This window comes from Nomascus leucogenys, chromosome 3 (genome assembly GCF_006542625.1).
Source record: "Nomascus leucogenys isolate Asia chromosome 3, Asia_NLE_v1, whole genome shotgun sequence".
NCBI lineage: Eukaryota > Metazoa > Chordata > Mammalia > Primates > Hylobatidae > Nomascus > Nomascus leucogenys.
In genome coordinates, this window is record NC_044383.1 from 44322542 (window position 1) to 44466720 (window position 144179).

At 40.3% G+C, this 144179-nt stretch overlaps 2 protein-coding genes across 2 annotated transcripts; both read left to right on the top strand.

The window, feature by feature from the left end:
- The first annotated feature begins 54204 nt into the window (after positions 1-54204).
- On the top strand, positions 54205-92701 carry LIPA (lipase A, lysosomal acid type). Its single transcript, XM_003255196.4, has 10 exons — positions 54205-54371; positions 58335-58446; positions 60502-60619; positions 77952-78150; positions 79285-79394; positions 81051-81187; positions 82450-82596; positions 83701-83772; positions 90267-90338; positions 91211-92701. The coding sequence occupies exons 2-10, from the start codon at positions 58336-58338 to the stop codon at positions 91442-91444; spliced, it is 1200 nt and encodes a 399-aa protein (XP_003255244.1). The 5' UTR covers positions 54205-54371; position 58335; the 3' UTR covers positions 91445-92701.
- A 5300-nt stretch (positions 92702-98001) lies between these two features.
- Positions 98002-99439, top strand: CH25H (cholesterol 25-hydroxylase). Its single transcript, XM_003255195.4, has one exon. It carries the CDS (start codon positions 98075-98077, stop codon positions 98891-98893), a length of 819 nt encoding a protein of 272 aa, XP_003255243.1. The 5' UTR covers positions 98002-98074; the 3' UTR covers positions 98894-99439.
- Positions 99440-144179: the final 44740 nt, after the last annotated feature.

Below are 144179 nucleotides of genomic sequence, written 5' to 3' on the forward strand. Positions count from 1 at the left end.
GTAAATGACTTTACCTTCCCATAGTCCTATTCAGAAATAAGACCCCCCTATATAAACTTCTGCTGGGACAATTTGTACCCTTATCCCTGTTAGAACACTAGGAGTATTTGTTTCATTCATTCATTCACCATTCATTCATCAAATCAATACTTACTGAGAATCTACTATGTGCCAGGCACCATTCTAGGCTCTTAAGATACATCAGTATGCAAAGATCTCTGTCCTCATGGAGCTTATATTCTATCAGGAAGAGATGGCAATAAACAACTGCTATGGACTGAATTGAGTTCCCCACTGCTTTCCCAAAATTCATCATTGAAGCCTTAACCCTCAACGTAACTTTGTTTGGAGATAGGGCCTGTGAGGAGGTATTTAAGGTTAGATGAGGTCTTAGGGATGGGGCCCCTAATCTGATAACACTGATGTCTTCATACAAAGAAGAAGAAAAAGAAGAGACCTCAGATCTCTCTCTCTCTCTCTCTCTCTTTCTCTCTCTCTCATCTCACACAGAGGAAAGGCCATGTGAAGACAGAGAAAAGGCTGCCATCTCCAGGCCAGAAAGAGAGGCCTCACCAGAAACCAACTTGGACTTCTAGCATCTAGAACTGTGAGAAAATAGATTTCTGTTGCTTAAGCCACCTAGTGTGTGATTTTTCTTTATGGCAGCCAATGTAGACTAATACAATAATAAATAAATTAGACGATATGGGACAAGTGCATGGGAAAAAAAAAAAAGAGTAAATGGAGACCATAAGAGGAATTACATATGGGTGGAGAAAAGGGGGGCGGGATCTGATAGCTGCTGCTAAGTAACAGAGATGGAAACAGTGTTAGTCTGTTCTCATACTCTAGAAAGATACTACCTGAGACTGGGTAATTTATAAGGGAAAGAGGTTTAACTGACTCACAGTTCCATGGGGAGGGCTCAGGAAACTTGCAATCATGGCAGAAGGCAAAGGGGAAGCAAGGTACCTTCTTCATAAGGCGGCAGGAGGGAGTGAATGTAAGCAGAGGAAATGTCAGACGCTTATAAAACCATCAGCTCTCATGAGAACTCACTCACTATCATGAGAATAGCATGGGGGAAACCACCCCTATGATCCAGTCCTCCCATCAGGTCCCACCCTTGACACGTGGGGATTATGGGGATTACAATTTGAGATGAGATTTGGGTGGGGACACAAAGCCAAACCATATTAGAAACCTTTCTGTGCCTCAATTTCTTCATTTTTAAAATGGGAATTGTGCCCAGGTACAGTGGCTCATTTCTGTAATCTCAGCACTTTGAGAGGCAGAGGCAGGAGAATTGCTTGAGGCCAGGAGTTTGAAACAAGTCTGGGCAACATAGCAAGACCCTATCTCTACAATTAAAAAAAAAAAAAGCCAGGCATGGTGGCATGAGCCTGTCCTCCTAGCTACCCAGGAGGATTGCTTTAGCCCAGGAGTTTGAGGCTGCAGTGAACCAAGATTGCACCATTGTACGCCAGCCTGTGTGACAGAATGTGACTAGGTCTCTAAAAAAAGAAAAAGGAATTATGTTAGTATTTACCATACAGGGTTTTGTGGAGATTGAGTGGACTACTATGTATAAAGCTCTGAGAACAGTACTTGGCACATGGTAAATGCCCAATAAGGTTAGTTATTACTACCTTCTACTGCCACCCGTACCATTTACCATCTTTGAATACCACTTACTTCTAGGGCCAGGGGCCACTCACCTGAAAGTGGTCTGTTCTCTAATGTGGAGCTTTGACTATAGTATTATCAGGTATTGGTGGCTGCCGCTGGGTTGCTATTTCAGATCCTTTTTTTCTTTTTATTCTCTTTGTTGGCCACAGCGAGAAACTGGGATGCTACTCTAGAAGAAGACAAATCAGTGCCTCTGTACAAAGGGATCTTTGTGCTGCCAAAAGAGTAGAAAAGTTTATCCCAGAACCAAAATATTTCAGAATTGTGGAAAATCAAGTTTTGGAAACCTACTCAAAAGAGAAGAAATATTGCTATCACAGAATCCCTGAATTAGTATATACCTAGCTGCTATAACAAAGATGCTCAAAAACATAAATGACACTGTAAAAGAAGTTTATTTCTTGTTCACATAACTTTCCAAGGCTGGTGTTCCTGGGCAACTTCTAGTTCTCTTCCATGCAATGATTCAAGGACACGGAGTTCTTCCATCCTGTAACTCTACCATCCCCTAGAGCCTGGAAATTGAGAGTAAAGAGGGTACACCTGATTCTTAACTATCTTTACTTGGAAATGACATACATCACATTCACTCACATTCTATTAGGAAGAACTAGTTCATGGCCCACCTGGGGAGAAGTGAAAGTTCATGTAGCTGCAGAGTAGGAAGCCCCCTTCCTGGTGACGACTTCATATTATGAAGGGGAAACACTAATTTGGAAGGAACATGAATTGTTTCCACCACAGTATCCTACTCTGGCCCTAAATAACCATGTATATCCTTCTTCCCAAACATAGAACATAAATGGACCTTTCCCAGGGGAGCCAACCCACAGTCAAGGAATCATTGCACTCAGCTCATGGTCAGGGATTTCTGAGCAAAGCACTGTCCTACCTAAAGGTTTTTATGTGACTCCTTGTGGTCTGGTGCTTAAAAGAAAAAAAAAAAATCAAAAGGCTAGTTAAGACTAGATAACTCATGTGTATCATGGTATCATGTGTATTGTGGTAGGTTAACTATAATAAACAATTTCAATTGAAAAAAGACAGCGTGAAAGAATCTCAGAGGTCAGGAATCTGTAGTAATGATGAAATTCTGCTGGATAGACATTTTGAAGATCCCCTTCCCTGGTAATGGCAGAAGTTTCTTAATTAGACCCTGATTTTGCTATCTGATAAGAACTATCCAGCCATTTTTTTTTTTTTTTTTTTTTTTTGAGACAGAATCTTGCTCTGTCACCGAGGCTGGAGTGCAATGACACAATCTCAGATCACTGCAACCTCTGCTTCCTGGGTTCAAGCGACTCTCCTGCCTCTACCTCCCAAGTAGCTGGGACTACAGGTTTGCACCACCATGCCCGGCTAATTTTTGTATTTTTAGTAAAGGCAGGATTTTGTCATGCTGGCCAGGCTGGTCTTGAACTCTTGACCTCAAGTGATCTGCCTGCCTTGACCTCCCAAAGTGCTGGGATTACAGGTGTCAGCCACCACACCTGGTCTGAGCCATTGTTCTTCATACACCTGGCTCCATCCTCCGGGGAGGTTACCCTTGACATTTTAGTCTTTTATACTCATTTCTACCACTAAGGGATGGGGGTTCCGTTTTTACCTTGTTTATCCTAGAGCCTCCTGTATTCAAATGGAAACTTTGTCAATAGTATCCTTAAAACAGAGCATTTATTCAAAAATAGATTTATTTGAAACATGTGCTCAAAGAGAGTATTTATTCAAAACATTCCAAAGAATGCCTCAAATATTTTTCAGTGTTTGATTCTGAGAATAAAAAAATTTAAAAATAGCTTATCATGAAAACATTGGTGAGTAAAAGGGAGATGAAAAAGGCCATATAAAGGACGGTAAGGGTAGTCAGAGAAAATATGTGGAAATGTTTAAGTGTTATCTGCAAGTATATGACTTTCTGATATTTTTGAAATCAACAGTAGGGACAGCTCCACTTCTCTCATTGGCTGCTTCACCAGGTCCTTACAAACCAGGCTTCTAGGGTGTTTCAGTTTCCCATCAGACGTTGCACCCTCCTGTAGACTCCTTTTGTGGTTAGTAAAGGGATGCAGGCCGAGACTCCCCCCACTCCCACCACTTACTCACTCAAGGTCAAGCACCACAGGCTAAAATTCCCCCACAATGTCAGGGAAGATAAGTATTATTATGAGATAAAAGCCCTAGTCCCTGTCTTTCTGGAGCTTATAATCTGATTGCAAAATTAAATTTACATACATCTAAAGAGATGGAGAGAGGAAAGGCTTTCAAAACTGAAGAGCACATGGAATGGATGGAGCTATTCCTGCTTTATTGGTAAATGAGACAATGGAAGGGGGTGTGTGTTCTCAACCAGGGCACAATAGCACAATATTGTCATGTGAACTGCTATCAACCAGAGCACAATAGCATGGTATTGTAGTGTGAACTGCTATAGTTAGGCATGCGCCTTTTCATTTTGCTACACTCTCGTTTATCACATTACTTGATAAACACTGAGAGTCCAATAAAGGTTTTTTGCACAAAAAGTAAATTCCCTAACAGTGATAGCAAAACAAAACAAATGAACCAGAGCAGAGTATGATAGACAGAGGACAGTGGTCAGAGCAATCTTCTGGAGGAGATTAATTTTTCAGAAATCAGTTTTGAGATGGATACAATTATGGACGAGCAAAAAGAGTTGGAGGGCATTTTGTGTGTGTGTGAGGAGGGTGAGTGGCTGGCTGTTGGTAGAGATTTTCCAGGGGAGAGACCTGGAAATAGACATTAGTCAATGAGGTACATTGATTAGTGTGGCCTTATACACAGTAGGAAGTTTGTGGAATGGACACTAACGTGTTCACAAACATTCTGATCTAACCATCTTTGTTTCCAATTTTGTTTTGCTGCTTACTTTGTTTGACTATAGTATATATACCAACCCCCTAGTCATGGACCAGTGCTTGTCTGTGGCCTCTTAGGATCTGGGCCACACAGAAAGTGGTGAGCGGCCAGTAAGTGAGCATTACCACCTGAGCTCCGCCTCCTGTCAGATCAGTGGCGGCATTAGGTTCTCACAGGAGTGCAAACCCTATTGTGAACTGCCCATGTGAGGGATGTAGGTTGTGCACTCCTCATGAAAATCTAACTAATGCTTGATGAAACAGTTTTATCCTGAAACCATCCACCCCCGACCCCCAACTCCCCTCGTCCATGGAAAAATTGTCTTCCACAAAGCTAGTTTCTGGTGCCAAAAAGGTTGGGGACCGTTGATATATACTATTGTACCAAATGCAAAATTCAAAGAGATATACTGTTAAAATAAGTCTTCCCTCCTATCCAGACCCCCAGACAACTAGGTCACTTTCTAAATGCTATCTTGCGGGGAAAATACCCTTCCCAAAGTATTTATGCATACTGGGATATACTTTCCAAATTTTCTTTCTCTCCTACTTTTCCTTCATTTCTTTCTTCCTCCCTCCTCACTCCTCCCTTCCCTCACTCCCTCCTTCCCTCTCTTCCTTTCTTTGAACAATGTTGCCATGTTATGCACACTTCTGCATTATTTATTTATATTTAAATATACCTTAGAGACAGAGTTCTACATTTTTACAATTAGAATTGCCTAATTATTTTTATTATTTAATAGCTGCATGCTATTCCAAGTATAGAATGTTAAAATTGAATTAATGAATCCTCTAATGAGTTGTTTTCAATCCTTTGAGTGTTTTTAGATCTTTATTATTACAAACAAAGCTTCATGAACATCTATGTACATGTCTTTGCATGTACGTGCAAATATACAATCAATGAGTGGAATTGCTATGGCAAAAATTCATGGATGCTTAATGTTCATCAACAAATTCCCTCCTTCTACACAATTTATAATCTTAACAGCAATGCCTGATAGAGCCTGTTTATTTGTATACTTGTTAGGACACTTTTAGGAAAGATGTATTCTTTAGGAAAGATGTATTCTTTCTTGACCTGCTTTAGTCTCTCTTGCAATATTGGTTTGTGTTGCTCTTTATATGAGTGACATAGATAATCATTTCATATGTTTAAAAGTTATTTCCATCTCCTAATTGTTCTTGACCTTTGCCCATTTTTTCATTGGGTTGAATTTTCTTCTTGTTTTACAGGAATTATTTCAGCATTAAGGAAATTAATCCTTTAACCTAGTAATGTGTTGAAATATTATCTTTTAGATTGATATTTGTCTTTGGATGTTTAGAAGGTATCTTTTCCATATAATATATGCTTTTTAATGTAGTTGAATTTATCAATAGTTTGTCTTTTGTGTTTTGTTTCATACTTAAACTTCCAGACCTCAGGATTAAAAAATTTTTTTCTCAAGAATTCTTATAGTAATTTTGTCATTTCTATTTTTTAAACATCTAAAACTTTGATTTATATGGAATTTATTTTGGAGTTTAAGGAGTGAGGAGACGGGACCAGTGATTGGTGGAGTTCCGTTCGATCATTCACTCGGCAAATACTGAGTGTCTTCTGACTGCCAGACCATGTGCAAGGCACTGGGTGTCCTGGGAAATCAGATGCAAGCTGAGAATGAATCAGAATCACATAGTCCCAAAGCAAGTGCTTTCCCTTGAAGGATTTTTTTGCTCAAAATATCTATGACAGAAGCAAAGTGATTCTGAATTTCCAGATCTGGGTAAGAGAATTTCAGGACTTGGAAAAGATGCAGCAAAAATGAGAAGCCCAACCATTTGGCCTAGCTCCTGCAAGCTGGAGCTTCTGTGTCTCCTCATTTTCCCCCTCTTCATAAATATCAAACCAAGCCTCCTACCCCTTTCTCTTCCTGTCCTTCTTCTCCGCCTGAGGCCCAGAGTCCTGGCAGAAAGGTTTCTCTGGGCCTTCTGCTCTTCTCGGTGGTGGGCCCCACCTGTACCCACTATGCTTTCCTTACTGCCCTTCTCAGCCAGAGATACAGAGGGAAAAATCTACCAGTGTCTGAGGCTGGATTGTCTAACAGACATCCCAGTCCTCGCTCAGAGCTGTCAGTGATTGGGTGCCCTTTTTTATTCAGCTCACGAATAAGTTGAGAGAGTTGCCAACCCACAGCATCAGAGGCATTTTCAGAGAGTTGTTTATTGGCAATTCTTCTTAGGTTTATGATTAGTTTCTCCTTCTCAGTCAATGTTCCATTTATGTTCAAGCCCTCTAGGTAATGGTGGATGGCAGCGTTGTCACACATCCTCTGGTACTGCTGGAAGTTGCTGTACCGTAGATGGAGCATTTGTCTCTTGGAGGGAGCAAGATCCTTACTGAATTCTTTCTGGAAGTAATACTCTGCTTCATCATACTGACCTGTTACAGCATAGAGGCAGGCCAGGTCCGAGCAGGCATGCAGGAGGTTAATATTCAACTCAACAACTTTCTTAAAATGATCCAAAGCATTTTCCATCATTTCCTGTAGTTTTCCTTTATCCTTATTAGTTGCATACTTTATCGACCTTTGTATCTGTCTGATTTTTGCTCTGTAGCAGCATCCAATCTGGAGATGTTGGTAGACGTTGTTGGGCACTGATTCTAATGCTTTTTAAAGTAATTCTATAGCTGTGTCCAGAATACCTTTATTTTGGTAATATTTGGTACCACTACAAAGTACACCTGTTGGACATGGTGTATTCTTCAAGGCCTCTTCAACCAACTTGTCTACTTCTGCTTCTTTCTTGATCTTTTGAAGAGTCAGAGCCAGGAGAACATTAATATACTGGTTGCCAGGATTCATCTGGATGGCCTGCCTCAGAAGGTGAATGGTTTTCTCTGTTGGTACTTTGTTACCCAGACGATAAAGTGTGATTGCCAGTCCTGGAGAGAACTCTGGATTGGTGAGTTTCTCTTTCAGAGCCTTCTTAAAACATTCTTTAGCCCATTCATGATACTTTTCTCCCCATTTTAAAAGTGCCCATCCCTCTTCACAGTAAATCTCAGGGCATTCAATTCTATAGGAGCTTGCAAAATTCTTGCAAAGACTTCCCACCTTGTCAATATAAGCCTGAGCTTCTGGAAATCTGCCCAGGTGATTATAGATCCAGGCAATTTCTGCAGGTGAACAGACTTCTGATTTTGCCTTGGTCAGACTTCTCCTGCAGGATAAACTCCTCTGCTGGTCCTAAGTAGTTCAGAGCCACCTCATTCTGACCCCTGAGGTGTTTAACATAGGCACATAGATTGTACATGATAGCTTTGAATACTGTGTTTAGAAACTCTACCTGATTTTGCACTCTAGCTTCTAAATCATCTAAGGAACTTTCTTTATTTCAAGTAAAATGACATTTCAGTTGTGGTAAGATATTTTCCAAGGACCATCAGATGGTTTTACTGTAGAGGAAGAAAGGTGAACGTTTTGTAAGGTGAGTGAGCAGAGGTACAAACAGGTTTGGGGCATGGCCACTTGACCACTTCTGAGAAGAGGTTAAACACAGAAGATAAAAAACTTTACACCCTTTTTCCAATCCTTAAATACGAGTATGAGGCTTAAGTCGTCTCATGTCCTCTTTTGCATGCTGTCTCAAGTTGCCTCAGAAGGGGTAGTAAGAGGATATTAACTGATGGATCAGACCTGGGGGAAGCAGAAATTCTTTTATTACACCAACATGAGGAGTCAGCACTCATCCTAAACAACGCTGGCTACAAATTAGCTCAGCAGTCTTGACCAGGCCAACCTATATGCAGGAGACCATTTCTTTCCATCCACATCTAGATTTATTCCTGCATTTGAGTGAACAGTCAGTTTTTCCTTCTGAACTATCTAAGGCATGCATATCAGTCAGGGGAATGGATATGCATAGATGTCCATTAGGAGTCTGCTATGGTTTAAATATGTCCCTCAAAGCTCATGTGTTAGAAACGTAATCCCTAATGCCATAATGTTGGAAGGTGGGAGAAGGTGGGGCCTAATTTTTGTCCCATGGGACAAAAAAATGAACAACAGCTCTTGAATCAAATCCCAGATCTTCCTTCTGTCATAGTCTACCCAAATAAGAAGGAACCAGAAAACCAATTCTGATAATATAACAAAACAAGGCTCTTTAATGCCCCCAAAAGATCATACCAGCTCACCAGCAGTGGATCCAAACTAAGAGGAAGCCTCTGAATTGCCAGAAAAAGAGAAGGTCAATTATTAAGCTAATCAAGGAGGCACCAAAGAAAGGTGAAGTCCAACTTCAAGAAACAAAAAACATGACACAGGATATGAAAGCAAAATTATTCAGTGAAACAGAGAGCATAAATAAAAAACAATCACAACTTCTGGAAATCAAGGACACACTTAGAGAAATGCAACATACACTGGAAAGTATCAGCAATAGAATAAAACAAGCAGAAGAAAGAACTTCAGAGCTTGAAGACAAAGCTCTCAAATTAACCCAATCCATCAAAGACAAAGATAAAAGAATTTAAAAAATGAACAAGGCTTCCAAGAAGTTTGGGACTATGTTAAACTTCCAAACCTAAGAATAATTGGTGTTCCAAGGAAGAAGAGAAATCTAAAAGTTTGGAAAACATATTTGAGGGACTAATCAAGGAAAACTTCCCTGGTCTTGCTAGAAATCTAGACATCCAAATACAAGAAACTCAAAGAACACCTGGGAAATTTATCACAAAAAGATACACACCTAGGCACACAGTCATCTGGTTATCTAAAGTCAAGACAAAGGAATGAATCTTAAGACTGTGAGGCAAAATCATCAGGTAACCTATAAAGAAAAGCCTATCAGATTAACAGCAGGTTTTTCAGCAGAAATCCTACAAGCTAGAAGGGATTGGGGTTCTATTGTTTGCCTCAATAAGCAAAACAATTATCAGCCAAGAATTTTGTACTAAACAAAACTAAGCTTCATAAATGTAGAAAAGGTATAGTCTTTTCCAGATGAGCAAATGCTGGGAAAATTCACCACTACTAAGCCAGGACTATAAGAACTGCTAAAAGGAGCTCTAAGTCTTGAAACAAATCATTGAAATACACCAAAATAGAACCTCCTTAAAGCGTAAATCTCTCAGGACCTATATAACAATAACACAATGGAAAAAAACAGGGCATTCAGACAACAAATAGTATGATGAATAGAATAGTACCTAACATCTCAATACTAACATTGAATGTAAATGGCCTAAATTCTCCACTTAAAAGATACAGAATGGCAGAATGGATAAGAATTCAACAGCCAAGTTTCTGCTGTCTTCCTGAGACTCACTTAACACATAAGGACTCACATAAACTTAAGGTAAAGGGGTGGAAAAAGATATTCCATGCAAATGGACACCGAAAGTGAGCAGGAATAACTATTCTTATATCAGACGAAACAAACTTTAAAGCAACCACAGTTAAAAAAGACAAAGAGGGACATTATATAATGATAAATGGACTAGTCAAACTGGAAAATATCACAATTCTAAATATATGTGCACCTAACACTGGAGCTCTGAAGTTTATAAAACAATTACTACTAAACCTAAGAAATCTGATAGACAGCAACACAATAATAGTGGGGACTTCAGTACTCCACTTACAGCACTAGACAGGTCATCAAGACAGAAAGTCAACAAAGAAACAATGGACTTAAACTATACCCTACAACAAATGGTCTTAACAGATATTTACAGAACATTCTACCCAACAACTGCAGAATATACATTCTATTCATCAGCACATGGAATATTCTCTATGATAGACCATATGGTAGGCCACAAAACAAGTCTCAGTAAATTTAAGAAAATCAAAATTATATCAAATACTCTCTCAGACAAAAATGGAATAAAATTGGAAATAACTCCAAAAGGAATCCTTAAGACCATGCAAATACATGGAAATTAAGTAACCTGCTCCTGAATGATCATTGGACCAACAATGAAATTAAGATGGAAATTTAAAAGTTCTTTGAACTGAACAATAATAGTGACACAACCTATCAAAACTTCTGGGATACAGCAAAAGCTGTGCTAAGAAGAAAGTTCATAGCACTAAATGCCTACATCAGATAATCTGAAAGAGCACAAACCAACAATCTAAGGTGACACCTCATGGAACTGGAGAAACAAGAAAAATCCAAACCCAAAACCAGCAGAAGAAAAGAAATAATGACGATCAGAGCAGAACTGAATGAAATTGAAACAAACAAACAAACAAACAATAATACAAAAGATAAATGAAACAAAAGGCTGGTTCTTTCAAAAGATAAATAAAATTGATATGCCATTAGTGAGATTAACCAAGAAAAGAAGAGAGAAGATCCAAATAAGCTCAATTAGAAATGAAATGGGAGATGTTACAATTGATACCACAGAAATATGAAAGATTATTCATAGATACTAGGAACACCTTGACATGCATAAACTAAAAAACCTAGAGGAGATGGGTAAATTCCTGGAACTACACAATCCTCCTAGATTAAACCAGGAAGATATAGAATCTTTGAACAGACCAATAATAAGCAGTGAGATTGAAATAGTAAAATAAAAAAAAATTGCCAACAGAAAAAAGTCCAGGACCAGATAGATTTACACCTGAATTTTGTCACACATTCAAAGAAGAATTTGTACCAATCCCATTGACACTATTCCAAAAGATAGAGAAAGAGGGAAATCCTCCCTAAATTAATCTATAAAGCCAGTGTCACCCCAGTACCAAAACCAGGAAAGGACATAACAAAAAAAGAAAACTATAGACCAATATCCCTGATAAATATAGATGCAAAAATATTCATCAAAATATTAGCAAACCAAATCCAATAGCATATCAAAAAGAAAATCCACCATGATCAAGTGGGTTTTATACCAGGGATGTAGGGATGGTTTAACAATAAATGTGCTACACCACGTAAACAGAACTAAAACCAAAAAAAAAATGATCATCTCAATAGATGCAGAAAAAGCATTTGACAATATCCAGCATCCCATTATGACTAAAACTCTCAGCAAAATTGGCATAGAAGGAATGGGCATATCTTAAGGCAATAAAAGCCATCTGTGACAAACACACAGCCAACATTACACTGAATGGGAAAAAGTTGAAAGCATTCCCCCTGAGAATTGGAACAAGACAAAGATGCCCACTTCCACCACTTCTATTCAACATAGTACTGGAAATCCTAGCCAGAGCAATCAGACAAGAGAAAGAAATAAAAAGCATCCAAATCAGCAAAGAGGAAGTCAAACTGTCACTGTTTGCTGATGTTACAATTGCATACCTAGAAAACCCTAAAGACTCATCCAAAAAGGTCCTAGAAGTGGTAAATAAATTCAGCAAAGTTTCAGGATACAAAATTGGTGTACACAAATCAGTAGCTCTGCTACACACCAACAGTGACCAAGCTGAGAATCATATGAAGAACTCAACCCCTTTCATAATAGCTGCCAAAATAAAATAAAATACTTATGACTATATATAACCAAGAACATGAAAGACCTCTATAAGGAAAACTACAAAACACTACTGAAATAAATCATAGATGACACAAATAAATGGAAACACATCCCATGCTCATGGATAGGTAAATTCAATATTGTGAAAATGACCATACTGCCAAAAGCAATCTACAAATTCAATGCAATTCCCATCCAAATACCACCATGATTCTTCACAGAACTAGAAAAAACAATCCTAAAATTCATACGGGACCGAAAGAGTCTGCATGGCCAAAGCAAGACTAAGCAAAAAGAGAAATCTGGAGGCATCATTTTACCTGGCCTCAAACTATATTATAAAGCTATAGTCACCATAACAGCATGGCACTGGTATAAAAAGTAGGCACATAGACCAATTGAACAGAACAGAGAACCCAGGAACAAAGCCAAATACTTACAGCCAACTGATTTTTGACAAAGCAAACAAAAGCATAATGGAGAAAGGACACCCTATTCAACAAATGGTGCTGGAATAATTGGCAAGCCACATGTAGTAGAATGAAACTGGATCCTCATCTCTCACCCTATACAAAAATCAACCCAAGATGGATCAAAGGCTTAAATCTAAGACCTGAAACTGTAAAGATTCTAGAAGATAACATTGGAAAAACCCTTCTAGACATTGGCTTAGGCAAAGTCTTCATGACCAAGAACCCAAAGGCAAATGCAACAAAAACAAATATAAATAGGTGGGACTTAATTAAACTAAAAAGCTTCTGCACAGCAAAAGAAATAACCAGCAGAGTTAACAGACAACCTACAGAGTGGGAGAAAATCTTCACAATCTATACATCTGGCAAAGGACTAATATCCAGAATCTACAAAGAACTCAAACAAATCATCAAGAAAAAAACAAATGATCCCATCAAAAAGTGGGCTAAGGATGTGAATAGACAATTCTCACAAGAAGATAGGCAAATGGCCAACAAGCACATGGGAAAATGCTCAACATTACTAATTATCAAGGAAATGCAAATCAAAACCACAATGTGATACCACCTCACTCCTACAAGAATGGCCATAATCAAAAAATAATAGATGTTGGCAGGGATGTGGTGAAAAGGGAACAGTTCTACACTGTTGGTTGGAATGTAAACTAGTACAACCTCTATGGAAAACTGTGTGGAGATTCCTTAAAGAACTAAAAGTGGATCCACCATTTGATCCAGGAATCCCACTACTAGGTATCTACCCAGAGGAAAAGAAATCATTATACGAAAAATATACTTGCACATGCATGTTTATAGCAGCACAATTTGCAATTGCAAAATGTGGAACCAGCCCAAATGCCCATTGATCAATGAGTGGATAAAGAAAATGTGGTATATATATGTATATATATATGGTGGTATATATATATAGCGGTATATATATATGATGTTGTATGTGTATATATATATGGCAGTATATATATGTATGTGGTGTATGTGTGTGTGTATATATAGAGAGAGATATATATATATAAAATAAAAAGGAATGAAATAATGGCATTCATAGCAACCTGGATGGAATTGGAGACTATTATTCCAAGTGAAGTAACTCAGGAATGGAAAACCAAAATGGTATGTTCTCACTCATAAGTGGGAGCTAAGCTATGAGGATGAAAAGGCATAAGAATGATACGTTGGACTTCATGGACTTAGGGGAAATGGTGGGGAGTGGTGAGAGACAAATCACCACTAAAGAACTTATTTATGTAAGCCAAACATACCAGTTCCCCAAAATCTATTGAAACAAAAAAAAATTAAAAATTAAAAAAAAACTCCAAGAATCCAAATGTCACTAGATGTGTCAACAACACTAAAAGTTAGAAGAAAATGGAGAAATGCCTATAAAATACTGTGAGAAAATGATTTTCAACATAGCAATAATCATTTAATTGTGAGGGCAGAATAAAGACATTTTCCTACATGTAGGTAAATAATGTAGATACATCGTTTCTCAAGAAGCTGAGAGGAGACGCTTTATCAGAATTAAGGAGTAAACACAGGTAAAAGAAGAAATAGGAATTAGGAAACACAAGCTCCAATGCAAGAGGCTTCCTACAAGAGAGGGGAGGGAAAACCCAGATGAAAGCACAGATGTACTTGCTGCTTTGGCACCAGTTCTAGAGAGCGTAGAGTCTCAGAACATGATACCCCAAAGTGAACACCTCAGAAGCAGCTCTATCTGACCTCTCCAGCCCTTCTGTCTCTGTCCTCTCATTCTCCCCCAGGGCTAGCTGAAAACTGAATCCCTTTACTCCAAAGTGGGTCATAGAACCCCTTTTCTCTAAAGCTAGCTGTAAAACCTAAAAATATTACTGTAACTTCTTCCTGCCTTTCTGTGTAAACTGGACGAAAAGAAATCATCTGACTTACCTAGTTTGGTTATAGGCCATAAGACCCCCCATCTCAGAGAGGGTCCTTCCCTATGCCCAGAAGGAAGGAATGCTGCACAGAAAGGCCAGAAGAGTCTAAACTGACAGGACTTGCTGGGCTTTCCCATGCAGTGTAATATCATTACATCATACCCTTTTTGTCCAATTGTATTTCTATATGACTGCCATACTTTTTTCAACCTAAGCATAAAACTGCACAGTTTTCTTTGTATCTTTGGATCTTCATTCTGAAAGCTCCCATGTCACATGAAACTATAATCTACTAAATTTGTATGCTTTCTGTCCAGCTAACCTGCTTTTTGTCCGTTGATTTTCAGTGAACCTTCAGAGAGTGAAGGGGAAGTTTTCCTTTGGCTCCTACAAGAATAACCAGTCTAGATGGGATTGGGTCAAACACTTCTACAGTGATTTCCACAGAAATGTGAAATTGGCAGATTACCTACTGCTTAAAAATATGGAGAGATTTATTCAACTAGAGGAGAGTTTGGGCCTAAGATAGTTATAAGCACTTAGAAATTCAGATAAGGAAACAAAAGAATGAAACAACTGTTTTGTTTGTTTCCTTTAACTAGAGAAAAAATGAAACAAAGTACAAGAAAAGTTAAGGCTGTTGTAAAGCAAGACATGGCTCTATTGTGAAAGTTTTTATGTCATTGTAATATTATAAATACCAAATATTAATCTAACCAAAGTTACAAAATGATCTTGGGAAAGGAAGATGTGGGAAAGGAGGTGTATGTGTGCTTGTTTGTGTGCATATGCGTCTGTTGCAGAAGGACGTTCTATGGTAGAAAACCAACAGATAATGCTTAAAATTTTGAAAATCAAGAACTACCAATATACTTATATTATTTAAGGGTATGGCAACAAATCACAAAATAGGCACCAAAAGAGTTATATGTGGTTACCTTTGGAGACTGGGAAATAGGGTGGAATGGTGAAGGGGGTTGCTATGTCTCCTACCTTGTAGATAACGTTGACTATTTAAATGATGTGGATGTATACATTTAATTAAGCTAAAAAGGAAGGAATCTGGAAGGCAGGGAGGAAGAGAAAAAAATGAGGAAGGAGAGAATGGAGGGAAGGAACAAAGGAAGGAAGTAAGAGAAAGGATTGGAGAGAAGGAAGGAAAAAAGGAATGAAGGAGGAAAGGAAGGAAGGATGGAAGAAAGGAAATGAAAAAAGAACAAAGAAAGGGGACCAAGAAGTCATCCTAGATCCTACATCCATATTTTGCAATATTATTATGAAGCTCTCAATACCCATGTCATTGAAACATTTTAATAATATCAGAAAACACTCACAATATAATGTTAAGTGAAAGGATAAGATGAAACCAACTGTAACATACACCCTTAACTTTGAAATATTTTCCAAAGAAACCTGTTTTATATAGTTTCACTTTTTTCCGTGTGAAGAGACCACCAAACAGGCTTTGTGTGAGCAATAAAGCTTTTTAATCACCTGGGTGCAGGCAGGCTGAGTCTGAAAAGAGAGTCAGTGAAGGGAGATAAGGGTGGGGCCATTTTGTAAGATTCGGGTAAATAGTGGAAAATTACAGTCAAAGGGAGTTGTTCTCTGGCTGGCAAAGGCGGGGGTCACAAGGTGCTCAGTGGGGGAGCTTTTGAGCTAGGATGAGCCAGGAAAAGGAATTTCACAAGGTAATGTCATCAGTTAAGGCAGGGACAGGACATTTTCACTTCTTTTGTGATTCTTCAGTTACTTCAGGCCATCTGGATTTATACGTGCAGGTCACAGGGGATATGATGGCTCAGCTTGGCTCAGAGGCCTGACATTCCTGTCTTCTTATATTAATAAGAAAAATAACATAAAATAGTATTGAAGTGTTGGCAGCAAAAATTTTGGGGGTGGCATGGAGAGATAATGGGCGATGTTTCTCAGGGCAGCTTCTAGAGTGGGAGAGATTAAGCTGAAGGAAGATTTTGTGGTAAGGGGTGATATTGTGGGATTGTTAGAAGGAGCATTTGTTGTATAGAATGATTGGTGATGGCCTGGATATGGTTTTGGATGAATTGAGAAACTAAACAGAAGACATAAGGTCCAAATAAGAGAAGGAGAATAACAGATAATAAAGGACTAAGAATTGGGAGGACCCAGGACATCTAATTAGAGAGTGTCCAAGGGGGTTCAAGAGGGTTTAGCATAATTACTTGCTTGGTTGGCAAGTTTTTAGGCTCTATCTTTGAGTTTTTTTTATTGTTGTCATATACCAGCCAGATTGATTTAGGTAAAAACAGCACTCTTCATGTAAAAATATACAGAATCCCCCCCCCCTTTTTTTTTAGCAGTGAGTAAGTCAAGGCCTTGGAGATTTTGGAGGAAAGAGAAATGCAGAGACAGCAATTATTTGTTAAAGAAGGATTAGAAACGGCTAGGAGAGAGTGACTGAGATTGATAGTGTGGTGGAGATAGCTGGGGAGAGGTAGAGGGTGGCATAAGAACGGGAATGAGAATAAGAGTAAGTGTAAAAGTAAAGAATAGGACTTCATCGGGGTGAAAGTATTGGAGTGTACTTTGTCACCAAAGATCTTCTATCCATTTAAAGAGAGACTTAAGGGTGGCAGTTTGAAGTAAAACCAGGCACCACTGAATACCAAGAGCCTGAGAAACTGCTTGGGTGATTTGACTAATAAAGGCCAGTTCGTTATTAGACTGTATATAGGTGGAAAGGCCAAGCAGAGGAATTATGTCTTACAGAAGGGAAGAAATGAGCGTGGTGGCCTTTTCAGACCCTGTGGGAAAGGCCTCTACCCATCCAGTGAAACTGTCTACCCAGGCCAAGAGGTATTTTAGTTTCCTGAATTGAGGCATGTGAGTAAAGTCAATTTGCCAGTCCTGGGAAGGGGCAAATCCCTGAGCTTTGTGTGTAGGGAAGGGAGGGGGCCTGAACAATCCCTGAGGAGCAATAGAATAGCAGATGGAACACTGAGACGTGATTTCCTTAAGGATAGATTTCCATGATGGAAAGGAAATGAGAGGTTCTAAGGAGTGGGCTACTGGCTCGTAACCTACATGGAAGAGGTTATGAAATGACGATAGAATAGAATGGGCCTGTGAGGCTGGAAGGAGATATTTTCCTTGGTCCAAGAACCATTTGCCTTGTGTGGGAAGAGATTGATAGGTGGAAGTTTCAGTGGGCGAGTAGGTGGGAGTGACCAATGGGAAGGAGAAAAACTGGCCATGAGGGACCGAAGTTGGAATGCTAGCTGCTTCTTTAGCTACCTTATCAGCATAAGCATTGCCCTGAGTGATGGGATCTGATGCCTTTTGATGGCCCTTGCAGTGAATGACTCCAGCTTCCTTTGGAAGTAAAGCAGCCTTGAGAAGAGTTTTTATTAAAGAGGAATTAATGATGGAGGGCCCTTGTGTAGTGAGGAAACCTCTTTTTGCCCATGTAACAGCATGTTGGTGCAGGATATGGAAGGCATATTTAGAGTCAGTATAAATATTGATGTGTAGTACTTTTGCAAGAGTGAGGGCCCGAGTTAAGGCAATAAGTTTGGCTTGCTGAGAGATAATGGAGGGGGCAGAGTGGTAGCATCAATGATAGGTGTGGAAGATACTGTATAGTGCAGCCTGCTTTGCTGGTGAGTGGCGATTAGGCCTGGTGGAACTGCCATCAATAAACCAAGTGTGATCAGGGTGAGGAACAGGAAAGAAGGAAATATGGGGAAATGGAGTGAACGTCAGGTAGATCAGAGAGATACAGTCATGGGGGTGGGGGCCAGCCTAAAACAATAAGGTCAAGTTGTTTGGACAGAAAGGCTACAGGATGCAGTCCTGGCTCTTGTGTAAGAATTTTGACTGCACAGCCCTGTACTTTCACTGTGTGTAAAGAAAAGGGTTGGGATGAGTTAGGGAGAACTAGCATGGGGGCAGCTTCTAGGGTTGTTTTTAAGGAACGGAAAGAGGAGTGGCAAAAGGATTTAGGATCTATAGGGTCAGCTAGGTTTGCTTTTGTCAGTTTACATAATGGGTTAGTCAGGATGGCAAAACTGGGTATCCAAAGGCAGAAGTACCTAACCATGCCTAGGAAGGAAAGCAGTTGTTGTTTTATAGAAGGAGTTGGGGTTTGGAAGATTAGCCAGACATGATCAGCAGGGAGGGCACATGTGTTTTCATGAAGAATTATGCCAAGATAGGTAACAGATGAGGAAGAAATTTGGGCTTGACTGAAGTAATGGGGGCTGTCCGCAAAGCCTTGTGGCAGTACAGCCCAGGTAATTTGCTGAGCCTGATGGGTGTCAGGGTCAGTCTAAGTGAAAGCAAAGAGAGGCTGGGATGAAGGGTGCAAAGGAATAGTAAAGAAAGCATGTTTGAGATCCAGAACAGAATACTGGGTTGTGGAGAGGTTGTGGAGGGAGGTATTGAGGACAAAAGAGTGTACAGGTTGGGCACTACAGGGTGGATAGGCAAAACAATTTGGTTGATAAAGTGTAGATCCTGAACTAACCTGTAAGACTTGTCTAGTTTTTGGACAGGTAAAATGGGGGAATTGTAAGGAGAGTTTATAGCCTTTAAAAGGCCATGCTGTAACAGGCGAGTGATAACAAGCTTTAATCCTTTTTAAAGTGTGCTGTGGGATGGGATATTGGCATTGAGTGGGGTAAGGGTGATTAGGTTTTAATGGGATGGTAAGGGGTGCATGATCGGTCACCAAGGAGGGAGTAGAGGTATCCTATACTTGTGGGTTAAGGTTGGGGGATATGAGAGGAAGACATGAAGGAGGCTTTGGGTTGGGAAGAAGGGTGGCAATGAGATGTGGCTGTAGTCCAGGAATAGTCAGGGAAGCAGATAATTTGGTTAAAATGTCTCGGCCTAATAAGGGAACTGGGCAGGTGGGGATAACTAAAAAAGAGTGCATAAAAGAATGTTGTCCAAGTTGGCACCAGAGTTGGGGAGTTTTAAGAGGTTTAGAAGCCTGGCTGTCAATGCCCACAACAGTTATGGAGGCAAGGAAACAGGCCCTTGAAAAGAAGGTAATGTGGAGTGGGTAGCCTCTGTATTGATTAAGAAGGGGATGGACTTACCCTCCACTGTAAGAGTTACCTAAAGCATCTGTGATGGTCCAGGAGGCTTCTGAGGTGATCAGGCAGCGTCAGTCTTCAGCCGCTAAGCCCAGAAGATCTGGGAAGAAGTCAGTCAGAGAGACTTGGGCCAGAGTTCCAGGGGCTGTGGGAGTGGCTGCCAGGTGAGCTGGACAGTCTGATTTTCAGTGGGGTCCTGCACAGATGGGACACAGCTTAGGAGGAATCCCGGGCTGTGGGCATTCCTTGGCCCAGTGGCCAGATTTCTGGCACTTGAAGCAAGATCCTGATGGAGAAGGTCCTGTAGGAATGCTTGACTGCTGTGGCTTAGGCATTTTGAAGTTCTTGTGTGCTGGAGATGTGACTGGGGTTTCTCTCACAGTGGAGGCAAGGAATTGCAACTCAGAAATACATTGTTACTTGGCTGACTCTACTTTATTATTGTACACCTTGAAGGTAAGGTTAATTAAATCCTGTTGTGGGGTTTGAGGGCCAGAATTTAATTTTTGGAATTTTATTTAATGTCGGGAGCAGATTGGGTAATAAAATGTATATTGAGAATAAGAGGGCCTTTTGACCTTTTAGGGTCTAGGGCTATAAAGTGTCTAGGGTTGCTGCCAAACAAACCATGAACTGGGCTGGGTTTTTATATTTGATGAAAAAGAGCCTAAATGCTAACTGATTTGGGAGAGGTTGGATAAAGTAAAAGGAGCATTAACCTTGACTATGCCTTTAGCTCCAGCCAACTTTTTAAGAGGAAATTGCTGGGCAGGTTGGGGAGGGGTAGTCACGGAATGAAACTGTAAACTGGCTCGAGTGTGAGGAGGGGAGGTGATAGAAGGATCATAGGGTGGGGGAGTGGAGGCTGAGGGAGAATTGGAACCTGGCTCAGCCTGGCTAGGAGCAGCCTGGGGAGGAGGGGAGAGGCCAGATGGGTCTGTAGAAAAGGAAGATTGGAAAGACTTAGTGACGCTTGGGATTGGGACTGAGGGGACAGGCAGGAGGAAAAGAAGGAAGATTTGGGATGAGTTGCATTGGGAACAGAGACTAGGGAGGGACTGATGTGTAAAAGAATGCCTGGATGTCAGACACCTCAGACCATTTGCCCATTTTTTGATGAAAATTATCTAGGTGTTGTAGGATGGAGAAATTGAAAGTGCCATTTTATGGCTCTTTGGAACCATTGTCGAGTTTGTATTGGGGTTAAGTGGCATTGCAGAAGAAAATAAGGCATTTAGGTTTTAAGTCAGGTGTGAGTTGAAGAGGTTTTAAGTTCTTGAGAACACAGGCTAAGGGAGAAGAAGGAGGAATGGAGGGTGGAAGGTTGCCTATAGTGAAGGAGGCAAGTCCAGAGAAAAGAGAGGTAGAGACACAGAGAGAAGGGGTGGGGGGTTCTTGCCCCCCAGGAGCGTGGAGAAGGGGTGGGGTGTTTGCACCCCAGGGAAGTGGAGAGAAGAGAGGGGTAGAGACACAGAGAGAAGGAGTGGGGGGTGCTTGCCCCCCAGGAAAGTGGAGAAGGGGTAGGGGGTGCTTGCCCCCTAGGAAAGTGGAGAGAAAAGAGAGGGTAGAGACATGGAGAGAAGGGGTTGGGTGAGCAGCCCTGGGCTGCAAATGTGGGTGAGCAGCCAAAGCAGGTGTCCCCACAATTGCCTTGCCACTAAGGGAGTGTGGGTGAATGACCAAGGCAGGCATCCCCATGGTGATCAGACACCAGTGAAATGTGGGTGAATAATCAGGCAGGCATCTCCACAGTGATTAAATACCAAGGGAAGACTGTCTTCCCGAGTCCGTGACCAGTGCCGGCATTTTGGGTCCACAGATAAAACACATCTCCTGTATCTGTACCAAAAAAGGAAAAGAATTGAAATTAAGAGAAGGGAAAGATTGAAGTGTGGTGCCGAGATTGAAAGGAGAAAGAGGTTGAGGGATAGTGAGAGAGAATGGAGGAGAGAGTAAAGAGAGGCCACTTACCCAATTTAAAACTGGTGAGATGTTCCTTGGGCTGGTTGGTCTGAGGACCAGAGGTTGTAGGTGGATCTTTCTCATGGAACAAAGAGCAGGAAGACAGAGGATTGAGCTCCCAAGGGAAGTCTCCCAATCCGAGTCGGCACCAAATGTCACTCGCGTCTGTGTGAAGAGACCACCAAACAGGCTTTGTGTGAGCAATAAAGCTTTTTAATCACCTGGGTGCAGGTGGGCTGAGTCTGAAAAGAGAGTCAGCGAAGGGAGATAGGGGTGGGTCATTTTATAAGATTTGGGTAGATAGTGGAAAATTACAGTCAAAGGTGGATGTTCTCTGCCTGGCAGGGGCGGGGGGCACAAGGTGCTCAGTGGGGGAGCTTTTGAGCCAGGATGAGCCAGGAGAAGGAATTTCACAAGGTAATGTCATCAGTTAAGGCAGGAACAGGCCATTTTCACTTGTTTTGTGATTCTTCAGTTACTTCAGGTCATCTGGATTTATACATGCAGGTCACAGGGGATATGATGGCTTAGCCTGGGCTCAGAGGCCTGACATACAGTGTATATAGGTGTACACACAAGCATAATGTTTAAATATTTTAATTTCAGTGGGCGATATAAGGGGCAGTATGATTTTTTTTTACTTATACTTGCTGGCATTTTTCCAAAGTTTCTTTAGTGTGCCTATAGTATTCATATCCTGAGAAAAATTTTTCATGATTCTAATTTATTTATTTATTTTTATTTTTATTTTTTAAAGATCACTGAGAACTAAGAGCAAAACACAAAGGGAGATCTTTTTGAGGTCTGATCAAGCCCAGCTTCACTGGAGACTTTGAAGGGCCTCAGAGGTGTAGATGCTGGTTTAGTGCCTGACTGTGGCTCCTTAGAAAAGAATCAGCTAAATGCAGTCTGTCCTTTGCTAGAGCTGCCAATGCTGAGCTCTGACACAGAGAAACCCTGCCTCTATGATGAATATAGCCTCATGCTCTGTATTCTCTAAGATATGTTAAATATTTAAGCAGATGCCCAAATCCAGCACCTAAGAAAATCTACCTTGAGGTTTTCAAAGGCACAAGACATAATTTCAAGGGATAAATGCAAGAAAAAATCCTTTACCTCATGGTCGCAGGCTGGGCGCTGCACTGGTGTCCTGCAGTGTTCTGGCAAAGGCTGATTTGCTGCTTAGAAATCTGCCTGAGCTGACGGCAGATTCCAGAGGAAAGGAAGCACCATGCTGTTGATGAAGGATACTTTTATGTGTACTTGCAAATATGAAATGGAAGTGTATCCTGGCAAGTACAAACAACATAACTACACTGGTTTCCTGCTGGAGGGAAAGGAGATTTCAGCAGGGAGAGCTTTAGTCTTTCTGGCTGGGCACTCAACTGGAACAATGTTTAGGGGGAATAGTGTGTAAAGAAGTTCAAGGTAGATGAAAATTTACTAGAAGGAGGATTAGCAATGTAGTGGTCAGAGAACCAAAAATCTAAAAATGACCACAGGACTAGGGTGGATTCTGGAGAACTGTTGTCATCACTAGCTAATATTAACAGTAACATCAGTAGCTAATGTTAAAAGAAAAACCTTAGACAAATTAAATTTAGTAGAGTTTAACTGAGCAAAGAATGATTCACCAATCAGGCAGCCTTCCGAGCCAGAGTGGCCTCAGAGAGACTCCAGTGCAGCTGCCTGGTAGAAGATTTATGGACAGAAAAAGGAAAGTGACCTATAAAAAAACAGAAGTGAGGTATAGAAATGGAAGTGTTGGTTACAGCCCAGCATTTGCCTTATTTTAACATGGTTTGAATGGTTGGCCACCTTTGATTGGCCAAAACTGTGAGTGGCACAGGAGTAGGTTACAGTCTGTTTACACATCCAGTTAGGTTATAGTTTACTATGTACAGAGAAACTGTCAGGATGAGCTTAAAATATGCAAGGAGACAGCTTTAAGTGAAACTTAATTTAACACTAATATTGATTGAGAATTTTTGCTCAGGGCTTTATAGGACTTACCTAATTTACTCCATTTTCCACTCGTGTGAAATATGGCTATTTAACAGATGAGTAAGAGAAAATTCAGAGAACTTAAGGAGAGAAGTCCAGGTCTGCCCAACTCTAGAACTTCCCTTGTTCAGTGTGTTCCTTAAGTGCAGCAACTCTCTGGATCTAAACTATATAGTTTCTGATTTCAACTCTGAAATGCACTGCTTGTGCGAGCTTGCATCAGTTCTTCATCTGTAAAGAGTGGTAGCACCTATTTCATAGGCTTGTTGTGAAGCTCTTAGAATAGTGTCTGGCACATAATGGATTCGATGAAAGTAACTGTTTTCTTTCTTTTTTTATTTTTTTGAGACGTAGTTTCGCTCTTGTTGCCCAGGCTGGAGTGCAATGGTGTGATCTCGGCTCACCGCAACCTCTGCCTCCCGGGTTCAAGCGATTCTCCTGCCTCAGCCTCCTGAGTAGCTGGGATTATAGGCATGCGCCACCACGCCTGGCTAATTTTTTTGTACTTTTAGTACAGACGGGGTTTCTCCGTGTTGATCAGGCTGGTCTCAAACCCCTGATCTCAGGTAATCTGTTCGCCTCGGCCTCCCAAAGTGCTGAGATTACTGACGTGAGCCACCGTGCCCGGCCAAAAGTATGTTTTCATTTGCTGTTCAGAATAAGTTTTGGCCTCAGCTGTAGTTCCTACTTCTGTCACCAACTGTTTGTGGTATTAGACAAATCATAAAACAGGTCTCAGTTTTATGCTCAGAGAAATAAAAATCGTTGATCTGGATGATGCTTCCAGGACCTTTCTCAGCATAAAATATGATGACTAACATTTCATGAATCCATATCCCGGAATCAAGTTCAAGGTGCAAACCAGTCTAGGTCTGAGGTTCTGGGAAAGTCACAGTAGTTCTGTGCCTGGTTTCCATCTCTGTGGAATGAGAAGAGTAAAGTTGATTAACTCTTTCCTCATCAACAGCAACAACATAGACCCTGCATGTGAATGCACATGGAACACTAAAGGGAAAACTCTAATAGTACCATAACTGTTTATTCTGATGGAGAACCAAGAGTCAGGGTTGAATATCTCAGCCAGGAACACTAAGTAGGGATAGTATGTGTAGTTCTCAGTAGCTGGCCCTATGATGTTCATGCCAGAGGACTGGATTTCATACCCCAATAGTGTGGCTTATTGCCAAATACCATTATCATACATCCTGCCTAATACTTTCCCTAAAACTGGCATTTATGACCTAAACTGGTTCCAGACTAAAGATGTTTTCCCAAACTATTGAGTTGAGAAAGTCAGACAAAAAGTGCAGTAGCGAAGTGTTTGTTTGGTTTCTGGAATATCAATGCTTGAGTTCAAATCTGTTCCTACCACTAACCAGTGGTTTGACCTTGGATAATTACTTGATCTATTGGAGCCTTAGTTTCCACATCTGTAAAGTGTTAAGTATTGATAGCAACCTTGTGGAGTTAAAGATAAATTTTGCAGTGGGCACCTGTTAAAATGGCAAGGGAGACTTTTATTTTTTTTCAAGACTATTACAATGAGGGAGACAGACTATTGCAGTGTTGAAGAAAGACTAAACACTGAATACAAGAAGTGTGGATTTGTAGTCAACAGGCAGGATGAAGGAGTGGATGGAAAATTACTAAAAGAACTTGCTTAGATATCAAGGCCTGGGAAAGAAGTACTTAATTGTATATCAGGGTGGGAGGGCATTCTTGATAAAGTGGCTCAGCAGGATTCTTTGCTAAAACTGGTCTCTGAAGGACAAGGACGAGAGCCATGTTGAGGCCTAGTCAAGAAGAAGGCTCTGACTAAAAAGGAACCTGCCTAAAATTTGGTCAAGGAGGGAATCCTTCTCAAGAGTTGCAAATATTTAACAGAGAAATATTTGCCTTCTTTTTAAAATCATAAATAGCCACTGTTTTTAAAACCAAAGTTATGTATTATTTCCTCTGTGGCATGACCATAGTTGGAAATATATTAACGTGCTTTTCCTTTTTGTACTTCTTTAAGACTTTTCACCTATAATATCTGAGGCAAGAGTTTCTTTAGGGTAAATTGGGATTATAATAGTTGGAATGCAAAGAGATAAACAGAATTAATATTCAGCCATGAATTCCAAAATTGGCCATTGAAACCAACTTCAGAAATGATACCATTAAAAAACACTGGAGCAGCTTAGTCAGAAATTTCTACTCTGGAATAATAACAAGGAAGAAGGCATCAGATAAATCATCCTCACACATTCTATCTTTAGTGAAACCAGATGGTGAAGAAAACTTCAGAATTCCAACCGACACATAAATATGGGCTACGGTCAAAAGTAGCAGAAATCAGCAGAACCAACATGAGAAACTCTGACTGGAGATGAATGGGTGAAGCTGGGACCAACTTAGAATGGGGCCAGTGTTTAGAGATGGCAGATCACAAAATTAGAAATGAGGGTCCCCTGCTAGGAGAGACTGTCACTCTGAGTGCAAACTTCTGAAAGCAGTAATGAAATCCAGCTGTGTTTAACACCAGGCGAGGTAGTGGGAGGCGAAGGGAGAATGTACCCAGGAGACCCCTCCCCTGCCTTCTAGTGTCTCAAGGAACCTCTTCCTGCTTCATTTCCTGTTTGCCTGGGAGCACGTTCACTTTTTACCTGACTATAGAGGGAGATTCTTCCTTTTTTTTTTTTCTTTGCTACACATTGATACCCTTAAATTTTTTGCATATGTTTTCTAATTATAAAAATAAAAATCTATATATTATAAGTTCATCAATATAAACAAAATAAGTCTGAAGTTAAACTTGGATCATAATATGCTTTAATCACTCCCCATCCATGTTGTTTTGTAGCTGTGGTTTTCAATTCAATGATAAATCTTGGATATCTCTCCATGTCAGTACTTATAATCTTGCTATTTTTTTTCAAGGACAACATTTAATAGGCATATTTTAATGTTTAATCTATTTTTGCTGGACATTTAAGTCATTTTCAGATTATCACTATTACAAACAATGTTGAAATGAATATCATTGTATGTCTGTCTTTGTACAATTGTGTGGGTTTTTCAATACGATGCATTCCAGAAATTAGAATTTCCGGGTCAAAGAAATTGACCAGATGCTTCACACCATGTCTTAAATCCTGGCCCCATTTTTTGTCCAAAATGGTGTTGAGTTGTTATTTAATTCACACTTGGCTACCATTTCCCACCTCCTTACCTAAGTACAGTGTGTATAGGCCAGATTTAGGCTAGAAAATCCCTCCTTCCACTGTCAATTCTGTTACCCCTCTGGGAGCATGGGAAGGTCACTTTTTGTTTGTGGGTTTGTATTTTCCTATTACTTTCTCAGGAAATGAATGGATTTTTCTATCAATTGTTCTCTATCATCCCTTGTGGTTTGACTCGAAGCCCTGGTCTCCAATCAAGGGTCATGACAGGAACTTGGCTCCTGCCAATACATTTGGAAATCTGGAATCCTTCCATAAATGCAAACCCCTTACACTCCCATCTTTCCCTATATTCTACCACCTGGTAGAAAGCAAATCCCTGAATGCTTCTCCAAAACTCTCTTCCAACCCTAGGACCACCCAAGGCCTCCCTCACACTCTTCATTTATCTGCTAATTCATTCTCTCTCTCCTTTTCTAGAGAATAGTCCTCTTTGGCTTAACTGGTTGGAAATTACACTCTCAGTAAGCTAAGAGGGAAGGAATAAGAGGATATACCATACTATGGGCAGGGAGGGTGGTGAAAGGCCAGGGTTCATTTCAGCTTTAAAGCGCTGGAGCTCCAAATGGACACAAATCATCACACAGAAACTCATGATCAGTGCAGTTTAGAATGCTTCTCGTCTCCCTTTGGTGGTTATTCTATTTCTATTAATGTAGTCAAGAATGGTGGCTATTTTTCTGGGGCAGATCATTTTGGCACTAACTGGTCTTTCACAGAAGCCATTTTCTCAAGTATGTTCTACATTAGCTACAAGCAATTGTTGGTAAAAACCTGTTACCATTCTGTATGTTTCCATTATGTATCTGTCTGTGTGTGTGTGTGTGCATATGAAAGAAGACTGTATATTATTTTTATCAAAATATATTTAGACCATGTACATTCTTTTAATTATACTATATATAAAAGCAATTTTATATTATATATTTTAAAATATAAACATATGTAAATAATATTACTATAACACATATGTAAGTAGTATATATTTTGTGTTCTTCCATAATTACCTTTTTTAACCTAGACTGAAGATTTTACATTTTTCACAATTCAATTATATTTTATGAGACTTCTTACTTTTCCAAATCATAAAGAACTATTTGGAGCCTGTCTTTGTAATTTTATATTTTTGGTTAATATTCCAAACTAATATAACATTGCCAGGTCTTCCAGATCTGAAGCAAAATAGAGCAGCATTTTAGTTGTGTGGCCCTGGGGAACTTGCTTAACCTCTCTTTCCCTCTGCTTCCTATCACAGATGTTTATTGTAAGGATTAAATGAGCTAAACCAAGAAAAGCCCCAAGGATGGTGCCTGGCAAACTGCACGCTGTTAATACATGTTAGTGGACCCTTCTCCACACCTCCCTGCTACACTAAAGCAGAGAGAATTACCTCCTGAATCATGTTTGCAGAACTTCTGGGCACAGTGACTCAACGCCCAGCTATTCTTGTCATGGACTTTTTCTCTTGGAGTCAATCCAGCCATGGAGATCACTGGTCTTGTGACTTATTTTTTCTCTTTCAGTATGAAATCATCAGAACTGAGAAAATGAAAACATTCCTGTTATTACTTCCTGAGAGAAAGAAAATTAGTAACATGCTTTGGTAGGAATTGTTCTTCTTTCTCCTGCTGTTTCCCTCTTGCTGGTCCTACCAGGGCTCTTGGTCCAGAGCCTGATTTACACCAGGAGCATAATCTGATCAAAAAGAGGGAAACTAAAGAAAAGAGGCAGGATTATATGAAAGGTTCTCACAATAGCAGTACATAATCCCTTATACCTCGCATTATGTAGCCCTCTGTGTTTCCAAGTTACCTTCGTAATATAGGTAAGTGAGCATGAAACACTTAAAAAAAATACAAACGAAAACAAGAGGAAGGAAAGAGTGGTGGGGTTGGTTTATTTTTGAAAACAACAACGACAACAACATAGAATAAAAGTTACCAGATAAGTTCAAATATAGTAGTAGTTTGTCTTCTTGGAAGATGAATGAAAGAAGGTACCTTACTGCCTCCAATCCAGTCATATCCCTAAACCCAATCATGACCAGCAGAGGTTGTTCTAAATTGTTTCCTCCAATATAGAGATAATTGCCAATAATTTTTCAGTGGTTGTTCTCTCTGTGTTCTCTGTATTTTTCCGAATGAGGAAAAATTTAGGGAAGCTGAACTCAGAAAACATACTTTGTCCGTCCAGCCATCCATTTATCTTTATGGACCCATCTTTATTCTTTCATTAATTCACTCAGTCAATATATATTGAATTTCAACCATGTGTCAGACACTATTCCATGCCTCTAATGTTCTGCGTATAATGCAAGTAAAACTAAAAATAGCTAACACTTATTGATCCCTACTGATGTGCCAGTAACTCTCTTAGGTGTTCTACTTAAAATAAATGTTTAACGTCTGAAACAGCTTTATGATATATATTGTGATTATCTCCTTTTTAAAGATGAGAAAGCAGACTCAAAAGGATTACATAACTTGGATAAGATTGCACACTTGCAAGTAAAAATGCAGTAATGCAGAAATGCAGTAATGCTATTTCCTCTCGAACTGCAGCCACTTCACTCCCAGCGAACCTTCCTACTGCATGCAGGCTTTACTCTTCCATCAGTTTCCTCCTCTGTTTCTAAATGACGGTTTCACCCCCATTTCCTGGATACTTTCTTGTTTTAATACACAGTAAGTTTATGTGACTGGTTTTGGCGTTCATCTAATAAAAACAGCCATTAGGTATATATTCAATAAACATTTAGTGAAGCCAACTGATGAGCTCTGGGATGAGTACTAGGGATTCAGCAGTGAATGAGACGGAGGGTCGAGACAGGGCTCTGGGGGCTAGGCTGCCTTCGTTCCACCCCAGACCTGCCACTCGCTAGCTCCTCTAGCCATTATTTAGTATTTCTGTTGCAGTTTCCTCATCTATCAAATGGGAATAATAATGGTAATTATTAATTAATTGATAATCTAATTTTCAATTAAAAATCTAATGGAGTTGTCAGGATTAAATGACTTTATACATGCAAACCACTTGGAATGACACTTTGCAGCCACTAAATATTAAATAGCTGGCATGTTATTATTATTAGACGGATCCTACCCTCAAATGACTTACAATTTAGTAGACAGAAAAATAAGTCTCTTCCAATGATACTGTTAAACTAATCAGAAACTTGATTAAGGTCATTTGATCATCTAAGTTTTACAGCGTAGTTTTACAGTTCTTATTTTAAAATGTTCCTATCTAATCCATAAAGATATCTCAAGATAGGGCAATGCCATTACTTGGTGTATTATAGTTAACCAATGCTGTATGTGGAACATAATGTGGTGTGATACTTTTGAATTGGTGTCTATCTGCTGTTAAAGAGCCTGGCTGCTAATTGAGTTTCTGGAAAAAGTTGAGAAATGTCTTAGCTCAGGCTGGTATAACAAAATAACGGAGGCTACAACTACAATCACACTTGCAAGTAGAAGATCTTTGCTTCAAACCTAGCAGTCTGGCTCTAGAAATCAGGACTTGGATGAGGGTGAAGTGAGTGAGGGCCTAGGGCATAAAATTTAAGGAGACACTTACTCTGCAGGTAATGCAAGTGCTGACCCCACATTTGCAAGACATGAGAGTGAGTGACTCCTTAATGTGCATTAAGTGCCTTGCTTACCTTACCTATCTATCTAGTCCCAGCCCTATCCAGAGCCTACCTTTTGCAACTCTACCTTTTAAAGCTTAACATTCTCTACAAAATTAGTAGAAAGGTCATACTGTGAACTGAGCTGGCATTACTGTCACACAAGCTATGTACTTGAGCATCAAAGATAGTACAAAAATAGATGAAATAATAACATAATCTCCACACAGTGCAGTTAGAAAGTTATTTATGAAGCATCTGGTATATCTGGACATACAATCATCAAGTCACCTGATATAGCCCTAGAGCTGAAATGAAATTTAAGAGGATCATTTGGTAAAAGGCACATAGTTTAAAAAAAAAACTGAGGCTTAAAAAAGTAAAATAATTTTCACAAAATGACAGAGCCAGAATTGGCAGAAATGAAAATAGATCACTAGTTTTCTAACCCTAGTTTCACTCGATCTCTGATTGTGTATTAGTCAGGATTCAGCAACAGAAGCAGAGCCACTGGAAGGGATATACACGTTTCTTATGGGTATTTGATCTTACGCAATTGTGGGAGCTGGCCAAGCAGGTTCTGTAAGGCTCTTGATTTCATATCTGGTGCTGGAGCTTCAAGTACATGAGGCAGGTGGTAAAAATGGGAAGAAGGATGGATGTCCAGTGGGCAAGACGAGGACAAGCTGGAACCACAACCACGAGCTATAGTTCCACAAATATGGACCAGAACCCAAGTCAGCTCTCACTGCCTCTAACCCCTCCTGCAGGAGAAGCAGGAGCCCTTCATCATGGAGCTAACTACATGCCTGGCCCAGGATTCAGAGATGCTGAAGGAGGATTCAGGGGAAGGTGGAGTAGTTGCAGGTCTGGTACACCAAGGAGTTAAGCCAGGAGATGGGCCATAGTATTCTGTGAGTCACAAACTCACCTGCTTGAACGTTCCAAGTATAAAAAGGCTAAATAGTTGCTTCTTTTCCACCCTCTAAATCACATGCAAAAATGTCTACTGACTCATCCTGACTGGAAACACGAGGAAATTCTGGGAAAAACAGTTCAGCCTAGCTGAGTTGACACATTATTTATTATAAAGCCCCTACAGTTTCAACTCTACTTCTTTGCCTAGCTCAGACACTGTCATGTGAGCCTTTTGGCAGTGTCTCTTAAGATAGAATGCCTTTTCATTTTAAGAAAACATTACAGAATAAAATGCATTCTTGACTTCTGCAATGATGGCAGAAGTCATAGCACCAGAAGCCTCTTCTAATAATGCAGCAGCATCAATAAATTAATTCATTCTGCATCTTTGTGTGTTCTAGGAGGAAGAAAACTCCAATAAAGTCTATCTCAACAGAGGTCACCTCCCTCCCATCAGACACGGAAATGCCAGTTCCTGCTGGGAGTCCTAGTGGCCATCCAGATCCCTAGTCTCTTGTCATTGTTCAAAGATTAGGGAAAATACCTCTCACCCTGCTAGATTTCAGCAGCAATAAATGGGATTTTTTATTGAGTCTGTGGGCCCAGGATACTAAGGAACAGACATCAGTCAAAAGCATTGTCCAAAAAATTCCTTTATATTCTAATCAAATCACTATAAAGACATGATGTGTCCTAGTTTCTCAGATGTTCAACCCAACAGTCTCTTTCTTTAACTTCTGGGCTGCCTTTCAGAACTAAGCAGAGTAGAGATTTGAAGCTCTCTCGTAGGAGTATCCAACACAAAAGACTGTCTGGACTCAGGCACCGTAGACATACCCTGTCACTGCTCCTCTCCATTGAGGTAATCTGTTTTTTCTCTAATCATCTCCAAATGATTGATAACGTTGATATCCACATATAAGTTTTTCTTTATCATTTGGACATTAAAAGATGAGTTTCCTGTGTTCTCTAAAAAAGACTATAGAAAGCAATCCTTTGCTCTACTTTAGACCTTTATTATTACTTCGTTAAATTATATCTCACAGGAAATGTTGAATCATTTCAAATAACCAAAAAATCCCCCAGTGAGCTTCTGCACTTTTGTCCAAGGGTCACTGGCACACAAACTCCAATAGTTCCTAAAGTTTTGTGTGTCTCATGGATCCCAGGAATGTGACTTACGTCTATAATGCTGTTCTATAGTGGGAGTGGCAAACTTTTTCTGTTAAGAGCTAAATAGTAAATATTTTCTTCGGCTTTGTGGGTAGTATGGTCTATGTATCAACTACTCAACTGTGCTGTAAAAGTAGTGTAAAAGCAGTCATAGACAATACAAATTCCAATAAAACTTTATTTACAAAAACAGTTGGCAGACTGGTTTAAGCCCATGAGCTGTAGTGTGTTAACCTTTGCTCTCTGGCCCTATGAATTCTTCATGCTCACAGAGCATCTTGAAGAAATGAGGCCCAGTAAAATACCTGGCTTTATTTCAAGTCCGCCTTCTTGCTATAAATGACCTACAGCTCAGGAATATTTCAATGAATACCCACACATGCTATCTGTCTTTACATTGGCTAAATCCTTTGACTAGATTATGAGTACTGTCCTGTCAGTTGTGACTTTCTTCTTTCCCTAGCAGGCTCCTCACAGCTCCCCACTTCACAATATTTTTCTCAGCACAACACTTTCCAGGGTGTCAAACGTGTTCTTAACCATCAGCTCTGTTTTCTCAGAGCCTTTTTTGATGCTTTACAGAAGCCTAGGTAAATTGGGTTCCAGTGCTCATGGTCTTCTGAGCTCCTGCTACCCTGACACTGTGTTTATGCTGCTTGCGTTGATCCAGATGTGAAATTAACTTCCCAGTACCCCCAAAATAGTCACACATAGTACCACAAATGCTTCCTCTGTCTCATCCAGCTCCCCCTACCTCTGACTCCATTTTTCCAGAGGACACCCAGCTCCTCCTTTCATCTTCCTCCTATAATGAGGGACAAAGTGTTCTACTCTGACTCTAGAAAATGTATCAAGTTAATTTCTTTTACAAAAAAAAAAGAGAGAAAAATAAAAAAGAATTCCTTATGCTTCCCTCCCCTCCACCAAAAGAGGAATTCTGATGTTAACTGTTTAGTCTTCATTTCTGTGATAGGGCACAAGGTTATAGCTAGTGTTTATAACTTCTTTCTTTTACCTATCTTCAGAGTGACCAGACAACCTACAGAATGGGAGAAACTTTTTGCAATCTATGCATCTGACAAAGGTCTAATATCCAGCATCTGTAAGGAACAAATTTATAAGAAAAAAACAACTCCATTAAAAAGTGGGCAAAGGACATGAACAAACACTTCTCAAAAGAAGACATACATGTGGACAACCATCAAGTGAAAAAAGCTCAACATTACCGTTCATTAGAGAAATGAAAATTAAAACCACAATGAAATATCGTCTCACGCCAGTCATAATGGCTGTTAATAAAAAGTCCAAAAATAGTAGATGCTGGCGAGGTTGTAGAGAGAAAGGAACACTTTTACACTGTTGGTGGGAGTGTAAATTAGTTCAGCCATTGTGGAAGACAGTGTGGTGATTCCCCAAAGACCTAGAGACAGAAATACCATTCAACCCAACAATCCCATTACGGGGTATGTACCCAGAGGAGTATAAATCATTCTATTATAAAGACACATGCATGTATATGTTCATTGCAGCACTATTCACAATAGAAAAGACATGGAATCAACCTAAATGCCCCTATGATAGATTAGGTAAAGAAAATGTGGTACACATACACTATGGAATACTATGCAGCAATAAAAAGGAATGTGATCATGTCTTTTGCAGGGACAAGGATGGAGCTGGAGGCCATTATCCTTAGCAAACTAACACAGGAACAGAAAACCAAATACTGCATGTTCTCACTTATAAGTGGGAGCTAAATAATGAGAACACATGGACACATAGAGGGGAACAATGCACACTGGAGCTTACTAGAGGGCAGGGGGTGGGATGAGGGAGAGGATCAGGAAAAATAACTAATGGGTACTAGGCTTAATACCTGGGTGGTAAAAGAATCTGTACAACCAACCCCCATAACACACATTTACCTATGTAACAAACCTGAACATTGTGCCTATGTGCCCCTGAACTTAAAACAAAAGTGTTTTTTTTTTAATTTTTTTTTGTTAAAGACAGATCTCACTCTGTGTGCCCAGGCTGGAGTGCAGTGGTGCAATCTTGGCTCAGTGAAGCCTCAGCCTGCCAGGCACAAGTGATCCTCCCACTCCAGCCTCCTGAGTAGCTGAGATTACAGGTGCATGCTAGTGTATCTGGTTAGTTTTTGTGGGTTTTTTTTTTTTGTAGAGATGGGGCTTCGATACGTTGCCCAGGCTGGTCTCAAACCCCTGAGGCTCAAATGATCTGCCTGCTTTGGCCTCCCAAACTGTTGGGATTACAAGCGTAAGCCACTGAGCCCAGCCTATGACTTCCTTCTTTTACTACCTATTCCATATTACATTGCCCTTGGCAAACACCTGTTCTTGTCACGACTCCTTATTGGTGAGCTGTCCCAGACCTTCATTCTTAAAGGGCCACTGCCATTAGCAGTCCTCACTGCATTGAATTGCTTTCATTTTAATATTGATTTCAGTATATGGAAATACAAAGAGGCACCCCAGAAGACCTCCTGCAAGCCACCATACTCCTCCTTACCCACACTGTGTGGTAGCAACCCCATTTTCCCTTCATGGCCAGGATAGATCACCCATTAGAACAATAATCACCTTTTTTAAAGCCTGCTGGTTAATTAGCATAAGGAGTACAAAGTGGCTGGGGACGGTTTTACTTTCCAGGTTAATGGAGCCACAAATCAATGTAAATCCATCACTCTGGTCATCTCTCCTTCTAGGAATAATGAACATCCAGGTGAACCGTTCAAAGCTCTTTCCACTGGGGGAATGTCCCATAACCACTGTCCTTCAGAATCATCCCTAAATGTGACAGGAGTACTGCATTGGCCATTTTTGGGTGATGTCAGTGTATTGTGCAGAACCATCTATGAAGTAGACCAAATAGTCTCTTCCTCAGTCAACTGGTCACATGGAACTCCCCATGAGAAGACAGATGAGAGAGAAAGGGCAATGTAGTATGAGTAGGGGTCACAGGAATCTTGCTCGTGTGACTTGTGCCTTCAGGACCTACATAAGTCTAATTTCATTTACCACTTCCACGTGATGGAATACTGCTGTGCACACTCAACTTTAAGGTTTGATTGGTCAGATAACATCCAATTCATAGCTCAGGTCTTGGGCCATTATTAAACATTCAGTCTCTACTAGAGCCCCAAAGTAAGCCAGACACTGTTCATCAAAAGAATAGTTATCTGCAGGGGATGACATAGCTGTGCTCCAAGATCCTAAGGGTATCTTCTGTGATTTACCTGCTAAAGGTGCCATAGAGCCTCCCTATCTGTGACAGACACTTTGAGCACCATGAGATCTGTTGGGTCTTATAATATGAGTAGCAGAGCAGCTTGCCTTTAGCTTAGAGCTGTTGCATTCTCTTGTTCTGGGCCCTACTCAAAGCTGGCAGCCTTTACGGTTATTCAGGAAGTGGGCTAGAGGAGGCCCAAATGAGGTAAATGCTGACCTCCAAAGAGGTCCACTAGAATCAGTGCCTCTTTTTCAGTGGTAGAAGAAAACAGATACAGAAATGTATCCTTCACATTGGAAAGGATAGATCAACATGCTCCAGACAATGGACTTCTGGAAATTGCAATAAGGTGGCAGTCCTCTGAATTTATAAGGGGTTTATTTCCCACTCACTTGTGTCTTGCCAAGGTGTCTAGAATGCTTGCTATTTCCTGCTTACTTGGTCTAAATCAGCAAATACTATCAGTATCACATTGGACCACATGATGTATTGTGAAATGGAGAAGTGATAAGTTTTAGCAGGTAAAAATCTTTGCAGTTCTGGAGAACTACATATCCCTAAAATAGGACAACGAAGGTGGATTTCTGGCTCTGATGACTGGTGGAAGCAAACTGCTTCAGCTGATCTTTACCAACACAAATGGACAATATAACATTTGTCAAATATATTGTGGCACACCACATGCCAGGGAATGTGTCAGTTTTCTCCAAGAAAAAGACATATAGAATAGTAGCTAATTTGGAGTGACCACCTGATTAAGTTGATAATAATCCACAGCTATTCACCAAGATCCATCTGCACTTTGCACAGACATAATTGAGCAATCCTTCAAAGAGGAAGAAATTGGAGTAAAGGTCACACAACTTATGTCTGACCGGAATTCAAAGCCATCTGTCTCCAAAGTCTAAGCCCACATACCTACAATTTAAGACCTTAGTGGCTCTGTAATCTCATCAAGTTGCTACCTACAAATCTGTACCTGCAGATTCATTACTAAAAATTAGTCTCACTTTTTAGTAAAGAATAAAGTTAAAAAAAAAAATCTCATCCTCCCCCAAATTTTAAATACAGCCAAGTATGGAGGGTCAGTTACAGGACATTAACCTTTGGTAAGGAAATTAATATTTTTGAAGCTACAATTGCATTGCTATATTGCCAATGCATCGCTTTAAATTTCCCCAGAAGAGGAGCACATAAGCTTCAGAAACTCCAGTCTCTCATGTACAAACTTTCATGTCATCTTAAAGAATTATATGGTTGACTTCAGAGAAAATTAATGATTATGTCATCGAAGTTTTATTTGTGGAGTATGTTGGAGCCCTTGCACAATGTTGAAGAGAAGAATAAAATATTAATCAGCAAAAAAAAAATCCTTAAAGATATACCTACATTAGACCTACAAGTTTTGTTTCTAGGACATGATTCTGGTGAAATTACCATGGATATAGAGCTTATCCTGGCTTAAAAAAAAGAAATAAACTAAACTTCTTAAAGTATTTTTTGTTTGACTCTGTCACCAGGCTGGAGTGCAGTGGTGGGATCTTGGCTCGCTGCAACCTCTGCCTCCTGGGTTCAAGTGATTCTCCTGCCTCAGCCTCCCGAGTAGCTGGGACTACAGGCATGCGCCACCACGCCCAGCTAATTTTTTTGTATTTTTTAGTAGAGATGGGTTTTCACTGTGTTGGCCGTGATGGTCTCGATCTTTTGACCTCAGGTGATCCACCTGCCTCGGCCTCCCAAAGTGCTGGGATTAGAGGTGTGAGCCACCGTGCCTGGCCCTAAGTATTTTTAAATAAAGTAAATCATTTGAAGTATTTTTATATTTTTATACTGTTTGTTTGTTTGTTTGTTTGTTTTTTGTTTTTTTTTTTTTGAGACGGAGTCTCTCTCTGTTGCCCAAGCTGGAGTGCAGTGGTGCTATCTTGGCTCACTGCAGGCTCTGCCTCCCGGGTTCACGCCATTCTCCTGCCTCAGCCTCCCGAGTAGATGGGACTACAGGCGCCCGCCACCACGCCCGGCTAATTTTTTGTATTTTCAGTAGAGACGGGGTTTCACCGTGTTAGTCAGGATGGTCTCGATCTCCTGGCCTTGTGATCCACCTGCCTCGGCCTCCCAAAGTGCTGGGAAGCATTTTTAAATAAAGTACATCATTCAAATGATTTAAAGTAAATGATTGTAACTCCAAATGACAAAATAATACATGCAACCATTAAAAATGATTTCAAAAATTACTGAATGACATATTTAGATTTCTATTATTGAGTGGGAATAAAAGTAGATAACTAAATAATATATATATAGTGTGAGCCCATTTTTATGAAATTATGTATCAGAGGAAAATAAGTTTGAAAGTACATACCAAAATGGTAACTATATTGAACCTACATAGTAACTGGAATCCATTAATAATCAACAAATAAATTGGATTCATAAAAAAATTTCTGTCAGGAAAAATATTTAAAAAACACAATCAACAAACATCTATTGAATGCAAGGCACTATTCTAAGCACTTAACACATATTATCTTGTCCAAACTTTGAGATGTCCCTAGACAATATTAATTCTATTTTACAGAAGAGAAATCTAACTCAAGAAGAAGTTAAAAATCTTACACTTGTTTGCACAGCCAGCAAATTGTAGATGTTGCCTTGAACATGGGCAGCCTGACCCCTGAGTCTGCACTCCTAACTACCATCCTGGACCTCCTATTTTCCTCTTCCAAAGGAGAGTGGATAAAGATCATATGAAGGATATCTCACATGTAGTATTGAGTATTGGGGCACACATTACATGAACAGGAGGGTTGAAGATAATTTAAAAATAGATAATTTGTGGGAGTAAACTTGATGTTCATAAACAAAGATTTTTAAGTTTCATACTCATAGCCACCCACAACTTATTCCCTATTCCTTATCTCCCCTGAGTTCCACTTTCCATCATTCTCCACCCTGCCCTGTAAAGTGGGAGGCTTACAGCAGAGACTATACTTGCAAGTTCTGGTGTCCTGCGGCTACTGGTTGGGTTTTGTTGACAGGTGGCACCTGCAGGAGATTGAAAGGAAGGAGAAAGTGATGGTAGAGTAATTATTTCTTTGGTTCTCTCCCTGCTGGGACTGCCTGGAGCAGGCTGTGTCAGTTTATTGAGGAATACTTTTCCTTTCAAGGAAGCTTCTATGAGACTTTCTCCTTCCATTTTCCAGTACAATCTCATCTCTTTGAGCCTAAGGGTGGTTAACAGCTGAACTGCTACTACCTGGGGCTACTGCACTATCTTATGCTTCCCCTGCCCAACAACTGTTAAATAGTCTGTTTGCAAATCAGCTCTCTTTGAATCATTCCATTTTGAATGCCCTTGTTAGGATCCTGACTTACAAGTTGTGATTCCTGTGTTCATAAAGCTGACATTGAATATTTTGGAAACATCATATGAACAGGAGGGTTGAAGATAATATAAAAATAGATAATGTATAGGAGTAAACTTGATGGTTATAAACAAAGATATTTTATTTGACATTCATAGCCACCCACACCTTATTCCCCATTCCTTATTTCTCTGTCCTGGATAGACTAGATACACTTCAGGAATGTTTGTAAAGCATGTTGCATGGTAATCTGGATGCACTCCGCAGTTTTACAGACACTGTTATCTCAGAATAATTACACAAAAGCAATTCTCTTTGCAGTTCTCAGGCAATACACAGAGCTTCTGGCAAACACAGACATTAAGTCACAGAGCATTTTATAGACCACTCTTGCTCTGGAACAGATCTATGAGGTTACTTGGTAGACCCTCTTTAATTAGAAACTGGGAAATAGAAAATAGTCAGACATGAGTAAAACATTTTTTTATAAAGCCCCCTTATTTACTACTCAAGATAACATAAAGTACAGATTGAGTATCCCTTATCCAAAATGCTTGGGACTAGAGGTGTTTCAGATTTTGGAATATTTGCATATACATAATATTTCAGGCATGGGATCCAAGTCTAAACATGAAATTAATATGTGTTTCATATACATCTTATACACATAGCCTGAAGGTAATTTTATATAATATTTTAGATAATTTTGTGCATAAAACAAAGTTTGTGTACATTGAACCATCATCAGAAAGTAAAGGTGTCACTATCTCAGCCACACATGTGGACAATCTGTGGTTGTTTGGCATCACCATCATTCTTGACTCTGAATTTATATGCTCCCAATACACAGTCATTTTCTTACATTAATTCACACATAAGAATTTTACAGTAAAAAAAGATATATCATTAATACAGTGAGAAAGAATGTGTTTAGGGTAACTAAACAGCACCATAGCATCGCTGGAATATCTGCGTCAGCTGTTAAATGACAGCAACAACAAACAACAGCAGGCTTTCAGTCTCCATCTATGATGCTGTGTTTTGATTAAAAAGTTACTGTACAAGGTATTTTTTTTATGTGAGAATCTGAGGTTGTGTAGAAAACATATATCACAGCTGAAAGGGGCTGAGAGGTTCTTTCTTACGGATGCTGAATAAACTGTTGTACACAGGCATTTTGATTGCAACTTGTCACATGAGGTCAGAATGGAATGTTTCATGTTGGCCCAAAAATGCTTTGAATCCCGGAGCATTTAGGATTTTGGATTTTCGGGTAATGGATGCTCCACCTGTAATAATAACATAGCATCTTATTTGGTTTTTAGTTCCCTAATGTTGAGGTCTCTCTCATTAACTAGTGAGCTATTTTACAAGTCTGAACACAGCAAAGATTGGAGAACTTGCAATTTAGAAGCAGCCAATGGAAAAGGTTTGTCTATAGTCAAGCACCATGGACAACATCTTCCATGAGTTTCCAATCTTTCCCAGTGTTAGACACTAGACTGCACATTATCAGTACTCACTAGATATTAATTGACCCTATGAACAATGTTTTAAAAATGTAAAAGCAAAGTACAATAATTCCAATTCAAGTCCCAAAGAACAAAAGCACTTTTCTGTATCACTTGGTTTATGTAGTTGAAAGCTACTTATACATTGTTCAAAAATGATTTTCCACAAAAGGATATGTTTACTGATTCTGATGGCAGCAGTGGCCCATCTGGAGTGGCCTCTGCGAAGATGCCAGCTGCACCAGGGGAGGTGTGACCAGGACTGTGTACTCCATGGAGCTGGTGGGAGCCCTGTCCCCTTCCGTATTGGCAGGTCAGGAGCCCCGCCCTCCCAGGCACAGCTACAGCTGCCCAGCTGTAGCTGCAGCCCTGGGCATCCCTGCAGTTTGGGGGCCCAGGACCCCATGGCCCCCACTCCCCACCGCCCCCACACCCCGCCCTTTGCCCCTTGCCCCTGCAAGCTCAGAAGTGCCTGCTCCTACAGCCTGGCCTCTCCCTACTCCTGGCACCCACTCCAGAACAAAGCTGTGGCCAAGCCTGGGTGCTGTTGTGACCTGGTTAGGTGTGGGTGTGCTCAAGGTGGCACAAACATGCCAGTCCCCTGCTGCCTGGACCTCCTCCAGACTTTGGGTGCCAATGAGCATGGGAGGGAGGCTGAAGAGGATGGTGCTGAGGGTTGCTTAGCATGCTGAGGCTCCCCTCAGCACAAACAGCCCAGGGCCGTGGATGACATGCAGATGGCAGCAGGAAGCAGTTGGGCCCCTGGGCAGAAAGGGACAGTCCCAGTGAAGCACCACCTTGAAGCCGGGGAGGGCCTGAAGCTTGGGGGCCAACCTGTCAGTTCCAGGTGGTGTCCACAGCCCAGAGTGAGAACTTATGGTGCTTTTTCTGGGCCCATGCATGGCCACCCATAGACCAATCAGCATGCACTTCCTCCCTTCTGAGCCCATAAAAACCCAGGACTTGGCCAGATTTGGACAGATGTCAGGATGACCTGCCTATGGATAGGAGCTACCCACTCTGGGTATCCTCTCTGCTGAGGGCTGCACACTTGTCAGGACAACCTGCCTGTGAACAGAAGCTACCCACTCCAGGTTTCCTCCCTGCTGAGGGCTACACAATTTGGATTACCTGCTTGTGGACAGGCGCTACCCACTCTGGGTCTCCTCTCCACTGAGAGCTGCACACTCATTGGGACAACCTACTTGAAGATAGGAGCTACTCACTGGGGGTCTCCTCTCCACTGAGAGCTGATCACTTGTTGGGATGACCTGCCTGTGGAAAGGAGCTGCCCACTTTGGGTCTCCTGAGAGCTGTACTGTTGCTCAATAAAGGACCTCTTCACCTTGTTCACCCTCCAATCGTCTGCATATCTCATTCTTCCTGGATGTTGGACAAGAACTCAGGACCCCCTGAATGGTGGGACTGAAAGAGCTGTAACACAAATAGGGCTGAAACATGCCCCCACCACCCCGCCTGCTTGCCATGTTGCTGGCAATGAGAAGGAGAGAAGGGCAGCAGAGAAGAGCAGAGGCCCTTCCAGGAGCCCAAACCTAGGGGCTCCCCAAACCAGGGCTGTGACACCCTCTTTGGGGTGCTGTGGTTTCTGGCATCTCCAAGTTTCTGGATGCCAGCACATTCCCCTCATCTAGACTTGGGTGCCCATAGCAGAAGCTGCTTGTGGTGCATCTGATCCAGCAGTAGGCTTGCACAGAGCTGGCATCTATACTGGTGCCTGCAGCTGCCCACCCCACCAGAGCAGCTGGCTTGCCTGACTCTCTGCAGTGGCTGGACCCCACACTCACTTGCTCATGCACCTCTCACCACTCTACACCTGGCTTGCCCTTGGAAGGCGTGGGATCTGGTTGGTTAGCGTGAGCCAAGCACAGCCTGCCAGGCTGAGTGGGCAAAACAAGCCCAGCAGGCCTGAGTAAAGCTCAGGCAAAGGTGCCAACAGCCACACAGGTTTCTGGCTGGAAAAGTGACACCCTAAGGATCTTATGACAGTTCCATATGCTATCAGTACTTCTTTGAACTAAATCTATGCTTCTCAAGCAACTTTTGATTAATCATAACTTTCTGTGTAGGTTTTGTATTGCTCTTGCATGATATGTTTGGTAGGGTTAGAGGACAGGAGAGTTTTTACCATGGCAAATAGAAAGGATCACAGAGATGAAGTTGTTTTCTTGAACATAAAACCAACCAAAGATGCAAGCATATTAAAAGTGGTATTTGTAGTTTTGGGTAGCAATCCACCAAAAGATCTCTGGTAATTTCCCACAAAATGGAGCACTTAGTAAGTAAAGTCCAATACTACTAACACAACCTTCTATTGTTTTTATAATCTTTCTAAAGTCGGAATAAGGTCATCATCCCTGCAGCAAAACCAAACCTGTTGTCATCCAGCAGAAATTCAGGATCTATTCATGGACCAACAGGCTTGCAGTTCATTTAACAAAGTTCACTGAGGGAGTCTTGGAGGTGGTGAAGGGCAATTAGGAGGAAGAGAAGCGAAAGTCAAAGCCAAATTGGCCCTGATACACTGATATCTATTTTGTATGTGAAGAGAAGTTCTAGGAAGAAATGGGTAAGGAATTCATGAAGACCTGATGGAATCTCTAGTTGCCTCTCCCCTTTATTCTGCCTCAGCTGCCAACAGCAACATGTTAGTATGTTTTAAAGTAACTCCAAAAACTGCACATGTAATTGGGCTTGGCAGTTTTTACTGTTCCCTTCACAAAAAGTGATTGTCAACTGAGAGGAATCCTAGACAAGGGCCCACTGGGATTTCTGAGGAAATGTGAGGAAAGAGTTTGGAATTATTTTGATGAAATTTACTACAAATATGAAAAACACATTTAATATATCTCAAACATTCCTCATGTGAGTCACCCTGCGCTCTGATAAATTTGCAGACTCTGATTCAGTAGTTTGGAGGTGAGGCCGGAATTTTGGCATTTCTTACATACTCCCAGGTGATCTCAAGGTGCTGGGCCAGGGACCATTCTTTGCATAGCAAGGTTGTAAAAAGGCTGGGATACTCTGATGACATCTGCAGAATGAAGACATAAAAATGTCAAGGTTTGCTTAGCAAAGCTGTGATTCAGACAGGAAGAAAGATACTGAGTTTCCATGACCCTTTGCTCACTGTGGTGTCATTTAGGAGCCTTAGGCTCTAGGTACAGAGAGATAAAGAAAAGAGAGACTCCAACAAGTGCTGAATGGAGAATGCAGAGGCAAAGAGAATGTGAGCAGACTCCAGGGATGACTTGAAGCCACTGAGGGAAGACTTACTAGAAACTCAATGCTGTTTAATTCATGCCTCATTGCCTGCATAGTAGCTTGCCACTGCCAGATGGTATATTCTGATTTTTGTGTTTTGGAAAGTTCAGTCCATTTGTGTGTGCTAAATGAGAGAGCCAGCAATCGTATGCTTTCCCATAGGGAATACCAGGAGTTTACAAGTCCTCAACACTAGTCAGGTAACAAGAAAAATCTTCTTTTCTATTATCTCATCTTTCCCTGATTCTAGCTTGAAGAAGCCAGCAGTAAGCATTGGGTAGGTGGGTAAGGAAAGACCTGGGAAAAGGGAAAGAACAGATCACATACCCCTTCCTATGGCTGGACTTCATCTTAAGCAGGCCTGAAGTAAAAGAGGGAGAGAAACTTTTAATTGAAAAATGAAATTGGAATTGGATTGGTTACGGCAAAAAAATCAACCGGGCTGTTAAGGGATAGGGAGGGGAGCTCAGGAATAGCACATTGCAGGGCAGCAATAGAATTTCTTAATGTATCCCAGCAAGTTCAGACCATTCAATATAAACTAGTGTTAGATGCACAGGTCTGAACAAGGAAGAATAAGAATAAGCCATAGAAGGTACAGAATGAGACTAGAGTTCTGTTCTCCTCTGCACTGAGAGGGGGCTGGACTTGACCTATGCCAATGAGTTTTCCCACAATTCTAAGACATTTATTTCATCTTGTAATCAAGAGCCAGCATTCTCTCTATTTTTCAAGAGAAGTCAGGATTATATATTTTTATGTGAGCTCTTCTGATTTTTTTAATTTTAATTTTAATTAATTAATTAATTTTTTTGAGACAGAGTCTCGCTCTGTCACCCCGGCTGGAGTGCAATGGCACGATCTCAGCTCCCTGCAACCTCCGCCTCCCAGGTTCAAGCGATTCTCCTGCCTCAGCCTCCCAAGTAGCTGGGATTACAGGCATCCACCATCAAACCCAGCTAATTTTTGCATTTTTAGTAGAGATGGGGTTTTGCCGTATTGGCCAGTTTGGTCTTGAGCTCTTCTGATTTTTAACTGTTGACTACTAATTCGAATTTCTAGAACACCCAGAGGGTCCAGCTATTTTGGCAAAGGATGCATATCTGAGGGCCTCCGGCTATGACTTCTGGACTAGGCATCACATCCAATTACTCACATTTATGTAGGAGGGCACTGAAAGCTTGGACTTAGTCATATCTGTGTCCTCAGCTCCAGGCTAGTTCTTTAGTAGGTGTCCATACATGTCGTTAATAGGAATCAAAGGCAACTATGGGCTGGAAATTAAAGACCCTTAGGCAATAATTTCTAGAAATTCTTCTGGTGCTGGAATGTGTCACTACTAGCTACCTTTCACCTTTTGTGATGAAACTGACTGAGAAGCCCAGCATAGGAAAAGGAAGAGGAACCCTTGCTCACCATCGCGGGTCAAAGCCTGGAGCGTCCTGGATACCTGAACTCCATCTTCAAGTGCATGCTAGTAAACCTTTTATCAGCGCTTCCAACTGATACAAAACAGAATGGGACATGTTTAAATTGCCTCCCTTTGGGAGGCAGGGCAGTCTGCCCTGTACGTGCTCTGTAAAGCCTCCTTCCCTTTACTGAGCACACGGAGATGGAGGGCCTTGAATTGTTAAGCACTGAAATGTGTGTGGAGGTGGGGAAAACACAGCCAAAGGCCTGTGAGACTCTGAGGCCCCATGTACCAGAATGTGTCGGCACCTCCAGGTAGGAGGCCCAAGCGTGCATAGGCCCAGACACGGTCTTCCTGGGGAACTGCTGCCTCCTGCTGGCAATGAAGGGTGAGACAACATTCGGTTCTAATCAGCTCAGCCAATCTTCTCCACAGCTACCCAACCTCTCATCCACAAGCCAGGTGAGCTGGGCCTTCCTGTTTTGAGCCTCAGGTTCCCCAGCTTCTTGCTTCCTCCACTATGCACTGAGGGCAGGAGTCAGGTATCCTTGTTCAGCTCGGAATCTCCGACCCTTAGGGGAGTGGCCTGTCACTCAAAGAACGGCTGAATGAAAATGGGTTAAATTCTCGTTAGTGAAGAAGAGCTGGATCTTTGGCATTAGGCTTCTTGAGTTTAAATATCATCTTCATGGCTTGAGTCTCTATATCATCATCTGAAGAAAGGGAAAACACCTCTGTTGGGTGGTTGCTGATTCAACACGATAATGAATGTAAAGTATTAGGATTATATCTGTCATATAGCAAGGGTTCAATAAATAGTAACTATTAGTATTTTTTTAAATAGGCTTACCGAAGTATGACAGATGAAGATTAAACTGCACATATTTAAATTGTACATTTTGATGAGTTTTCACATGTGTATATACCTGTGAAACCATCACTACAGTGAAGATAACAAATATATTTATTCCCTCCAAGTTTCCCCATGCCTCTCTGTCATCCAGCCTCCTCTCCTCCCCAAAGAAAAATGTCCCCTCTCCAGGAAACCACTAATTTTCTGTGACTGTAGATTAATTTACAATTTCTATATTTTTATGAAAATGAAATGAGACATGTACTGTTTTTGTCTGTCCTCTTTCTCTCAGCATAATTATTTTAAGAATCGTTCATGTTGCTGTGTGCATCAGAAGATCATTATTCTTTTATTGCAGAGTAATATTCCATTGTATAGATACACCACAATTTGTTTATCCATTTACCTGTTGATGGGCATTTATGTTGTTTCCAGTTTCTGGCTATTACAAATAAAACTGCTTTGATCATTTGTGGACAAACACTTTCATTTCTCTTGAGTAAATACTTAAGAGTAGAATAGGTGGGCCATATGGTAGATATACTTATAATCTTTTATCTAAAGTGATTGTACCATTTTACATTCCCATCAGCAATGAAAGAGGTTCCCAGCTGCTTCACATCCTTGCCAATACTTTTTAATTTTAGCCATCCTGGTGGGTAGAATAGTGTTATCTCATTGTGGCTTTCATTTGCAGTTTCCTAGTAATTAACGATGTTGAACATCTTTTCACATGTTTATTCATCATCCATGTATCTTCTTTAGTGAAATGTCTGTCCAAATATTTTGCTCATTTTTGATTGGGTTTTTGGTTTTTAAGGAGCAGACCAAATCATTTTATAAAGTTAAAAAAACTTCCTGAGATACAATCTGCATACCATTCAATTCACCACTTAAAGGGAACAATGGCATTCAGTATATTTGCAGAGCTGTGCAACTATCATCACAATTAATTTTAGAACATTTTCATCACCCTAACTTCCTCTCCCCCCCGATCCTTTAGCCATCAACCCACCATCATCCCTAGGCAACTACTAATCTACTTGCTGTCTGCAGGGATTTGCCTATTCTGGACATTTCACGCAAGTGGAAGGGTCTTTTGTGAGTGGCTTTTTAAATTTGGCATAATGTTTTCAAGATTCATCCATGTTGTAGTTTGTATCGGTACTTCATTTTTAAATTATAGAAGAATATTCCATTGTATGAACATATCAAATTTTATTTATTCATGTATTCATCAGTTGATGAACATATGGTTGTTTCCACTTTTTGGCTATATTGAGTGATGCTCCTATGAACATTCATGTACAAGTTTTTATGTAAACATCAGTTCTTATTTCTATTGGGTATATACTTGAAAGTGCCGTTGATGGGTCATGTGATAACTCTATGTTTACCCTTTTGAGAAACTTCCAGACAGACTGTTTTCCAAAGTGGCCACACCATTTCACATTTGCAGCAGCAGTGTGCAAGGGTTCACATTTCTCCACATCCTCATCAACACTTGTTATTACCTGTATTTTTTGTTAGAGCTATCCTAGTGGGTATGAAGTGGTATCTCATCATGGTTATAATATGTCTTTTTTTTTAGAGAAAAAAAGTTGTTTTACTTTGAAGGGGTCCAATTTGTTGATATTTTTTCTTTTATAGGTTGTGCTTTTTGTGTTGTATTTAAACAACCTTTGACAAAACTCAAATTCCTTAAGATTCTCTCCAATTTTTTTTCCAGGAACTCCTATAGTTTTAACTTTCAAATGTATGTGTACGGTCCATTTTGAGTTAATTTTTCTATGACTTAAGGGTCTAGGTTCATTGTTTTGCATATAGCTATTCAAGTGTTCTAGCACCATTGTTAAAAAGATTATTCTTTCCCCATTGAATTGTCATGGAACCTTGGTAAAAATCAACTGGGGGTCTACTTCCCAGTATTCAGTATTCTTATTCTTATTCAGTATTCTTATTTTTAAAAGGCAGCCTAAACTTAGGGCTGATCTTGCTCCAATACTGAGACAATAGTCTTATGAATCTTTTATTGAGTGCCTTGTGTATTACAATGTTTTCCCACTCTGGCTGGTTGTAACTTAAACCATTCCAAGTTTTGTGTGAGCCTTGGGGATCTTACTGTTTGCAGGTGGTTCTTTCCACTACACTGTGGTCTAGCATAGTTTCTTCACATGCAAACTGTTAGTTAAAGACTTGAAGGAACCCATCTGCAGCTCGCCACTGCCTCTCTCTCTTCAGCTCTCTCTGCTCCAGCATTCTGCCCTGCAACTCTGCTGCCTTATGAGAATTCCTACTGCCAGATGAGAATGCTTTTTTGATTCTCATTTTTCTCCTCTATTTAGATAAACTGCTGGATTTTGCTTGGATTTGGCCTCCCTGAACTACAGCCTGGAAAGTCTCTCCAGGCAATTATCTGAGGCATTGCAGGGATCATTTCATTTGTTTTCCTTTTCTCAAGGATTGCTCTTTCTTTTGCACTTTCTGTTGTCCAATGTCTGAAACTATCATTTCATACTTTTTCCACCTTAGCTGTTTAAAGTAGGAGAGTAAACCAGGTCATTGTTACTCTATCTTTGCTGGAAGCAGAACTGCTATTAGTATTGTTTCTGTCTTTAATTCACCAGTCTGGCTTATGATATAAAGTGACCATCCCAAACACACGTGTTCATATATGCACACACACACACACACACACACCACTGCTACCTCCTGTTTTCTGTAAAACTTTCTTTTTATAGTTGTGAAAGTTGTCAAAATCAAAATGAGGTCCTTTATATTAAAGTCCTGGCAAATGGACCCATGGAAGGCCATAAAGGGAGTGTTCTCACACATATGCCTGAAAATCAGAACTATCACAAAAGATTGCCAAAAATGCAGCCTTGCACAGAAAATACTTCTGCAAGGATGTCTATTCAGCAACTGTCAGACCTTGGACCAATGCTACACTTGTTATTGATCCTTGTAGCCAAGGACAATTGATTCAAAACAACTTATTCTTTCTCATTTTGCCTTTAAAAACTTCCCCTTATCTTAACTTCCTTAAATATGCACATAGTATAATACGGCACACTTATTCCCATTGCAAACCTGAATAAATATCATTTTCTTCTGTACAGTCTGTTTTCTCTTTTTATTAAGTTTAACATGGAAAAGGTATGGGTCATCTGCCAGTCACTGTGGATCACAATGGCCCAAAGCAGGAAGTAGGAGAAATCTTCCCCTACCTGGGTGAAGGAACTTCGTGGTTATATTTTCATTCATTCACTTATGGATGACAACCTGGATTTAGTTTGCCTGGGTTGCATTTTGGGCTGCATCACTTTTTACTTTTGTGAAATTGTGCTAAGCCCTCTACATAGAGTGTCTCATTCAATCCTCAAAACTACCTTCATACACCCATTTTACAAGGGAAGACACTGAGGCTTAGAAAGGTGAACTATATTGCCCAATGTCTGACACACAGAAATGCTGCTCAGTCTGTTGCTCATTTCTCAGTACTCACTTCACTGAAGCTGTCATTGGCACTTGCCTGGGCTGATCATTTCCTCTTTCATGAAATTTCTTTCTTCAGTTCATGTCAAGTACAACACACTCAGTTCTCCTCCAACCTCATTGTCTTCTCAGCTTTTATATCTTCTGAATCTCTATGTGTGTTCTTTGCTACTTATTCTTACTTTACAGGGGATCTCCTCCAGCCTCATGTCTTTAAATACTGTTTCTAATTTGATTAGTCACAAATGATATCTCTAGCCTGGAGCTTGAATACAACATTTATATATCCTAGTCCCTACTCAACATCTCCATGTGAATGTTTTGCCAATCTTCTCCTTTTTGTTCCAAATCCATTCCCTGTCCTACCTCTGCTCTGCTCTGTCTTGTGGAGGGTGGAGTGGTCTGACCTCTGCAGGCTCTTGTGTCAGCCAGCTTTAGCCTGCCTAGGATCCTCAGAAGGGACTTGTGGAAGACTGAAGGAAGAAGGAAGAAAGAAGGGGAGGTCCAGCTATTTCTAGCTCCTCTCTTTCTTGGCCATGAGTAGTGTCTCTGACAGAGACTGCTGCTCAACTTCTGGTCTGTGGTGTGACACTTCCTTCATCCAATAATGCCCCAGCTCTTTCCACTGTTGCTAACAATTTCTGTGCCACCCAAACACTGTTTGTCTTCTCAGCAATGTCATTACCTGTGTAAACATGTCCTCTGTTTGCAATGCCTAGAGTGGCTTCTATTTCCTGACATGGCCTGAGTTGATACAGGTCTCTAACAGGCATCTCAAAACCAACACATCTAGAACAAACTCCTAATTTCCTTCTCAAGTTGTTCTTCCTGGTACTTTGTCCATTCAAATTCATGGCAACTCCATTAGTGCCATCCTTGATGCTACTGTCCCTTTCATACCTGTATTCAACCCACCAGGAAGTCCTGTTGGTTCAACTTTATAAACATACCTACAGCTGCCTATTTTTCTCCACTTTCACTGCTATCACCGTCCTGGTCCGAGTCATTATTAACTCTCACTTGGACTATTGTGGTAGCCTTCTGATATGGTTTGGCTGTGTCCCCACCCAAATCATTATCTTGAATTGTAGTTCCCATAATGCCCACATGTTGTGGGAGGGACCCAGTGGGAGATAATTAAATCATGGGGGCAGTTTTCCCCATACCTTTCTCGTGGTAGTGACTAGGTCTCATGAGATGTGATGGGTTTATAAGGGGAAACCCCTTTCACTTGGTTCTCATATCCTCTCATGTCTGCTGCCATGTAAGACATGCCTTTTGCCTTCTGCCATGATTGTGAGGCCTCCCTAGCCATGTGGAACTGTGAGTCAATTAAACCTCTTTCCTTTACAAATTACCTACTTTTGGGTATGTCTTTATTAGCAGCATAAGAACTGACACAGTAAATTGGTACCAGTAGAGTGGGGTGCTGTTGTAAAGATACCTGAAAATGTGGAAGTGGCTTTGGAACTGGGTAACAGGCAGAGGTTGGAATAGTTTGGAGGGCTCAGAAGAAGACAGGAAGATGTGGGAAAGTTTGGAACTTATTAGAGAACTGTTGAATGGCTTTGACCAAAATGCTGATAATGATATGGACAATGAAATCCAGGCTGAGGTGGTCTCAGATGGAGATGAGGAACTTGTTGTGAACTGTAGTAAAGGTGACTCTTGCTATGTTTTAGCAAAGATACTGGGGGCATTTTGTCCCTGCCCTAGAGATTTGTGAAACTTTGAACTTGAGGGAGATGATTTAGGGTATCTGGGGGAAGAAATTTCTAAGCAATAAAACATTGAAATGGTGACTTGGGTGCTGTTAAAAGAATTCAGTTTTAAAAGGGAAACAAAACATAAAAGTTCAGAAAATTTGCAGCCTGACAATATGATAGAAAAGAAAATCCTATTTTCTGAGGAGAAATTCAAGCTGGCTGCAGAAATTTGCATAAGTAATGAGAAGCCAAATGTTAATTGCCAAGACAATGGGAAAAATGTCTGACAGGGCATGTCAGAGACCTTTGAGGCAGCCCCTCCCATCACAGGCCCAGAGGCCTAGGAGGAAAAAATAGTTTTGTGGGCTGGCTCAGGTCCTCCCTGCTGTGTGCAGCCTAGGGACTTGTGTCCCAGCCTGTGTCCCAGTCGCTCTAGCCATGGCTAAAAGGGGTTAAAGTACAGCTCAGGCCATGGCTTCAGAGGGTACAATCCCTAAGCCTTGGCAGTTTCCATGTGGTGTTGAGCCTGTGAGTGCACAGAAGTCAAGAATTGAGGTTTGGGAACCTCCACCTGTATTTCAGAGGATGTATGGAAATGCCTGAATGTCCAGGCAGACGTTTGCTGCAGGGGTGGGGCCCTCAAGGAGAACCTGAGCTAGGGCAGTGCAGAAGGGAAATGTGGGATCGGAGGCCTCACACAGAGTCCCCAATGGGGCACTGCCTAGTGCAGCTGTAAGAAGAGGGCCACAGGTCTGCACCTGGGAAAGCTGCAGACACACAACACCAGCCTGTGAAAGCAGCCAGGAGGAAGGGCTCCCCTGCAAAGCCACAGGGGCAGAGCTGCTGAAGACCATGGGAACCCACCTCTTGCATCAGTGTGACCTGGATATGAGACATGGAGTCAAAGGAGATCATTTTGGAGCTTTAAGAAATGACTGCCTTGATGGATCTGGACTTGCATGGGGCTTTTATCTCCTTCATTTTGGCCAGTTTCTCCCATTTGAAACAGGTGTATTTATCCAATGCCTGTACCCCCATTGTATCTAAGAAGCAACTAACTTGCTTTTGATTTTACCGGCTAATAGGTGGAAGGGACTTGCCTTTTCTCAGATGAGACTTTGGACTGTGGACTTTTGAGTTAATGCTGAAATGAGTTAAGACTTGGGGGGACTATTGGGAAGGCATGATTGGTTTTGAAATGTGAGGACATGAGATTTGGGAGTGGCCAAGGGCAGAATGATATGGTTTGGCTGTGTCCCCATCCAAATCTCATCTTGAATTATAGCTCCCATAATTCCCACGTGTTGTGGGAGGGACCCGGTGGGAGATAATTGAATCATGGGGGCAGTTTACCCCATACTGTTCTTGTGGTGGTAAATAAGTCGCACAAGTTCTGATGGTTTTATAAGAGGAAAACCCTTTTACTTGGTTCTTTCTCTCACATCTGCTGCCATGTAAGACAAGCCTTTTGCCTTCCACCATGATTGTGAGGCCTCCCCAGTCCTGTGGAACTGTGAGTTAGTTAAACCTTTTTCCTTCATAAATTACCCAGTCTTGGGTGTGTCTTTATTTGCAGCATGAGAACAGACTAATACACCTTCTAATTAGTCTCCCTGCTTCTGTAGTTCAGAATGATCTTTCTAAACTAGATTATGCTGCCCTTCTATTGAAAATATTCCACTGGCTTCTCATCTTAGAAGACATGGTAAAATCTTGACAAGTGGCTCCCAAGGCACCAGACTTCTAGGACTTCATGTTCTATTACTTTCCACTGTGTACATTCTGTTTTAGCCTCAAAGACCTCACCACTGTGGCTAGGACCCACCAGGAACATTCCTACCACAGGGCCTTTGTACCTGCTATTTTCACCCAGAATGTGCTTTCTCCAGTATCTAAGGCTGTTAACTACCTCCTTGCCTGTGCTCAGATGTCACTTCATAAGAGTTCTTTTCTGATTACCATATACATATCATCCTCCTTCTTATTCCTGGTTTTTTTTTTTTGAGATGGAATCTCACTCTGTTGTCCAGGCTGGAGTGCAGTGGCATGATCTCCACTCACTGCAACTTCCACCTCCCTGGTTTGAGCCATTTTCCTGCCTCAGTCTCCCAAGTAGCTGGGATTAGAGGCACACACCACCATGCCCGCTAATTTTGTATTTTTAGTAGAGACGGGGTTTCGCCATGTTGGCCAGGCTGGTCTTGAACTCCTGTCCTCAGGTGATCCACCCTCCTCAGCTTCCCAAAGTGCTGGGATTACAGGCGTGAGCCACTGTGCCCAGCCCCTTGTCGTTTGTTGTTGTTGTTGTTTGTTTGTTTTTGTTGTTCTTTATAGCACTTATCACCACCTCATGTATTATATAGTTACTCATGATGTGTCTCTTCCCATCAGAATATATACAAGAGAACAGGAACCTTGTTTGGTTGGTTTCTATATCTCCACTGTCTTACTAATGCCTGGCATTTCGCAGGTGCTCAATAAAATCTTTGTTTTAGAAAATAATAAATAATATGTGCATATTGAACATTGTTTCCTCTTTTAACAAATATTTAATAATAATAAAAAAATTTAAAGCAGCAAGATTGCTTTGCATCAGGCACAATGATAAGCGCTTTAAATGGAGCCCATGATTCACTTTCATTTATAGAGCCCACATGCTCTCTGTCAGGCGCAGAAGGTGCCAGCCCTGCAGGAGCTTCGGGAGCGGAGCAGAAGGCCGCCTACGAGAGCCTTTGCTAAGAGAGCATGCGTAGGCGACGCGCTGGTAGAGCTGGGGACCTGTCAGCCGGGGAGGCGGAGAACGGGCTCCATCTCTTAGAACCGCCTACGGCGCATGCTCTGTGGGGTCAACTGGGGGGCTGGCGAGCGCCCGCGCTGGGCTGGGGCGGAGTCTCCGAGGCACTTCCCGGTGGCTGGCTGCTCTGATTGGCTGAACGAATAGTCCGAGGGTGGTGGGCACCCGCCCTCCCGACAAGGCCGACCAGGCCCCATGCAGGTCCCCTATCCGCACCCCGGCCCCTGAGAGCTGGCACTGCGACTCGAGACAGCGGCCCGGCAGGACAGCTCCAGGTGAGAGTGCCGGCCCCGCGGCGCTGCCAGGTGCGGGTGCGGCGTGGAAGCTGGTGCCTCCACCAAGGGGAGGGTCGCGCCCCGAGGCTCTGCCGGCCGGCAAGACCCTCTGCGTTTGGACCCGGCGAGTCTTGCCTGGGGTGCCTGCGGGTGCTTTTTCTGCGGGCGTTGGCTCAAGGCATCTGCCAATCAGCCAGGGCAACTTCAGCTCTCTTCCCTGGGCGCTGTCCACTTTCCTGGACAGGCGCGGTCGCCGGTCAGTGAAGCTGCCCAGTGCTCCTGGACCGCGAGGACAGCAGGGATGTCTGATTCCTCTCTCTGCATCCTCGTGCTCTCCCATTAGCTCCTCCAGGCATCCCATCCTACCTTTCTTGTTAGCCAACGGCGTGGTCCAAAGCAGACTCGGGCATCAATCCTGGTTAAAGTCCCAATGATACTGCTTTTTGAACAGTTGACACTTTGCTTCCAGTACTTCAGCTGGGTGAACCTCAGATTCCTGAAAAATGGAATTAATGGTACTGCCATAGGGTCGGTGGAGGAGTAATTGACATAGTAGATCAGAAGCGCTGCCTGCGGTGGCTGGCGCCTCGCAAGAGCTTAAATGGGAGTCGTAATAATTGTTGTTATTAGAAAGCTAAATAGCATGCTGCGTTGGTGCCTTTTCTTCTGCCAGTGAACTGTTGGACTGCTCCTATCTTTTTTCAGAATCTGTACTATGCATCTAATATATACGTGGCACTTTTCTTGGTCCTGGGGGTACAAAGCTGAGTCAGATTGTTACAAAGTCTAAAGAACTGAGATAACGGTGTTAATACAGCCCAGAAAAGCACACTTAATTCAGCCCGGAGGGTTTTTTTCCCCCCCTCCTTCCAGATTTTCACAGTGTCTCCTTCTTTGTAAGAATTGCTTGGCTTAGTATGTTGAGAAAAACATACTAAGAATGTAGTGTTGTGTTGGAAGGAAAACTTAACCGGGTGAGATTTTCAGCTGAGTAGCTTTAGCTGTTACTCTCATGGACCTTCCTCTGGGCAGTTGATACAGGTTCTGTAGGAAAACCGCTGAATGAAAGCAGCTCCTGCAGATGCTATCTATTTTCAATTGTGGTAATTCCTTTAATTTTTTCCCTTTCAATTTACTCCTTATTCTCTAGTAATAATAGACTTTTGAGAGTTTGCATTTACGATAAAAAATAGCCTGGGACTGTACAATCCTTCCTATCATGAAGAAGTACAAAGTTGTAAGTAGAAGCAGTGGCCTTGCTTTGCCAATGCACACTGAAGGCGATAACGTTTGCTCCTGTTTAGAATTTCATAGTTCACGGCCGGACGCGGTGGCTCACGCCTGTAATCCTAGCACTTTTGGAGGCCGAGGCCGGCGGATCACGAGGTCAGGAGATTGAGACCATCCTGGCTAACACGGTGAAACCCCTTTTCTACTAAAAATACGAAAACAAAATTAGCCAGGCCTGGTGGTGGGCGCCTGTAGTCCCAGCTACTCGGGAGGCTGAGGCAGGAGAATGGCGTGAACCCAGGAGGCGGAGCTTGCAGTGAGCCGAGATCTCGCCACTGCACTCCAGCCTGGGGGACAGAGAAAGACTGTCTCAAAAAAAAAAAAAAAAGAATTTCAGAGTTCACTACTTCTTGGAAAAAAATAATCCCAGGAGGAATTCCATCAACAGAAGGGAGTCAGTTCACTTTCGCAATCTCCTGAGAATCAATTTCTTAAGACTTGTGGAATATTCAGTTTAAACACAAAACTAAAAACAAACAGCTGTATTGGAGTATTGTTGACATACAATAGCATGGCATATTTCAGTTGTACAATTGTATAAGTTTTTGCATGTGTACACACCTGCGAAACCATCAGTACATTCAATATTATGAACCTGTACATCACCTCCAAAAGATCATTTGTGCATACCCCTTTGTAATCCTTTCTTACTGCCCCTTCTCTCCCTAGGAAACCACTGATCTGCTTTCTGTGAATATAGATTAGACTGCATTTTGTGGAGTTTTATATGAATGGGATCAGACAGTACTTTTTTTTTTCCTTATTTTGATCTGGCTTCTTTTGGCATAATTATTTTGGGATTAATCTATATTGTTTTGTGTTCATTCCCTTTTATAGCTGAGTAGTAGGTATATACCATAATTTATCCAATCATCCATTTAAAGCATTTGGGTTTTTCCAGTTTTTGTCTATTACACCCAAAGCTGCTGTAAACATTTATGTACAAGTCTTCATATGGGCATACATGCCTGCATCTTTTTAAGTGATTCTATTTATTTTTTTAAAAATGTAGAAGTTCTGGGATCTAGTCCTAGGTTTTTCTCTAACCACTTGTGTGTTCTTAGGAGAGGCATTTAACTTTGCCTTCAGCATCCTCAAGGTCTTTGCTGTGATTTTGAGTCATCACTGCCAGAAACCAAGATGGTCTTTGTTGATTTGATGGTTAGAGAATTTCAGAAGGAGAGAGATGGGTTAAATTTTTCCTTTCTGTTTCTTTTGAAAGCTCTGTTTTCTTTCATTTCACTTTTTTCCCATGAATGACAAATTTAAATGCTGACATATAATTTGGGGCAAGAACAGAAGTGGTTACATAAGTAGGAGGAAGAGCTAATAGTGGCTGAACTTAAACATGTCTAAATCACAGGTGGAGGGCAAGAGGTGGGAAATAAGCAAGCTCAGAAGTTTTGTGTTTCTTTCTTTTTCTCAAACTATCCTCTTTTAAGTCTTGCCTTTTGTTATTTCTCCATGAACAATTTGTTTTTAACTTTGGGGTTAGGAGGTAAATGGGTATGCTGGACTTCAAAGGTCATGTATTAACTGGAGGTGATGGCTGGGAGGTTTCTTAGTTAAAAATAATTCCTTTGGGCCGGGTGTGGTGGCTCATGCCTGTAATCTCAGCACTTTGGGAGGCCGAGGCGGGCAGATCACGAGGTGAGGAGATCGAGACCATCCTGGCAAATACAGTGAAACCCCGTCTGTACTAAAAAAAAAAAATACAAAAAAATTTGCCGGGCGTGGTGGCGGGTGCCTGTAGTCCCAGCTACTTTGGAAGCTGAGGCAGGAAAATGGCCTGAACCTGGGAGGTGGAGCTTGCAGTGAGCCAAGATTGCGCCACTGCACTCCAGCCTGGGCGACAGAGCGAGACTCAGTCTCAAAAAAATAAATAAATAAAATAATAATAATAATAATAATAATAATTCCTTTGGGAAGCAGAGGCGGGCAGGTCACGAAGTCATCTGAGACCAGCCTTGCCAATATAGTGAAACCCCGTCTCTACTAAAAATACAAAAATTAGCCAGGCATGGTGGCCTGCATCTGTAGTCCCAGCTACTCTGGAGGCTGAGGCAGGAGAACCGCTTGAACCTGGGAGGCGGAGGTTTTGGTGAGCCGAGATTGTGCCACTGCACTCCAGCCTGGGCAACAGAGTGAGACTCCGAAAAAAAAAGAAATTCCTGGGCAGGCGCCGTGGCTCATGCCTGTAATCCCAGCACTTTGAGAGGCCGAGGTGGGCGAATCACGAAGCCAGGAGTTCGAGACCAGCCTGGCCAATATGGTGAAAACCCGTCTCTACAAAAATACAAAAATTAGCCGGGTGTGGTGGTGCGTGCCTGTTGTCCCAGCTACTCGGGAGGCTGAGGCAGAAGAATTGCTTGAACCAGGAGGCAGAGGTTGTAGTGAGCTGAGGTTGCACCACTGCACTGCAGCATGGGTGACAGAGTGAGACTCCATCTCAAAAATAAATAAATAAATAAAATAAAAATAAATAAATAAATAAAATAAAAAAATTCCTTATTCTCCTTTCAGATATGGCTGGAGTCATTTGTTTCATATTTTCCCTTCACCTTTTACTTGCCCTAAATCTGGTTCAGAACTTTTTGTGGGAGCATTAATTTACCAGAATATTTTTGTGTAGTAAAATTCAAGCAAATAATAATAGACTGTTTTGTTATACAGAATGAAAATGCGGTTCTTGGGGTTGGTGGTCTGTTTGGTTCTCTGGACCCTGCATTCTGAGGGGTCTGGAGGGAAACTGACAGCTGTGGATCCTGAAACAAACATGAATGTGGTAAGTTTCTCGAAGTTATGTACTTTTAAAATACATCTATTTCTCAGATCCAGTTATGTGAGCTACATGAAGCCATACCCATGCATTCATCTCTTTATAATTCCTTTGCTTTTCAATTTCTCTGAATTTTTTTTTTTTTTTTTTTTTTTTTTTTTTTTTGGGACGGAGTCTTACTCTGTCACCTGCCTGCCCAGGCTGGAGTGCAGTGGTGCGATCTCGGCTCATTGCAACCTCTGTCTCAGGGGCTCAAGCGATTCTCGAGCCTCAGCCTCCCAAGTAGCTGGGACTACAGGCATGCACCACCATGCCTGGCTAATTTTTTTTGTATTTTAGTAGATATAGGGTTTCACCATGTTGCCCAGGGTGGTCTTGAACTCCTGAGCTCAGGTGATCTGTCCACCTCAGCCTCCCAAAGTCCTGGGATTGCAGGGGTGAGCCACTGCGCCCAGCCCAATTTCTCTGAATCTTAGATTCAGTTTGCTAGGCTTTTCTCACCAGGTAATAATGTAGTTAACAAACCTCAGTTTAATGTTATATATACTTCTTAATAAGATAAATTATGATTTTTATTAATTCATTTCATTTTTAAGTCTCACTAAGTTTGTTTAAACTATAAGAAAGTATTTAAACGTTGCAAGAACATTACCGCTGTTGAGAGCTGGGTTTAGAATACATTGAACAAAGGCTGTGATTAAGTATGTCCAGGGAACATATTTCTTTTTTTTTTTTTTTTGAGACAGAGTCTCACTGTTGCCTAGGCTGGAGTGCAGTGTCGCAATCTCGGCTCACTGCAGGCTCTGCCCCTCGGGGTTAACGCCATTCTCCTGCCTCAGCCTCCCGAGTAGCTGGGACTATAGGCGCCTGCCACCTCGCCTGGCTATTTTTTTGTATTTTTAGTAGAGACGGGGTTTCACCGTGTTAGCCAGGATGGTCTCGATCTCCTGACCTCGTGATCCGCCCGCCTCGGCCTCCCAAAGTGCTGGGATTACAGGTGTGAGCCACCGCGCCCGGCCCAGGGAACATATTTCTATACAGAAGTCAAGTATCTGAGCAAAATTTTGTTTAAAAAATATACAAAAATAACCACTCGGCTAATTAAAACATCTGAAAGTTATTAATCTTAAGTAAACAATAAAATCTGGAAATAGTTCATTTAGGCACAAAATATCAGTAAAGTACAAATTATTAAAGAAAACAGCAACTTTAAAATAGATGTTGCAGTGACCCAGCTGAAGAATCAGGCAAGCTTAGGGACTCAGAGAGAAATTCACAGGGAGCTAGGAGAGTATGACCTGATAACAGGGTCTTAAAGTTAAGTTTTACTTCTTAGCTCAAAACTTTTCTTTTGCCTCTCAGTTTTTCCAACTTTTAAAATAATTTTTTAAATAAGAATGATAAAATTAAATTCTTTCAAGTACTTATTGTAGAGAGGGTATGTGCACTTATTTACATTAAATCCCCTGGATAATTGAATTATCCACATCCCACTGAGCCCCTGATTAACAATTGTCCCATGAATCCTTCCTTATAGAAAAGTGAATGTGACCATAATTCCCTATTTTGTTCAACTTTTCTTCCATCCCACCTTGACATTCTATGTAATTATTTTAGTCCATTGATAAAAACAGGTTAATATTTTTTATGCTTTATTCGCCAGTAGGGGATCTCTCAAAACAAAGAAAGTGTTTTATACATTGACAGTTCTAGCTGGGATATTTAGAAAAGAAAGAAATGAGCATTTATTTGTGCCCCGTAGGCAGGATGGAAACAAAGAGGCCCAAGCTGTGTTAAAGTTAGACAAATTTGGTATAAAACATGCTAGAATGATGAAACTGAAGTTTAACCAAACACCTGTAGGTGGAACACAAGCGTGAAACAAGGGGGGATTTACTCTTGTGATGGGGGGTTGGCTACTAGATTTAGCAGACTAAAATTTCAGTGACAAATGCTTTCTTAAAGCCTGGAGAACATAGTTTATCTGCTCCTTTGCTTGTTAATGTGGGAGACTGTTTCAGATTCTGTCCACCCAATTTTCATCGTCCTTTTTCTCCTCAGAGTGAAATTATCTCTTACTGGGGATTCCCTAGTGAAGAATACCTAGTTGAGACAGAAGATGGATATATTCTGTGCCTTAACCGAATTCCTCATGGGAGGAAGAACCATTCTGACAAAGGTATGGGAAAGCTCTTAAAAGTAAAAACCAGAATTTGTCTGGGTTTTGTGTTAGTAACCAAGTTCAGATTTAACTTGAAAACATTGAAATGGGATTATTTTTAGACCAAGGCACTAACTGTGTTGAGGTTTGCAAGGCACAGAAAAATAATTTTCTTTTAAAGAAGTAAGGACAAGCATCATCTAATTTTTTGTTCAAAGGCCAGATTCGAGGATATGCTAAAATCTCTGCGGCTTTGTTTTTTTAAGGAAGCATCTTATTTAATGAAATGTTTTGAGCATTAAGTAGATGGCTTTTGCTATTTAAAAGTTATTTAATTTTTTTGAATTAACATAATCTAAAAATCATAGAATTAGAAGACATACAGTGAAATGCCTCCCTTCTCTCTCACTCCCTACTTCCTGCTTTTTTGTGTATCTTTCTAAAATAACTTCATTTTAAAATCTTTTTATTTCCAAAAATCTCATTAGAAACAAATACAAACACAGATTCTTATTTTTCCCTTGCCTCCATTTTAATGCAAAAGATGGCACTATTTTGTTCTTTGAATTGTTTACTTAATATCTTGGAGATCTTTCCATACAATACATAAAGCACCCCTTCCAGAGGTGCATGGTATTTCACTATATGACTGTATCATGATTTATTTACCAAGTGTCCTATTAATGCGTATTTGTGCTATTTTCAGTCTTCTGTTAACAAATATTGATCCTGTAAATAAACTTTTGTGTGTGAAAGTTTATTTATATGACACATGCCCAGAAATAGAATTTTTGGATCACAGGATATATGCATTTGTGATTTTGATATATATTGCCAAGCTGATTTTCATGTGCACGTGTCCTGATAATTACTATCACTATGAATATATGAAAGTTCTTGTAGCTTTGGCTTAAAAAGTATATATGTACATATATATGTATATCTTTTTTCTCTCTCTCTCGTTTTATAACTCAAGCAAAACTGCAGTTTCCAGTGCAGATAAAGGAATTTCTAGACAGACTGATTGAAATTATTAAGCAGGTATCAGAAGAAGGATCTAATCTTTATTCAATTATCTCTCCAGATGTAGCTTATTTATTTATTTATTTATTTATTTTTTGAGACGGACTTTCGCTCTTGTTGCCCAGGCTGGAATGCAATGGTGCAGTCTTGGCTCACTGCAACCTCCGCCTCCTGGGTTCAAGTAAGATGTAGCTTATTCTATAACATTTTTTTGTTTCTGGAGACTTTTCTTGGGGAAATTAAGGTTTAGATTAAGGTAGTTAGATAGCTATTTATTCTTCAATTTAAGTGTTATAGGGGCAAAAGAGCCATCTTTGCCTCAATTCCTGCCCAAATTGTTATTCAAAGGAAGCTTAAAAACCCTTTGTGTTAATGTGAGCGTTGTATTATTATTTGCTTTGTTTTTTCTTAATTTACCCTAGTTTAACTTTTTTCTTCCATGTGTTCTAGCTATAATAAGATTTTAATAATGTTTAGGTGGCCATGAGAACCATTTTTTTTGAAATTTGATTTCTAACTCTTGAGATTTTTATGGTTTACAGATATATACCATTAAGCTTCCTTTTTATAAATATGTTATAAAATGAGTGATGAGTTATAGTGAGAGCTTTTAGTTTTTCCTGTTCTCAAAACACTCAAAACATATATTTTATGCTAGAGTGAGCATATGATCTTGGTTTCCTTCCTTTTTTTTTTCCCCCAAAGAATAACCCCTGTATACTGATTTCAGACACTGTATAAAGAAAAATGTTTTGTATTATTTTTCTTAAAATTATAGTTCATGAATTAGTAATATGAATCACTGTTAAGTGATGGCAAGAATCTCAGTAAAACATGCTGAGAGCTCTCCTCCTATATCCACCTTCAGACTTCTCTCTCCATACAGTGGTTAAAACACTCAGAGTCACATGCCCTACCTGTGTGTATCACACTTGCAGGGGAAGGTGCAGTGCCCTGGAATATGAAGAAAGTGAGCATGAGTCTTGATATGCTCCCAGGTAATAGAAAGGAGACTTAGGGGACCTTGGTGCTACACCTGGGTCTGCCCCTGACTTCTTGTGTGCTTTTTTTTCTTTTTTCTTTTTTTAAACCTCTGTGGGATATATTATATATACTTTATTTTTGGCAGGAGGGTTGGGGATTGGGAGAGTGGAGAGTCTAGGTCTTTAGAATGGGGGAATATAGACTAAAAGTATTTACCCTAAGCTAAATCTGTTCATAGCATTTGGTCCTCACGTTCTTTCTCTATTCTGAGAGGCCCTCCCTGTAGGGGATCACTGATGTGTATGTCATACCTGCTATGAGCTAACTTCAGTGGGGAGTTTTCAAGGAAGTCTACAGTGAACAACTCAGTTCTCTAAAGGAATTGTGATTTTCCTAACAACTGCATAGGCGCTTTCCTGATGGTTTGCATTTCCACATTCTAAAACAGAGCATGGACAGAGGCTCTTTACTGTCCTTCACTCCTATTCAAGGGCAAAGTTGTTGCCACTGGTGTTATTTCGGCTGTTTAAAGGCAAATAGATAAAAAGAATGGAGAAGGCCTTTCACAACCAAAGTGAAACGCGTCCTCTTCTCATGCATCCCACTTCCCCTCCTGACTTCCTCCTCTATTATTAATAGCACCAGCATCCTCCTAATGACCTAGCCTGAAATCTGCAGAATCATTCTTGACCATGGGTCCTCTCTAGGCCACCCACGTTAAATTGCTTCAGTTCATCTTTTTCTTCTGTTTCCCTGACCACCATCCTACATTAGGCTCTTGTTACCACTTAACTGGGCGCCTGAAATAAGCTCAGCAGCTGAGAGAGTCTTGAGCCATTTCCATTTTCAAGGCTCCTCGTATACTAACAAAAAGAAAGAATTTCAAGACAGGATTATGGAAATTCACTTTGCTTATATAATTTAAGAAATTAATGCTTTTAATACACACAAAAATACTGCTATACATTCATACTATTTACAAAATATATTAAAACATTATTCATTTTTTGGTACCACATTCCTTGTGGAACCTGAGTCTACAGCCGAATGGTGAGCATCTTTCAGTCCTGTTGCCATGGGCCTCTTTGACTGACTGTGTAGCCTCACTTGGAGATCAGGTTTTTTTATGAACACAGGGCTTAGCCACATGGCTTCCCTGCCCATATTTGCTTAAAGCCTTTACCTAATTGCTCTTTTCTCTGTCAGCCTTCCTGTTCTCGTTCATCCTATGTGGTTTTGCAGGATTAGGTTTCTTAAAGCTCAGCTATAATTATGTGAAATTGCCATTCAGCAATCTTCAGGGGTCTCAGAAATGAACATACACACTGTTCCTTAAATATTCTGTCCTAGCTGGTATTTGTACCTTTCACCTCCATTCTGTACAGTAGTAGCCCTTGGCTACTTGTGCAGTATGTGCATGCTGTTTCCCACCGTTAAGCAACCTTCTTAGGAAGTGTTGAGCAACCCTTTGCTCCTGAAGGGAATTGAAATTCAGAAATTACTCCTTCATAGGGAAGTGGCTCTGTTTTCATGGGCTCAGCCTTATTTCAGAAAGTCATGGGGAGTGAGCACTAGAGGGATCTCAGATTCCTGCCTGGGCTAGGGATTTTTTTTTTTTTTTTTTTTTTTAGCACACTTCACTGGTGGATTCCAAGGTAGAATTCTCGGTTTTGGCAACCTGTGTTCTAGACTAACACCCTCATTTTGATGGATAAGACAGCCAGGTTCAAATAGGGAAAGGAATTTACCTCAGGTCGGAGGGTCATGGCCTGGCCTGTCTGACTACAGATTCAGTGATCTTTGAACTGGAGAATGTGGCCATACATAATAAATATTAACCAAGTTGATCCTGTGATAGGCACAATATATATTTTATTTGACTAAAACAAGGAAATACACACTGGTCTTGCATTAAATACATAAAACAGCAACAACAAGGCAGATTTACTTCTTGCCTGACTAGGAAATTGGCCAGTCATCAAAACACCAAGAGTGGCACCTTTGTATCTGAAAGTTATGCATCTGGTTGCCGAGTGGGTGAAGTGGCGCTCTAGACTGTGAAAGCCTGGAATGACTGCCTTCAGCGTGCAGAAACAGGCTTTTCAACTGTGGCCTCAGCAAAGATTCCCCAGGGGTTGCCCATTGAGCTATTAGAGTCATAGCTGAAAATTCACAGCATGGCTTGTGAGATAAGTCTTTATAAGGAGACCATCATCTTGTATTTTCCTTTGATTGTTTATTTTAGAATTCTGGTTGATTTCTAGATTTTTCTTTCCTTATAGAAAAATCCTTCACTTCTAAAGAAACTATTTTTTGAATCACTGCAGTGCTCTAACGGGCTACACATAGGCCTTGGTAATCTGGGATGTAATTCCTCACCCCTGGTGGTGCCAAACAGACATGGGTTCATTAATCAATGCCTGAGCTTGGTGACTTGGGCAGAGCTCAGGCTCATGTAGCACTCTGATGGCGCATTGGGTAGGGGATTGCATTCAGAACCTTTGCCTAATGGAGCAGCATGAGGTCAGCTGTACAGTTTATCTCATAGACCCAGGTTGGGCTCAGAGCAGAGAGCCGAGTGGAAAGGAAGATAGTGCTCTGCCCTGTCCCCTTCCCTCCTCTTCCTCCTGGTTACCGCTCTGACCTGTCCTCTGTCCTCAACTAACTTTCACCTCTTCAGGGAGGATTTCCTCAGCCTCTCCCACCAGGTCAGGCCCCTGGCTACATATTCTCATAGTTCTCTGTGTTTTTCTCCATCGCAATTAAGACAATAAACAATATATTATTATGTAGGTGATGATGTGTGTGACCTCTGTCATCCCCACCAGACTCTGCAGGGATGAAGACTCTTTACTTGGTAAATTGCTTTAGCTCCAGGCTGCAGTCTACCCAAGCATGCTCCTGCAGCCCTCCTGTGACATTGTGATTTAATAGTGTCCCCTGCTCAAGGCCACACTGCATTAAGGATTTCCTACTCCTGGGCTCCTAGGAGTCCACGAATACAACTTGAAGGCTTCCTGTGGTGGGTAAAACTTGAAGCTGTATTGCCTCGTGATTAAGCTGAGCATGTGAAGAGCCATCAGTCATGGGTGTAAGTTCTGGCTCTATTATTTAACTAGCTGTGTGACCTTGGCAATTTTCTTTACCTCTCGAAGTTTTGACTTATTCAATTATTAAACAGGAAGAATAATGCTGGCTACTTTGTAGGCTGTTGTGAAAACTTGATAAGGCCTGTGAAATATATGCAATATAGTAAGTGCAGGTGATACAATTTCTTTTACAACATTTATTTATTTAAAATATTTAAATGAATAAATACATAAATACTTTAAAAGTCTCGCCGTGTCTCCCAGGCTAGAATGCAGTGGTACAATAATAACTTACTGCAGCCTCAAATGATCCTCCCTCAGCCTCCCAAAGGGCTGGGATAACAGGCAAGAACCGTGGTGCCCAGCCTCTGTTTTTAATTTTGAAATGTCAACATGGCTTTGATGGTGGTCTCTGATATTGACTTCTTCAGGATTAAGCCCTCCATGACAGGGATGTATTCTAAACTGTATGGAAAGGAGGAAGATGCCTTTGTTTACAATGGACAGAAGTAAGAAAAGTAAGAAATGTCATAGAACTATGTCTGGGGGTCAGGTGACAAGCACTGTGTCATCTCTAGCCCTGTGTCCCCTGCAGGTGCTTTCTTCTGTGGACCCTCTGCTCCTTCTGTTGAGGGAGAATTTTGGATGAGAGCTGGATAATTTCCCAAAATTCGGTCAACTGTGAAGCTCTGGAACTCAAGTTGCTGTGCTGCAAAGCTGTCTGAGGACAGGCCGTGGTGGCAGAGAGGGGCGGGGAAGACAGGCAATTTGGCATGGAGATGATGGGCACGTTTGTCACATGACCTGGGTTTGATTCCCAGCTCCATCATATACTAATTGTGTGTCCTGGGGCAAATGATTTATTCTCTCTAAGCCTCAGAGGCCCCAAAGGAGGAAGAATGATGTAAATGGCCCAGCACCTTCCTGGGTGCATGGAAAACTCTAATTATGATAATGTCCTGGAACGTTCTGCAGTGAACAAGACAGACCACATTACTGCCTTCATGTTGCTTGGTGATCAGAGTGACTATTGCTGATGTTGGGGAAAACAGCATTCTGAGGCATGGAACGGTTTTCTTCCCTGCTCTGTGATGCGGGGCGCTCTTGTTGTGTTCACCCCTGCAGGGTGACAGTGAAGTGTGAGTGCAGTGGACTGCACAGTGGCAAAGGCCACGTGACTCCCTGAATGCGTCCTGTGGACAGGCCAAGTGCTGTGCTCTGTGTGAATCATCAGGTGAACTCTCATGCAATTCTAGGGTGTAAGAACTCCTATTACCTCCTGTTTTACAGATGAGGAAACCAAGGTTTATAGGGGTTAATTAACTTGCCCAAGATAAAGCAGCTGATGGGTAATGAAGGCAGGAATCACACAGCCCGTGACTGTCTCTGCCCACTTGGCCCTCTTCTCAGGCTTGAGAACAGCTATGATGTCCCTGATAAAGTCACACTATGGAAAGTATCTGACTTAGATGTCCTGCATCTGCTAGATGTCCTGCTTCTGCCTACTACACCAACTCAGAGAGCTGTTAGGTGACTTATCTGACATAATGCGTGTAAAGTGCTTAAGTGCTTAGCCTGGTGCCTGACACATTGTCAACACTTAGTATGCTCTTGCTGTTACTATGATTATATTACCTGGGCCAAAGAATGCCACTTCACTTTATCCTTCTTCACAGTGGTTATGTTCTAATAATATTTTATTACATTTACAGTTGACTCTTTAACAACATGGGGGTTAGGGGTGCTGTCCCCCAGAGCTATTGAAAACTGCATATAACTTTTGCATTCCCCAAAATTTAACTAATAGCCTACTGTTGACTAGAGGGCTTACCTATAACGTACATAGCCGACTAACAAATATTTTATGTTATATGTATTATGTACCATATGCTTACAATAAGTAAGCTAGAGGAAAGAAAACGTTATAAGGAAATCATAAGGAAAAGAAAATGTATTTACTATTCATTAAGTGGAAGTGGATCATCATAAAGGTCTTCATTCTTATGTTGGAACAGGCTAAGGAAGAGGAGGAAGAGGAGGAGTTGGTCTTGCTGTTGTAGGAGTAGCAGAGGTGGAAGAGGGGGAGGAAGTGGAAGGGGAGACAGGAGAAGTAGGCACATTCAGGGTAACTTTATGAAAATACATTGTAATTTCTGTCCTTTTTTCATTTCCCTAGAAATGTTTCTATAGAATAGCAATTCTTCCATCATTTGCTCTAGTTTCAGTGCCTGTGTCATAGAAGCATCAGTGTTGCAAAGGAAGTCTTGAATAATTGCAATTGCCGCCCTTCTCCAGAATTGTCTAATATCAGTTTGTTTTCTAGCACTGCATCTCCCATGTCTTCTTTCCCATCGTCTGGTGCTGTTTTAGAAGTACTCATCTCCATCAAGTCATCTTCTGTTAATTCCTCTGGTGTGTCTATTAGCTCTTGACTTTATTTAAGATGCATATCTTGAAACTCTTTACCTGCTCCCACGCTCCACCTTTTTGCCATATCCACAATCTTTTTCTTGATTTCCTTGATTGGCTAAGTCATGGATTTGGATACTGTGAAGTCATGCACAACATCTGGACACACTTTTCTCCAGCAGGAATTTATTGTTTCAGGCTTGATAACTCACAGCTTTTTCTGCAACAACAATGGCATCTTCAGTGGTGTAATTCTTCCAGATCTTCATGATGTTCTCTCTGTTGGGGTTCTCTTCCATAACATTGTCAATCCTTTCCACAGTGTATGTGTGTAATGAGCCTTAAAGGTCCTTATGACCTCCTGATTTAGAGACTGAATTAAAGATGTGTTTGGGGGCAAGCAGACCACTTCGATGCCTTTGGTATTGAATTCATGGGGTTCTGGGTGGCCAGAGGCATTGTCCAATATCAAAAGAACTTTGAAAGGCTGTCCCTTACTGGCAAAGTACTTCCTGACTTCAGGAAAAAAGCATCAATGGAACCAATCTGGAAAAATAGTTCTCATTGTCCAGTCCTTCTTCTTGTACAGCCAAAAGACAGACAGCTGATGTCTGTATTTTCCCTTCAAGGCTCAGGGATTAGCAGATTTATAGTTAAGGGCAGATCTGACCATCAACCCTACTGCATTTGCACAGAACAGTAGAGTTAGCCTATCCCTTCCTGCCTTAAATCCTGGTGCTTGTTTCTCTTCCTTACTAATAAATGTCCTTTGTGGGATTTATTTTTATTTTATTTATTTTATTTATTTTTATTTTTATTTTTTTTTAGAATGGAACACTTTCATCTGCATTAAAAATCTGTTCAGGCAGATACATTTTCCTCCAGGAACTTATATTTGGCCTCTTGGTTGGCAGAAGCTGCTTCTTCTTTTATCTTGACATATTTTTAAAGTTTTTTAAATTTTTAATTCTTAAAATTAATTAATTTTTGGTTATTTAGAGACAGCATCTTACTCTGTCACCAAGCTGGAGTGCAGTGGCACCATTATAGCTCACTGTAACCTCAAACTCCTAGGCTCAAGCAGTCTTGTTACCTCAGCCTTCTAAGTAGCTAGGACTACAGACATGTGCCAACCATACTCGGCTAATTTTTAAAACAATTTTTGATAGAGATGGGGATCTCACTGTGTTTTTCAGACTGGTTTTGAACTCCTGGCCTCAAGAGGTCCTCCCGCTTTGACCTCCCAAAGTGCTGGGATTACCAACATAAGCCACCATGCCTGGTCTGTCTTGGCATTTTAAAAGCCAAACCTCTTTGTAAAATTATCAAAGCATCTTTTATTGGCATTAAATTCTCCAACTTTAGATTCTTCACCTTCTTTTTTCTTTACGTTGTCATATAATGACTTTGCTTTTTCTTAAATCTTAGAGTCTAGAATCTATTCTTGCTTTATCTTGAATATGACAGTCTAGAATCTTATTAGAGCAATCCTGCACCCACGTAAAAGCTGCATTTTCAATATGAGATAAAAGGTATTTCAGAAAAAGTGCAAGGTTTTGGCACTTGCTGTCATAGCTGCAATGACAAATGGCTTCACAAATTTTCTTTCCTTTTTTTTTTTAACAATTGTCTTTATGTGTCATTTATCTTGAAATGAAGATAATTGAAGCTGCAGACCTCAATCTATGACACATATCAAGCAATTCAACTTTTTCTTGTCTGGACTTTTCTCTGCTTTTTGGGAGCACTCCCAGATCACTATTAGTTCTTTGTATGGATCCAATGGTGTTATTCAAGGTTTATGATATCACGCTAAACATGATGAAAAACATAGGAGAAATGCAAGAGATCACTTTTACTACAATATGCAATTTACTGGAGAAACTGCTCACGTGGAGATGATTAGTGTCATGGGAAATTTAAGCAGATATTTACAATACTTGAGCTCACCACAAGAGCAACAGGAGGCGGCTACAAAACTGTTACAGTAGTACACAATATACTCTAGTTAATTTTATGCAGTTATGATTTAATACCACATCTTTACATTTGTTTACATTTCTCTTAACTGTCAATGGCACCACGTTTGGTCTGTAAGTGTGTCTAAATTTTGAAAATGTTAACTTTTTATACTTTGTGTATATTTATGGTAATAAATAAAAAAGGCCAATATCTAAATATATTTTATGCGTTCATGACATACCTAACCTCTTATTAACTTTTTATTATTTCTAGACTACAGAGTTGGTCTGTTAGTTTTTCTCAAATTGTTGCAAATCTCCAACAAATTTTTCAATGTTTATTGAAAAAAAAAATCCATGTACGAGTGGACCTGTGCAGTTCAAACCTGTGTTGTTTAAGGACCAACTGTACAGATTTATTATTGTTACTATCAGGGACCATTATTTATTCAGATTTACTATGTATTAACTACTTCATCATTCTCACTTTAGAAAAGGACACCTATACTTCAGAGAGAGAGTTGAGAAAATCCTACAAAGTTTTGTAGCCAGTAAGAACTGAGGTCTGCTTCATGCTAACGCCCTGGGGTCTGACCTCCTCCTTGTTCTCTGTTTTGGTTTTGCCCTGGCCCTCAGCTGGTTTCTCACATGTGTTTTGGAGTGTGACGGAGTCCTGTCTAGACTCAGCATCCTGGCAGAGAAGGCCAGTGCCTTGGGAGGCAGGAGGAAATTCCCCACCTACCCGGTCATCTTCCTCCTGCAGAACTGTGGGCTCAGCACATTCAGTTTCGGAGCCTGAGTAATCCCCTCCTGGCTTCCACCCACACTGGGAAGGCAGCATCGTGGTGGACTGGCACTGGGCTGCTTCTTTGTCAGCTTTGTCCTATTTAGGGCCATAGTGAAATCACTTGCCATCTCCAGGCTGAGAAATGGTCCTTTAGTCTTTTCCCTTAATCCCCAGCCCTCCTAGAGGCTTCTTTTTTCTTTAAGTTGCATTTGCACAGAACTCCTAGAGCCACCCATAGGGCATAGATGGGGAAGGCAGCTCTTGACCTGTCATGCTGGTTTGTCACTCAGACAAACAGGGCTTCAGGGTGCCTGAGTGCACTGAGCAGGCTGGGCCTTGGAGGAGCTGCCTGACCAGGTGAGGCTGGGTGGGTGCCCCTCCTTTCATTCCCTATCCCCTCCATCTACTAGAGATTACTTTCTTCAAGCACTTTGTCCACATCCTTTCAAAAATAGCTTCCTGCCTTCAGCCGGAAGGCCTCAGTGTGTTCTAGAGACTTCTCTCTTGTTAACCTTCTTTCCCTAGCAAAGCAGTGAAAAGCATGGCCTGTGGTGTCAGACACACCTGGTTAGACTCCAACTCTCCTGCTTTCTAGCTCTCGTTCAGCCTTGGGCAAGTTACTTCTCTGCCACAATTCCCTGTTCTGTTAAATGGCAGTAGTGCCAACTTCAAAGGATTTTCAGTACAGTACCTACAGCATATAAGTGTGCTATCAGCACTAGCTATCATTTCAATCAGCTTTTCTCAGCAAAGTGAAGTGAAATCTGAAATAGTTCACTGGAAGATGTTAGCAGCAATAGGTTTTACCTTCCCAGAGAGAAACATCCTTTGCCAGTAAATCCTTAAATCCTTCTTTGGTGATCGGATGGGAAAGAACCACATTGTACCTTCCTTTCTTCCCCCTGATGGGAGCAGGTGAGAGAAGCTGGCAACAGTTGGCTGGGCCTGCTTCCAGCATCCAGTCTATTCCATTCCCTTTTGTATTCACCCAATGCCAGGGGGAAGGGGCAAGAGGTTTGGAAGCCATTTTTAAAGGTTTTTCACCCCAGGATTCAACACTATTTTGTTTGTTGAGGATCTATCATGCCTAATGGAACCGCCATCTCTAGAAGTTCAGTAAGTTATATCCTCTGCATCTCCCTCTTCAGAAGAGACTTTTTTGTTCTGGGATGAAAGGAAACTGGCCCAGCCTGGAAAGATGTGCACCCCGTGAAGTCCTTCCTATTCCGTGTCCCCAGGTCAGACAAGGCACTGGACTTTTCCTAGTGGTTCCCCAGCCTGGCTGCACATCAGAATCAGGCAGGGAGCCTTTCATGTGCGCACTGCTCCCATCTGGCCAAGGCCTGGGTGCAGTGTCAGCTCTCTATTCATCTGGCTCCTATGTTTTCTCCAGAACCCTTTGTGGAAACATCTGTCTCTTACTTAGAATCCAGGTCAAATGTTTGTCCCTCTGGCCCAGTAACTTTCTCCTTCTTCTGGGCCTTCCTGAGTGGTGTTCTAGCCTTCTTCTTGCTGGGTTAGACAGTCATTGTGTGTCTGTCTCCCTCGAGGATGGAGCTCCCTGTGGGAGGGAGTGTGGGTTACCCATCTTTGCATTCCTAGCATCTATTAGGTTGGGACAAAAGTAATTGTGGTTTTTGCCGTTAGTTTTTTATTTTGTGGAGGGTGGGGGTAATGGAATCCCTCTCTGTCACCCAGGCTAGAGTCCAGTGGTGCGATCTTGGCTGACCACAACCTCTACCTCTTGGGTTCAAATAATTCTCCTGCCTCAGCCTCCTGAGTAGCTGGGATTACAGGCACCCATCACCAGGGTTTCGCCATGTTGGCCAGGCTGGCCTCAAACTCTTGACCTCAGGTGATCCACCTGCCTCGGCCTCCCAAAATGCTGGGATTACAGGCATGAGCCATCGTGCCTGGCCTGCCATTGCTTTTTAAGGGCAAAAACCACAATGACTTTTGCAACAACCTAATAGCAGTGGCTGGTACTCAGTAGGCACCTCTAAAGGTTTGTACAAAACATAATGTATGTTTTCAAATCACTTCTTGATATTTTACCTTCCAGTGCACTGCTTAAGATACAGCAGATTTCCATTAAAAACTTTTCACCTGAATGTGGAGGACATAGCTGAGTGGCCTCCATTGCTCTAAAGCCATGCCATTTGTCAGACATTTACCTTTCTTATTCAGCCCCTTTCCTCATCTGCCAGCATTTCCCATGAGAAAACAGTGTGGTCTGCAGTACCCTTTGCAGTGCTTGGCCCAGATTCTCCAGATTTGAAAACATTTAGCTTGTAAAGAATAGATTCACTGTTTCCTTCCCATCTGGTGCATCTTTTGTGCCTGTTGTTCATTGAGCTTTTGTATTCAGCTTGAAGTAGGGGATGGAAGAACCCAAACAAACAAAAAAAGACAATTAGAAAAATAGTGGCTTTGACTTATTCTTTAGAAGCCTCCTTCAAAGGATAAAATAATTCCCTGAGAAAAGCGTTGTGCAGGTGTGAATTCAGTCTGGGTGGAACAAGGGTATTTACCGATGTTCTTAGAAGCTGCACAGCCACCTTAGGCATGGTCTCCTGGGCAGCACATGCTCCAGCTGTCCACGTGCCATTCCTTGCTTCACACTCACCTCCCAGGAAAACTGCAGCAGCTCCTCATTGCCCTTGGGAATCCAGGAGTTATTTATCGGGGATGTTTAAAGACTTTCCTGATGTATCTTCAACTTGTCAGCTTCCACATTTCCCCATTCAAAGCTCTGGAGGTTACAGAGGGAAGTACAGAGACTTTAGGGAAATTTTAAACATTCTCCATTGCGAAAAGGTGGGGAGCTGAGTCCTGGTCGCATGTGCTGGCCAACATCTCCCCTTCCAGCCTCTGTCCTGGCCTGGCTGCCACATATCACCCTCCTCCTCCTCTCTCAATTATCCTTGCCCCAGGGCCCTCTCTGGTTTCAAACCATTCCTGCCTTTCTCTGGACACTCTCCCTTGAGGAGTGGACAAGGCAGTCCCGTGTTTTCCATGTTAACTACGGAGGCACAGATGGGAGCAAGTGCCAAGGAATTAGGCCACCTACCGAGCCTTCCTCTTGCCTCACTCTGACTCTCCATCCTGAGGGAAGGCGATTGCAGTCGTTTTTGTTGGAAATGACCTGACCTGTGGGAGCATCCCGTTCCCGGCCTTTGAAAGTCAAGTCGCCTTCCTCATGGCCTAGCCCCCGATCACTCTTGGTGGGTGAAAAGTGCATCAACATACCTAAGGACCTGTGACATGAGCAGGAAAGCCCCTCTTTCTAGAAAGTGTTAGGCACCATCAGTATGGCAGAGCCACGGCATCATACAGCTCCCGGTCACCATTCTCACGTACAGTTATCATGAGATGATGATGCTGCCTGTAGTTACACATTTTTCAACTATAATTTAATGATAAATTAATTTTGGTAATTATTATTGTCACTTACACTGCAGTTTATAATTTTGAATTTTTAATGATCAATTTTCATATTTTCCCAGCTGGATTATCATCTTCTTCATTGAAGCCAAGAAGCCTGTGCATAAGACGCTGTATCGACCACAATGCCTTCCACTTACAGTTTTCATAGTAAATTTAATCTTGTTAATATTGCATTAAAATGAACTTTTGAAGGCAAAACTGAGCACATAAAGCAGCCCTAATCTTGTCCTATTTGCTTTCTGTTTTCTCCCCATGGGTAGAAGTTCATCTGCGTGGCCCTGGCATTTCTATTTTGTGATTAGAAAATCACAGCAGCCAGACATGATGGCTCACTTCTGTAATCCCCGCACTTTGAGAGGCCAAGGCAAGAGAATCACTTGAGGCCAGGAGTTTGAGGCCAGCCTGGGCGGCATAGTAAGACCTCATCTCTATGAAAAGTTTTTTAAAAAATTGGCTGGATGTTGTGGTACACGCCTGTAATCCCAGTTCTTCAGGGGCCTGAGGTGGGAGGATCACTTGAGTTCAGGAGTTTGAGGCTGCAGTGAGCAGTCATGCCACTGCACTCCAGTCTAGGTGATAGAACGAGACCTTGTCTCTCTTAAAAAAAAAAAAAGTTATAGGAATCATTTTATACTCTTGGCCTGGGGTCCTGCTATTTTAACAACAGGAGGGTACAGCACCCCCAGGCTGTACAACTCCAGGGAGTACCATGTATATTTTCATGTATGTGAGCAGTGCCTTCCAGAGTTGTCTACAGAAGCTACCTTGCAGCAGAACTGCCATTTAAAAACAATTTGCTAGCTATCAAATCTATATTAGGACATTAGCAGAAATGAACATTTGCCAATTCATTTACAGTCTTATAATCTGGACAAACCATTCTTCTTGTTTTTCCTTGGTATTTTACACTCCTCTTTGGTGTACATTATTTTTGCATAGCTGTAATTTAGAGTAGTCTATAATTTTGTATTTTGCTTTTTTTTCCTTTGCAAGGTATGTTATAAGCTTTTCTATGCTGTCACTGTCCTTGTCATGGTTGATGGTAATTATTATACCAAGTGGATTTCAATGAATTGTTTGACCACTTGACAATTAGCTTATTTCCAGTTTTTCACTATTATAAAGAATGAGCAGAGGGCAAAGGAAGCTCTCATTTGTTCACTGTGACCCGTGTGTCAGTCACTATACTGGATACTTACTCACCTCACTTATTCCTCTTAACAATTATTTTTGGAACTGAGACACAGACTGGTTAAGCAACTTAATACTATGAGTTGATATATAATGAACTCTTACTGTGTGTCAGACTCTTTGCTACCTACTTTTCATATAATATCTCATATCTCACTATGTCCTATAAAATGTGTATTATCATTTCTACTCTTCAGGGAATTATATTAATTTTAGGAGATGTTTCCCCAAGGTGTCACGTTAGAACTTGGAGAGGACAGAGTTGAGCCTAGGTTTGTTTGAGCTGTCTAAAACTCATGATCAGGCTGGGCATGGTGGCTCACACCTGTAATCCCAGCACTTTGGGAAGCCGAGGTGGGTGGATCGCTTGAGTCCAGGAGTTTGAGACCAGCCTGGGAACGTGGTGAAACACTGTCTTTACAAAAAACACAAAAATTAGCTGGGTGTGGTGGTGCACGCCTGAAATCCCAACTACTCAGGAGGTTGAGATAGAAGGATCACTTGAGCCCAGAAGGTGGAGGTTGCTGTGAACGGAGATCACACCACTGCACTCCATCCTGGGTCACAGAGCAAGACCCTATCTCAGTCAATCAATCAATCAAATGAGTGAATAAAACTCATGGTCAGTATAATGTCAGCTCCATGGGGGTACTTTTTTTTCCTCTTGTTTTTGTTCTTTGCTGTGTTCTCAGTACTGAGAAGAATGCCTGGCACATAGTTGGTACTCAATAAAGGCTTGTTTCATGAATAACTGAATGGTCTCAGCATTAGGTAAGCAGCTTGAGGTCAGGTTTCTTTGGCTCCCACATCTTTGTTTCTTCTGCTATATCACTGTCTCGGGTACAGGTGAGTAGAAAATAAATTCTCACAGGCAGACACAGACACATATATTTACGAATTTGTGTGTGTAAGCCTTTTTATCTATTTAACTTTTATTCAGCTTTACAATTTTTTATTAAATTTTATTTTTTAAAGCGGTTTTAAGTTCATAGCAAAATTGAGTGGAAGGTACAGAGATTTCCCATACACCCTCTGCCCCCACACTCCTCTGTTATGAATATCCCCCACAGAGTGGAATTGTAATTGTTACAGCTGATGAACCTACATTCACACAAAGTCCGTAGTTTACATTAGGGTTCACTTTTTTTTTTTTTTTTTTTTTGAGACTGAGTCTCCCTCTGTCCCCTAGGCTGGAGTACAGCAGTGCAATCTCGGCTCACTGCAAGCTCTGCCTCCCGGGTTCAAGCAATTCTCAGTTTCCTGAATAGCTGGGATTACAGGTGTGCATCACCACACCCAGGTACCTTTTTTGTATTTTTAGTAGAGATAGGTTTTCGCCATGTTGGCCAGGCTAGTCTCGAACTACTGACCTCAAGTGATCCACCCACCTCAGTCTCCCAAAGTGCTGGGATTGCAGGCGTGAACCACCACACCCGACCATTACAGTTCACTCTTGAACTATATTCTATAGTTTTGGACAAATGTATGATGGCATGTATCTACCACTATAGTATCATACAGAGTAGTCTTACTACCCTGAAAAATTCTCTTTGCTCTGTCTATGAATTCCTTCCTCCCTCCTAACCCCTGGCAACCAGGATCTTTTTTACTGTCTCTATAGTTTTATCTTTTCCAGCATGTCATATAGAATGCAGCCTTTACAGATCTTAGTAATATGTATTTAAGGTTCCTCTACATATTTTCGTGGATTGATAGCTCATTTCCTTTTAGGGCTGAGTAACACTCCATTGTCTGGATGTAGCACAGTTTAGTTACGCATTCATTTTCTGGAGCACATCTTGGTTGCTTCTAAATTTTGGCAATTATGAGTAAAACTACTATAGACGTCTGTATGCAGGTTTTTGTGTAGATATAAGTTTTCAACTCCTTTGGGTAAAATACCAAGGAATGTGATTGCTGGATTATATGGTAAGGGTATGTTTAGTTTTGTAAGAAACTGCCAAACTTTTCCAATGTGGTGCTACCAGTTTGCATTTCCACCAGCAATGAATGAGAGTTCCTATTCCTCCACATCCTCTTCAGCAGTTGGTGTTTTCAGCATTTTTGGATGTTGCTCATTCTGATACGTGTATAGTGGTGTCTCATTATGTGTGATCTTTTTCTTTCCTTTGGTTTATTAGGAATTATTGTGAGAAATGCAATTATGAAAGCAAATTGTAAAAACATTTTATAAGTTCTTAAAAATATATTGATTTTTGTTTTTGCTGCTTACGTAAGTGTGTCTTGTTAGTGGTCCAGTTTCACTGCTACCTTGCCAGTGCTGTTTTAAAAAAATTCTTTACTAAGGCTATATGTGAGTACATCACTACCTCAATCTTTCAGTTTATTTCTAGTTCATTATTTGCTTATGGATCTTTTACGAATGTTCTATTTAGCAAGATATCATATTTGTTTTGAAGCTTGGTGCTACTGCCTCCTAAACAATGAATGTTTTTCAGGTCCCAAACCAGTTGTCTTCCTGCAACATGGCTTGCTGGCAGATTCTAGTAACTGGGTCACAAACCTTGCCAACAGCAGCCTGGGCTTCATTCTTGCTGATGCTGGTTTTGACGTGTGGATGGGCAACAGCAGAGGAAATACTTGGTCTCGGAAACATAAGACACTCTCAGTTTCTCAGGATGAATTCTGGGCTTTCAGGTATATTTGAATTGATAATGGCATGGATGTATTTCCTTAGTACTCTTAAAGCAGACAACAGGCTTCCAGCAGAAGAGGCAGATAGGTGGTAACTCTGAAGTTGTATGAGAGGGGAAGTTGGTGTCTTTTGAATGTTGAATGTTTGAATGTTGCTAGGAATTTAATGACTAGCAGTAAGGTAAATTATAAGTAAATGATTACATTAAGATTTACATTTAGTTAGGAATTCTTAAGTTATTTTGACATTTCTGGTGGTGTGGGTGCTGCTGGGTAAATGTTGTTCCATAGCTTTCCTCCTTTCTCCGTAAATATGTAATCCAGATGTTCAGTTTTCTTCTTTCCAGAAAGTATCCTTTCCTCCCTCTTACTTCTGGCTCCACCAATTAATTGCTGTATGACCTTAGACATCTTACATAAGCCTCCTGTGTCTCAGTTTCCTCATTTGTAAAATGGAGCATAATAAGCACCTACCTCATAAGGTCACTCGGGGCTTAAAGGAGAGGATGCAGAGAAGGAGCCTCCACAGAACCTGGCACCTTGTATGAACTTGCTAGGAGTTGGCTCTTCTCCTGCCAGTGGCAACATGCGCACGCATATACCCATATGCACACTTGCATTTTGGTCTATGTTTTGGTACCAGGTATTGGAGAAAGTCAGCAGCACTATAGCAGCCTCTGGGCTTCCTTTCCATTTTTAAAACCAGAGGCACCTCTAAGGACATGAAACACAAGAATGAGAGCTTTTAACAAAAGGCATATACAGGAATTGGTTTATTGTCATGTTATTTGTAACAACAGAAAACAGGAAACTACCCAAATGCATGTCAGCAGTGAATGGATTAAGCCAGATACAGGAGAATACACACTGTATAATTCTACTTATAGAACTATTTAAAAACAGGTGAAACTAATTTCTGGTGTGAAAAATGAGGAGAATAGTTACCTTTGGGAGACACAACTGGAAGAGAGCCCAAGGGGGCTTCTGTGGTCCTGCTAGTGTTGTTTCCTGGACTCACTGCTGGTTTTCCCAGCCGTGTTTAGTTTGTGATAACTCATCAAACTGCATACTCAGTATGTGTGTGCTATTCTGTTTTATGTACTATTTCAATGAAAGAGTTCCTTTCTTGGATTACAGTTACGATGAGATGGCAAAATATGACCTACCAGCTTCCATTAACTTCATTCTGAATAAAACTGGCCAAGAACAAGTGTATTATGTGGGTCATTCTCAAGGCACCACTATAGGTATGTATGTAAATAAGATCAGAAGTTGATATAAATTCTTCATTACAGAGTTTGTACTTTTCTTAAAAGTGAAATATAAAAAGATGTTAGTTCAAATTCTATTTATTTTTAAATGCCAAACAGAAGTAATGAATAGAATAAGGAATTTTGGTAACATTTAGTCTTCTGTGAAAATTCATGTATGTGGTTGAAATTGAAGAAATTAATGTAAGCCACAATATATTACATGTTTTCCTAGATAAAGCAAGACAGGGATGTGAGAGGGTAGAAAACAAGTAGTTTCTAAATTCAGAGACTTATATAAAGAAAGCAAGAAAATGTACTGTCTTCTGAAGTTAAGTGGAATATAACTAACTACAGGTACATTTGGTTTACAAAAAATTTTGAAAAGTTATATGCATTTTAATTTATGCTGATTATATAAGTAATGCATGTTCACTGTAGAAAAACAGAACAGAAGATTTAGCAAAATTAAAGAAAATAAAAATTGGCCATAATTCTAGCCAGCAAGAGTTTTTGTATTTAGGGGCTAGGAACCTGTCCTATAATTTATTTAATTCTCCCTTTTAATGTTTACTATGACTAACACCTTAGTGTTCCCGTCACATGCTTTCCTTACAATATATTCCTAGAAGGAGCCTTACTATATGAAAGATACGAATGTTTTCAAGGGTTTCAAAACATGGTTATATTGCCAGAAAAAAATGGAGTTAGGCATTTTTCTTTATATTTCTTCTTTCATGACTTGCCTGCCTGGGACCTTTGCCCCACTGCTTCCTAAAGTGACATTCTGGGGCCAGGTGGCAAGATGTCAGAGAGGGTTGTATTAATTCGTTTTCAGGCCGCTAATAAAGACATACCCGAGACTGGGCAATTTATAAAGAAAAAGAGGTTTAATGGACTCACAGTTTAATGGATTGTGAGCTAGGGAGGCCTCACAATAATGACGGAAGAGCAAGGAACGTCTTACATGGTGGCAGACAAGAGAGAGTGAGACCCAAGTGAGGGGGTTTCCCCTTATAAAACCATCAAATCTCATGAGACTTACTCACTACCACAAGAACAGTATGGGGGAAACCACCTCCATGATTCAATTATCTCCCACCAGGTCCCTCCCACAACACATGGGAATTATGGGAACTACAATTAAAGGTGAGATTTGGGTGGGGACACACCCAAACCATATCAAGGGTTAAAATATATTTTAAAGCTAGGGGATTCTAAATGTGTGAGTTCCTTTGAAATCACTGGTGGTTTATTTCAACGTGGTGTCTGTAAATTGTTCTTTGGGGGAGGGGCATGGGGGGATAAAGGTGATAGGGTGAGGCTCTTGGAAATACAGTCTGTTATTTACATTGTAAAAGGAACTGGAAAGATTTTCTGATTCTCCCAGACTGGATTTCTTCCAGTGCTTATCCAGGTTGAGATTTGGAACAAGCATTAACAAATGCTTGATTTACTAGTTTAACCAAATTCAGTGTTAGGGCACACGAAGTTCAGAGTGCCCCATGTCAAGTGTTTTGTCTCCTGCCAGTGGTGTTGTTTGCATGGGTCTCAGGCCTCCATGAGAGGGCATCACGAGTGACGGCCTTTGTGTTTTCTGAGAAGGAAATCCCAGAAAATGGAATTCCTGTTTTCTTCCCTTTGTTCTCATAGGTTTTATAGCATTTTCACAGATCCCTGAGCTGGCCAAAAGGATTAAAATGTTTTTTGCCCTGGCTCCTGTGGCTTCCCTTGACTTCTGTACTAGCCCTATGGCCAAATTAGGACGATTTCCAGATCATCTCATTAAGGTACTTGGACCCCTCCCATCCCTCTCCTCTTCCCACAGATTTCCTCCTCAGATCTGAAGAACTGGCAAGTGGAGGGATAATCTGTGCCTTCCTCCCCTGCATTTTGATATCAGTGGAGCAGTGGGCTTTTCTTTTTCCATTTACCCCTCCTTCCAGACCCAGGGGTAGCCGGGGACGCCTGTCGTTTCCTGCACACTGGTGCCACGTGTACTCATGGTTAGCATGTGTCAGTACAGCTCTGCCCACCTCACAGGGATAGCAAGGAGAGTCTGGGAGAAAATAATTTAAGCATTGGTGGAGTTGCCCTTTATCCCGTGAGGTGAGCCTGTGCACAGAGGATGTAAGAGATGGGAGATAGGAAATGTTCCCAAAAGCCCATCCCTAGCTACACTGAGGATGACCTAACAACACTATCATTATTGTATTTTATAATATGGCTCCTAAACACAGCCAGTAGCTTCATCAGGGCTCTGCCCTGACGCTGTGGCACCCGAACCTCTGTTCAAGGAGGAAATAGATTTCATGAAAAAGAGTTTTAAGCCAGGTTAAGACCAGATGGTCTATTATGCATGCATTATATGTCTTTTATGAAATATATGTTTACACACACACATATGAAATCCTGTATAGAAATATATACATGAAATCAGGTATAACGTCTCTCATGGGCCATTTAGAAGGCTTTAATAGGAAAGATGGAAACTCCTAGGCTTAGGCAGTCCTTCTGCCTTGGCCTCCCAAAGTGTTGGGATTACAGGCATGAGCCACCATGCCTGGCCAATAAAAAAATATTTAAAAAACAAAATAAAAAAACAAGTGGTGGGCTGGATTTGGCCTGCTTGCCAGTAGCATTGAATTAGATGGGCACACCTCCGGCAGACATTACTGATCAATCACAGCCTTGACTGTTTCTTAGAAGTAACCACCGATCCGTCAGAGTCAGATGAAAATTACTTGGGGATGGCCCTGGGAGGGGTGATCATTAAGGCCCTTTCCCATTGTAGAATTCTGCTGTAAACTTATTTGATTTTCTGCCTCCTTCTCTTCATTTGGAGAATTTAAATACACCTCTGTAGTGTGTGATTTTTGCTTCGGTAAACTTGTGCAAAAGCATCCTGGTTTGATGTCCACTGGTTGCTGTTCTCTCCTGAGACCATTCGTGGAGACATTGGGTACTTGTCTCAGCTTCTGAGGTGAGTCATGCAGACCTATGCCCCAGAATGAAATGCTGAGATGTTCTTGGGTTTCTTTTTATTTTGTAGGACTTATTCGGAGACAAAGAATTTCTTCCCCAGAGTGCGTTTTTGAAGTGGCTGGGTACCCATGTTTGCACTCATGTCATACTGAAGGAGCTCTGTGGAAATCTCTTATTTCTTCTGTGTGGATTTAATGAGAGAAATTTAAATATGGTATGCATGTTTATAGTAAGACTTGATTTTCTTTTATCTGTGAATGTGCTTATCTGTGTTGAATGATGTGGGAGAGGTGGGGATGACCTCATCAGAACTCTAAAGAGTCTTTCATTTGAGAGGCACAAGCATGAACTTTGGCCAGTGCCTAGAATACGGTACCACCTGCTGCTATCCTCAGGCTGACTGTGGTCATCTTCTTATGTTGTAGCTAGATGGAGACTATTGAATGAGGAGATCTGTCACAAATTAAGTTGTAATATTTATAATTACTCTAGTGATTTGTTTCTTTTAGAAATTATTGTAAGTGTTAGACATAAAGATGGGAACAATAGACACTGGGGACTCCAAAAGGAAGGAGGGAGAGGGACAAGGGCTGAAGAACTTCTTATTGAGTACTATAGCCAATACTGAGTACTGTGGTTATGGGATCAATAGAAGCCCGCATCTCAGCATCGTGCAATCCACCCTTGTAACAAACCTGCACATGTACCCCCCGAATCTAAAATACACAAATTTTCAAAAATTACTGTAAGTGTTTAAATTTGGAATGGCCATTTACATACACATATGTGTATGCTTGCAGTGTGTGTGTATTTATAAAAATACAATTTATAAAATGTAAACCCATTTATTTTATAAAATGTAAACCCTTGGCCAATATTATGCCTGTGTTTCTAAATATATTTGTTAGTTTGTCATGTGGCATTATGAAAAAAAGTGTTAAAATCCTGGAATAAAGGCCCTAAGGAATTTAAGTGCCATTTTTCTTTTGTCTGATAATTAAAGCAAGGTGTGATTGTTATATGAAATTTGGGAAATGCAGGAAAGCATGAAGAAGAAAATGAAAATGCCCTGTAAACGCAACCCACACAGTCCCGTGCTTACCATATTATTGCACCTCCTTCATATGGACTCTGTGTGTGGTTGTATGTATTTTTATGGGACAGAGTTTTAGTCAAATAATTTTTTTCTACCTCTTGTCTCATATACTTGAGATTATGGCTCTAGTTTTTAGTGCTTTGAAGGGCAAAATACAATGTTTATTATCAATGCCACCTTAATGCTGTTTTCATTCTTCATTTCAATGTACTTATTTTGCAGTCTAGAGTGGATGTATATACAACACATTCTCCTGCTGGAACTTCCGTGCAAAACATGTTACACTGGAGCCAGGTAGGCATTCCAGGAGTGCATTTGGGGTTCATGTAAAATCAACATCCGAAAGGTCTGGGCATGCAAACCCTTCCCAAACAGAAGGACAACCTGCTTACAAATCTGCTCTGGTTTTCTTCCCCAGAGTCCTGGGTTTTTGTCATCATGCTTTTGTTGCTTTTGATACCTGTGGTGGGGCACACTGTGTTATACATGGGTTCACAAACAGCTACTGGGGTTGAAATTTTTCTTTTCCCTCCTCTCCCTTCCTCAAGTCTCAGGTTAATATGTTCTCTCCGTTTCCTTCTCCCCCAGCTTTCTTTTCCTCCTCCTGTTTCCTCCCCTCCATCTGCTTCTCATTGAGTCCTAGATTTTTTTTATTTCTGTGTTGCTTCATAAAGAGTGATTTTAAAGCCGTTTTGGAGATAGAAACCGCTGTTTCAACGTTAACCCCTGATCACAATATGCTCGGAATAGCAGTGAATAAACTGGAGCTAAACCAATGATAATGAATGGGGGTCCCTGACTTTTGAAATACAGTTTTGATTATTTTATCATGTAAATAAGTCATGTTCATTCTAGAAAATTTAGAAACTACATCTAGAAAAAAATTGTCTTAAAATGAAAATAAAATCATTCTATAACCCTAGACAGAGAGGAAATGCATATCCATAGATATTGAATGTTTCTGCCTTCTATTCTATACCTCTTTTAAAAAAGATGCTGTTAAAGACATGGATAGAAATAGTAGATGTAGAAATAGATTGATTTTTCTCCTGCTTACGGTTTTACAGCTTGCTTTTGTTTTTTCACCTGACAATATGTCAGGGACTTCTTTCCACCTCAGGACATAATTTTGTGCCATTTATTTTTCAGCTAACCTCATTTTTAATATGAAACCACTCACCATTTAAGCCCTAAACCAAGATACTGTAGTTGTCTTGAATAGTAATTTCCAAACACCTGTCAGTCACTGCTTACATCAGAATCACCAAATTGCTTTAAAAAGTACACTCTTTAATAAATCATTGCTTTAAAAAAGTAATGGGAGTTGGGATTATAGTGGAACTCTTGGACTGACTACCATCCAGACTTATAAAACAAAGACCCCTGTGTCCCAGTCGTTTGGACTAGAGAATCTGAACTTTTATTTTTTTATTTTATTTTATTTTTTTGAGACGGAGTCTCTCTCTGTTGCCAGGCTGGAGTGCAGTGGTGCGATCTCAGTTCACTGCAACCTCCGCCTCCCAGGTTCATGTGATTCTCCTGCCTCAGCCTCCCGAGTAGTTTTACTATTTTAAAAAAAATTTTTTTTATTGAGGTATAAGTGACATAGAATATTTAAAGTATACAATTTGATATATTTCAGTGTTTGTGTACACCTGTGAAACCGTCACCATAATCGACACAGCAAATATAGCATCATCCTAAAAGGTCCCTGCTGCCCCTGTGTGACACCTCCCCCCATCCCTTCCCTCAATCCCACTGATCTGCTTCCTGTCATTGTAGCTTAGTTTGCGTTTTCTAGAGCTTGTATGAGAACAGTCATGCAGTTTATACTTGTTTTTGTCTGGCTTCTTCCACTCAGAATACTTGTTTTGAAATTTTCCTATGTTGTGTATGTCAGTAGTTCATTCCTTTTTATTTCTGATGATCTGCATTTTTAAAAAATCTGCCTGGTAGATTCTTTTGCTCCAGCAAACCTAGTCTGGACATCCTGATACTTTCATCTCCTTCTTCAGTTGCCCCAGGAACTCTAACAGTGCTATAGTTCTTCTTTCCCTGGGGCTCGCCTCTAAGGAACTAGGAAGAGCCTGGCCTCAGGCTCCTGGCCCTTTATAGTAACTAGAAGGCTGAGAGTTAAATGTCAGTTCCTCAGGGGGCAGAGTTTGTTGTGGCCTAAAAGAGGGGCATCTGGAATGCAAATAGTTCATGAAGTGCTGAACAGCACATGCCTACCACTGAAGGAATGCCCCCAAACCTTCAAAAATCCTCAAATTCACAAAGATTGAGGATTTTGGTTCTTGGTTCAGGTCTCTGCTTTTCTCCTTGGTCACATTTATGCTTATAGTCACTTGTTTTCTTCATATACCCTGTCACTAGAATTCCCCTACATTTTTGAGGATGCCTAGAACCTCTTACCTAATGGACATTTTCCTAAAAGGCCCAATGTCTGTCACCTCAACAGTTATTGCATCACCAGAGATGATGGAGGGTGACTGAGCTGGCTGGAGGCAGATCCTGAGCTTTTCCACCAGCTTAGTGACCGCCAGCAGCCCACGCACAGTACACGCCAGGCCTCAGCAAAGGGCAAATGGCCACCAGACCTGGGGCGTCAGAGGCCCTTGGGAATGTTGAAACCAAGGCTGTCCTAGGCCAACTCTATTTTATATTACAGACCTGTGTTGCTTCACCCTTCTGTGTCTTGGGCCTCCACTGGGCATGGGGTTTGCGGTAGAGACGTTGGATTGGCTATCATCCAGGCTACTGGTCTTGTTCCAGCCCTCTTATCCAGCAGCTCGCCAGGGTCAAAGGCTGCAGGGCGAGGGCCAGAGCACTGCTCTGTGCCCCATTTGTGACCTGGTGACTTTAGATTCTAAGTACCCTGGAATGTACCTCCAGAATATTTGCAAAGCCCAGATTTGCTGTAGAAGGCAGCCTGGCCCTTTGCTCTTCTACCCACTGTACCATCTTTTGTCAGTAAAATGGTCGGTTGCTTTGTGCAGCTGTTGTGTCAGATCTTCCCTCTGGCTTTCGCTCCTCTGGGCTGTTGGCCAGGGGCTGCCACTGGTGCAGGCTGCAGGCTCCAAGAGGCAGCTCAGGAAAAGGCTTCTGTGGAAGGTGGGCAGGCCTGGATGCTGGGCAGGCTGGGGCTAGAATTCAGGTGTGGCATTAGAGGGCTCTGATGGTATGAGTTTGGAGTTGACCTTAAAGGCCATTTTGTTTATAGTACCTTCAGAAGTTTACTTTTTGTTGAAATAATTAGTATTAACTTGTTAATAAATTCCATACCTCGTTCTTTAGTGGGATTTTAAATTTAGTGTACTCATCTTTCCATTCTCCTTATAAATCTGATGAATTTCAGAGCTCCCCAGAGCCAAGACTTGATATTACTGCTCACTTTCTCACTGGCCCTGCCCAGAGCCCAGGTACTCTCACCTGTTTGAAGAAGGCCATCCCAACATAGCTTTCCAGTGTTATTCTGAACTACCTAAGGTGCTATTAAAAATACTGGTTCTTGGGCCTGTCTGGGACCTGTGGAGACTCTGAATTCCTAGGGCTGTGACCCTGGCATCTATGTTTGAGTAAGTGCCTTAGATGATTATGATGTGCTTTTTTTTTTCTTTAAAGGAGAAAAACATACTTTTGATAGGCTTTTAAAGAACACTGTAAAAAGGATATTCAGTATAATATTTGTTATACATGTAATATTTTACGAAGTTTTAGAAAATGTATGAGTGAAAGAAAAATGACTTGTATGTCTAGCACCCAGCAATAGCCACTATTAATATTTTGGTATAATCTTACAATTTTGTAATATCATTTCCATTACAAAAGTCAGATCATACTACATCTGCTTGTACGTAAATTTTCACTTAATGAAATGCCATTATATTTGTTAGATACAAGCTAAGCTGTTGTATTAGAGACCCCAAAATACAGCTGCTAAATAAAGAGTTTATTTCTTTCTAATAAAAAAGTTCAGAGAGCAGTGGCCCAGACTGATGATAGAGGGGGTTTTGGCTGTGTTCCATGAGGCCATGCAGGGACCCAGTTCCCTCCATACTGTAGCTCTGCCATCCTCGGGGTGTTGTCCTCTTCTGCCTGGTTGCAGCTGGGTCACCTCCATGTCTCTTCCAACTCACAGGAAGGCAGGGGAGAGGGAGCTCAGGGCAAGTGACTTTGTGTGAAGGAGATAGCTTAGAAGTGAGTGGTATGGCCACAGCCTGGCTGCTCGCAGGAGGATGAGGATGTGATTTCTATCCTGGCAGCCATGTGCTTAGGGAAAGCTTTAGGGATTCTGTTACTGAAAGGAAGAAGGCAAGAATGGGCATGGGTGACAGTCTCTGCATTAATTAAAAATACCTTTCCAGGTCAGTAACTAAAGTTTTAAAATATTTGTCATAAAGGGCAGTTTTCTGTTGCTTGAATTTTATTATCATTTTGGTTTTTGCAGTGATAGTTTTTTTGCAGTCATAAATCATCTGTCCTTATATGTCAGAGTATTTTCTTAGGATGATACATTCATAGTAGTAGACTTGGTAGGGAGAGGGTAGGCATAGCTTTAAGACTTCTAATACATATTGTACTTTAGAAAAGTTGAACCTGTTTACATTTTTATTGCCATTCAAGACCTAAATATAATTTTTTAAATGTCATTTTAAAACAGTTTATCCTAATACTATAAGCATTTCCTCCTGATCGTTATCTACATATACTCTGTGATATGATTATCACAGAAGTATAACCTTAGTGTATATTCGGTTTCATTTTCTTTTTCCACTTAGTATTATTTATGAGATTATCTGTAAGCCATTTTCTCTTTCTATTTTATTTATACTTATGACAGTGGCATACTCCTTGTGTATATTTATGTAACGTATTTACCCAAGTATCTATTATTTGAAATGGTAAGTTTTGGCCACAAGGTGGCGCCCGGTAAAAAGAAATGCCCAGACATTCTTTGTCAAAACTGCTTTTGATTTATGTGAAGTCTGTTCTTATCAACTGCATACAATTCTACTGTTTGATGTAATAAAAGACAGAGTGAGATGATATACTACAGGGGATTGTTACTTATTAAAATTGGGCTTTAGCTTATTTCCAGGTTTTTGTTACTGTAAATCATCTTAATACTTTTCTTTTGAAATATCCTTTCAAGTGGATAGCTTAAAGTCCTAAGTGACTCTGAGCACAAAGTCAAATTTAGAACTTCAGTCTGAGCTATAGGCAAGTTTCACCTTTGTATTCTGTGCTCACGCTGGTGCTTCATATGAATGCTGAAGGACATGTGACAAAGTGATGAACTGCTGTCTGTGTTCAGTGGCAGAATAGTTTGCATCAATATATTTTCACTGACAAAGATGGGGAACAGATGTACCAACAGGTGCTGTGAATCCAAATTTTGTTTTGCTTGTTAAATATGCCACAGGTATTTAATATCTGTCATTTGCAACGGCAAAAACAGATGCCAGATATTTCTCCTGTAACAATCCCCTGTAGTATATCATCTCACTCTGTCTTTTATTACATCAAACAGTAGAATTGTATGCAGTTGATAAGAACAGACTTCATATAAATCAAAAGCAGTTTTGACAAAGAATGTCTGAGCGTTTCTTTTTACCAGGCGCCACCTTGTGGCCAAAACTTACCATTTCAAATTCATTGGCTTGCCAATTTTGGGTTTAATTCTTTAAACATAGATTTAATTTGAGAGTGTAGAGGAAATATGGATTTGCACTATTTTGAATTTTAAAAATAAGTGACTTTTTGCTAATATTTTATATTATACTATTTTAAATATGAATAAATGTAAATTTCAATACAATTTCAATTTCATGGCTCTAGTATCCCTAACTAGTTAGAATTGTGCTGGCATGCAGTACTACTTGGTGATTATACTGGTACCAATACTCAAGAAAAAGTGTTTAATCAATACCATCATTAAAATTTGACTAAGTAATATAACTAGACAAGTAGAATGGGTAAATAGAAAATATACAGTTGCCCCTCAAGTATCTTTGGGGACTGGCTGCAGATATCACCCCCAAACCAAAATTCAGAGATACTCAAGTCCCTTATATAAAATGATGTAGTATTTGCATATAGCCTATGCACATCCTTTCATATGCTTTAAATCATCTCTAGATTACTTATGCTTAATACAATGTAAACGCTATGTAACTAGGTGTTATACTGTGTTTTAAAATTTGTATTTTTCATTGTTTTATTGTTATCTCTTATTGTTTTTTTCCAAATATTTTCAATCTGCAAATTATCACTTGGTTGAATCCACAAATGCAAAACTGTGGATATGGAGGGCCAATTGTATATTATAATTATTTTATCTATATATATCCATCTCTCTCTCTCTCTCTCTCTATATATATATAGGCATGTATATATGTATCTATCTATCTGCCTACCTATATTTCCCAAGTAAAATCACTAACTCTTTGAAAAAGCTTAGGATGCAAATTTCAGCAGAAAATGTCAGCATAAAGTTCCCCTAGCAGGAGCAACTGTTGATCTAGTATAATTGACAGCATATGTGTATAGCTGCTTTCTTGTGTCAGGTGGTAGCTGCCTAACAATCATACAATGAGAAATCTAGTCATTCAGTAAAGCAGAATAAAACCATGCCATTTCATTTAAAATAATGCCTTGGAAATGAAGAGTAAATCTGGATATTGGTATAAAGTTGATTTCCGAGGTCGTGGCTAGCTCCAGCAACCTATGATGTTATCTCTAACTTCGGTGTCAGGTAACACTTTTCCAAATTATCTTCTTTTTAGGCTGTTAAATTCCAAAAGTTTCAAGCCTTTGACTGGGGAAGCAGTGCCAAGAATTATTTTCATTACAACCAGGTAAAGTTTTTAGTCTTTTCATTAAAGGGGACCCTGAAAACTCATCAAGAAAGCCAGCCTGGCCTGTTAGGATTCTGGCCAGGCTCAGGTGCTGTGGGAAATGTTTGCGGGAGTTGACTAGTGTTTGTTTTCCATCAGTCCATTCAGAACAATCCAAGCTTTGTAGCTGATGTTGTGGACTGGGCCTCCTGTCTTTGTCTTTTCCCCAGCTCTAAATAAGAATCATCACTGTTATGCATTATTCAGAGTAATCATGAACACAGCCTGCAGAGTCAGACAGTCCTATGTCTGTTATCTGGTAGCTATGGGGCCTTGGCCAGATTACATTACTTAAGCCTCTTCCTTGCACTAATAAAATTAGCATTTTGAGCATGCTAAATGCACTGAAGTGTGAGACACTTTGCTCTGTTTTTTAAATTTAATTTCCAGAGCATCTCTGTGACGTAAATGTGATTATCTCTGACTTAAACATGAGGACAGTGAGGCTTAGAGAATTTCTGTGACTTGTCTTACACTGAAAGGGAAGAAGTAGGAGGGCATGACCCCAAACTCTTTCCAGCCACTGTTGCCTTGAGTCTACTACCGATGGAGTACAACACCTTCCTTGCCGGGGATTAAACATTCATTTTGGTGCCCAGCCTATGGCAGCAGCTCCACAGCTAGTGGCGATTATAATTAGCATTCTTTCGTTTGGGGTTAGATTTCTTTTTTTGTGCTGGTAATGGCAACTTGAAAAGATACTCAAAGCGATTTTTAAAATTTAGTCTGTTAGGCAAACTTATTAGACAATGTTTAATGGAGATTGCGCTTATTGTGATTTTGAAAATTAAAACAACAACAACGAGGCTTTCTGTGGTTCCTTTTCATCGTAGAGTTACCCTCCCACATACAATGTGAAGGACATGCTTGTGCCGACTGCAGTCTGGAGCGGGGGTCACGACTGGCTTGCAGATGTCTACGACGTCAATATCTTACTGACTCAGATCACCAACTTGGTGTTCCATGAGGGCATTCCGGAGTGGGAGCATCTTGACTTCATCTGGGGCCTGGATGCCCCTTGGAGGCTTTATAATAAAATTATTAATCTAATGAGGAAATATCAGTGAAAGCTGGACTTGAGCTGTGTACCACCAAGTCAATGATTATGTCATGTGAAAATGTTTGCTTAATTTCTGTAAATCACTTGTTTTTCTTTCCCAGGTCTTTTGTGTTTTTATATCCAAGAAAATGATAACTTTGAAGATGCCCAGTTCGCTCTAGTTTCAATTAGAAACATACTAGCTATTTTTTCTTTAATTAGGGCTGGAATAGGAAGCCAGTGTCTCAACCATAGTATTGCCTCTTTAAGTCTTTTAAATATCACTGATGTGTAAAAAGGTCATTATATCCATTCTGTTTTTAAAATTTAAAATATACTATATTGACTTTTTGCCCTTCATAGGACAAAGTAATACATGTGTTGGAATTTTAAAATTGTGTTGTCATTGGTAAATCTGTCACTGACTTAAGCGAGGTATAAAAGTATGCAGTTTTCATGTCCTTGCCTTAAAGAGCTCTCTAGTCTAATGGTCTTGTAGTTAGAGATCTAAATGACATTTTATCATGTTTTCCTGCAGCAGGTGCATAGTCAAATCCAGAAATATCACAGCTGTGCCAGTAATAAGGATTCTACAATTAATTTTATCAAACCTAACTGTGACAGCTGTGATTCGACAGGTTTTAATTGCTCAGGTTAAATGAAATAGTTTTCTGGAGTCTTCAAAAACAAATTGCACTGATAAAACAAAAACAAAACTATGTTTTAAATGCTTGAAGACTGATACACTCAACCATCTATATTCATGAACTCTCAATTTCATGGCAGGCCATAATTCTACTTATCTGAGAAGCAAATCCCTGTGGAGACTACGCCACTATTTTTTCTGAGATTAATGTACTCTTGAAGCCAGCTACTGTCATTATTGATCACATCTGTGTGAAGCCAAAGCCCCGTGGTTGCCCATAAGTGTCCTAGTTCATTTTCAACCAAATGAAGTGTGAACGTGATGTTTTCGGATGAAAGCTCAGCTCAGGGATTCATTTTGTGTCTTAGTTTTATATGCATCCTTATTTTTAATACACCTGCTTCACGTCCCTGTGTTGGGAAGTCCATATTTGTCTGCTTTTCTTGGAGCATCGTTTCCTTACAATACTGTCCGGTGGACAAAATGACAATTGATATGTTTTTCTGATATAGTTACTTTAGCTGCACTAACAGTACAGTGCTTGTTTTTGGCTAATATAGGCAGGCCGAATACTACTTTGTAACTTTGAAAGTCTTAAACTTTTCAATAAAATTGAGTGAGCCTTATAGGCCGAAAGAATTGTGTGTATGTTTTTTCTCTTTTATTTAACAGCCGTCCGGTTCTTCCCTTTCTCTCTTGGCAGGACTTGGAACTCTTCTCTAATTTAACGTGTTTACTCCAGGAAATGAAGGGCTACCAAGTAACGAGTGATTTTTTAAAATCATTTTTTTGTTCGCCACAAGAGGGCACTCTTGGCTTTGCTTGCAAATCTTCCCATGCTCTCTTCCCTCACTACCTTTTCTACGATTTTTCTCCAGCGTCTTCCTCTAGGGAAGGTAGAGAACTTTGTTGCTTTCTGAGCCAGTTGGTAATTTGATGGCCAGCCATGGTAGTATTATTTCTGTTCAGGAGTATAATTAATTCTTGCCTAGTGGATAACATCTGGAAAACGTTCTCAAGGAATAGCTGCCCCTCAAATGTAAACTGAAAATAAAAATTTGCCTAATAGGTAAATGAGTGATCAGAACTTCAGATGTGGTTGGGGGATGGGTGGCAGGAGGAAAAGGTTTAAACTCAGGCCTCACACATATATAGGACTGAAATTTAGACTAGTGACATCCCCAAATAATGATTATTTTGTGTTTGTAGGTATTAAAGGTGTTTATTAAATATAAACATTAAAAATATACTGTAATTTGATCTCTTGTCATTTATTTTTTAACATATTAAGAGATTTTCAAAAGATAAGTCACTCTGATCTGTTGTGACACTGAAAGGCAACTTTGAATAGTAATTATTCTGATTTTTAAAAAGTTACTCAACCAGTATTTCATTATGTTGTGCTAGGTGCAGATTTCAAGTTCAATTCCAAATTAAGCAAGCAAAACTCTTGTCAAATTGTCTTAGCATTACTAAAAATAATACTTCGCATTTTGTATTGTGCCTTGTGGGGTTTCAAAGCCTTTTCATAAGGCTTTGATATTTGCAATAACCCCTTTGACAGGTGAGGCGAGTATTTGTTTCTCTACAGGCAAGGGAATGCCTTTTTAATGGGGATGATTTTATATGCCTTAAAAATTTCAGAGGGGTTGATGAGAGTTTCAACAGTATAAGTGAGTAGAAGCGCCCACTTATATGCGACATGTAAGTGGATCAGAATATAAAGTGTTTAAAACCAAATATGCACCAGTATTTGGACTAATAGGAGCATCAAGAGAGTGTCTGTGGGAAGCTAACATCCCCATGTTCTTCATCGGCGCCTCCTATTGTTCTTGGCATGGCTATTTAATGTTTTCTGAGTCTTTTGTAAAGAGTCACATAAAAGCAGCTTCAATGACCCCTTCCAACACCGAACTCCTCCTGAAAAGATACTTACCTTGGAACAAACCCTGGCCCTTTTCTGCTCAGTTTGGCTGTAACTTACTTTTTAATCCTAGCTAGTCTTGTCTTGACTTTTCTGAGACTGCATTTTTAATCTTTAGTCTTTAAAATGAAGGATTAGATTTTGATATTCGAGATCATTCCACCTCTATGAATCTTCCCTGTCACACAACACTACACATCTCTAATAGCCAGGAACAGTTTTGCTTAGACAGATGCCCAAATGGCCTTACCTAATTTGAGAAAGAAAAAGAAATCATAACAGTCATTTAAAAAAAGGATTATGTGATTGGTGACAGGCTTTGCTAACTACATGTTCTATTTGCTGGGGGAAGGGGAGCAGTATCCACAGTCTTTTGGTAAGTTGGTGCCGTATAACTTTGAGATTGTGATTAGTGTGCACAAACTTGATTGTTGTACTCTCAGAAAAGTGATTTGACCCCTGTGATAAGCAGAAAATAAAGGATTCCTGTCCTCCAACCCCGCCAGAAAAACCATGCCAAGACAAAAACGATATGCAAGAAGCCATGATCAACTGGAGAAGAAATGGCGTGGCCAAAGTTCTAATGCTACCTGTCAGAAAACACCCCCTTTTGCATAAAACCATCAGTTGGACAAGAAATGGTGTGGCCAAAGTTCTAATCAGAAAACACCCCGTTTTAGGGAAAACCATCTTATAGGTGAGTAGATCCAAAACTACATCAGGCAGTACTCCAGAAAAAAAAAAAAAAAAGATTTTATTTTTTAGCCTCAATTTAGAGCTAATATCCTTTAAAATGAATCTGGAGTCCACAGATATCTTTTGAACACTCATTATCTACAAGACGCAATGTTTGGCACTGTGAGAAGTCCTAGAAGATACACCCTGTGCTCTAAAAAGACCTGTCATCTAGCAAGCTATTACATTTTTGTGCAAACAAAACTGTTTAAAGGTGCATATGTGCCAAATTCAAGAAATGATACCACCTTAGTCAGCACTTGATAGTGTTCAATTTTTTTTTTTTTGGTCCATTAAGTGATACTGTTTTTGGTTACCTGACATATTGTTCAGCATTCCACATGATATGGAGTGGAGAACAAATACGACTGTAATTCATCAATTTCCCTGGGATGGTTGCATTTGTATGTTAGACAAAAACTTCTGTCCTGGTCAGCTGCAAGTGCAGAGATGGCAGAGAAGCTAGATGCTGTTCTTCAAAGGGCCACAAAGTCACAGGGGAGAGTCCGGACAAAGCAGGCTGAAGCCAGAGCTCTCAAGTTTTGCTGCCCACGGCTTTCTGTAATCGGCACATGGACACTATTCTAACAGCGATAGACGATGGATACACCAAAGCAGAAAATGAATGGGTTGGTTGGGGCTGGGGACTCAAAGGAGACAGTCTTGACAGCAAATCTAGCAGCTAAATCCAAATTAAGCAAATCTGCTAATGCCACTCACTTAAAAAAAATCTTTGGTTGCTCTTGCAACCAGAGCACCCAAGCATGGTAACTGAGACCACAAGAAAAGGACAAGGTGTGCTGAAAGGAAATTTGAGGGCTAACTTCTGTTGGGGGTAAATTTGAGTGATATTTTACTTATGAGCAGAAATCCAATTTTAATGCTGAGAAAGTGAGCTCTAATGGTCCGTTTGCAGCAGTGAGAAGGACGCTCTTCTCTGAAACACTGCATCAAGGACAAGACCACGTCTAGCCGGAATGAGAAGAAAAGTTTCTGGGTTGCCCTAAAAGTGAAGTGAAAACAGCACTGGGGAAGGGAGGAGATGGTGGGGGGGCGCGCGGGCGGCGGAGGTGGCAGCCTTGGAAGGACAGGTTGTTTAATTGGAAGAAACTAGGGGCCTACATTATACCTATTTTCTGCTATCATCTAGAAATCAAAGCAGCAGCATTAGAAAAATTCATCCTCGTTCCCTTTTTGCATTGGTTGTCAAGAAACACAACGCTGCTTCTGAACCTTTATCTCATCAACAGCAAATATGTCAGCAGAATATAATAATATTTTCATGGTACACTGGGTTAAATAAAAAGGCTGCTGTAGGGCTAGAAGCTACTGCTGAGGGCTCCTGGGAATGAGCATCTAAGGAATGTCAGTATTCCATCAGTGGGAGTGGACACACACCAGTTAGGAGATTCTGAATTACAAATTGGCCTATTATGTGTATCTATATCCTATATATTACATATTATGAATTGGCCTATTATATATATCGTATGTATGCATATATACCATATATTATCTTAGTTTTAGGCCCATATATTGGTCCATATTTTTGTAGTAATTGTTCTTTCCTCATAATAGATGGCTTTATGTCTTTTACTTCTCTTTACATAATCTTGATTTTAATTTCAAATTTCTCAGTTATTCTTTAGGTAACGTGTGGAGTACAAATTTAAAATACCATGCATATTACTTTGTGTGTTTGCTTTGTGCTAGGACCTATGATTTTACTGCTGTAAACCCACAGCAATAATAATAATCCTACTTCTTGGCAGGGTGAGGAAGTCAGCTCTTTTGAGGATTGGATAAAATCAATTCAAATAAAACATTTAGCCAATGCGTGGCATCTAGTAGGTGGGCTTTACACGATAGACTTGTTATTTTTCCATTTAATACTCTCAATTTCCCTTTGTGGGGAATCGGGGGGATAAGAAAATGAGAGCTGCAAGGAGTGAAGGGCTGGACCCAACCACATAGATACAAGACGCTAAGCAAGAATTAGGAGTGCTCCCCGGCTTCAAAGCTGGTGTCGAAAACGTCTATCCTCTAAGGGACCCTTGTATCGTGTCAGACCCCGGGTTGAACACGAGGATTTTTATGCTGTTCCCAGGGTCTCTCAAGAGCTTTCCTAGTACCGACCTCCTTGTCCTCCGTGGCCTCTGGCCCGAGGACCCCAGTTGGGTGGCGGAGAAACGCAGGGGATAGAGACGAGCCCCGTAGCCGGGCTCTGTGGGCATGGAGTGTATTCAAGGACTGGAGGCAGAGGGCGAGGGCAAATTGGCCCCGCAAAGCCAACACGGGGAAGGGCAGGGTAGTGACGACATCACCTGGTCCTTCAACAGCCTCCCGGGAGGCTTCAGGAACTCACATCTCTTTCCCTTGAAGAACAACGCAGGTGGTTTGCTGAATTAAGTGTTCCCACCCCAAATTGAGATACAACGGGCTTTTTAGCTAGATTGGCGCAGGCTGGGCGTTAAATCCAGCATTTCCCCGGCAAAGCTGAGCCTGGCTGCCGCGGAGCCCTCTTTCCTCTGTGTGGTGCCTCCGGCTCCGATCGCGGGCCCGGCGCCCCGGGACTCTCCGCCGAGGGTAGCTCCGCGGCCGGGCTGCGGCCTCTCCCTGAGAGCCTGCGTGCGTGGTCTCTCTAGCTTGCTGCCCGCCGGCCAGAAAACTCTGGGGAGAAGCTGGAGCTGGCGGAGTTTCCCATCCGGCCACCCATCCCGTCTGATTTCCTGAGCTGGCGGTCACCGCCGGCGTTCGGGGACCAGCGGTTCCCCGTGCAAAGGGTTCGTTTCTCGATCGCCGCTGGATAGACCGCAACCGGGTTCTCAGAAAACACCCGAACTACAGACCGTATGTAGCTTTAAACAGTTTTTTAAAATGCGATTATGCTTGCGTCTTTATGAAAGCACGTGCATGCAGTTATACGTATGCATTAAAAAACACAATTCTGCATTGATTGCAAAGGAGCGCTTTCTGGTGGCAATGTAAACGGTCTAGTTTGAGACCCGTGATGACACACGTGAACTGAGTTGCCAAACTCATAGAAACTCCACACGGTAGATCTGTACATTGTATCACGCGTTAATTGTACGTCAACTGAAAAATCAGAACTTATATGAAAAGTACGAAGTGCCACTGCATACACGCATATCTAAAAGCCGGCAAGATGCGGCTATAGATGAGCACATTTACAGCAATCAAGCGCCACTCTGCCGAGTTGCTTACTTATTCAAGCTTCGCATCGCCGGGAAAGGGATGGAAAGGCAGCTGACATCACTCGGGGCGGGGCCGCGAGTCTGTGAAAAGTTGGTGGGACTCGAGCAGCAGCCTCAGCTGCCTTGCACAGCCTCGCCATGAGCTGCCACAACTGCTCCGACCCCCAGGTCCTTTGCAGCTCCGGGCAGCTGTTCCTGCAGCCCCTCTGGGACCACCTGAGGAGCTGGGAGGCCCTCCTACAGTCGCCCTTCTTCCCGGTCATCTTCTCCATCACCACATACGTGGGCTTTTGCCTGCCCTTCGTGGTCCTGGATATCCTGTGCTCCTGGGTGCCCGCCCTGCGGTGCTATAAGATCCACCCTGACTTCTCGCCATCCGCGCGGCAGCTGCTACCTTGCCTGGGGCAGACGCTCTACCAGCATGTGATGTTTGTGTTCCCCGTGACGCTGCTGCATTGGGCCCGCAGCCCGGCCCTCCTGCCCCACGAAGCTCCCGAGCTGCTCCTGCTGCTGCACCACATCCTGTTCTGCCTGCTACTCTTCGACATGGAGTTCTTCGTGTGGCACCTGCTGCACCACAAGGTGCCCTGGCTGTACCGCACCTTCCACAAGGTGCACCACCAGAACTCGTCCTCGTTCGCGCTGGCAACGCAGTATATGAGCGTCTGGGAACTGTTTTCTTTGGGCTTCTTCGACATGATAAACGTCACGCTGCTCGGGTGCCACCCGCTCACCACCCTGACCTTCCACGTGGTCAACATCTGGCTGTCCGTGGAGGACCACTCCGGCTACAACTTCCCTTGGTCCACTCACAGACTGGTGCCCTTCGGGTGGTACGGGGGTGTGGTGCACCACGACCTGCATCACTCTCACTTTAACTGCAACTTCGCTCCGTACTTTACACACTGGGACAAAATACTGGGAACGCTGCGGACTGCATCTGTCCCAGCGCGGTGATGTGGCTGCGGTGGGTGCCCCTAAGACTCAGGACTGCTGTGCCTTTCACACTTCAATGAAGAGAAACACCTGAGCTATATATATTTTTATATATATTTTTAAAGCAACTAACTTATTAACTGATGAAAACCATAGATAAAACCTGATGCATTTTTGTAATCTGACAAAGTAATTTACATACTGTTTGTGTATCAATACAATTTTGTGTTCTTGGTATTCTTAGTCTAGCTCACCTCAATAACCTTGAATCCTGGATATGAATTAGACATTCATCACTGGCATATTTAGAGTATCTCTAAAAGGACTTGTTTGTAGAATAAGGAATTTTCTATGTTTCAAAGTGTTCTAAAACCTGGCTAAAAGAACGTATTTTTGTGGATGGTGTTGACTTCTGACTCTAAAAGCAATCCAACATGTTTCTGCTGGACAGTGACCAAGATTATAGTGCCTTCTTATATTTTTTTATAGAACTGTATATTTATTTTGAAAGAAATGTTATTCGTGCTTTAAAAAAGAAAAAAAAAACATGAATCAAATAAGTATTGACTCCCGTTTCACTGGTATTTTGACTGATAAAAAAGGGAAGAGGGAGCGGGCATACCAAGTGTCCTTCTAAGCCTCCATCAGCCTTACCATGGAAAGAGAGGAATCTGGGTGTAGGATGTTCTGTCAGGGATTGTTAGAGAAAAGGAGGCAGGAGAAGGGGCTCTGTTTGTTGTTGTGCTCTAGCAGTTTCATGGAGGAAAAAAACGCTAATGTTCCTAATGCTTTTCAGCTGATTTCTGCATAACAGGCAAGTGATAGGATTACTCTGTAAAGTTTCATAGAAAGATTAACACTGAGCAATCATTTTATTATTTGCAGGAATGGATTAGGGGAAGAACAGAATTGGAGGCGTGCCTTGCTTTGCAAAACTGGTGAGTCAATACTATACACTAGAGTGGCTGAGAGATGTGCAAGGGGATTCTGAAGAAGCCCCTGTTTTCATGAATCCATCCGTAGCTACTGCAAATGAACATCAAAGCACTGCTTCTGAAATCTGGAATTTCTGTATATTCAGTTTTCTTAATTAAAACATACATGCAGGTAGGTACAGCCCTTTCTAAAAGAAAGATAAAGTGAAATTTGGCCCTGGATCCCTGGTTCCTCATGTGGAAAAGGAGGAGGTGTCCCAGATGTTCTTGCAGATGACAGTAAATATTCCTATTATTAACCACACACCCATCACCCATCACCCACCCCATCTAACTCCTGCCTATTCATTTTAATTTTGTTTTTGGAATATAGTTTATTTAGAATAGAGTTAAAAATCAAGACAATTTAGACAAAATGTAAAGAATGGCAGCTTCGTGTGTAATTCTTGGCTCATTATATTTGAACCAAACTGTCATGTTTAAAGGTAAAACATCCATTTAGAGACCTGGTCTCCATGGTCTGCCAAATGAGACTCCCAAGAAATATGGTTAGGCCCTCCAAATGTTTGGCAGAATGCCCCGGAATGTGGAACCTCACAGCCAGTTTTCCCATGTTCCCTTCAACGTGTGTGTTCCTTTAGCTTCTTGACTGAAGTTACCACCTCCTCTGTCTGTATCAGGACCAGGCTGGGATTTAAAGACGATATTGATTTATAAAAGTGAAATCCATGAAAAGAGGAAGTGAGATGTGAGGAGAAAATGCTACATTGATGGTAGTATAGTATTATCATGATGCACGTGGCACCTGGAGTAAGAAGAGACGGATAAACAGGCAGGTGTGGAATCTATGGTGCAACTATGAGTTGTAAGCAGCTGTAGGCACTCAAAAGCTGCCTGTAAATCATGGATAATGACAATTTATCACAGCTTATCCTCAGAGAATTGTAAAAATGTATCATGTTGCCTCACTGCATAAGGGAATTTTCAATTTTGGGCAAATTATACACACGGAAAGTGCACAATTTGGATTTAGAAACACTTTCTCACAATCGAATGTCTTAACAGTATTTAATGCCTTGGAAGGTAGAACTGGGGAAGTGGAGAGGATGAGCAATTTTTCAGATAGCTTGAGAACCTGTTAATAAAAATAGTAAAGAAAAAGTTTATATGTGCGTGCGCTGTCACACAATTTCTCACTTGCTCCTTACATCAACACCATAGGGATGTAGAATAGTTATTATTATCATCATCATCCTATGTTATGGATAGAGGATTGGTACCCACACAGGTTAAGTACCTTTTTCCAGGTTACAAAATACGAGGAGGAGTGGGAGCCAGTTCTACTAAACTTAGGTCTGGTGGTGTATACTGTGCTTCTCTTCTGATAACTGCGAGAGAGCTGCAAACCCTGCAACACCAACAAATGGCCTCCCTCTGTTGTTCCTCCTTTGTTACTACCCCTGAAACAGTGTTACCCTGGCCCACTGCTTCACTTCCACATGGCTGCCAAAGCCTCTGCCTGGGTAGGGGAGAAAGCCAGGGGAGGTAGATCAAGGCCAGTCTAAGCAGGCCCTGGGAGAGCAGGAGGCAGGTCAAGGACTGTGTTTTCCGCATCCTTCATTGCACCTGTGCTACAAATGCAACTACTGCAGCCAGATTACCTGGGTGGGAATCTGGGTTCTGGGACTTACTAGCTGAGTGACTTTGGATAAGGAACTTAACCTCTCTGTGCCTTAGCTTCGTTATCTGTTGATCATAGACCATTCCTTGCTGAGTTGTTGTGAGGGATTTTTGAGTTACTAGACGCAAAGTGCTAGATGAATCTGAAATCCTGGCTGTAGTCGTGTTTGCTGTGACTGATGCTTCCCAGTGTGAGTGCTAGGACTGCAGTTCAGAATGGTCAAAGCTTTTTGTTCACAAACATGTTTGTGCTTTCTCATATTCCGGGGAATCAAATAAAGCCAAGTTGTTGGTTCTGCTTCCATCACAAGCTACTTCTCCCACCATCCTTTCAAGGCAAAAGTTTTATAAAGAGACAGAAGTCTATGTTTGCTTGATTCTACTTCTTTACCTCTGAGTCATTCTACTCCCATTCCTCTGGAAACTTTTGCTCTGGGTTGCCTACTAATTTCCTAATTCTCAAATCCAGTGACTTTTCCCCCCTTGGTGTTCCATTTCCTTGGCTTGCTTTCTTCTTCTTCTTCTTCTTCTTCTTCTTCTTTCTTCTTTCTTCTTTCTTCTTCTGCCTCCGCCTCCGCCTCTGCCTCTGCCTCTCTTCTCCTTCTCCTTCTTCTTTTTTAAGAGGAATTTGATTTTCAAACCAGCTCATCTTAGAATGTGGTTCTTGCTTTACTTTAGTGAGGTTTCTCTCAACTCCTTTCTGTCCTCATTTCCAGCTGTTCCTTCTCTTTTCAATGGCTCTTCTTTCACCACAATAGGGAGGCAAGCCTCAAGGTGCTTCTCATTTTACTAAAAAATACCTGTATTGTTTATAATTAATATCCTCCCTACCATCTCCTAATGTAGTCTATAAATGTCTTACTGCATTGCATTCTAGTACACACAATGTGTATACGCATGTATATTCACATACACCATGTATATGTGCATATGCATGTAACATGTAAACATGCTATATATATACACACTATTCACACAAACTCTATGACTATATGCTATTATATGTACACATAGATTTATTTATACACTATATGCATATGCTGTATATATGCACACATGTATAAGCACACTATATACTATATATATGTACACATTATATGTACACACACTATATTTGTAAACATGTATAAACCTGCTATATGTACTAGATGTGTACACACACACTATGCCTCCTCTTCTCTCTCTCTTCACATACATAAACATAAACACACAACTATTCGTGTCCTGTCTACCATTTATTTCTGCCTCTAGTACTATGCCTAGTTCTTAATAAACATTGGTTCAGTGTTGCATGAATCCTGGAAGAACTAGAAACACACCTTTGCCATTAATCATGCATTTCTCAAACATTCCTTCTTGTTCTTCTCCATCTTCCATCACTAGTCAATTCCAGATTTCTAACTCAGGCCATGATCACCACTCATAAATCTCTGATCTAGAGGAGGTCACACTCTACTGGGAAAGAGAGCCAGGCAAGCAAATGCATTTAATCTAATGTGGCCAGTGCTGTAATGGAGGATGTTAACAGGTTGTTAAGGGAGTCCAAGAAGAGATGGGACATTTGAGCTAAATCACGAAGGATTTGTGTCTTCACTAAGCAGGGTACAGGGCATACCTGGCAGAAGAAACAGCAGTGGCAAAATTAGAGAGGGATGAAAGAACTTGACATTCCTGAAACACGGCAGGAAGCTCTTAGCACTGAATAAGCAAGGAAGAAATGTGTCCGACACTTAAAGTATATGTCTAACAAGGCAGTTAGGGCCTGGAATTGGGTCCCAGCAACAAACATTTGCTGTCTTGCCTCTTCACAAGCCATTGAAACTTTTTAGAACTGTTGACTCACCTGCTTATGTCCCAGGGTTTTTGAGAGATTGTATGTAAAATTGCTTTGAAACAAATGTTAGAGCTTTTTGTTATTTGTCGATTTATAATGAATAGATGGATAAATGCATTGAAACCTGGCCTTGGGCAATTGAGGGAGTGGGGAGGGTGGTCCACAGATTTCAAGCAAGGGAGCGATATTAGATCTGGTTCAAGAAGGTAACTGGTAGCAGTGAACAGTGGCAGTGATTCCAGTTAGGCGACTGTTGCAAGTTCTGTCTGGATTCCAATCCTGGCTCCACTGCTTATAAACTCTGTGACCCTGAACAAGTTACTTACTGTCTCTTGCTGAGTATCAAGAAGGCAGTTAAGGGACACTACTTAGAAATTGCTTCAATCAATATTCTTTGCTAATCATTTGCATAAACCCAACATAAATAGCTCCGCCGACTTGTAGCAACTTGAGTGAAGTGTTTATTTCAAATTTTGCTAAGATCCACCCTGCCACGTACTTTTGTGGGTACATAGTGTGAACTTTTTTTTTTTATTTCTGTGAACTCTGAAAAACTTTGTTTAAAAAATGTTTAAAAAAGCATTCACATATGTGTGCCTGTGTCTTTATAGCAGCATGATTTATAGTCCTTTGGATATATACCCAGTAATGGGATGGTTGGGTCAAATGGTATTTCTAGTTCTAGATCCCTGAGGAACCGGCACACTGACTCCCACAAAGGTTGAACTAGTTTAAAAAAAAAAAAAAGCATTCACACAATGGACTATGACTCAGCAATAAACAGGAAAAGATGATTAATAAATGCAGCAACAAGGTTGTGTCCTAATTATGCTGAGTAAAAGAAGCCAGACAAAAAAATATTATTTACTATATAGTTCAATCATATAAAACTCCAGAAAATGCAAATGAATTCATGGGGACAGAAAGTAGATCAGTAGTTGTTTGGTGAAGAGAGGGGCAGCAAACATGAATTACCAAACGGGTATGAGAAAACATTTAGTAATGAGGGATATGTTCACTATCTTGATTGTGGGGATCGTTTCACAGGTATATACGAATGCCAACAATTATCAAATTGTATACTTTAAATATGTGTAGTATATAGTATGTCAATTAGACCAAATGTTGATGGTGACGATAAATTAATCTAGGACCTCATGTTCTGAGTTTTAGCTTTGAAGCCAATTTACCACGAACACACACACACACACACACACACACACACACACCAGTCTATAATCCATCCTTTGCTCATCCATTCTCCTGACCTACCAGAGAAAGCCTCTCAGGTGGAAGAAGGCATGTCTGGGAGCCTGCAAAACCCAGACCCCTTTCTTTAAGAACTTCCTCAACCCCCACTATGCACACACACAAACACAGATTGGGTCCCTGTATCTATTGTTATACTATATGCCAATACTATATGTATTGTTATACATCATGGCCACAGCTTTCTGTACTATAGTTGGAAATCTGATCCACCTGGGAAGAATTAGGCTATTTTCCAGGAATTTAGGATATGTAAACCAGCAGATCCAGGTGACCATTTTGGGGCTGCCATTCGTACTGTGTGAATAACGATGCCAGGAAAGCCCATCTGTACACAGAATGAAAGGAGGATGAGCAGATTTTCAGGGAGTGGGAAATGAGAGACACATACCCCTAGAAGGAGTGGAAAGGGGAATGGCAGTTCTGGGAGCAGACCACTGACCTGGTTTCTGGAAGCTCTATAGGCCCAGGTTCTCGACCCTAAACCTGCTACACTTTTTGCCTTTGGGTTCTATGACTTTCTAATAGATTCTTCTTCTTGGGCTGGTTAAATACCTTTCTGGTTTTTGTATGTAAAGAGGATATTGGTTAAAACCTGAGGGTTCTGTGGTGTCCTTTTGCCTTTAGGTTGTAGGAGGAAGCCCCTTAGTGCAAACCTCTATAGGAGGTTTTGTGTGGTTGTCATCAGTGCACAATGAATAGCCATATCCTAATTGACAGCCAGAGGCTGTGGTGCCCCACAGGCCAGGAAGGCAAACTGACTACGTGTGGTTGTTAGGGGCCAATGTGAAGAACAAAATGAGCGTTCTGACATTATTTAGTACCAGCCAACCCCATCTTGACCTTCTATTACCCAAGGTGAGCAAGTGCTATTTTATAGCAATTCAAGTACAGACTTTATTCCAAATGTTTGCTAAAGACATCTCAAGTCTCATAAAAAAGACTTTGAACCAAAGTCTAATTGGAAGCCCAAACTTTACCTCAATCCTATCCTTCCCATGGAGGGCATATCCTTATTTCCTAACAGACCTCTTATGGGTAATGGGTCCTATAGTGCCACATTGTGTTCTCCATGGGTTTGAGGTCCCAGCTGATGCTAGCAGCTTCCTAACACCCACCTTGACTTCCTCTGTTGGGCTAACTTTCCATTTGACACATCTTGACACCTCTTGGTATTTTTCCTGTCTCTGTGTGTTTGTTTCCAGCTGTGTCTCTTTTGCTGCCTTGTTCTTTTGTTTTGTTCTTGGCTGACATTTATCAAATGCTTACTAGGTATGAGATTCTCTCAACTCATTTTACATCTAGTAACTCATTTAATTCCTAACAGCAACCCATGAATGACACAGAGACATTCAGAAACTCATCTCATATCTTTTAACTAGTAAGTGGCAGAGCCATGGTACACACCAGGCTCACCCTTTCGGAACCTGCCCTTATCAGTTGTCATCACTGGACTCTGCCATCCCCTCAGGAGCTGTTTTTCTTTGTCACATCTTCTCATGATCTCATAGAAAAATGAATCAAAGTTTGCTTAGAAGAATTTTGTCTTTGTTCCTTTTTCTGCAAGGAAAAGGTGAGTTGCTACAAGCACAGATTGTATTTTCATAACAAGAAGCTAGACTGTGAATCAACCCATTCAAAGGAATATGTCCATAGGCAACTTTTTCCATATAACCCACCACTGGACTTGCTCACAGGGGTGGTATGAGATTGGATGGAAGGACTAGTGTTCATCAATGAAAGAAAAAAGTGGACCATAAATGAAAAAAGTTTGCAAAAAAACAATTTGTATACAGTGCAGGTATAACATACACTATTCTGGTGAGATGGGGTGGAGACCTCCTGAAGGGCAATGAAGAGGGATGGGAAAGGGACTGCAGAGGTGGGTTTCAGACCTGGTAGCTGAGCATCCAGCCAGCTGTGCATCCAGCCAGGAGCTGTGGTCTGGTTGTCCAAGGGGCTTCTTCTGGTTTGACCCTCCTAGTGGGCTGCTCTGGTTGAGGGCTTTGACCGTGTTACCAGCACAGAGCCCAGCACATCAGGCCACTCAGGACTACTCTATGTTGCCTCCCTGGCCTAATGCTCAGCACTTCAATACAACCAACACCTTAATGAGCACCTACAGTGTGATAATAAATAATCATGATAACAGTGACAAGAATAATGATAATAATGGCTATTATATAACAATTACTGACTATAGCTCATAGCCGTTGGGCGAAATGCTTTGTACATATGATTCCTTTTTATCTTTATTTTTTATTTATTTATTTTTTTTATTATACTTTAGGTTTTAGGGTACATGTGCACAATGTGCAGGTTTGTTACATATGTATCCATGTGCCATGTTGATTTCCTGCACCCATTAACTCGTCATTTAGCATTAGGTATATCTCCTAATGCTGTCCCTCCCCCCTCCCCCCACCCCACAACAGTCCCCGGAATGTGATGTTCCCCTTCCTGTGTCCATGAGTTCTCATTGTTCAATTCCCACCTATGAGTGAGAACATGCGGTGTTTGGTTTTCTGTCCTTGTGATAGTTTACTGAGAATGATGATTTCCAGTTTCATCCATGTCCCTACAAAGGACATGAACTCATCCTTTTTTATGGCTGCATAGTATTCCACGGTGTATATGTGCCACATTTCCTTAATCCAGTCTATCGTTGTTGGACATTTGGGTTGGTTCCAACTCTTTGCTATTGTGAATAGTGCCACAATAAACATACGTGTTCATGTGTCTTTATAGCAGCATGATTTATAGACTTTTGGGTATATACCCAGTAATGGGATGGCTGGGTCAAATGGTATTTCTAGTTCTAGATCCCTGAGGAATCACCACACTGACTTTCACAATGGTTGAACTAGTTTACAGTCCCACCAACAGTGTAAAAGTGTTCCTATTTCTCCACATCCTCTCCAGCACCTGTTGTTTCCTGATTTTATAATGATGGCCATTCTAACTGGTGTGAGATGGTATCTCACTGTGGTTTTGATTTGCATTTCTCTGATGGCCAGTGATGATGAGCATTTCTTCATGTGTTTTTTGGCTGCATAAATGTCTTCTTTTGAGAAGTGTCTGTTCATGTCCTTCGCCCACTTTTTGATGGGGTTGTTTGTTTTTTTCTTGTAAATTTGTTTGAGTTCATTGTAGATTCTGGATATTAGCCCTTTGTCAGATGAGTAGGTTGCAAAAATTTTCTCCCATTCTGTAGGTTGCCTGTTCACTCTGATGGTAGTTTCTTTTGCTCTGCAGAAGCTCTTTAGTTTAATTAGATCCCATTTGTCAATTTTGGCTTTTGTTGCCATTGCTTTTGGTGTTTTAGACATGAAGTCCTTGCCCACGCCTATGTCCTGAATGGTATTGCCTAGGTTTTCTTGCAGGATTTTAATGGTTTTAGGTCTAACATGTAAGTCTTTAATCCATCTTGAATTAATTTTTGTATAAGGTGTAAGGAAGGGATCCAGTTTCAGCTTTCTACATATGGCTAGCCAGTTTTCCCAGCACCATTTATTAAATAGGGATCTTTCCCCATTTCTTGTTTTTGTCAGGTTTGTCAAAGATCAGATAGTTGTAGATATGTGGCATCATTTCTGAGGGCTCTGTTCTGTTCCATTGATCTATATCTCTGTTGTGGTACCAGTACCATGCTGTTTTGGTTACTGTAGCCTTGTAGCATAGTTTGAAGTCAGGTAGCGTTATGCCTCCAGCTTTGTTCTTTTGGCTTAGGATTGACTTGGCGATACGGGCTCTTTTTTGGTTCCATATGAACTTTAAAGTAGTTTTTTCCAATTCTGTGAAGAAAGTCATTGGTAGCTTGATGGGGATGGCATTGAATCTATAAATTACTTTGGGCAGTATGGCCATTTTCACGATATTGATTCTTCCAACCCATGAGCATGGAATGTTCTTCCATTTGTTTGTATCCTCTTTTATTTCATTGAGCAGTGGTTTGTAGTTCTCCTTGAAGAGGTCCTTCACATCCTTGTAAGTTGGATTCCTAGGTATTTTATTCTCTTTGAAGCAATTGTGAATGGGAGTTCACTCATGATTTGGCTCTCTGTTTGTCTGTGATTGGTGTACAAGAATGCTTGTGATTTTTGTACATTGATTTTGTATCCTGAGACTTTGCTGAAGTTGCTAATCAGCTTAAGGAGATTTTGGGCTGAGACAATAGGATTTTCTAGATATACAATCATGTCATCTGCAAACAGGGACAGCTTGACTTCCTCTTTTCCTAATTGAATACCCTTTATTTCCTTCTCCTGCCTGATTGTTCTGGCCAGAACTTCCAGCACTATGTTGAATAGGAGTGGTGAGAGAGGGCATCCCTGTCTTGTGCCAGTTTTCAGAGGGAATGCTTCCAGTTTTTGCCCATTCAGTATGATATTGGCTGTGGGTTTGTCGTATATAGCTCTTATTATTTTGAGATACGTCCCATCAATACCTAATTTATTGAGAGTTTTTAGCATGAAGGGTTGTTGAATTTTGTCAAAGGCCTTTTCTGCATCTATTGAGATAATCATGTGGTTTTTGTCTTTGGTTCTGTTTATATGCTGGATTACATTTATTGATTTGCGTATGTTGAACCAGCCTTGCATCCCAGGGATGAAGCCCTCTTGATCATGGTGTATAAGCTTTTTGATGTGCTGCTGGATTTGGTTTGCCAGTATTTTATTGAGGATTTTTGCATCAATGTTCATCAAGGGTATTGGTCTAAAATTCTCTTTTTTGGTTGTGTCTCTGCCTGGCTTTGGTATCAGGACGATGCTGGCTTCATAAAATGTGTTAGGGAGGATTCCCTCTTTTTCTATCGATTGGAATAGTTTCAGAAGGAATGGTACCAGTTCCTCCTTGTACCTCTGGTAGAATTCGGCTGTGAATCCATCAGGTCCTGGACTCTTTTTGGTTGGTAAGCTATTGATTATTGCCACAATTTCAGAACCTGTTATTGGTCTATTCAGAGATTCGACTTCTTCCTGATTTAGTCTTGGGAGGGTGTATTTGTCAAGGAATTTATCCATTTCTTCTAGATTTTCTAGTTTATTTGCATAGAGGTGTTTGTAGTATTCTCTGATGGTAGATTGTATTTCTGTGGGATCGGTGGTGATATCCCCTTTTTCACTTTTTATTGCATCTATTTGATTCTTCTCTCTTTTCTTCTTTATTAGTCTTGCTAGCGGTCTATCAATTTTGTTGATCTTCTCAAAAAACCAGCTCCTGGATTCATTAATTTTTTGAAGGGTTTTTTGTGTCTCTATTTCCTTCAGTTCTGCTCTGATTTTAGTTATTTCTAGCCTTCTGCTAGCTTTTGACTGTGTCTGCTCTTGCTTTTCTAGTTCTTTTAATTGTGATGTTAGGGTGTCAATTTTGGATCTTTCCTGCTTTCTCTTGTGGGCATTTAGTGCTATAAATTTCCCTCTACACACTGCTTTGAATGTGTCCCAGAGATTCTGGTATGTTGTGTCTTTGTTCTCGTTGGTTTCGAAGAACATCTTTATTTCTGCCTTCATTTCATTATGTACCCAATAGTCATTCAGGAGCAGGTTGTTCAGTTTCCATGTAGTTGAGTGGTTTTGAGTGAGTTTTTTAATCCTGAGTTCTAGTTTGATTGCACTGTGGTCTGAGAGAGAGTTTGTTATAATTTCTGTTCTTTTACATTTGCTGAGGAGAGCTTTACTTCCAACTATGTGGTCAATTTTGGAATAGGTGTGGTGTGGTGCTGAAAAAAATGTATATTCTGTTGATTTGGGGTGGAGAGTTCTGTAGATGTCTATTAGGTCCACTTTGTTTAGAGCTGAGTTCAATTCCTGGATATCCTTGTTAACTTTCTGTCTCGTTGATCTGTCTGATGCTGACAGTGGGGTGTTAAAATCTCCCATTATTATTGTGTGGGAGTTTAAGTCCCTTTGTAGGTCACTCAGGACTTGCTTTATGAATCTGGGTGCTCCTGTGTTGGGTGCATATATATTTAGGATAGTTAGCTCTTCTTGTTGAATTGATCCCTTTACCATTATGTAATGGCCTTCTTTGTCTCTTTTGATCTTTGTTGGTTTAAAGTCTATTTTATCAGAGACTAGGATTGCAACCCCTGCCTTTTTTTGTTTTCCATTTGCTTGATAGATCTTCCTCCATCCCTTTATTTTGAGTCTATGTGTGTCTCTGCACGTGAGATGGGTTTCCTGAATACAGCACACTGATGGGTCCTGACTCCTTATCCAGTTTGCCAGTCTGTGTCTTTTAATTGGAGCATTTAGCTCATTTACATTTAACGTTAATATTGTTATGTGTGAATCTGATCCTGTCATTATGGTATTAGTGGGTTATTTTGCTCAAAAGTTGATGCAGTTTCTTCCTAGCCTCGATGGTCTTTACAATTTGGCATGTTTTTGCAGTGGCTGGTACCAGTTGTTCCTTTCCATGTTTAGTGCTTCCTTCAGGAGCTGTTTTAGGGCAGGCCTGGTGGTGACAAAATCACTCAGCGTTTGCTTGTCTGTAAAGTATTTTATTTCTCCTTCACTTATGAAGCTTAGTTTGGCTGGATAGGAAATACTGGGTGGAAAATTCTTTTCTTTAACAATGTTGAATATCGGCCCCCACTCTCTTCTGGCTTGTAGAGTTTCTGCTGAGAGATCAGCTGTTAGTCTGATGGGCTTCCCTTTGTGGGTAACCCGACCTTTCTCTCTGGCTGCCCTTAACATTTTTTCCTTCATTTCAACTTTGGTGAATCTGACAATTATGTGTCTTGGAGTTGCTCTTCTTGAGGAGTATCTTTGTGGCATTCTCTGTATTTCCTGAATCTGAATGTTGGCCTGCCTTGCTAGATTGGGGAAGTTCTCCTGGATAATATCTTGCAGAGTGTTTTCCAACTTGGTTCCATTCTCCCCATCATTTTCGGGTACACCAATCAGATGTAGGTTTGGTCATTTCACGTAGTCCCAAATTTCTTGGAGGCTTTGTTCATTTCTTTTTATTCTTTTTTCTCTAGACTTCCCTTCTCACTTCATTTCATTCATTTCATCTTCCATCAGTGATACCCTTTCTTCCAGTTGATCACATCTGCTACTGAGGCTTCTGCAATCTTCACGTAGTTCTTGAAACTTGGCTTTCAGCTCCATCATCTCCTTTAAGCCCTTCTCTCCATTGGTTATTCTAGTTATCCATTCTTCTAATTTTTTTTCAAAGTTTTTAACTTCTTTGCTATTGTTTTGAATTTCCTCCCGTAGCTCAGAGTAGTTTGATCGTTTGAAGCCTTCTTCTCTCAACTCGTCAAAGTCATCCTCCATCCAGCTTTGTTCCGTTGCTGGTGAGGAACTGCGTTCCTTTGGAGGAGGAGAGGTGCTCTGTTTTTTAGAGTTTCCAGTTTTTCTGCTCTGTTTTTTCCCCATCTTTGTGGTTTTATCTACTTTTGGTCTTTGATGATGGTGATGTACAGATGGGTTTTTGGTGTGGATGTCCTTTCTGTTAGTTTTCCTTCTACCAGACAGGACCCTCAGCTGCAGGTCTGTTGGAGTTTACTAGAGGTCCACTCCAGACCCTGTTTGACTGGGTGACAGCAGCGGTGGCTGAAGAACAGCGGATTTTCGTGAGACCACAAATTCAGCTGTCTGATAGTTCCTCTGGAAGTTTTGTCTCAGAGGAGTACCCGGCCAAGTGAGGTGTCAGTCTGTCCCTACTGGGGGGGGGGTGCCTCCCAGTTAGGCTGCTCAGGGGTGAGGGACCCACTTTAGGAGGCAGTCTGTCCGTTCTCAGATCTCCAGCTGCATGCTGGGAGAACCACTACTCTCTTCAAAGCTGTGAGTCAGACAGGGACGTTTAAGTCTCTGGAGATTCCTGCTGACTTTTTGTTTGTCTGTGCCCTGCCCCCAGAGGTGGAGCCTACAGAGGCAGGCAGGCCTCCTTGAGCTGTGGTGGGCTCCACCCAGTTCGAGCTTCCTGGCTGCTTTGTTTACCTAAGCAAGCCTGGGCAATGGCGGGCGCCCCTCCCCCAGCCTCGCTGCGGCCTTGCAGCTTGATCTCAGACTGCTGTGCTAGCAATCAGCGAGACTCCGTGGGCATAGGACCCTCCAAGCCAGGTGCGGGACACAATCTCCTAGTGTGCCGTTTTCCAGGCCCGTTGGGAAAGCGCAGTATGAGGGTGGGACTGACCCGATTTTCCAGGTGCCGTCTGTTACCCCTTTCTTTGACTAGGAAAGGGAACTCCCTGACCCCTTATGCTTCCTGAGTGAGGCAGTGCCTCGCCCTGCTTCGGCTTGCGCACAGTGCGCTTCACCAACTGTCCTGCACCCACTGTTTGGCACTCCCTAGTGAGATGAAACTGGTACCTCAAGCAGAAATGCAGAAATCACCCGTCTTCTGTATCGCTCGGGCTGGGAGCTGGAGACCGGAGCTGTTCCTATTCGGCCATCTTGGCTCCACCCCTCTCCTTTTTATCTTTAAAACAACCTTCTTTTCTTTCCTTTTTTATTTTATTTATTTATTTATTTTTTTTGAGATGGAGTCTTCATCAACCAGGCTGGAGTGCAGTGTCGCGATCTTGGCTCACTGCAACCTCTGCCTTCTGGATTCAAGCAATTCTCCTGCCTCAGCCTCCCAAGTAGCTGGGATTATAGACATGCACCACCACACCCAACTAATTTCTGTATTTTTAGTAAAGATGGGGTTTCACCATGTTGGCCAGGGTGGTTTTGAACTCCTGATCTCAGGTGATCTGCCTGCCTCGGCCTCCCAAAGTGCTGGGATTACAGGTGTGAGCCACCGCACCCGGCCAAAACAATCTTATTTTCAAAGCCAACAATCTGCTTGGTTAAGTAATACCTTTATTAACTCACCTCAAAAATCCACCCCAGATGATAAACAAATACATAAATTAATTTCAGATTATGTTAATGCTATGAAAAACAGAGAACTGATTTGATATGATGGAGAGGATCTGGGAGGTGGGGAGGGTTCCTGCAGAAGAGGGATAAGGGAAGGCCTCTTTGAGAAAGTGATGTTTAAAAGGAGACCCGAATGACAAGAGGGAGCCAGCCAAGTGAAGTACATTGTGTGTTCATTCCTATTTCTCAGACAAGAAGGAAAGTTTAAAGTAATTGCCTAAGATCAAATAGCTCTATGGTAAAAGCCAGAGCGGGGGCCCAGGCTGGTCCTATCATTTTGCTCCAGTCTCTTCCAATGTGTTCACTCAGCATGTCATGCCCTCTTTCAGCTGCCATTGCTCCACCTGTCCAAGGGTTCTTCCTTGTTTCCAGCTCTTGCCATTCAAATTCCTTTCCTGTTATCCATTTCTCTCTGACCTCTGATTTTCCAGGTTCAAGCTCATTAGCCAGTTGTTAAGGCAGGTTTTATCCTTAGATAAAGATTATCTTCTAAAGTGGTATCCGGCCTCCGTAGTAACTGTGGACTAGGGTTGTACATGCCTTGTGCAGAGGCACTGTGTCTGTAGGATGCCCTTGGGGCTGAAGAGATTCCATTCCATCCCAGATCCCAGCCTGCAGAATAAAGATAACTAAACTCTGACAGTTTGGGATATGGAATGGAATGGAAGTATGCAAATAAATTGTGTATGCAAATAACGACATTTTACCTCTTCCTTTTGATCTAGATGCCTTTTTTCCCCCCTTTTTCTTGCTTTCTTGCTCTGGCTAGAAGGCTATAAACTCCAGTAAAAATTGAATAGAAGTAATACAAGAGAGGATATCCTTGCCTTGTTCTTAATCTTAGAGAAAAAACACTCATTATTTCACTGTTATGTATGAAATTATCTCTAAATGTTTTGTACATGCCCTCCATCAGATTGAAGAATTCCCTTTTATTCCTAGCTTTCTGAGAGTTTTAAATAAAAAATGGATATAATGTTAAAAAGAAAATTTTCTTATTATCCTCGTAGTATTTGTAGAATGTGTATTTATCTCACCTACCCATACCTAACATAGATAAGTTGTATCTTTTTTCCCCTCATCACTTTAAATAGAGGTTTATCAATTTACTGATCTTCTGAAAGAACATGCTTTTGCTTTCATTTATTTTTTATATTGTTTTCTTTTTACATTTCACTTATTTCTATTTTCATCTATATTATTTCTTGTAGTCAGCTTACTTTGAGTTGAATTTGCTCTTCTTTCTGTAAGTTCTTAAAACATGAACTAGGTTAATGTGTGGAGAGGAACTGGAGGTGAGGGAGAGTTCCTGCCCAAAGGGTATAAGAGAAGGCCTCTTCCAGGAAGTGCTATTTAAGAGGAGAAAGTTGATGTCATTGCTTTAATATTTTCTTTTCTAATGATACAGACATTTTAACACTATAAAGTTTCCTACGAGCACTGTTTTGGCTGTAACCTAAAATTTTTGTTATGTTGTGTTTTCATTTTAATATAATTCAAAATAATTTACAATTTCACTTGATTTATTTTTTGTCCCATAACCATGTCAAGTATGTTATTTAGTTTCCAACATTTGGAGAGCTTCCAAATATCTCTCTGTTACTGTTTTCTAATTTAATTCCATTTTGTTCAGAGACCATACTTTGTATGTTTTTTAAAAAAATTGAGATAAAATTTACATAACATAAAATTCACCATTTAAATTACTTTAAAGTGCCCAACTCAGTAGATGTCAGTATATTCACAAAGTTGTCTGTCACCACTATTAAATTCCAGAGGATTTTCATCACTCCCACCCAAAAATCCATACTCCTTACCAGTTACTCCTCATTCACTGCTCCTGCTAGTTTCTAGTAGGGAACATTAATCTACTTTCCATCTCTATGGCTTTATTTATTCTGCCATTTTATTAAAAATATTATAATTTAAATATTATAGCTATTTTGATGGGACAATAGTATCTTATTGTGATTTTGATTTGCGCATTTTCTAATGACTAATGATGTTGAGCATCTATTTATGTTTTTTTTTTTTTTTTTTGAGATGGAGTCTTTCTCTGTCACCCAGACTGGAGTGCAATGGTGTGATTTTGGCTCACTGCAACCTCCGCCTCACAAGTTCAAGGGATTCTCATGCCTCAGCCTCCCAAGTAGTTGGGATTACAGGCGCCCGAAACCATGCTTGGCTAATTTTTGTATTTTTAGTAAAGACAGGGTTTCACCAGGTTGGCCAGCCTGATATCGAACTCCTGAACTCAGATGATCCACCTGCCTAGGCCTTCCAAAGTGCTGAGATTACAGGCATGAACCATTGCACCTGGCCTATTTATGTTCTTACTGATAAAATAGTGTGGAACTTCAAATACAATGTTGAATAGAAGTGATGAGATTAGACCTGCTTGTCTTATTATTAGGGAGAGCACTTACAGTATTTCACCATTAAGTGTGATGTTATCTGTGGGGTTTTTATGTTCCTTATCATGGTGAAGAAGGTCCCTCTGTTCCTAATTTGTTGTGTGTTTTTGACAAGAAAGGGTGTTTGATTTTTGTCAAATGCTTTCTCTGTATATATTGAGATGATCGTGTAGGATTTTTCCCCTTTATTCTATTAATTTAATCTGATTGAGGTTGGAGCACGCTGGAATAAATCCCACTTTGTTATGATGCATAATCATCCTTTTAATATGCTGCTGGATTTTGTTACTTAGTATTTTGTTGTGTATGTTTACATCTATGCTTATAAGGGATTTTGACTTGCAGTTTTCTGTACTGATTTTGGTATCAGGGTAATTATGCTGCCTTTCTAGATTGAGTTAGAACATGTTCTCTCCTCATCTATGTTTTGGAATAGTTTGAGAAGGTTTGGTGTTAATTATTCTCTGAATGTTTGACAGAATTCACAAGTGGTTTCTTCTTTGACCTATTTGTAGTTTATAAACATTATTTAATTTCCACATATTTGTGAATTTTTAAATCTTTTTGTTATTTGTTTCTAATTTAATTCTTTTGTGGGCAGAAAATATATTTCACGTAACTTTAATCTTTGGAAGGTAAAGGGAGGGAAAAAGATATTCTATGCAAATGGACACCAAAATCAAGCAGGAGTAGCTATTCTTATATCAGACAAAACAAACTTTAAAGCAACAGCAGTTAAAAAAGACAAAGAGCGACATTATATAACGAGAGAAGTCCTTCTCCAACACGAAAATATCACAATCCTAAATTCCTAAATATATATGCACCTAACACTGGAGTTCTCAAATTTATAAAACAGTTACTACTAGACCTAAGAAATAAGATAGACAGCAACCTAATAATAGTGGGGGACTTTAATACTCTACTGACAGCACTAGACAGGTCATCAATCCAAAAAGTCAACGAAGAAACAATGGATTTAAACCACACCCTGAAACAAACGGTCTTAACAGATATTTACAGAACATTCTACCCAACAACTGAAGAATATACATTCTATTCATCAGTGCATAGAACTTTCTCCAAGATAGACCATATGATAGGCCACAAAACAAGTCTCAGTAAATTTAAGAAAATTGAAATTACATCAAATACTCTCTCAGACCACAGTGGAATAAAACTGAAAATCGACTCCAAAAGGAACCTCCAAAACCATGCTAATACATGGAAATTAAATAACCTGTTCCTGAATGATCATTGGGTCAACAATGAAATCAAGATGGAAATTAAAAAATTCTTCCAACTGAACAACAATAGTGACAAAACCTATCAAAACCTCTGGGATACAGCAAAGCAGTGCTAAGATGAATGTTCATAACCTTAAATGCCTACATCAAAAAGTCTGAAAGGGCACAAATAGACAATCTAAGGTCACACCACAAGGAACTAGAGAAACAAGAACAAAACAAACTCAAACCCAGCAGAAGAAAGGAAATAACCAACATCAGAACAGAACTAAATGAAACTGAAGCAAACAAAAAAATACAAAAGATAAATGAAACAAAAAGCTGGTTCTTTGAAAAGAAAAATAAAATTGATAGACCATTAGCAAGATTAACCAAGAAAAGAAGAGAGAAGATCCAAATAAGCTCAATTAGAAATGAAACGGGAGATATTACAACTGACACCACAGAAATACAAAAGATCATTTAAGGCTACTATGAACAACTTTATGCACATAAACTAAAAAACTTAGAGGTGATGGACAAATTCTTGGAAAGATACAATCCTCCTAGCTTACATCAGGAAGAGTTAGAAACCCTGAACATACCAACAACTTGCAGCGAGATTGAAATGGTAATAAAAAAATTACCAACAAAAAAATTCAGGACCAGATAGATTCACTGCTAAATTCTACCAGACATTCAAAGATGAATTGTTACCAATCCTATTGACACTATTCCACAAGATAGAGAAAAAGGGAATCCTCCCTAAATTATTCTATGAAGCCAGTATCACCCTAATACCAAAACCAGGAAAGGACACAACAAAAAAAGAAAACTACAGACCAATATCCCTGATGAACATACTTGCAAAAATTCTTAACAAAATACTAGCTAACTGAATCCAATAGCATATCAAAAAGATAATCCACCATGATCAAGTGGGTTTCATACCAGAGATGCAGGGATGGTTTAAAGTACACAAGTCAATCGTTGTGATATACCACATAAACAGAATTAAAAACAAAAATCACATGATCATCTTAATAGATGCAGAAAAAGCATTAGACAAAATCTAGCATACTTTATGTATCAGTCAGGGTTCTCTAGAGGAACAGAACTAATATATATATTAGTTTATATATAAACTCCCCTTTATATATATATAGACACAGTTATATATATATATGTACACTACATATATGTAATATACCTCTTTATGTATATATATGCAAACTAATATATATTAGTTTATATATAAACTCCCCTTTATATATATATACATGCACATATATACATACACACATACATATGTATTTTATATCATATATATATATAAATAAATAAAATGGATAGACCACTAGCAAGATTAACCAAGAAAAGAAGAGAGAAGATCCAAATAAGCTCAATTAGAAATGAAACAGGAGACATTACAAGATATTACAGCAGGAGAAAGATGTAGGCTGAGAGGCTAAGGCAGTCTCGTCTTTTCACGTTCTTCTGTCTGCTTTTTATTCTAGCTGTGCTAGCAGCTGATTAGATTGCGCCCACCCAGATTAAGGGTGGATCTGCTTTTCCCAGCCCACTGACTCAAATGTTAGTCTCCTGTGGCAACACCCTCAAAGACACACCCAGGATCAATACTTTGCATCCTTCAGTCCAATCAAGTTGACACTCAGTATTAACCATCACAGTTTATGACTAAAATCCTCCGCAATATCAGCATACAAGGGACATCCCTCAATGTAATAAATGCCATCTATGACAAACCAACAGCCAACATAATACTGAATGGGAAAAAGTTAAAATCATTCCTTCTGAGAACTGGAACAAGACAAGGATGCCCACTGTCACCACTTCTATTCAACATCATACTGCAAGTCCTAGCCAGAGCAATCAGACAAGAGAAAGAAATCAGGGGTATCCAAATCAGTAAAGAGGAAGTCAAACTGTAGCTGTTTGCTGATTGTATGATTGTATACCTAGAAAACCCTGAAGACTCCTCCAAAAAGCTCCTTGAACCAATAAATTCAGTAAAGTTTCAGGATACAAAATTAATATACAAATCAGTACAAATCAGTAGCTCTGCTATGCACCAACAGCAATCAAGCTGAGAATCAAATCAAGAACTCAACCCCTTTTACAATAGCTGCAAAAAAAAATTACTTAGGAATATATCTAACCAAGGAGGTGGAAGACCTCTACAAGGAAAACTACAAAACACTGCTGAAAGAAATCATAGATGACACAAACGAATGGAAACACATCCCATACTCGTGGATGGGTAGAATCGATATTGCGAAAATGATCATGCTGCCAAAAGCAAGCTACAAATTCAATGCAATTCCCATCAAAATACCACTACCATTCTTCACTGAACTAGAAAAAACAATCCTAAAATTCATATGGGAGCAAAAAAGATCTCTTGCATAGCCAAAGCAAGATTTAGCAAAAAGAACAAATCTGGAGGCATCACATTACCCAACTTCAAACTATACTATAAGGCCATAGTCACCAAATAGCATAGTACTGGCATAAAAATGGGCACATAGGTGAATGGAACAAAATAGAGAACCTAGAAACAGACCCAGATATTACAGCCAACAGATCTTCGACAAAGCAAGCAAAAACATAAAGTGGGGAAAGGACACCCTATTCAACAAATAGTGCTGAGATAATTGGCAAGCCTCACGTAGGGAACAAAACTGGATCCTCATCTCTCATCTTAAAAAAAAATCAACTCAAGATGGATCATGGACTTAAATCTGAGGCCTGAAACTGTAAACATTCTAGAAGATAACATGGAAAACCCTTTTAGACATTGGCTTAGGCAAATATTTCATGACGAAGAACCCAAAAACAAATGCAATAAAAACAAAGATAAATAGGTGCAACTTAATTAAACTAAAGAGCTTCTGCATGGCCAAAGGAATAGTCATCAGAGTCAATGGACAATCCACAGAGTGGGAGAAAATATTCATAATCTATACATCTGACAAAGGACTAATATCCAGAATCTACAAGGAACTCAAACAAATTAGCAAGAAAAAAAACAAACAATCCCATCAAAAAGTGGGATAAGGGCATAAATAGACAATTCTCAAAAGAAGATATACAAATGGCCAACAAACATATGAAAACATGCTCAACATCAGGAATGATGAGGGAAAAGCAAGTCAAAACCATAATGCAATACCACCTTACTCCTGCAAGGGTAGCCATAATCAAAAAATGAAAAAATAATAGGTGCTGGCGTGGATAAGGTGAAAAGGGAACACTTCTACATTGTTGGTGGTAATGCAGACTGGTACAACAAAGAACTAAAAGTAGAACTACCATTTGATTCAGCAATCTCACTACTACTGGGTATCTGCCCAGAGGACAAGAAGTCATACAGAAAAGATACTTGCACACGCAAGTTTATAGCAGCACAATTCATAATTGCAAAAATGTGGAACAAGCCCAAATGCCCATCAATCAATTAGTGGATAAAGAAACTGTGGTATATACATATATGATGGAACACTACTCTGCCAGAAAAAGGAATGAGTTAATGACATTCACAGCAACTTGAATGGAATTGGAGACTATTATTCTAAGTGAGGTAACTCAGGAATGGAAAACCCAACATTGCATGTTCTCACTCATAAGTGGGTGCTAAGCTATGAGGATGCAGAGACATAAGAATGATACAATGGACTTTGGGGACTCTGGAGGTGGGGGGGAAATGGTGGGAAGGGGGTGAGGGATAAAAGACTACAAATTGGGTTCAGTGTATACTGTTCAGGTGATGGGTGCACCAAAATCTCATAAATCACCACTAAATAACTTAGTCATGTAACCAAATACCACCTTTTCCTCAAAAAACATATGGAAATAATTTTTTAAAAGGTAATAAACCCTGCAACATATAAAAAAAGTCTTTTATTTCCTTGCTGACCTTCCATCTAATTATTCTGTCCATTATTTAAAGTGGGGTTTTGAAGTTACTGTTAAACTGTTTCTCCCTTCAATTCTGTCAGTTTTTGCTTCACACATTTTGGGGATCTGTGCTAGGTGCCTATGTGTGTTGAATAGCTATATCTTCTCTATGAATTGAATCTTTTATCACAATACAATCATTTTTGTCTCATAAAAATATTTGTCTTCTTTTTTTTTTTTTGAGACAGCTTCTCCTAAGCTTTTCCTTTCAAGTATTTCCTCCTGAGGTTTCGGTTAGTTAATTGCTTGCCCAATTGCTATCTATTGCCCAAGCAGCAGCACTGGGTGAGTCCAAATTAGGTTAGATAAAGGCCGGTTTTTTTAGGCTTATCCTCCAGGCAGACACCAAACTGGTCATAACAAATGACCAAAGTTCTTTGGGAACAAAGTGCATCTGCTTCTGCCATTACCAGTACCTGTAATAGGAATGCAGAATGTTACCTTTAAGGCCACTGTTGAGATGGGAAATGGGGCATGAAGCCAGGGTAAATTAAAAGGACAAAAAGTTATCTGTTCTTATTGAGAGTCAGCCAATTTTTATTCATTAAGCATTTTCCTGGATCTTGCAAGCATTTGTTTAGTTTCCAAAGTTCCAATAAAAGTTGATTCTGATAGTTTTTGATAGTTTTTCCGTTACCTCTAAGAAGGGATAATTTTTCGAGTTTCTAACCCTCCATTTCAACTCCTACTTTGTATGTTTTGAATAATTTAAAATTTCTGAAAGCTGTTTGTGGTTGAGAATATGATCTATCTTGGAAAATGTTTCACGTGTGCCTGTATGAGTCAGCTTGGGCTGCTATAACAAAATACTATAGAATGGCTGGCTTAAACAATAGACATTTATTTCTCGTAGTTCTGGAGGCTATGAGGTGCTGGCCAACTCAGTTTCTGGTGAGGGTCCCCTTCCTGGCTTGCAGACAACCACCTTCTCACATGATGCTGAGAGGGCAAGATATTGCCCTCTCACTCTTCCTCTTCTTAGAAGAACACAAATTCCATCATGGGAGCCCCACTCTCATGACCTCATCTAAACCTAATTATCTCCCAAAGGCTGTACCTCCAAATACTATCACATTGGGGGTTACAGCTTCAATACTTAGGGCTCCAAAATAAATTTTTTTTTTTGTTTTTGGAGTGGAAACAAACATTCAGTCTATAACAATACTTGCAAAGAATATGCATTCTCTTTTTGGATGAAGTGTTCTGTAGTTGTTAAGTACATCAAATTGATTGAAGTGTATTCCATGTTTCTTATATCCATATTTTCTTTCTACGTGTTCTCTCAGTTATTGAAAGTGGGTTTTGGAAATCTCCGATTATTATTGTAGATGTGTCTGTTTCTTCTTTTAGTTTTATCAATTTTTGCTTCATTTATTTTGAACTCTATGAGGTATACAAAAATTTAGGATCATAATGCACTCCTGATTTATCAAGCAACTACTGTGTGACAACCATTCTTCTACTTGCTTTTTACATGTAAACTCCTTCACTGTTAAAAGCTTATTCAGTAAATGCCATCTAATTTTTAAAGAGGAGAAAAAAATGGAGGCACAAAGTGGTGAAGAACCTCACACAAGGTTTTATATAGCAGAATAAAAACCCAAACATGAGGCTGCAGTGCTCTCAATTTTAACTAGTATGTTATTTTAGGTGTGGAGGGGGGATTTGAACTTAGAGTAAGGTCAGGCAGAGGAATATGATTAAATTGCAAGCTCCTTTGGAAACTGAGCCCTTGTAGTAGTTGTTGAACTGGTTCAAATCATAGCATATCAAGTATATCTATTATTAGATGAAAGCACAAAACATATTTTCTCGCAAAGTAAAAGTAACTTATCTTGGGGGCATCATTTAAATTTCACGTTTCTGTTTCCGTCTTGGTAGTCATGTGTGGTCTTAGAACTGATTTCTCTTTTCCTATCCCTGGGTTATACAAAAGCAGTGCCAAGGTGGCTGATGAGAAGAAAGGATATATCTTAAAAAGATTTTAGTTAGTCCTGTAAAAGCCATTGCCAAGGAAGCTCAGTAGTCAACCCCAGTTGGCCAATAGAGCTTTATTCAAATGCCTCCCGCAACCTCCTCTGTTTCTTGCTAAATCATTTAGATAGGACACTGGACTTCTAATGAAAACAAGGGATTTAAGTTTTAGCTTTTCCACCTACTAACTTTGTGACTATGAAAAAGTGACTTAACTAATCTGCACTATCAAACTACTATAGTACCTACTAAAAAGGTTATTTTACATAAAGCACTATTTAAATATGGGGTATTTTCCTTATTCTTATTTTTCTTCTTTTAAATAAAGGATGCCTGCTTCCTCCAGTATCTGCTTGGTAGCCTGTAAATCATTACAAATAAATATTATTTAATAAGTTCCTTCCATTTATCAGGCACTTTTGTCTACATCATCTCATTTAGCGCTCATTAACCCCCCAACCTTATAGAATCTTTTTCACAATTGCCAAAGGAGGAAATTGAGGTTCAGGGAGATTACATGACTTACCCATAACCACCCAGAGTGTATGTGGAAAACCAGGGTACAAATTCAGTTTGTAAGTAAAGCCTTTTTTCCCCACCCATCACCTCCTCTCTCCTCCCTCCAATAATATGCTAAGTCAGCCATGTACAGCCATACAGGTTGTACATTGAACAACTCTAGGGAGTGTTGTTTTTATAGGCGGTAATGTGAATGGCACCCCCTAGAGATGTGGAGTGCTCAACTTGCAGAGCTGTATGAGGAGGCCCTGGAGCCTGTAATGTGTTTTGTTCGGAGTCAAGAAGATTTTACTGATAACCATATCCTCACCTCAGCCTTCTTTCAATCATTCTGGAGTTGCTCTCAATGCTTTTATAAATCTGAGTAAATAACCTAAAGGAATATCTGATCACACCTCCTGTCACGTGGGTGGGACTTTCTCAATGTGAGTGGGACTTTCTCAATGTCGTGGTAATTCATATGCCTGCATTTGTTCTGTTATTTGAGTATTTGCTTTCCACATGCTTCCACCTGCCTGCCAGCTTCCAAAAATTACCTTGAAAGAAATTGGCTGGATTTGGCAGGAAGAGGCCAAAACAGGCAAAAAGTGAACTACTGCCTTTGAGTTTGTCTTGACAAATTGCCTTAATGCACTTGTGAGTGTTTAAACCATTTAAAGACTTAAAGGTACTGTTCAAAGAAAGAAGCCCTTTCATGTCTTATTTTCCAGAAAATGCAGATTAGCACCACTCTGTGCTTTTGGCTGTGAGATATGACTTCATCCATATATGGGAGGAAGTATGAATTAAGGGATAAATTAGAGAACATGAATACTTTTCATTTAGGCATATTTCTTTCTTCGCTAGGACAGCTCCCTAAATGCTGTATAAGGGTATATAGGCCCTTCCTACCAGCTAGGTTTTAATAAAGGTGTTTGTACTCAAGGGAGTGCAGGCAGTAGAAACACTTTCGGTGCAACTGAGAAGGTCTAGGGCCTGGGTTGGGCCCGGTTAATGATTTGATTTAGTTACCTCAGTTTTATAGAATGCTTTCCAGTCAGGAATGTTTATATATATTATAACCTTGTGAGTTTGGATTGATAGACAATTTTTCATCTAGCAAACAAGTCATCTGGAGCCTGAAGCTGAAGATGTCAAACAAGATGTCAAAGTTCACAAAACATTTTTACTTTCTTTCCAGGATCCCCATAGCAACTGCTGTATCCATTTGGAGGTCATGGAGATTTAAATCCTTTGCTTTCTCTAGTCCTAAACCCAAAGATGGATAACATTTAAAACCTCTCCAAATTATTATAGTGATTCTAGACTAATTATAGTTGAGTGACCATTCCAGTAGAGTAAATCCGTAACAGTGTAAGCGGCCTTATCCAGAAACAGCCCTTTCTATAATAACAGCCCTTTATCTCAACAGCAAGTGCCAACATAAACAGTAAGTGGGAGGAACTTCAATCATTGTCTATTAAGAATTGCTTCAACAAGGACTACCTCAAGACCAAGCAGATATTCACACCCCAATGTAAACATGGGGTGTTTACATTATTACCCTGGGATATAAACAGAAGTGTGATAGGAGCCTAATGTAAATTTACATTGCACTCCTGTAAACTTTACATTGGCCTTCTATTGATCTATGGAGTTATAGGTGGCTAGAGTGAAGACAGCCCAGCCTATTGGTTGTCATGCAGCCAGATTATGATGCTATTTTCACCCACTGGGATTTGGAAATAACCATCCTCTCCAGGAAACCTGTGTTTACAACCCCAATTGGTCTCCTCTACCACTCCTATCTTAAAATGTGGTCTCCCAGGAAGCATGGGTCTTCTGTGTCTAAATGTGTATGTTGATAGAAGCATACATATTTATACATGATTCACTGATGCCAAAGAGGCTCTTGTTCTTTTTCAACATCTAGGTTCCTGTGAACAATTGAACAAACTTGAAGCTAGGCTCTTGATGTGAAAGGTAAACATTATTTTGGAAAATGGAAGTTGGTGTTGATTCACAGTTCAATGCAGAGTTAAGCAAAGAGATTGGCCTAGACCAAGAAAAACTGGAGCAGGTTGGAAGGAGAGGGATAATTCAGGACATGGGAAAATTAACATTGGTAGCTTCAAATATCACCTGTGTGGCTTGACATGGTTCCAAAAACTTCTTCTTCCAAGTAAGATAACAGGGCAGTCTTTTCCCTGAAAGTTAAGATTTCTGTTGCTTCCAGCTCACTTGAGGGCAAATACCTTTATAAAGCTTAGCCAGTGGGGAAAGAGGTTTTGTACGTAAGCACCAATTTAAGGCATATTTTCTCTGATTTGCCAGAAACACTGAAAGAAGTCAAGAAGGGGAGAGTCGAATATAGAGTTGGAAACTTTGTTGGAGATAAATATTTGGAAATGTGTCAATTCTACACTGTTGTTTTATAAACTTTTTATCTTGTCTTAGCTGAAATCTTGTGTGGAAATGTAATAAAAATAAATATGGAAAAACGGAGTTGTTATGGTTGAATGGGAAGTAGTTGTACAGAGCCTACTTGACCTGCCACCCACACATCCCCAGGGGAATATTGAGGAACCTCAGAACTCTAAGGAACACAGTGTAAAACAAGTGGACTAGGAGGTTTCTAGAATTTCTTTGTTTGGAATAAGGTGTTTGTTCTCCAGCCATTGCTGGGGGGCACCAGGAAGAAAGGATTCGATTCTAAACTCTTTGATGTGAAGCATCCAATTTCATTAATCTCTACGCTATTGTTGACAAGTACGAGATCCAGGTCTTGCCAGGGGCTGATTAATAGTTGTCAAATAAATGAATTCATCTTTAAAACTATGCATTTGAATGACCAAAGGTATCTTGAACCAACGGAACACAGGAAAGTGAGTATATTAAGAAGAAAGAATGTGGGTTTGATGTTGCCTTGATGTCCTCATGATTTCCTTCCTACTTGATCCTAATGAAGAATGAAACACATGACATTAATGCATCTTCCAGCTCAACACAACTTTACATTGACAAATTATCAGGTCTAGTTCATATTGTGCCCTAGAAGTCAGGCTTAAAGAATTCATCATACTATGATTCTCAAATTTTAGAATGCATAAGAATCACTAGGAGAAACGGCAAAAACAAAACCAAAACCAAAACAGCACACACACAATAAGATTCATGGTCTATAATTCCAGAGATTCTGATGTAGTGGGTCTAGGGTAAGGACAAAGAGTTCTTATGTAAATGGCTCACGGGCCATAATTCAAGAAACCTTGACTGCACTGGATGAAACGTGCAGGAGATGAAAAGTAACCGCTTGTTCTTTGAGGTGACAACTGTATTTCCAGATTGTGTGAATTCTCAGCAAACCAAAAACCCCAACATTAATCGTGAGGGCAGCCCTGGAAGGTACCCCCATCCCCCAAGAAGTTCTCAGAATGGTAGCTTCCACCTTGCAGGTTCCCAGCTCACATGCTGTGGTAGGGCTTGCAGGGATGGAGGCCTGGGAAGATGACTCCAATTGTAGCTGAAGCCTAGAGTTGACACATTTCTTTCCAAAGCTTGGAACAACCTCCAAAAATGTCAAGTAGTAGTCAGAATGAAGCCAAAATAATGTGGAAAGAATGACAGAGCAACTTTCTCTGTAACCACATTCTTACAGAGAAAGCCATTCTTACAGAGAGTATATTCAAATCCATCAGTAGGACAGAATGGCAAAATGAAATTCCTTTGTGATTACAATATTTTCTGGTTTCTAAATATTATGACTGTAAAGGCATACATGGTAAAAACAACCTACATTTGTATACAGTGTGTTAACAAAGTACTATTTTAATCAGTCTACAAAGAAGCCTCAAGAAGGGAGGTAAAGGCAGATTTGACTTCAGATTATCAAGTGTATTTTTAAACAAAGAAATCTCATTTTAAATGATTTTGGTTTTATAGTCAGTTCCAATGTCAAAAAGTTTTTTAATACTTTGGAAAATGGTTAAAATACTATATAGCAGACAAAAATCCTCTGAAGGTAGTTTCAAGAGAAAGAGAGAGAGAGAGCGATCTCTCCCAGAATATTCTGAGTAACAGTGGCATCAGTATAGGAGGTGTAAATTAGTCTCTTGAATTAGTCTTTGAAATGGATCAGTTATGGTATGCTTGTTTGAACAAAATAGGGAATAATCAGCTTGTTAGCCAAAATATTTGTAGATTATTGCTGAAGTCTATCATCTCATCTATCCCTCAATACTGTCAGTTTGTACTCAGAGATAGCTGCATGTGAAACTGGCACATAGGTTGTAGCAGGTTGCAGCAGTACTCTTCGCAGGCAGTGGGGGTGTGGGTGTGCACACACTCTGATGAGGCCTGAGTGATTCTTGCCCTTTTGGGAATGCTGACTAGACTGTCATCCTGCAGCTGAGTATGAGCCTCCTGATATGATGAAAAGCAACTAACGAATAGGCTGATAGCTCCATGGGAACTGGAAAACGGCAGGGAAGAGTCACAGGACAAGTTCTTTCTAAACAATTCTTGGTATTTATATGAAATTTGGCCTTTACTGACACCTGTCTTCCCATGCTTATAATAAATATGCTACAGATGAACAGCACATTGAACAAATCATTACATTAAGGAGTCACTAGGAAATCAATAATTTTTCTCATCAAAGAATTGCATTATATACTTTTCCCATTAAAATTACATTCAAATGCTGACAACATTTGTAGATACTTAAAAAAAGTAGAGAGTTGCAATATAGTCTAAAAAATATACACCAAAATTTTAAAAGAGGTAGTCTCTGGATAATAAAGTTATAATGGTTTCTTTATATGTTCTTTCCTTATATTTTCAATTTTTCAAAAAAACACAAGCATATTACTTGTATATTAAAGGAAATATAAATGTTGTATAAAAACAATTTAATAACTGCTAATAATTGTCAACTTTATCTGCGTCAAGCTCTGTGCTCATCACTCTACACATTGTCTATTTTTAACCCCCTCCAAAGACCTTTTGAGAGTAGAACTCGGTTTGTCCACATTTAACCAATTAAGGCACAGGTTTATCTAGGTTCAGTGACTTACCTAAGGTTGAATATGTGAAATATATGGCAAAGCCGAAATTTAAACTGTGAAACAAAGCAGCAAACGTATGTTTGCTCATTTCTGCTCTCCAGCATAATTTCACAAAGCCCCTAACTCTATGAGCAGCTCTATGGAAGAATGCTCTGAAGACAAAACAGGATAGAGCACCCGGCCCCTCATGTCTCTTTCCCAAGTCACTACATCCTTAAAAGATATATCACCCTAGTCCTTGCCTTTTCCTATGCATAAGATAATGTCTGACAGAGTTAGTGACTATGCCTCTGTAATCTATAACCAGATGTACTCTTGCACCTAAACTTTAGGTGATTCTGCTTTAATGTAACTTCTAAACAAATTCGATGTAACTTCTGAACACATACTGAACTTCCACTACCTTTATGTAAGCTGTGAGCTGGAATACTGTGTCAGAGCCGTCTGACAGAACCCCTCTGATGGGCGCTTCCAGGGCTGTAGTTCTCAACTGATAGCCTTCAAGCCTTCTGAAAACAAACTTTAATGAATAAACACATTAATTAATTAATTAATTAATAAAACAATGTTAATTTTTTAAAACATTGCTATTTTCTTTAGTCAATAGAATTCAGGTTTCTTGTGACCCTAGGGCCTTTGTCCTTGATTCTATTAATAGAATCAGAACACCTCTTCAACTCTTGTTGTTGTCAAATCCTAATACCCTTTATGGGATATCTCTAAAATATCTCTCCAACATGGCAAATTCTGAATTATTTCAAGCATCAGATATTTCCTTCACATTTTACCATCTTACTCCTCTTTTTTAAACCTAGAATATCAGGAAATTAATCTTTTGAGCAAATGACAAGAAAAATGATTCTCAGGTTCATTCTCGCTTGTCAGGACTTTTTAGATAGCCCAAGAGGCTGGCTGAGAATTAATGACTGTCAGAAAATTAGTTATTTTCACAAATTTTTTTTATTTTGATTTTTCTTGTGAGTTACGTCTCCCTTTCTAAAAGAAGAGAACTCACATACTTTTGATTGAATAACAATTCTTTTGACAAGTTCTGTTTAATGGAAGACTTATTATATTCCCTATGGGAGAGAAGTCAATGAGATATTTATACACATTTAAAAATATCTAACATCAAACACAGCGCAAGTACTAAGCAATCAGAATGGTGGTCTTCCACATTTTAGAGGCCCCTCCTAGACCTTCAGCTGATAGACAATGGAGAGGTCTAGGAGGGTGCGTGGCTAGAGGCAGAGGACAGGGCAGCCAAGGCAATGGGAAGACACTCATCGTGGGTAGGACTAGTAGCTACTTACTAAGGAGTGTGGAAGTACATTTGATTCTTGTTATTCATAATGGTATGTTCTATAAAGTTGCTGCAAGCACTGAATTGGTAAATTCTGAACCATTGCTCCTAGGGGAAATATAGGGTTGGGTTCCTGAGAGCTTCTTATCACAAGACTTTTTGTCAACTGATCAATAGATAACCTTGTTTTATGTGTGTTTCTGTTTAAAACCACCTTATTTAAGACATATTATTGATTCATTAACATTAAACATGGCCAATAGCACTATAACTCATGTCTGAAGTAAGCTTTTCTAATACATGTATTTTCTCCGTAAGGCACAGCATAGCCTCCTTTTATTTAGGATCACTAGAAAGCACTTTGGCATTATGCTTGGGGTGATTTTAAACAGCAAAATCACCAACAAAAACACAAAAGTGTGAAAAATGTGGCACTAAATAGACCATAGCAAGGACATGTGTTTACAGAAAGAGAGCTAATGCAAGAAGATAGAACATTGCCTTGTTTGACCTCAGCTGGGAATGTGCCCAATGGGTGACTCAAACATTTTGCTGCTCTGAGCATGTCCACAAATGATAACGAAAGTGTCACAATTATTGATTTTTGAGGTTACATATACATTTTAGCAAGTAGGAATCTGTGAAGAATGAGGATGACTGATTTCAATATTTTAATATCCAATAAAGCCATACTTGTGTACGGAGCTAAATATCAGCAATGGCATAGGATTCCATGGCCTTGGACAGCTTAGCTGTGCTCTGTGGGGCTGACCTTTTCCCTCAGACCTTAGACCACCATCTATGCTTCCAGTCTGGCAAATTACTCCTTCCTTTTCCCCATTTAAACTCATCTTAAAAGCCTGTCAAAAATTAAACTTCCTCCATAAGGTCACCCTTAATAATTTTGTATTAACCCCCTAACTCCCATCATAAATACCACTCTAACGATATCTTGCTTCTTAGCACTGGAACTCCTTCTTCTACACCTACTCAAGGGTTACAGTAGAGTTAATTTTTAGGGACTGTGGCCTCTCATTTCATATCTCCCTTACCCCCACCAAAATGCACCCTTCTTCCACAGAGTTCAGTAAAGTAAATTTTTAGGCAGCCATAGAACGCAAAAAGCTCTTATGGGCTGCTGGGTTAAAACTTACATTCATAGATTAAAGCTTCATTGAGTTCATTTAGCATAAAACTTTAATCCATAAATCTCTTTCTTTTCTTTTTCTTTCTTCCTTTCTTTTTTTTTTTTTGAGACGGAGTTTCACTCTTGTTGCCCAGGCTGGAGTGCAATGGTGCAATCTCAGCTCACTGCAACCTCCACCTCCTGGGTTCAAGGGATTACAGGCATGCACCACCATGCCCGGCTAATTTTGGATTTTTAGTAGAGACGGGGTTTCTCCATGTTAGGCTGGTCTCGAACTCTCAACCTCAGGTGATCCGCCCGCCTCAGCATCCCAAAGTGCTGGGATTACAGGCATGAGCCACCACACCCGGTCCCATAAATCTCTTTCTTAACAGATCTAATTGAATTCTACTGCAGACTTCATAGTTCCTTAAGCTCTGAATTTTGATTTGGGTACTTACGTTGACATCTCTAATCCAGTTCAAACCACTTTTCTCTCTAACTTGTCTGTAAACCTCATTGTGGGGGAAGGACCATGTGTGCCATGTTTGCCATGGAATCTCCAGTGACTTGTACAAAATAAATGAATATAGTCACTTAAACTTCAGTGTAAAGATTCTATTCTCAGGTTGTTCCGAACCTGGTTAAGCAAATCTGAGTCTGCCCTCCTTGACACAAAGTGGTTACTTGTCACACATTCTGAGTTTTCTCAACCCAACCCGCCTTGAGATTTTTATTACTCTCTGCCTGCCCCTTGTCATGGCACTTAATACACAATGTTTTGTGTTATTGTGATTTGTGTTCACTTAGCATCTCCTCTTCAGTACTATTAACACCTCAAAGGCAGGAATTGTGTTTCAGTGGCCTTCCACTCTCACGATAGTCCTCAATGCCTAGCATGTATGTAGGTATATTTTCACTAATTTATTAATTCATTCACCAAATGGGCACCTGCCATGGGCCAGACACTGTTCTAAACACTAGAATATAGTTGTGAGTTAAAAAACATTCCAGCCTTCCTAGAACTTACATCATAGTGGGGGAGACAGGCAATAACCAAGATGAATGTGTACATTTCACACTATGTTACAGACTACCTAGTGCTAAGGGGAGTAAATAGCAAGGGAGGAGTAGAGGACAGGTTGGCCATGGTGGTGGGGTTGTCATGCAATTTCATTTAAGGAGCTAGGGAGGGAAAGCTTCCCCAAGGAGTTAACATTTAAATAATACCTAAAGGAAATGAGGGAAACATGAAATTAACAGGAGGGAATCCTAGTTAGAGGGATCCCAAGGGTAATAGTTTCTGAGGTGAACACATGCTCAGTGCCGTGAGGAACAGAAAGGCTGAAGTGTATAGTAGGGGTGTATAGAAGAAGAGTTCAGAGAGGCCAGATCGTGTAGACCCTTGTAGATATTATGAGGACTTTAAGGTTCATCCTTCCATGAAAAGCCACGGAGGGGTTTGTGCAAAGGCATGTCATGTTCTGACTCTTTAACATGCTCACTCTGGCTGCTGGGTGGAGAATAGACTACAGAGGCAAGGTTGGAATTAAGTAGAGAGTTGGGAGATGGCTTGCACCAGGGTATAGCTGTGAAGATGGTGAGAAATGCTGGGATTCTAGATAAAATTTGAAGGTAGAAAAAACAGAATTACAGGGTGGACTGAATGTAAGGCATGAGGGAAATTGACGAGTTTGTCATGAGAAGGTAGAAGAATGGGATTTTGGATTACTAAGATGGGAACATCTATTGAAGGAACAGAATTTGGGATAGGTGAAGATGTAGAAGCTCAGCTTTTGATATATTAGGTTTAAGATGTCTGTAGAAATCTAGATGGAGATTTCATTTAGGCATATGAATACACACATCTAGGATTCAAGGGAGAAGTGTGGACACAGAAATACACAATTGAGAATAATTAGCATATAGAAAGCATTAGAATCTATGAAACTCTATGTGATTCACCAAGGAAAGAGCATAAATAGAAAAGAGAAGACTTCATTTTAATATTTACTGTGAGGAATGAACAAAAGAAACTGAAAAGGAATAGATGGAGAGGTGGGAAGAAAACCAGGCATGAGTGGTATCTTCAAAGCCAAGTGAAGAGAAAGTTGCCAGAAGGAGTAGGGGAGCTGCCTGCCAAATGCTACTGATAGTTTGAGAAGGAAGGCAACTGAGCACTGACTGCTGGATTTCATGATATTGAGACGCTGGTGATCAGCAAGAGCCACTTTGGCCGAGTGGTCAGAGTGAAATTCTGATTGGAGTGAGTCCAAAATATAATAGGAGGAGATAAATTACGGACAATTTTCACAGATTTTTTCCTATAAAAGGAGAGAAATGAGAAAAGTGAAGTGACAATTCTTTAAAAGATAGGTAAATTAACAGCAGATGGCATGGTTATGGGAATTGTTGGTGGAGGAAAGTGGAGAGTTGTTAGAGCTATAACTGTGAAGAAATGGGACGAGGTGGGACCCAGTGCATTAATGGATGTGCTGGCCTTTGCTAGAAGCATGGGAAATCCTTCCCACAATGATGGGGAGAAGGAAGTAGTATGTGCATCCATGCAGATAGGTGGGTAGAAGTGGTAGTGGGTACTTGTGGAAGTTTATGATTGCTCCTATTTTCTCAGTGAAATAGCAATCAAAATTATTAGCTGAAGGAGAACATAAGGGAAAAGGGATTGGGAGTTCAAGGAAAGAGGAGAGGGAATAAAATAATCATCTAAGAGAATGGGAAAATGAATGAACTACGGGAAAAAAAGAGTGTGAGTGCCAAGCAACATTACAGTCCCACCTAGAGTGAGTGGCCATGAGTTTAAAGCATAGGCAGTCAGCACGATTGTGTTTTTTCTCCAGTTCAAGCAGTTGTGTGGGGGCAGGTACAAAATAGGTGGAGAGCTGGATTTAACAAGGCTTAGGGTTTTGCCAAGCAGCTATATCAAACAATAGAGGTAATAAAGATGGGGGGAAAGATTATAGTAACTAAGCATGACATTTAGCCTTGGGAAGGAGGAAAGTGAGAATACAACTGGTGAGGCTACTGAAAAGTAAGAAGAATCTATGAGTTATAGGTTCTGGTGGGGGTGAGAAGATTGATGAAGATGGAATACTATGGAGAATGAGGTGCAAAGACAGGTAGTGGGGTGGTCAGAAATGGAAGGGATAAAATAATATTCTGGTTGCAAAGCAGTTATTGATAATGACAATTTCTTGGTTATGACTATGAGAGTGAGTGACTTAGATTGATCTTGTGGTGGACAAGATCATTGGAGCACAGGAAGTAATAAAATTCAAATATCAGGGAATCGGAAAGATCTTTTTTTTGCTGAATATTAAAATCATCAAGAATTTTGGAGAGAATGCCAGTAGGCCAGGAGCTAAAATCTTCAAGGAATGACAGGAAGTAACTCAGGCATCTTTGGAAGACTGAAACAAGGATGGATGGAGAATGTTACAATCTGAGCCATGAGAATCAAAGCTAGGTGATTTTAGGGAGGAGGAAGGGAAAATGGTTGGAAGAAGCATTAAAGAGCAAGAAAGACACCTACTTACTCATCTTCAGATCCAGTGTACAGTGTGGGTGAGAGAGGATGGCAGGTTTCAGGTAGGACATGGAGGTGAAAGCAATCCTCACAAAAATGTTGCAGATAGGTGAGATTTTGCTGATCTGTCTTGGACAATGAGCCTGGGAGCTGATTTTCATTTTGGTTACAGGAGATGGAGGGAGGTAGGAGATGGGATCAGAATAGGCAGTGGGGATTAGAGCACAGCATTTTTAAGGCATGAGTAACTTGCTTCTTTTTGGATTATCCCTAAAGTTCTCTATCTTGCAACATACCATTTGGTCCTGTTTTGATCAAAGTCTCCTGCTGCCTATTCAGCACACAAAGCTAGGATTTCAATCTCTACATTAATAAGGTAGTCATCAGAAACAGCACGAGGGATTTGTGGCTGCAATGCTCTTCCTCTACCCTGAATCTATGTTCTAAATTTCCCCTTTGTGGGATGAGACTTCTGCCTTCTGAGGTGATAAGATACTCACTCATCTCAAATATTAATATGTATTGACTACCACCAAGTGTCAGGCACTCAGCTAGACACCATGTGGAATGCACAGCAGCCAAGGACACTTATATTTCATACTTAAATGATAAGTTTTCTAGAAAATTATCCATTTTTTATTTTCTTAGAATTCTACTAATTTTGGCCAGAGTTGCAAATTTACTTGCACAAAATTTAGCAAAATAGTCTCTTATGATTGCTTTAATTTATTGAGTTTTTGTCTTATTTTATATTTTGTCTATTAAATATGAAATTTGTCTATTAAACACTCCTTTTCCCCATGCCCCTACTTTTTGTAGAGTAGATTCGTTGGTGGTTTATTTTATTTATTTTTCTATTTTCCTAAAATAACTAGCTTATATATTTACTATTTCTATCTTTTTTTGGTTTTCTAATTTATAGATTTCTGGATTTATCTTTATTAATTCCTCCTGCTTTCCTTTGATTTATTATGTTGTTATTTTTTCTAAATTTTTATGATAGAGGCTTTACTTGATTTGATTTTTTGCTATTTTTGTGTTTTTGGAAATTTGGGGGTTTTGGCAATAGTCAATTTTGTGACTATCCTAAGGACTCTTGAAAATAAAGAATGTTCTCTAATTTTAGAATATGTGTTTGTACAATCAACATTATTGGTTGTTATTTAGATCTTGTATATGTTGTCTTACTTTTTATTCACTTATTTTTCATGTACTGAAAGTGATGAATTAATGTTTCTCACATCCATCAAATTCCTATTTCTTATCATGTTTCCTATATCTTTGATTTATGAATATTCTTATAATATTTTACTTACAGATATTTGTAATTATTATATATTCATTATGAATTATACTTTTTAGCATTGTAAAGTATTCTTTTAGTGTCTCCTTTAGTATTTTTCAACCTGAATTCCACAAGGTTTGATATTAAAATAATGACCTTTACCTTCTTTTCATTTACATTTCCTTGGTATTACTTTGTTCATATATTTATTTTCAGTCTTTCTAATTAGCTTTGTTTTAGGCGTGACTTCTGTTTAGTTTAGAGTTGTGTTTTGTGGTCCACTCCAAAATCCTTTTCTTTTAATTGATGTGTTAAAAAATTTAGATTTATTGTTTTACAAGTACATTTGATCTGAATCTTGCCATATTACTTTACATTATGCTTTCTGTTTTTATGATTTCTTTTAAAATTGTTGACTATTTTGTGCTTTTTTGTTTTTAGTTCTTTTGATAGTTAAAAAGAGTTGAATTTTTGTTTAGTGATTAGCCATATACATAGCAATTTTAGAGCTCTCTTTCCTTAGACATTATATATTAGTTCCCATCACGTCATTTTAGTCAAAATTATTTTTCTTGGTGTTTTTGTTCATAATGTTAATATGTTATCACATTTATGATTGATTTTGTCAGCTTTAAATATCTCTGACTCCCAAGTTTTGCAGATGAGGCAATCAGCAAATTTATTTATGTGTTCCCTTCTTTCCACTCCATTTCTAATTTTTTGTAGTTTGCTGATTTCTACATTGTCAGAGTCTAGAAGATTTATATTCCATTATTGTCAGGGTCTAGAAAACTTACATTGCATCTACTACATTTGTTTTATTTTTAGTTCTATAGTAAAATATATTCATTATCACTAATCTTTTTTCCTATAGTTTACTCGGTCATCCCTTGTTTGGATAAAATTTATCCTCCTGTGGTTTTCTCAAGAAAGACTCACTAGAAAACTGTTCTGTGAATTCTCCCATATTAAAATAGATTGGTCTGCAGACTTTATACTTGGAAGGAAAGTTTGAATGGATATAAAATCCTTGGTTCTCATTTTCTCAAACATCTTGTGGTTTGGGTCTACTTTTTTTTTGGAATTGCAGATAGCTATAGACAAATCTGAGGTCAACCTGATTTTACGCCACCTAGTAATTTGGTTTTCCTGCCTGGCTGTCCAAATGAATTTTCTTTTTAATCTTTGAAGTGCGTAACTTATTTAGGATATGTCTTTATGTCTAAATACATTTTAGGTCATTTTTCCGGGGTACATTGTACTCTTCCATTATGAAGATTCGTTACTTCTTTTATTTCAGCAATTTAAAAAAATATAAATTTTATAATCTATCTTTGCTTGTAAATGTTTCACACTTTCATTCTTTCTGTCTTCTTTGAACTTTTTTTTTCCTATTTCTGTATCGGTTTATCTCTCAACTTTTGTTGAAAACAACAGATATAGCTTTTGCCTTTCAAAATGGGCTCTTCTCTTTTAGAAAATTTATTTGCTGGCACATTCTAAGATCTGCCACTACTAGCTCTCTTATAATTCTTTATGCTTCCTCTTGATTGGCTTCTTCCCAATCTTACCACATTTTGATATTCTATCCGTTGTGGAGTTTTTTTTACATCTCTTTCCCAGCTTTACTGAAACTATACTTTTGTTGTAGTCACTGTTCTCCTCCTCTTCCTTCTGCTCCTCTTTGTTTTGCCCTTCCTCCGCATGATGTCAAGAGTGAAAAAAATGCTGACTCATAAAACCATTTTTATGTGGCAAGGTTGTGTTAATTTAAAAATAAATTATGCATGTACAGTTATCTTTTAAAAATGCCAACTATGGTTTTACTTTTCATATTTTAATCTTCTAGAGACACTTGTTAATAATTGAGTCTCTTATACTGTGGCCTCTAACATCACAAGTTTCTCTTTTCTTTGCTCTTCTAAACCCCCTTTCCTCTCCTTTCCTCTGTCTGCAAATACCATAGTAGAAACACTACATGGCTACCATTGTTGTTTGGCCCCCAACAGTCATTCATTCCTTAAACCCCTTTTGTGTATTGTATACTTCCTGCTAAGAAGTTAAAAAAATCTAAATGCTTCTCTCCCTCTCTCTCAGCAGATGCAAATTATTTTTATAATAAGCTGACCATGACAGTAGATGGGAACTCGCTGATCTTTCCACAGTTGTTTCAATTTAAATAAAAATCTGAAGAAAATATGTAACCAATATACGATTTCAATTTGCTTTACTCTTTTGATCCTTGTTTTTTTTGGCAAATACTGAGCATTCTCCCTCTTCTTGTATACTAGTTATGTGCCACAAGGGAATATGAATCATCAAGATAGCCCTGAGGACAAACTGCAATGTAGGAGTGAATGATGTTACACACACACACACACACACACTGCACCCTGCCTCTACCTTTTTAACTTCCAGAGACTACCCTGTACTCAAATGGGCACCTTCTTCCTAATGCAGCCATTCTCTGCATTCCATCAGCATGAGGATAATGGGGAAGACTCAGATATTAGAAACAGAATCTTGACTTTGCCATGTACAAGATGTGTGACCCTATTCGAGTTTACTTGACCTCTCTGAGCATCAATAATACTGGATTCCTAGGGTGGATCTGAGCATTAAAGAGACAGTGTCTTTAAGCAGTCTGGCACTTAAGTGCTATACAAAGGTTTGTTTCACATAGAGTATATAGTAAGCTGGCAGTGGATGGGGATAGAATAGTGAAAAGATAGTCTACAGACGAATCCGGTGTCCTGCATTCTGTAGTACTGACTCAGATGTCTGGTAGGCATGCTCCCTTGTGCTCTGGTGATCCTTCTGAGAACATGGAAGGATCATGGCTGCCTCTTTGTCTGTGCCCCAGAATAAACACACATGGAAGAGATTTGAACGAAGTATAGCCTGAAGCAGAGCTGCCCAGCCAAGCCCGTTCAAAATTAGCCCATGTATAGATGACCTGCAGATTAATGTGCTTGAGAATAAGTGTTTGTTGTTTTAAACCCCTAAGTTTTGGGGTGGTTTGTAACTCAGAAATCTTAAAGGAAACCTTCTCTGAATTAAATGGCATCCACAAAGGACATGACCCTTGGCATAAAGGAGAGTCAGAACTAAACTTTCTCTCCCTCCTCAATTTTAGGAGACTTTAGAGAAAGCTCTTGTAGTAGTGGCAGAAAACAAAGACAAAGAGCAGGAAAGACATCCCCGGGAATTTGTGGTTGCAGACTGGCTTTCACATGGATCTGCATCTTGGGTTCATACAACCCATACCTGCCAGGGGACATCGAGCAATGAACTTGAGGTTTTCACCAGCTGCAAACACCAGAGCTGTCTGGCAGAAGCAAAGGTAATGACTTTCTGAAAGAGGATATACTCAATGTTAGGCCTCAGGGATCACTCACAAATAACTTTTTTTTTCAAGAGCAATGACTAGCATGCAGGCAAATTTAACAGGTATACAAAGAGACAAGGCTACATGGCTGCTAAGCAACTGAAACAACAGACATACGAAAAAGACTCTTACTGACTTCAGGCATTGGAATTTTAGAGGCAGACTGAAAAAAAATACACTCACTAGGTTTAAATAATTCACTGGGTTTGGAAATGTCTGCAAAGAACAGGCCACTAGAAAAACCACGGAGCAAATTTGGAAAAAGTATAGATATGGTAAACAAAAGAACTAAAATTGAAACTTAGGATATGGCACAGATTGGACATTACAGAATAGAGAATTAGAAGATAAGAAGAAGAAATCATCTGGATTATGGCACAAAGAGACAAAATGTTGAAAAATATAAGAAAGAGTAAGAATATGGAAAATACTTTAAGAATTATTAATAAATACACTACAGAACATGTACAGAAGGACTAATACATGTTTGAATCGTGAAAAAAATAAGGCAAAGGCAAATTTTCAAGAGATAACTAAAAACTTTCCAGAGCTGTTGGTACCCAACCATTCATAAGCCTATGTGAGCAAGATAAATGTTTAAAAATCTACATTTAGCCATCATACATGTAGAGAAATACAAAAGCCAGGAGAAAGGTTTTGAAAGAAACCAGAGAAAAGACATCTTACTTTCAAAGCAATGACAATTAGAATGATTGCTGACCCAATGAAAAGAACAGTGGAAGGTAGAAACCAGTGGTATGGTATCTTTAATGTGTTCATTAAGAAAAACTACCAACCTAGAATTTTTAACTCAGTTAAAATATCTTTAAAAAATGAAGATAAAATAAAGGGATTTTCAGAAAAATTATAAGTGAGAAATTTAGTAATCAATAGATTACTGAGTTTCCAGGTTTCTGGTTTGCCTTACATACTTAGGACTTGCCAATGTCCACAAATGCATGAGCCAATTCCTTAAAATAAATCTCTGTAAAGACATATTTCTTCTTGGTTCTGATTCTCTGGAGAACCCTGAAAGATATAGAGGTCATACCACATCTTTTCCTGACAGTGACAATGGGTTTTAAAGGAAAGTCATTCAGATAAGTTCTCAAGTATTGATTTACCAGGGATGAGAAGAAGCAGATGGTAGCTGATGCTTCGTTAGACTTGCCTCATGAAACAGAGGCACAGTACAACAGCTTCCTTTAGAGGAGAACTCAAAACCAAATTCACCCAAGATACATCGACACTTTTAGTACTACCTTTTATTAGTTTGAGCCCTTTCTCCCTCATCTGAAGAAATAAACATGACAATGCCCCTCTTGTACAGTTGTTTTAAGTATTAAGTGGTGATATAAGCTCTACCACTGAAAAGCACAGAAGGGTCACCTGATAAATGTTAATTTCTTCTCCTACATTCTGGGATTTAAGACTGTCTTGATTTTCCTTGTGCTTCCAGTGGATGCCATGATTTGGGCAAGCCAATTTACCTCTGTGGGTGAACATTTCCCCACCTGTCCAATAAATGGTTGAAACCAGATCTTATTTTTCAAACTATATTTTGTGAAACAACAGATGTTTTTTGAACAATTTATCACAAACAGTTTTTGAGTGCTAAATTTGTTTCAGGCACTTCTGTGTGCTGAGGATACAGTGGTGAACAACGAAGAAAAGATTCATGTTTACCTGGAGCTTTTACTTAACATGCAGAAAATTAGGCATCACTGAAATATGACAGAGTGGACTAAGGGCTAGTTTAAATTTGGTACTCAGTAAAGTTTCTCTGAAAAGGTACCATTTAGCCTGAGATTCTAATAACAGGAAAGAGGCAGTCATGTGATGATTAGAAAGAAGATAATTTGAGGCAGAGGGAACTGCTCATTCAGAAATCCTCATGTCATATGTTGATGTGATTGAAGGAAGACCAATGCAAGTCAAGCATAGAGATTGAGGAAAGAGCCTTTGATGTGCTTTTGTGAAATGGGAATCTTCAAGGAGATAATTTGGTTTACAAAACTTTTCCAAGTTTATTGGACAGAGAATTGTTTTTGCATAATTAATATCTCTTGTCAAATAATATTGCAACACCAGCTTCTGATTTATTTCTGTTTCTGTTTTTGTTTTATTGAGACGCAGTCTTGCTCTGTGGCCCAGGCTGGTGTGCAGTGGCGCAATCTTGGTTCACTGCCACCTTTGCCTTCAAGCGAATCTCCTGCCTCAGCCTCCTGAGTAGCTGGGATTACAGGCACATGCCACCATGCCCGGCTAATATTTGTATTTTTAGCAGAGACAGGGTTTCGTCATGTTGGCCAGGTTGGTCTCAAACTCTTGACTTCAGGTGATCTGCCCACCTTGGCCTCCTAAAGTGCTGGGACTATAGGCATGAGCCAGCATGCCTGGCCTATTTCTGCTTTTAGACTTTCCTACCCAGCTGCAGTTCTGGTTGAACATCTCTTTGAAGAGAAGTCATGTGATGCCAGGCATTGAACAAATTTTGTGTCTCTCTATGGAAAGGTGCTAGCCCCAGTTGTGGTAGCTGAGTGTTCTGGTTTTGGTCCAATTGGAAATCATTACAGGTTTCTTTCACAAATGCAATGACAAAGCATTTCTTTCTTCAGCATGACAACAGCCTGCTAGAGATTTCTTTCCGAGTAGAGATTAGCTCAAGGGATGGGCTGGGCAAAGGCTCTGAGTTGGGAGAGGTTTACTTGAATCTCTGCTGTGGTAATCCACCCTCCCTCTCTCAGTGCCATGCCTTTGCCCAGACTCATTCTCACAGCAAATTGTCTAACAGAGAAATGGGCTTATTCCTTCATACATTTTAATTCTTATTCTCATTTGTGTAAGGAAAATGGTTACTTCAAATTGGAAAGTCAATTAGGTACATACTATTTCTAGACAGAGAAATCCTCAGCAAAACTACAGTGCCACAGAATGATGGAGCTAGGCTCTAAGCCAGGACTTGGAATTACAAAGTTTATTTTTCTTTGCATGGTAAGATGCTACTTTCTTGAAATTAAGAATTGTCTTCTCAATCAGATCCATTGTGTGGCCCTAGTCTGCAAACCCCTTTTAATGGTTCCACATTCTTCATCTATCCAACGCATACCCAGCAGTCATTTTCCATTATTTTCATTTTACTATTTTTATTACACAAAATAAAGGAAGAATGCATACTTTCTTGGAGGGATTGTATCAGAATCCCAGGGAGAGCAAGCCCCTAATGTTAATCCCTGGTGAATCCAGTTCATTTTCAATATTCAGTCCCTAATACTGGAATTAAAAGATGTTTAAGTAGAGTGCATGGCTACATTTCTTGAAAGCCCTGTGAGGCAGGAGAGTGAAATCTGGCTTCTTATGCCTGACTCTGGTGGGTCGTCAGTGCCTGGGAAACCTTAACCAGACTTAAACACTTTTGGGGGTCTTTGTTATTGTGAGGATGTTGCCAAGGAGGTAACCGGCTGCCTGTGAAGAAATCTTACAGCACAAAATTGGATCACAAGCTCCATGAGAATAGGATCTTTGTCTTGTTCTTTATTCTCAGAACCTGGCATGATGCTGGGTATACAGAGCTCAATATTTTTCAAATAGAAGTGGATTCAGCATTGTGTAGCATCCAGTACACAGTCCAGACTCTGGACTCAAACTGCAAACCCAGATTACCAGTTTTACTGGAAACTCCTATGAGTTAATTAGTTCATCAAAAAAAATTAACAAGGAAGGACTTCCTTTATCCACGATGCCCAGTTCTTAGTATTTCAGCACTTAAGAAGCTGAAAGCTGGACTAGGTGCCAGGTGGTGGCTACCTCCGCCATGTTGGTTCTAGTAAGCCATCTTCACCTCATCTTTGCTTCTCCAAACTGCATTTCTCTAAGTTCTCAACCTCACCCATTGCTACATTCTTGGTTTACTTGAATTATTATTCCTCATTAATCTAGATAGTCTTTCCCACTGAGGTAGTGATGTTTACGGATTTAGAATATTTTCTTCTTTTTCATCCTAAAAGTCCATTCTCAAGTGGCAACCCTAATTTCCCTTATTTCTTAGTTCTTGGAGAGAATGGGACTATTGTACTCATGTATCTCCAAAATTGCCCTGAAGGAACTATCAATTTTTTCATTTTCAGCATTAATCAGAGCTCTTCTCTTATACAATTTACTTCTTGGCTCTGTAACAGTGGTACTATTTGGTCATCATTGTTATGATGGTCTTCTGACATTTTTTCCCAGGATTTTTGTTTTTTTGTTTTGTTTTTGTTTTTGTTTTTGAGACAGAGTCTTGTTCTGTCACTCAGGCTGGAGTGCAGTGGCATGATCTTGGGTCACTACAGCCTCTGCCGCCCGGGTTCAAGTGATTCTTGTGCCTCAGCCTCCCCAGTAGCTGAGATTACAGATGTGCACCACCATGCCTGGCTAATTTTGTATTTTTAGTAGAGACGGGGTTTTGCCATGTTGGCCAGGCTGGTCTCAAACTCCTGACCTCAGGTGATAATCCCAGTCTTGGCCTCCCAAAGTGCTGGGATTATAGGAGTGAGCCACCACACCCGGCCTTTTCCCAGGAGTAAGTGTAGGTTCTGAGAGTCTTTCTTTCAGGCTTATAAGAAAGCATTCATCAGGAAAGGTGAGACTCGTGTAGGAGGATAGGGCAAGTTGCTTTGTCCTCTGAGTCATCTTGACCATGTTGTGTTAGAACAGCCTGAAGATATTTTGGGAAAATGAAAAAGACATCTCCATCTATTTGAGTCATGCAGGCATGAAATTCATTTTACTTTCTTCATAAATTTAAACCCAAGCGAAGGTGCTAAATTTCATATAGTTACACTTGGCTGAGATCTCATGCTACATACAAATTAGTGTAAACCATATCAAAAACATAATGTTCAGTATCAATCAATCTAGGTATGATGT

Excerpts from the sequence above, each read along its gene's own strand:
- LIPA (XM_003255196.4), top strand. The coding sequence starts at position 58,336 with ATGAAAATGCGGTTCTTGGGGTTGGTGGTCTGTTTGGTTCTCTGGACC. Across the intron at positions 78,151-79,284 it reads GATGAATTCTGGGCTTTCAG|TTACGATGAGATGGCAAAAT; the intron begins GTATATTTGAAT and ends CTTGGATTACAG. Across the intron at positions 82,597-83,700 it reads ATGAGAGAAATTTAAATATG|TCTAGAGTGGATGTATATAC; the intron begins GTATGCATGTTT and ends CTTATTTTGCAG.
- CH25H (XM_003255195.4), top strand. The coding sequence starts at position 98,075 with ATGAGCTGCCACAACTGCTCCGACCCCCAGGTCCTTTGCAGCTCCGGG.